Source organism: Oryzias latipes, chromosome 5 (assembly GCF_002234675.1).
Source record: "Oryzias latipes chromosome 5, ASM223467v1".
In the NCBI taxonomy this organism is placed as follows: Eukaryota; Metazoa; Chordata; class Actinopteri; order Beloniformes; family Adrianichthyidae; genus Oryzias; species Oryzias latipes.
The window spans coordinates 8,633,819-8,776,512 of record NC_019863.2 but is presented as its reverse complement, the minus strand read 5'-3'; the positions used below and the strand labels follow the sequence as shown (position 1 = coordinate 8,776,512).

General features: G+C 39.2%; 7 protein-coding genes across 9 annotated transcripts; 5 read left to right on the top strand and 2 right to left on the bottom strand.

Moving 5' to 3' along the window:
• Positions 1-3,417: 3,417 nt before the first annotated feature.
• LOC101173624 (prothymosin alpha) lies at positions 3,418-5,896 on the top strand. The gene is made up of 5 exons (XM_004068639.4): positions 3,418-3,631; positions 4,188-4,262; positions 4,642-4,702; positions 4,830-4,903; positions 5,008-5,896. Exons 1-5 carry the CDS (start codon positions 3,581-3,583, stop codon positions 5,077-5,079), a joined length of 333 nt encoding a protein of 110 aa, XP_004068687.1. The 5' UTR covers positions 3,418-3,580; the 3' UTR covers positions 5,080-5,896.
• On the bottom strand, positions 5,754-14,851 carry slc45a1 (solute carrier family 45 member 1). Of its 3 annotated transcripts, XM_020703142.2 has the most exons (10): positions 14,379-14,847; positions 13,393-13,833; positions 13,209-13,301; positions 12,837-13,061; positions 11,074-11,960; positions 10,841-10,994; positions 10,574-10,750; positions 10,266-10,471; positions 7,721-7,946; positions 5,754-6,783 (listed from the first exon to the last, which is right to left on the bottom strand). In XM_020703142.2, exons 2-10 carry the CDS (start codon positions 13,811-13,813, stop codon positions 6,758-6,760), a joined length of 2,415 nt encoding a protein of 804 aa, XP_020558801.1. In that variant the 5' UTR covers positions 13,814-13,833; positions 14,379-14,847; the 3' UTR covers positions 5,754-6,757. The 3 variants fall into 3 exon arrangements, with proteins under 3 accessions (XP_020558801.1, XP_011473124.1, XP_011473125.1); XM_011474822.3 differs by having other exon boundaries at positions 6,666-7,946; positions 14,379-14,851; XM_011474823.3 differs by lacking the exon at positions 14,379-14,847 and adding an exon at positions 14,170-14,355 and having other exon boundaries at positions 6,666-7,946.
• A 5,163-nt stretch (positions 14,852-20,014) lies between these two features.
• fam213b (family with sequence similarity 213 member B) lies at positions 20,015-28,247 on the top strand. The gene is made up of 7 exons (XM_004068638.4): positions 20,015-20,218; positions 20,588-20,792; positions 21,089-21,140; positions 22,215-22,278; positions 22,413-22,488; positions 23,360-23,478; positions 27,947-28,247. The coding sequence occupies exons 1-7, from the start codon at positions 20,156-20,158 to the stop codon at positions 27,971-27,973; spliced, it is 606 nt and encodes a 201-aa protein (XP_004068686.1). The 5' UTR covers positions 20,015-20,155; the 3' UTR covers positions 27,974-28,247.
• Positions 28,248-28,516: 269 nt separating this feature from the next.
• Positions 28,517-53,960, bottom strand: mmel1 (membrane metalloendopeptidase like 1). Its single transcript, XM_004068637.3, has 24 exons — positions 53,810-53,960; positions 44,942-45,118; positions 44,572-44,616; positions 44,240-44,299; positions 43,985-44,146; positions 43,816-43,896; positions 43,501-43,596; positions 43,129-43,247; positions 41,447-41,512; positions 40,928-41,062; positions 40,655-40,744; positions 38,893-39,029; positions 38,705-38,798; positions 38,503-38,631; positions 36,865-36,963; positions 36,696-36,779; positions 36,517-36,620; positions 35,721-35,779; positions 35,512-35,631; positions 35,243-35,376; positions 35,078-35,143; positions 34,904-34,999; positions 34,359-34,435; positions 28,517-33,818 (listed from the first exon to the last, which is right to left on the bottom strand). Exons 2-24 carry the CDS (start codon positions 45,096-45,098, stop codon positions 33,719-33,721), a joined length of 2,310 nt encoding a protein of 769 aa, XP_004068685.2. The 5' UTR covers positions 45,099-45,118; positions 53,810-53,960; the 3' UTR covers positions 28,517-33,718.
• A 16,115-nt stretch (positions 53,961-70,075) lies between these two features.
• miip (migration and invasion inhibitory protein) lies at positions 70,076-90,936 on the top strand. Its single transcript, XM_004068753.4, has 9 exons — positions 70,076-70,370; positions 70,444-70,604; positions 86,312-86,417; positions 86,499-86,610; positions 86,685-86,764; positions 86,866-86,992; positions 88,305-88,401; positions 88,611-88,730; positions 90,698-90,936. Exons 1-9 carry the CDS (start codon positions 70,175-70,177, stop codon positions 90,830-90,832), a joined length of 1,134 nt encoding a protein of 377 aa, XP_004068801.1. The 5' UTR covers positions 70,076-70,174; the 3' UTR covers positions 90,833-90,936.
• A 2,257-nt stretch (positions 90,937-93,193) lies between these two features.
• On the top strand, positions 93,194-102,146 carry LOC101172894 (tumor necrosis factor receptor superfamily member 1B). The gene is made up of 10 exons (XM_023954868.1): positions 93,194-93,326; positions 93,468-93,535; positions 94,661-94,745; positions 98,183-98,308; positions 98,411-98,566; positions 99,370-99,463; positions 99,547-99,821; positions 99,912-99,998; positions 100,150-100,208; positions 101,443-102,146. Exons 1-10 carry the CDS (start codon positions 93,209-93,211, stop codon positions 101,995-101,997), a joined length of 1,623 nt encoding a protein of 540 aa, XP_023810636.1. The 5' UTR covers positions 93,194-93,208; the 3' UTR covers positions 101,998-102,146.
• An 809-nt stretch (positions 102,147-102,955) lies between these two features.
• Positions 102,956-142,061, top strand: LOC101172650 (E3 ubiquitin-protein ligase TRIM62). The gene is made up of 6 exons (XM_004068635.4): positions 102,956-103,063; positions 104,649-105,153; positions 129,351-129,446; positions 134,711-134,967; positions 135,817-135,932; positions 139,597-142,061. Exons 2-6 carry the CDS (start codon positions 104,746-104,748, stop codon positions 140,145-140,147), a joined length of 1,428 nt encoding a protein of 475 aa, XP_004068683.1. The 5' UTR covers positions 102,956-103,063; positions 104,649-104,745; the 3' UTR covers positions 140,148-142,061.
• Positions 142,062-142,694: the final 633 nt, after the last annotated feature.

The window sequence follows — 142,694 nt, the reverse complement described above, 5'->3', positions numbered from 1 at the left end:
AAAGATAGATGGTTTTTCACCTGCAACCTTCATATTAAATGATCCGTAATGTTGCTTATTTTGATCTGATGGAGAGCATCACTGGATGAAGCCAAACAAGATGTTAGGCTACGGACACACCGGAAACATGATGCACGGTCAAGAACGTGCTAAATGTGAGTTCTTGAAAGCGCACATAGTCCATGATGTTCTTAAGGGCTTCTTCATCTTTTTCTTTTTCTACTGCTTCCTAGTGCATGTCAACCATCAACAGTTGGAAGAAGCTTGGTGCAAAATGTCGCAGCGGTACAAACCTTGTGAATGTTGCTTCATGGTTTTTCTCTCACAGCTCTATTCCGATATATGAAAGATTTGGTGTAGTATAATTCCAGCTGGGCACAAACCATAATTATTAATTTCTCCTTCATGGCTGATATTTCTGTGAATTAAAAGGGACACCATCCATACGTCACTACCAAATCCGAGTCCCCGATAGGTCAAAGTTCAGCCTGGTTTACCTTTCAACGCCCATTTACATAGTCATGCTTTCTGAACGTAGAGCTCAAAAACGGTCGGAAAAACATATGCAACTGCATGTAATAGTGAGAGTTCTGACTGCTGAAGCCTCAAACACGGCTACATACGTTTACGTAGACTTTTCATTGGAAGTGGTCGCTTGAATGCATGTTGATGAGGGCTGTGTGAATGTAGCTTTAAAGATGTTACGGAGGTGAGCAGGGATTGCAAATGTATTTTTGTGCTCTTTGATTATGCATTTACTTAATTCCATATATATATATATATATATATATATATATATATATATATATATATATATATGCTCACCTGGACAATGTTTAACCAGTTAATGCACAGTTAGTGCAGCACCTCAAGCCAAATTTTCCATGAAAATATCTTAGAGTTACTTACATAGAAATTAACAAATAGCTACTCCTGCTACATGTATTGGTAGGAACATTTTGAAATTTGAATGAATACCCGGTCATAAATGCTATTGTAGAATCATCCCAGCATTTTTGTTCTCAATTAGACAACACCTATTAAGAGACCTTGTAATAAGAAACCACTACTGGTAGTAATGTTTCTGTTATGATCAATATTGACAGTACTTAATTGTTTTAATAATACATGAGCACACTCTCCTCTTCTTCGTCCATTCGACTGTGGCGTCCCAGAGCGAAGTCAATATTGTGTTGTTCCTGCTCAGTGTAAAAGAAGCAGAAAGAGCTTAAAGGACACTGCTGCTAAAAAACAAAAGGGCTCAGTTTGCCGCCACCAATTCCTCCAATTATTGGGACCCCTCCCCCGTGTAATCTTGACTTCTCCTCTTTGAAGGGCCCCACTTTGCTCTTCGCTCCAGCGCAGACATTCCTCAAGTGAAGTCAGGCCTTTGTCCAAACAGAAATATAGCTGAAATTACTTTGTGTGACTTTTATTTTATAGGCTCCAACAAAAAGGACTAAGCATTAAAAAAAAATGTTTTCCAATTCACAAAAAGAAAAAGGCCAAATATCTCATTTAATCTAAGTCAGAGTTGACATGAAGGAAAGTTTCTTTCCTTCAGGACAACTTTCCACAGTCTAACAACATGAAAAAAATAACAGAAAAAAATAATTTTCCTATTTGAAGAAACTTTGGTAAATATGGTTTATGGCACATGTGAGGTTTGTAGAAATATTTGATCCTTTTAAACAACTTTGACACTTTTTTTTAACCTGCTGAGTTTATAGATTAATTTTATTTGCTTCAAAATACTGACACATGAAAACATGTAAAGCTAGGGAAATGAAAAGGGAAAAAAAAGACAGGAAATGATCTCACAAACACTCCCCCCTCTTTCTGATTGCTCCAACTTTCCAGCTACAGAGAAAGAGTGAGTAATGCCTGCTGCTGCTGCTTTTTGGGCTCCTCCACTGTTCCTCCCTTAGATTTACAGCAGCTTCTACATTCACTTTGGTTATTAGAGGAAGTTCGTCAAAGCTTTATGGGGAGTTTTAATAGTTCCTTTATATTGCACTAGTGCATAGTCTCAGGTACAAACTTCTATTTTGTTAAAATTACCTTTATGTGGTGCATGTAAGGGTTTGATTTAAAAAATGTTTATCGCATCTTTATGACATTAATGAACATTTTGCTCAACACCATAGAGAGAAACACTTTGACTGAGGAAAAAATAAATAAATCTTGGAAGTTGCCAGCGCACGCACAACCCTTTGATCTGTGTGAGTAATTACACTCTCCATAATTATATTTCTGCTGAATGTGGGGTGAATGACAACACAGGGCCCGGAGGCTTCATCCGACTTAGTGGCTTGAATCCCAGCATGGCATGGAGATAACTGAGGCGGTTGCAGGATTAGGTTTTTCGAAGGTCCTAAAATTAGAGGGTGAAGAAAAACTTGTGTCAAGAAAGTCTGCCTGCATGTGTTGAGACAAGTCCCAGACTTGACAAAAATATCTACTTTTCAAAGGAGGAGCAAATGTGTTTTTAGTGCATGATAAGAAGAAAAAAAGTATTCTGTTAACCTGAGTATATGATTCAATGACCTCAGGTGAAAATAACATGATGAACGATTCAAAATGTGTTTTAACCACTAAAACTGCAAAAAATGCATTGTGCAAATTTTTTTTTAATCACTTATCAGTCATCATACATCTCCCACGCACTACAAAAAGATGTCTGCCTTCAAATGTGTTTTAATTAAAGCATATAAGCAATGTTTAAGTTTTGGTAGGAAAAAAATAATTTTAAAAGAAGTGATTTATTGTTTCTGTTAATAATTAATTTCTGATAATAATTCTGAACAACTAACGTCAACATAATGCTAAGGTAAAACAATTCAGTCTACTAATTTTTAAAACTTATGAATGAATTTCAAATGCATGTTTTGTTCGATTTTACTTAAGTAACATGATTAAATGATTTCATGCTTAATGCACAACATAAATAATTATTATAGTCTGCTGGGACACATATGGAGAAAGTGTTTTCTTACCAAAGCTTTTGAACATTTTCTTAGAAGAGTTAACAATGGAAAGGAGGAGTGCTTTTCACTCAAGTTATTTCGTTTTTGTTTGTAATTTGATATCCCTAGATCGTTGAGACAATGGATGTTATGGTGAAAATATTTGGTTAAACTGAAACATTCAATTACCGTATGCCATTGTTTTGTTACTGATACTATTTTGGTCGACACAAACCAACCGCGTACTTCCAATTATTGCGTTTTATTGCAAAAAAATCAAACCAAAGTAACTTGAAGAAAAGGTATCATGGCGAAGCGCTTTAAAAAAATATTATCCAATCAACGGTGAGATCTTTTGTAGGCGGGACATCTAGCTCAGATCGACAATCTACGTGTCCAATCAACAACCGAGAGAGAGGAAAACAGCCAATAGTGAGCGGGTAGGAGTGGACGCAACCAACGAGAGTGGATTTTCAACGAGAGCGAGAGAAAAGCGGAGAAGGGCAGACATCATTTCTTTCTCAGCGTCTCAGGACCGGCCACACAAAGACACGTAGAAAAAAATTGTTTCTAAATAGGACCGTAGCTATTTAAATTATTTAACTAAATCAGAAATGGCCGATACAATTGTGGACTCTACCGCTACTACGGAGGTCTCAGCAAAGGTGGGTTTTTGTCAGCCCTTTTTTTTTTCTTCGTTTGAAGTACGGCGTTCATTCATTGATGTGACTCGTGAAGTTTTTGTTGCCGCTCACTCAACAACAAAAATGTAAAAAAGAAACACGATTTTTCCGCGGTTTTATGAAACATTTGTGTTACTCTGTCTTAAGTTAAGATGATGAACACAATAGCTGATACAAATGGCCCGGAACGACAGTTGCGAACATTTTTTTTGAGTTTTCACACTCGGAAGCTTTTGTGCAGCCGCCGAGGAGCGCGTGGTTGTAAATTCCCTATTGTACAAACAAAGCGGTAAAACGGTGCAGCTGGTGAAGCGGAGCTGCTGTGGGCGGGAAGCTGCTGCGCGTTCACAATGCGCGGCATCGGTGAGCGACACCAATTGGGGGCGGGGGTGACTAGTCTGAACCAATTTGAACTTTACATTATTGCTTTTTAATGTCTTTCTTTCTGAGAAATTAAAACGACAAATGTTGTGATTTGAACGTGTTTGACTTGGTTTTTCTTTAACGACACTCACTGTTTGTTTTTTTAATTCGGCAGGACTTGAAGGAGAAGAAAGAAGTGGAGGCGGAGGAGAAGAAGACCGAAAGCGAGGACGCACCTGCCAATGGCACAGTGAGTCTGAGACACACACCAGCCTCGTGGCCTTTTGTCTCGCGGCCGTCTTCGTGCAGGTGTCGCTGCACACGGTCCTCCCCGCTCAGCTGCTCCCCTCCATGCCGCTTTTGTTAAGGTTGTGAAATGGCACATATGTTGTTGTTGGCTAGCAACCCTGCAGACGCCTCGATTGGTTTCTATAGTTTTCCCGCAGCTTTGCAGTTAATCCCCTGGGGAGGTAATACGAGTTCCATATTCATGCCCCCCTGGCTTTTTTTTTTTTTTTTGAGGCGCATTGAAAGTGTTCAGTTCTGATTTCCTGTTTATGTTTCAACCCTCCCTGGTTAAACTGTCGACTAAACCCGCAGATTTTGAATGAATGTTGTTTGTCCTTCAGAATGGAGCCGATCACACTGAGAAAAAAGAAGAAACCACCGAGGAGGAGCAGAAAAATGGAGGTAGGTGAACTCCTGGAAAAGGAGGCTGTGTTCTGTGGATGCCGCAGACGTTCATAGTTGTTGGTGCTTGTGAGCTGAAGAAGTGGAGGCAGTCATCTCTGAAACTGACAAACTCTTCTGTTTTCAGACGATGCCGAGGAGGCGCCCCCTGCCGACGAAGCTGACGCACAGCCGGTAAAGCGTGCTGCTGAAGAGGAGGAGGTGGGCTGATGTTTAGACGAACACAACTGTAATTGTGTGGCTGGATGCGTTTCCCTGACTTTTTTTTATGTTGACATGTTTTTTTTCTCTCTCCTTTTTGTTAGGAAAAAGAGGACACAAAAAAGCAGAAGACAGAGGAAAACGGCGATTCAAAAGAGGCAGAAGTGGAGGCCTAGGCCTTCTGTCCTGCTACCCGTCGGCAGCAGCGTCTCAACAGTCCGGTCAACATCATATCGTAGAGCTTGTGCGTTCTGTAACCATGAAAGAGATTTTTTTTTTGTTCCTTCCATATTGGCGCATTGCACTGGAGTTTTGACACACAGTGGCCTTCATCCTTTTTTTAAATGAAATGTTATTTATTGGTCTTTAAAAAGGAGCTTTGTTTTTCTTGTACTAATTGGGCCACATCTTGAGATTTTTTTTCCCTCCTGATTCATTGCCTTGCATTACTAGGAGCACAATTTCTACAATGTCATTGCTGACCAGGTGATTCATACAGAGGCAGCTGCTCACCTCCAAGGCTCATAATGACCTCGCTGACACACTTAAAGGACCAAAGATAAGTTTTAAGTGGGGAATAATAGAAAGTGATTAGCATTATTAGTTGAGGTGTCCTTGTATTCGTTTGAGCTGCTACTTAATCCCCAGTTGCCCCGTTAGCATGACAGATTGTGCAAATGAGTTCAGGGGCTCTTGTCATGCGCCTCCACAGAGATATTGTTTAACCGTTTCCTGTGGGGTAAGGATTCTGTAATGTTAATTAACCCCTCTTAAATCTTAAACCTTTGGTCATTTGTTTCTGTATGCATTCCACACAAGTTTGTACCATATAAACTTTGGTTTTCTTGCATTTTTTTTCTTTTTTGAGTCTTATGTTGTGGTTGGGTATCTGTGTTTGGTGACTGCCTTTTTCAAAACCAGAATGGCATTTGGTTACTTCAGCCATTGCTTTGTATATTCTGATTAAGAAATAAATTTGTCTTTTTACTTAAACGTGTCTCTTCTGTGTGGAAGGTACATCAAAAGCTGTTTGCTACAAACCTCTGGTTTTGCAAGTGAATGATGTCATTTGACCTATTTTTCCTATACGTGGAAAATGGATGCAGGGAGGAACAAGGATAATTTCATTTGGTAATGGAACAGGGTGCACAAATGTAATGAGGTGGTTTCTTATAGCTCCCTCTTGTGGCAAAAGTTTAGAACTTCACTGACCAACTTGAGCGGACATGGTTTTACAAAATAAAAGCAACACGGAAGTAAAAAAGGCAAAACTGATTTTAATTTGATCTAAATCCTGAACAGAAGTAGCTTTTACACAAATGCTAATATAGGTAGTACCATATAGCAAGGTATTTGTTCAAGCAAGCTGCAGCAGCATGTGTAATAGTCACTGTTTCCTTAGAAACATTAGCATGGCGTGCCTCCAGTCACTCGAGGCTTTATTAGGAAATAGACATTCTGCAGAGAAAATTGTTCAATGGAATCATATTAGCTTTATATAGTTTGTGTAAGATTTACAAGTGATTAGTGCCCTGATATCAGGTACAGTGGTGCTGCAGATCAGTTGACATCACCCATTGAACAAAAAAAAAGTGCTGAATGACTCCTAATTTTTTGGTGATGAAAGGATGGAGTGAAAATCTTCAGAGAAGATCATTACAACTGCAAGGTGGTCACTAATGAGATGGAACAAAGGCCTCCTATCTGAAACATGCACCCTAATGATGACAAAATGCACTTGGCCATGTGATTCCCCAGAAGTTTTTTGTTTTTAGGATGTCCATCTTCAGGGTGACCCACAGTTCACGAGTCTTCTCTTTGCTGTTCTTGCCCGGTTTCCGAGTGAATGCTGATTCACACCCCAGTTTCAACTTCTCTTCCTGACAATGACAAGAATCACTGTCAATTTTACAATGGAGTGGCAGAGAGGAGGATGACGGCACACAGAGCTGCGTGTGGCTTCGGCAGGATTTTGCTTTGGGAATTTGCCCTCGGGACACATTTTAGTTTTTTTTTCTTTTTTCTCCCCCAAAATAAATGGCTTTGCAAAGTGCCTAGATCACACACGGCATAGTGAGATCTGCAAAGATTGTGTTTTCCTGTTAAAATGTGTGAAATATGAACTCTTTTTCTACTGTGAAAAGCTAAAATATACCAACTGGAGTTGCTAAAAATAAATGAAGAGAAAGTGTACGAAATATGTGGCCGCACCATTATTATGATTCCTGCTGTGAGTGCCATGCTAAAATGCTAACTCAGAGAAACAGGCAGGTAGACATTCATTTGGCTCTGTGTCCCTAAAACAGAGGCTGTGTGACATCACGCTGTACTGCAGCGCATGCAACTATCAGGCAACTGATTGAAGGGAGAAAAAGAGAGGAAAGCTGTGGTTAGCTTACACACAAGTTATAAATGCTCAAAACATCAAACTAAAAAAAGCAGGGAAATAATGAAGATTTGGCTGCAAAGAACTAAACGACTCAAGCTGTTCGGGACCAAAGCAAGACACAACAGGACTGTACACAATCAGACACACAAAAAAGCCCCACAATCATTTGCAAAAGTTAAGGGAAAAAGCATGGGTCCACACACGCTGTATGAACAAATTGGTGGTATTTACATACACTATAGTGGCGGCCAATGCCTGTCTGTCTGTTTGTGACTCTGAGAGGAGCAGGGCTCATCAGTGTGACACATGCAGTAATTCCAGTGCGGTTAGCTTTAGCATGTGTGTGCGTGTGTGAGGTTGTGTGAATAAAGAAGGCTTTTGCTAAGTGTGCACCAACAGTGGCTGGGTCTCGCTTTCGGGGGGCTCACCCTCAGGGGGGGGCAGCTGGTACACCACGCAGAGAGAGGAGTACAGGCAGCCCACGAATGACATCAGGCTTGCAAAGTACATCACTCCCTGAGCCCCTCCCACCAGTGAAGTCAGAGGTCCCATTGCCACAGAGACCAGGATCTGAGCCAGGAAGTACTGGCAGCTGAGCAGAGAAATGTCCACCCCCATCCCTCGTCTGGTCCCTTCTTCTGATGAGCCGCAAAACTGAAAGACACAATAGTTGAGTTTGACTTAGTGGGTAAAAAAAACTGTAATTTCTGACATCTGATATTAGTTAAACATCCAATGACTGAATCTTTTGGAAAGCTGATGGTTCATCATTACTATGAGCTTTTTAGAATAATTTTTATAATTCCCATGATAAAGACCCACTCCAATGAAAATCCTGTTTTTGGTGTTTTTTTTTAAACATATTCTTGTAGTTTTTTCTGATGATGGAGGACGTATATAAAGAAATTTAAGTGTAAAATTGCATTTCTGAGTATCACTTTGTTCAAATTGTTGTGAATCAGGAGCATATGAAAAAATTCAGTTTGAAAAAGATCGTATTTGTTAAATAAAAAAATACCCTGGGCGGGCCACCAGCTCCCTGCTCCGCTCCATTCTGCTGCATGGACTTGTAGATGACTGTACGGTTGGCTAGCTCTGATATTGCACACCATTTAAGATGCACTGCTAAGGGTTGGGGGTGTGAGGGGCTGTAAGCTAGAAGAAGAGCCTCTGAACAGAGAACTCTCAGCCATGGGTGATAGGCAGGGCGGGAGGTCACTCCGCGCCAACAGTCCCGCCCACAACTCAGAGGCAAATTTCTAATGAACTCCTGCCACTCTGCAGAACCTGTGTCCTGGAAAAATGACACAGGTTTTTTGATTTTGGCATAATCATAATTAAAGGACCACCAGTAAGAACACTTTTAGAGTAGATCAAAATTGGATCAGAGTGGGAGTTTTAAAACTTATATGAATGGAGATTTTATTATTTAAGCTCCATTTCCACAGTTTCATGAGGATGTTATGATGTTGCCTATAAATAAATGTTTTCCTCCAAGCATTCCCTTAAAGCACAAAGCAGAATAAGACCTGTGCATGATAGGATGAATGTTTTTCCACCTGATCTTATGTACGTTTTCTTCAACACCTCAAACTGACAAAACCAGATGACTTGTGGAAAGAAGCACTTGTGTCCCGTTATACCTTTACTTGTTATGCTAGTTGAGGTCAGACAAAAAGTTTATTTTGTTTCTTTTAAAGTTAACTTGCAGTCACACATAAACACTGACCTACATTTTATTAATGTCTAATTTGAATTTTAAAAAATGTCACTTTACAAAAATGAGAAAAAAACCTTAGGCTTGGCTGTTTTTTAAGCATTTTACAAAAAACTGTTTTATCAATTAAGAGAAAACAGTAACATGAACTGTTGAGACTATGACATCCTCTTCATCTGACACAGAACACGTAGACTTTGCTTAGAGATTGTACTCAAACAAATATGGAAAAATGCTCTCACTGCTTGCTTGCATTATTCTTACTGACGTAGCATCTTTTAATTACACAGTAGTTCTAAAACACAACATTCTTATTAAATGTATAGCAACAATAACATTGATTACTGATTACACCTTGATAATTTCATGTTTTTATTGACAGAATAAAACACTTTTAATTTATTTTTAGTCATACATTTTAACCTAAATTGTTTTAAGGTATGAATGATGCACTGACCAAAGAGCACTTTTACAATTTTGTTGTACCAGTGACAGTGAAAAATAAAGTTTTATCTATCCAACTTAGCAGTGAGCTGTGAGTGTGTAGACCAACTGGATAAAATAACTGTAGAATGAGATTTAATCCCAACCAGATAGACTGGCAGGGTTAATATGGCTATAATTGGCTCATCTCAGCTTTAGCAGCTTTAGCATGACCTTCCCAATTGTTAAATATTCACCAATACTACTCCATAAGAAAAACAGGGAATGACAAACTGCTGTGCCACTCAAACCTTTGAAGATGACAAACAGCCATATTTGTACAGTTTACCACAAATAGATTTACCATCTCTAACTTGTTGGCTATCATGGAATTTGTGATATATTGTTTTAGGGTTTTTGGAATCATCCTCTTGCAGTATAAACCATCTATTTGTCACCATCCTTAGGCAGACTGGAACCACTGGGAGTTTTCTAATAGACATGATTGTAACCCTTGTGCTATCCTAGGCACTTTAAAATTGGGAGTTGGGTCATCTAGACCCACTAGACAGTGCGCTAAACCTTTTTTCTTCAATGATTTGTGATCTTCACTGGTGTCCATGGATTACATGAAATCTTTCCCCCTTTATCCACCTTTGTCATGGTAGGAAGAACACGTCAATGTAAGGGTGGGGTCATCTAAGATGACCAAGGATTAAAAAGATGACAAGGGTTAAAATGAGCTTGATGAGCAGTCTTTTAAGGGTTTTCACACAGCTGATTAAAATATAAATGATATTGTTTAGCAGCAAAAACAGAAACTAAATTCTTACCTGAGGACTCTGGTAGTATTCACACAGCAGAGAGTAAGGCAGCGTACATAGAGAGGAGAAGAGCACCCCGTAGGTGACACAGAGCGAAAGTACAATGTAGAGGTTGGTGGACAGCGTTGCGAGGCCTGTGCCTAAACCAAATGCAAGGTAGGCAAAGAAATATAGAGTGCGAAGCGAGAAACGCTCCTCTAATTTCTCCAATATGGCTGGTAGATGTAGAAGAAAACAAAAAAAGCAGGTGTCAGACAAATATCAGCTAATATCTATCTGTGAAGGCAGATCTTTTCCATCCCAAACAAATTACTTACCTGAGTAGAATGCAGCACTGAATGCATAGATGCACATACCCCAGCAACCCATGCTGACCCCAGCGTTGTAGCGTTGGTAAGCCTCAGAGTCGTGGGGTGCTTTGGGATCTCCTTCAAACACAACCTCCCCCATGAAGTCGGTATAGAAGAGAAGCATGCCCTCAAAAGACAGCCAGCCTGCACCACAGATATATGAGCATAAAGTTGGGTCATGACGCTTTGCAGGGGCTGCAGGGATGTCTCTTTAAATTAGGAAGGGATTCTCACCTAAAAAGTGATTGGTGCATAAACTCCGCAGAGAGGGAGGCATCCTGTAGATGGCTATACACAGTAGCTTCATTGACATTTGGGATTCCCCTGTCTCCACATTCTCACTCAAATCACTTTCGTAGCGCACTCCGTTCAGCAAAATGTTTGCAACCTGCCCCAACAAAAAGCATCATGTCAAAAAAAAAAAAAGATCGGATTCTACTTTTTTTCTGTCAGAATTTGAGACTGACCTGTTGACTGAAAGTGACAGTCCTCCTCCGTCCATTCTCCAGACCGACGACTTGGGTTGCCATGGGCTCCTCCATCAGTGCAAGACTCTGAGGTCGCTTCAGGATGCTCGCAGTGGAACCTCGGTGTAATCCTGCACTAGACTGATCCCCGTCTGCAGGCTGAGGTGCACAGTGAGTCTGCGCATCCCCATCAGGCTGAGGCTCTTCTGCATCCTGAGCATGCGATGGAGAGACTCCATCAGCCTGGACTGCAGGAGGATGCTCTGCTACCTGTACGGACCTGTCAGGAGCTGGGGAGTCCCCTGGAGGCAGAGGCACAGTGGTGGAGTTTGGGGCCAGGGCCTGTGGAGTCTGCTGGCCTGTGTAGCAGTCTATGAGTACACTGTCTATGTAGGATGTTCCTAATGAGGAGGCAAACTCGTTAATGCCAGTAAGCGAGGTGTCCCTGCTTATAAAGCTGCCGTATTTTGGAGTAAGCGGACTCATGGGGGATATGGGGCTTGTGAGGCCAGCGCAAAGACGTGCATTAGCACTGCAAGAATGAGCCATGGCGTCTGGATTGCCGGTGTGAGACTTTGAAAAAGTGTAGTTGTAAAGACCTTCCTCGTCTTCCTGATCCAGTCCATGAGTAGCTCCAGGGGGAACAGGAGGAGAGGGAGGAAGAGGGAGGCTGGGGCTCTTCAGATGATTTTTGCCAGAGTTTTTGCTCATCTGGCTCTTTGGTAGAGTCCTCTCAGGGATGCTTGTTAAAGTCATGGCTGTAGCAATTACCAAAGTGATACTTGTAAACAAGTATATGACCCGCAGCTGACCTCCCATCGACCTTCCAAACTGTGTTTGGTCCCAGTTGATTCCCCCCACAATGTAGCCAAATCCTCCTCCTAGTCCTGGGGAGAAAAATGAGAACGCTGATTTACAACAGAAGAAGAATAATGTAAAATAATGGAAAGTGCTTTATCCGATGTTTCTGCAGAAAACAACAAACGTTTGTGAGGACTGGATACAAATATTCTCAGATAACCGTTTATTTTCTTCACATGACATGTTGATCAATATGTCCACCACTTTTATAATAAAAAGATTTGTGCTTCATCAGCCTCCTTGTTTCCAATTACTGATGATTTTTCACAAGTTCCTTCCACTTTAAAGACCCACTCCGACGAAAATCATGTTTCTGGTGGTTTTAACATCTTTTTGTGGAATTTTCTCATGATGGAGGACTTCTATTAATTTCGGAATATTTCTTTATTCAAGTTGTGAATCTGGAGCAGACAACAAAAAGGCTTGTAGCAGTGATGTGGGTCCCACAGTTGGCGGGCCATGAGCTTCCTGCTCCGCTCCATTCTGATGCATCCACTTGCAGACAAATAGATCCATGTACTTCTTTGTTTTCCTCGTCTGAGCTGGAATCTGGACCAAAACTGTTCGGATGAATAGCTCAGATATTGCTAGCCATTTTTGTTGCGGCGCTAATGTTAGGTTGCGGGTGTGAGGGACTCTAAGTTAGCTGGAGAAAGTATAAAGAAAGGGATGACAAGAAGTGTGAAAAGACTTACTCTGTGGTCTCGCCCCACAACTCAGAGGGGTGTGAACTACTGCTGCTCTGTAGAAACTATGTCCTAGAAAACCAACAGGTTTTTGATTTCTGCTAAAAAAGGCATAATCTAAAGAACACTGGAAACACTTTCAAAAGCAGACTAAAAGATTATCGGAGTGAAACCTTAAATGTGCGGTTTTATAAAAAAGACACTGGTTTCATTTACCTGCAAGTAATGCGTGAATGTTCAGGCCCCGATCCTGGTCCTCTGGGCTGCATACGTCCATCATGTAGGCGTGGCTTGGGTTGTCAGCTGAATCCGCGCTAAAGTCCATTAGAACAACGCCGCAAACTGTTAGCACAATGCCCCACTTGTGATTTGATGCTGTGTCCGCCAGAGCACCCCCGATGTCACGCCCATTTAATAGTAGAGTCAGACCAAACAGAGCCCCTGTGAGGAAGAATGATTGTTTAGCAGAAAAATACATGCCTCTGCAACTTTGAACACAATTGCTTTGATCTGTGTTTTATGATAACTTGATTTTCTTGACATAAAATCAATACAAAATCAACATGGCAGCCTATAGCTACATCTTACCAACAGCCAAAGCAAAAATAAAAGGTCGTCTCCTTCCAAACCGAGAAGTACAACGGTCACTCCATGCTCCAAGGAGAGGCTGAACCAGAAATCCTGCAGGAAAGAAACCATTCAACTGCATGTCTTTCAATTATCATTATTGATTATATTATGATCAATTTGTGGATTTGATGACATTCCTTACCTAGAATGGGACTAATGAACCACACTAAGCTGTAGAATTGATCCGGTAGGCCCATCTGTAGAAGGACGGGAGTCACATAAGCTGTTTCCATGGCATAGCTAAATTCAATACCAAACAGGATGCAGCCGTTGAATAGCAACTCTTGAAAGGTCCTTCGTGGGGGAAGCTCGCTGAGGTCCAGCTGGTCCAGGGGGCAGGGTGTGTTGGGAGGGGGAGGCGGTGAAGGTCGTATCAGCTTCCTACGCTTTGGTTGTCTTTGGAAGTTGTTGGCTCTGTGGCTGAGGTGTCGGGTGGTAGATGTTGGGAAGCTGGCGGTTTTGGGTAAGGAGCTCCTCCATGTGCCTTCCTGAGCTGTGGATGACCTCCCCTCTGGACTGGCCAGAAGAGGGTCACTGGGGGTGCCCATGCCTGGAGATGACATATCTCTCAAGCTAGATCACACTGCAGCACAAAAAAAAATATTATGTAACAACACATTTTGACTTTATAGGATGATTTTAAAACAAAGAAACTCCATGAAAATAATTTAAATGTAGTATAGAGAGTACTGGAAGACTGTTAATGGTTGTAGTGATACTATAGGGACACTGCAGTCCTTAGCAGAAAAGGCTAATGGGCACGACGCACTGCAACCAGCGCGCATGCCGTGCGCAAAGTCCATGTGCTCCCAAAGCTGACTACAGCAGTGAAGTATGCGGCATCGCGCTCATGGCGCCTGCTTTTTCTTTTCATGTTTCATGCAGAACTATTCCACTGACAAATGTAAAGAAAACGCACCGGGATCGATCGCATTCAGATTGGAAACATCCTACGTGGACTGTGCGCATCCGCTGGAGGAGCGACTGTTTACTCCTCTTTCCACGAAAAATGTTCGACCTGTTCTTGACTCGACATTCAGCAAGAAAAGTTCAACAGCAGACAACCGTCTCAGCTATGTAAGAAGATGAAAAGGCCACGCAAAGAGATACGCGAAAATGGATAATTACCTTCAGGAGGCGGGACGTCATTTATTGCAGCTCAATGGGAAGGAAAGCTCGGGGGGTGGGGGGGGGGGGGTGATGGTGTTCGAGGGGAAAAATTAACTAAAGGGTCATAATTTCTTTTTATTTTCCTTTGATGCAATCATCCCCCCCTCGCTGCTCCTGCGTCCCTTCTCCTCCTTCCCCCTCTTCTCTCCATTCGCCTCCTCACCACGGTCTGTCCCGTGACGTCACGCCCCTCCCTGCAGCATCAGCACCACTGACACATCTGTCCACACCGTGGGTTTCCTGTAAAGCACGCGGTCACCATCTTCTTTAGCTGTTCATCTTCAGCTTTTAGAAACTCCATCAGGTGAAGAGAATATTCCTTACTACCTTACAGCAATAGGAGGCAGATATGGGAAAAAACAAACGTTTTGCAGCTTTACGATGAATGATTATGGTTACAGTAAATAATGTAAATACTCTCAGTTATGTAAAATCTTATATTTCACCCCACACATGCATTTTATTTGAACCTTTTGTTTTAATTTTATTTTTATTTTTTGTTCAAAATTTGGTTAATGTTCATGTTTTAACATAAATAATTACAAATATTTTTGTTTGTGATTAAAAAAAAAGATTTAAAAAATGAAAAAAAAAAAACTTTATAAAAACACATAGATGTTTTTCTGCCTCAAAACGCAGCACTTTTTGCCTAATTATTTAAGCTCAGTTTTAATAACATGTGCAGAAAATACAGTTCTCAGTGATGGGAAGCATTTTCTGAGCACAAAGTTAAAATGGATCATTTTCATAATTTGCATAATACACTTCTTTTTGAAACATGAAAATTCACGTAATGATTATTTTCTGAAATTATTTAAAGTTTAAAATGCTGTTCATCAGATTCTCTTTTCTACATGAAATAGCTGGTTTAGAAGAGCTCAGTTTCTCTGTGGTTAACAGACGTTTTTGTGCTCCTTTTGGGAAATGTTAATCATCAGGTAATGACTTCTTTAGACTTATATAAGATGATTACAGAGCAAACGGGTCATTTCCCTTATAAGATATCAGCCTTTTATGAGACTTGCAGCTCTCAGTTGTGTCTTCGTTTTTTTTTTTTTAATGACAGGATGAGCATTATTAATGGTCTCTCTGAAAATACTTATGCAGTTAAAGTTCCATTTCAAAGCAGATTAGGTAGGTTTAACTGACTTGCATGTCATAATGTGCCCTACAGGTTGTCAGCCTTAGACGAAGAGAATGAGACAAACCCCTGGTGTTAATAAAGTCATGATGAATGAAAATTGAAAGTTGTGAAATTATTTTGTACCATAAAAGTGTGAAAAATAACTCCTAGATCAAGGTACATCAGGGTCAGATCGCACCATTTGTCATTGTTTAAACCAGAGTAGACTTCATGGGACACGGCTAAGGAGGACACCACTGTTGAAAGGAAATCATAAAAAAGCCAGACTGGAATAAGCTAAAATGCATGTTGACAAGCCACAACGCTTCTGGGAACAGATGAGACAAAATTGGAGCTTTTTGGTAAGGCACATCAGCTATATGTTCGTAAACTCAAAAATGAAGCATACAACGAAAAGAACACTGTCCCTACTGTGAAACATGGAGGAGGCTCAGTTCTGTTTTGGGGCTGCTTTGCTGCATCTGGCACAGGGTGTCTGTGTCTTGAAGTTGTGCAAGGTAAAATGAAATCTCAAGATTATCAAGGCATTCTGGATAGAAATGTGCTGCCTAGTGTCAGAAAGCTTGGTCTCAGTCGCAGGTCATGGGTCTTCCAACAGGACAACGATCCGAAACACACAGCCAAAAACCCCCAAGAATGGCTAAGAGAAAAGCGTTGGACTATTCTGAAGTGGCCTTCAATGAGCCCAGATCTGAATCCCATTGAACATCTATAGAAGGAGCTGAAACATGCCATTTGGAGAAGACACCTGTCAAACCTGAGACAACTGGAGCAGTTTACTCATGAGGAGTGGGCCAAAATACCTGTGGACAGGTGCAGAAGGCTCATTGACAAATACAGAAACCGTTTAATTTCAGCGATTGCCTCAAAAGGTTGTGCAACAAAATATTAAGTTATGGGTTCCATCGTTTTTGTCCAGCCCTATTTCATTAGTTTGTTATTTTAAATAATTCTGTTAATCAACAACTCAAAAGTAATGGCTGATTTTGATTATTTGATTTTCAATAAATCTTAATTTATTGTTACTTTTGAAACGACTTTCTTTTTTTAACTGAGGGGTACCAACAATTTTGTCCACCACTGTATATATGAAGCGCAGCTGTTCCTAGCAATGTGCTAGAGCAGTGTTTTTCAACCAGTGTGCCGCGGCACACTAGTGTGCCGTGGGAGATGGTCAAGTGAGCCGTGAGAAATTGCCCTCATTAACTGATCTAAAAGCAATTATTACCATCTCCAGGAAATCAGCTCTTTGTTCATCCAAACAGGCCCTGATAAAACACTGAGAAGTTAAGAATATGAAATATCATAAAATATTTTTTTTTGTGTTTATATGATTCCATTAAAGATATTTTGATAAGAATAACGGGATACCGCGATTTAGCTGCAGCTATAAGTGTGTAAGGAAAAGTCCCGCCCCTTTAACTGTCTCCACCAATCACTCTTGAAGGCTTAATCACATGTCATCAGTCTGACCAATCAGAAGTGGTTAAAGTATTCACTTCCTTGTTTCGATTTAGCGCAAAAAAGTCTCTCTGTTCTAACAAAAATACCAGCTAAAGCTCGTCGTTAGCGGTGTAGCTTTCCACAGAATCTGGTATCAGACTGGAACAAGTGAACAAAACCATGAAGCTCAAAGACGCTGGTCTTTCTGCGGTCGGCGGATTACGGGCACTACATCTCCCATGATGCAGTAAAGTGACTGTCTTAGCGCACAATGAGTGTCTCCTCTTAACGTCTTAAAACAACGAACACACATCAAACAGTTTTCAAATCTTTTGACTTAATTTTTAATACATCTTTAAGAAAAAACAGCTGCAGCTTCCAGCGTTTTCTGCAACAATTATCACAAAAATGCATGTGAGATTGCAGAGCGGCTGTAGATCAATACAGACTGAGCTTTTTCTTTTTTTTTTTATTTATCTATTTTTTTGGATGCTGGTGTGCCGCGGTATTTTTGTCAAGGTTAAAGTGTGCCGTGGCTCAAAAAAGGTTGAAAAACACTGTGCTAGAGGTCTGAGGTCTTTCCAGGTATCTGTTGTAGCCACTCCTCCAGCTTGGGGGGGTTACTGCCCCGAGTGCTCCAATTACCACAGGCACCACTGTCACCTTCACCTTCACTTTCCATACTTTCTCCAGTTCATCTCTGAGTCCCTGGTATTTCTCCAGTTTCACATGTTCCTTCTTCCTGATGTTCCCATCATTTGGCACTGCCACATCCACCACAACGGTTTTCCTCTGTTCTTTATTCACCACTACAATGTCTGGTTGGTTCGCCATTACCATCCTATCAATCTGGAAGTCCTACAGGATCTTTGCCCTCTCATTCTCTACCACCTTCTGAGGTGTTTCCCATTTTGACCTTGGGGTTTCCAGTCCATATTCTGCACACATGTTCCTGTATATTATTCCAGCCACTTGGTTCTGGTGATCCATGTATGCTTTCCCTGCCAGCATCTTACATCCTGCAGTTATGTGCTGGATTGTTTCAGGGGCCTCTTTGCACAGCCTACACCTTGGGTCTTGTCTGGTGTGGTACATCTGACCCTCTATCGCTCTGGTGCTCAGGGCTTGTTCCTGATCTGCCAGGATGAGCGTTTCAGTGCCGTCCTGTAGGCCAGCCCTTTCTAGCCATTGGTAGGACTTCTTGATATCAGCCACTTCAGTTATGGTCTGGTGGTAAATCCCATGCAGGGGTTTGTCCTCCCATGAGGATCTGGATTTGGGATGGAACCCTCCATGCATGGTGAGGAGCTTTTGTGTCTTAACATCCATGGTCTGTATCTCTTCCTTTAGCCATCTTATTATTCCTGCAGGGTATCTGATAACTGGCAGTGCGTAGCTGTTTATTGCACGGGTCTTGTTCTTGCCATTGAGCTGGCTTCTCAGGACTTGCCTTACTCGTTGGAGGTATTTAGCTGTTGCAGCTTTCCTTGTTGCCTGCTCCAGGTTGCCATTTGTCAGTGGAATTCCAAGGTACTTGTAACTGTCCTCAATGTCTGCTATCGTTCCTTCTGGGAGTGAGACCCTTCCTGTGTGAACTACCTTCCCTCTCTTTGTCACAATCCGGCTGCATTTCTCAAGCTAGAATAACATCCCAATGTCAGTACTGTAGATCCTGGTAGTGTGGATCAGGGAGTCAGTATCCGCGGTTACATGCGCAAAATATCTTGTTCGGATCAATGGTCGGATAAGAATTCAACCTTGTACATGGGCCCAGAAAAACCTTTTACGATTAGAACGAACGTTCACATGGTCACACTTTCTGTTGGAGGAAATCATTTGGGTATATGCAGCAGTGTTGAAATTACCGGAAGAGGAAATAAGTCCCGCTGGTAACAAAGTGAGCTACCACATACATGTATATGCAGCAGCTCGGTAATATACAAGATGATCTTCTAAATGTGCTTTTATTAATGTCATGAATATTATGAAGCGCCTGTTCGCTCATCATTTTCTTTTTAATCCGTGTGGTCAGTGCTTTTTTTGTGGAAGAACGGAGCTGGAAAAAGCCAGGGTTAGGAGAGGCTAACACGCGCTAACAACATTAGCCTTGTTTGATGAACACAAAATCCATGCGGGAAATGCCGCAATCTGCATCTTGGCTGCACGTAAATATGTGGGAATAACATCTGCCTTTCTTTTATTGGGACACGACTGGAAACACAAATCCACGGGATTGTTTGAACGGTTTCTAAGGACTGAGCAGCATTTCAGCTTTGAAAAGCTCACACACCGTCCCAAAGCCGCTGTGTGAGCTGACGGCCCGAGCTCTGAACTGTTTACATGCAACACGATCGGATAAACAATCGGCATAACCCACCTGTCTCGATAAGAAATTTTGTGTTTGTGTGTGTGTATATATATATATATATATATATGTACAAACGTGTGTGTGTGTTAATTTGTGTTTGATAACAGAAAACATGTTTTTTTGTTATATTTTAAGGATTTTATGTGCATTTTCAGTTTAACCAAAAATACATTTTTAATGGGGTTTCTCTTTCGGCACTTTGTTTATGAATGAAACATTTTGCTGGGCAGAGGATTAAATCACAACAGAGTTCTTCACTTTTGTTTCATAGGAGTATTGGGAACATAATTTTTGTTTTTAACCAGTCAAAATGTTTATGTTTTGGTGCACTCAAGAAATACAGAACTACATTTGAATAATAAATAGAAAAGTTCCTTGTTTATATGTCCATCAATAAAAATTAAAAAGCACATTGTTTTATTCATATAAAATGGTAGTTTTGAACAACATTTAGCAAATGCCAAAACCTTTGGACTCATTTGTTGAGAATCTTATGCAATCTACATTACGAAAAACCCGTTTCTCGGCAATCAATTGTAAGATGTATTGTACACACTAGACCCCGCCTCCGATGTTTCATAACGTCTTCTGATTGGTAGTTTTCTGAACAAGAGTGGACTGTGATTGGAGGAGAGTGGCAAAGTGGGCGTTTCAGGAAGAAAGTGTTTTGCAACTGCTGTGCGGGTGTTACATACCTTCCAGAGGCTTTACTGGTGTATATCTTTGTCAGTTTTTCGCGAACTGTAAAGCTTTATCTTTTTTAAACCTCAGGTGTAGATCATGGCAAAAGTTGACCTTGCTAAAGTTGGGAAGAATGTGGTGAAAAGTGCTGACAGCGGAGAGGTGAGTGAACGAATTACTCATGACATGTGACGATCACAAGTTTAAAGGCTACTTTCTACGTTTTTACTTCTATTATTCATTTAATTTAGTGGTTAGTTTATAGAATTGTTGCTCTTTACCTCTAAGCGTTTGTGTTTCACTAAGTTTTAGCCTACTCAGAGCTAGTTTTGATGAGTGAATGTGACATAATGAAGGTTTTGTAAGACCTTTACATCATTGCTGTCTAAAATCAGATCAAATACAATTCACATAGATTTATTTTCAAAAGAGCAACTTTTGTCTTCAGTGTTACTATATTCTCACAATTTCTTGATTTTGCTTTAGCCTTGATCATTACCTCTTTTTCCTAAAAACATGTTTTTCCCTCAGAATGTGGAGCTCCAGTCTCTGTGGCAGGAACAGCCGGTGGTCTTGTTCTTCCTGCGAAGGTTCGGTTGCCAGGTGTGCCGATGGATGGCGTCCGAAATCAGCAAACTGGAGCCAGACCTGAGGGCCAGTGGTGTGTCGTTGGTGGGGGTCGGACCAGAAGAAGTTGGACTGCAGGAGTTTAAGGAAGGAGGCTTTTTTAAAGGATGTAAGAAGCGTTAAAGTCATTTGTTTACAGTTTATTTGGTGTTTTCTACTCCAGACATTAGTTAAAAACTAAGTGTTTTCATTCACGGAGGAACTTTAGTTTAAATCAGCCTCTGCTAATATAAAAACAAGAAAGAAACGGCAACCATTTTTTTTCTTCTATTGCAGCAAAGGTATACGTAAACTGTCGACCAGTATTTATGGTGTAGTGACACACCCAGGGTGTGTCTGTGGATTCTGTTATGCTAACTGGCTTCTCTGTGCTCGCGTTAATAATTAGTCTCCTTTTTATTTTAGCTATTTACGTCGACGACCAGAAGAGATGTTACAAGGATTTGGGTTTTAAACGGTGAGTTCAGTTCCAGGTTTTCTTCCCCTTTAAAGAAGTGACCCCCAACCCCTAAGGACGGGTGGCACAGGCCGCAGAGAGAGAAAATAACACAGCCTACGCATACAATCTGATTCTGAAGGAAGTCTTATTTTGGAAAACTACTGGATTCTCTCCATCACTCATTCTTGACGCCTGTCAAGTCGCTCCAACTCGTGTTGAAAATACATCTTTTTTAAAGCTGCTGGATTGATCACTAAATTCAACAGCCCAAACTAGCAAAGTTAACAAAAAGCACATTTCATTTTGCAAAAAAGAGTCCACAAGGAAGCAGCAGAAAAGCCTTTGATCTGCATTTAACAAACTGGGAGTCTTTACTCCTAATGTGGATGGATTGTGACAGTTGTTCCCACGGGCCACAGTAACAATGCATAGTATTTAGCAACCTGCTGTCTAATGTTATGAGGATGCTGCTAATAAAGTTGTTCATACTGTTTATCATTATATTTAAAAAAATACAAGTTTTAGACACTTTTTAATTGTTTTATATTTCCTTTGGTATTTATCGGTCTCACCTTAAAAGTTGGACCAGGCTGAAGTTGGCATATGATTTTTTTGGCTTCCACTTTGACAGTCATTCCCATTTTAATGGTTTCTACACAAAATCAAGCCTACATATAAAGTTTATAGCAGCTGCAGATATTTTACAGAGGATGAAGATAAACTTCAACCAAAAGTTTAAGGGAAACTGGAGGCCAAAGTACAGCCTCGCACAGGCCGGTCCGTGAAAATATTGGGACATAAATCCGGTCTGTCGCCTTAAAAAGGTTGGGGACCACTGCTATAGAGTAAAATGCAGATTACTTTATTTATTTATTTTTTACTATTTTCTGTATCTCATTCAATGTAAAGTCCTTCACAGAGACGTCTTATCTCTGTTTTGAGATTAGATAAAGAAAACAAAGCAACAAGCATATCAATACAATTTCCCGTTCATTTTATAACAAACCTCCAGTTTTGTTTTAGCTGTGTAAAATTGACCATTATAGCCTGAGTTTGACTTGTTATGTTTTTGGTTGAACATTTTTTTGTCAGGTACACAGCCATAAGTGTCGTCCCTGCTGCTTTGGGGAAGAAAGTCCGGGACATATCCTCAAAGGTATAGGTCTTTTAGTGAATCCATACGATTAGTTTGACCATTTTTCTTTATCACAAACATTTTTCTTAACAGTATCTATGGCAAATGAGGTCAACGAACTTTCTTTGGCTATTTGTCAAATGTTCTGTTTTCAGGCGAGTGCTGAGGGAATCCAGGGAAACTTCTCTGGAGATTTGCTCCAAAGTGGAGGCATGCTCATCGTGGCGAAAGGTACAGTCGGTTCACATCATTTAATGTCCGTTGTAGTTATTTAAAAACAAAGCCAAAGGGTAACTGAATTGTTTTATTATTGTGGATTTGAAATGTTCAAGTGCTGTAGCTGGGGAGATGTTAACGCTGCTTTTAAAAAAATGCATGAAGAAGCTGAAATTACCACCAGAGCTAAAATTACCACTAGAGGGCAGTATTATATCACTTGTTAGCCATATGAGCCAAATCCTCCAAAACTCCCACAACATTTAGAGCTAATAATAATTTTTTTTTACTACTTCCAACTCTTAAGTTGAAATTCAGATTGATTATATGATATGTAAGTATTCAAAATAGAATGTGAAATAGCAGTTCAGAAAGTGAATCTAACATAGAAAGGATTGAGAATTGAGGGATAACAACTTTCCCATTATGTGCTGTTGTGTTGGGTCATTTTCATTGTCAGGAAAAAAAGCACAGTCCAAATACAAAAGCCAGTGATTCCGACTCTCTGTTCGTGTGATGCTCTGCTTTATGTTGCTGTAGGGCGGCGTGCTCTTTTGAAGTTACAGGTCACCCTGTCCCGTGTTTCCATCATTTTTAAACTCTTGATTTAAGTAAAGGTCTTTTCTGTTCAAGCTCAGGTCTATTTCCAATGTTTACACTTTAGTATCAGATGTAGGTTTTAGACTATGCTTGTGGCCCTCTCATTATACAAGCTATATGATGCAGCATTTGACTACTCTTTTGGTATATTTGTCAGTGGAAGTATCTTCACTAAACAGTGAGTGAACTCCATATAAACTTATAACTTTCACTAGACAAAGTCAGATTTCTAACAATCTTTTTTTGCTGCATGACATTAAAAATGTTTTTTTGTTTTTTTTTTAAGGTGGAGAAAAGGTGTTACTGCATTTCATTCAGGATTCACCTGGAGACTTGGTCCCTCTTGAAGACATCTCCAAGGCTTTGGGCATCACTGCTTCCGTCAAAGCAGGCCAGAAGCCGGTGGTAAGACATGTCATTTGCAGTTTAGGTTGTAGCCAAGGTTAAAAAAAGGCAAATGTTTTAACTGCCGGTTTAATTCCTGGTTGTAATATTTATTGTTTTTGCCATATTTACCTTTTTTGCATCCATCAATGTGCAAAAATGTGTCAAAGTGGGATAAAATTTATAGGCCATTTTTGGATAAAAGCGCATGCTTGATGATTATAAAAACTGAAAACCTTGACTCTGTAGTTAAGATGGTAAAATATATAATGAGCAAATAGAATTGATGTTTGCCCGTTTATTAAATAGCAGAGCTCTGATTTACGTCAGTCGAGGCATGAGTCAGGGTTGTCTCTTTGAAGAAAATGTATCTCTGATTGGACCATCCTTATAATCTGGGTTTGTGAGAGGCACCAACAAGTTCCTAAATGTCATCTGTGCACCCAAAAATACAAAGGAAATCCTATACTTTTGGTACTGAACTAAATTAACCTCTGATGTTAAGCATTTTCAAAGTAACTCATTCATTTTTTCAATGAAAAAGCTGATAATTCAGCTGCAAACCTCAAATCCAGGCCAGAATTGCTGGGACAAAAACAAACCAAAAAGGCTGAGATCATCCCCTGCAGTGGGATTTTGCAGTGGGATGGAAGACTGCTTTATTAGAAGGGTTAAATAACAGAGACAGAACAGTGAAGCTTCTACCACACAGTGAAGAATTGTGCCATGCATCACGCATTCCCAGAATCAGCATTCATTGTAGAGTTGGGCTTGTACACCTTCAAACAATCGGAAGACATCAAGGGACTCAAAAGGATCCTTGAGATGAGAGTGGTCGTCCTCAATAACATAAATTCCTGACGGTCCGCCCCTATTATTTCTAAATGATATTCTATGGTTTTGTGATGTCAATATATAATGAAGCAAAACATTTAGGTTATCGCACAAAATACAGCTTTTGTTCTGTATTTTTATAGCATCGATTCTGAGACAGACTCCTCAGTTCATTGACTGACGTAGGATCTGAAAGCCCACGGCTTTATGGGGTTTTTCCTATGACCACAGGGGCTTTCCACAGTCCCAAAACATTCAACTTTTGCTTCCAAACTGATCAGAATCGTTTAATATCATTGTACACAAGAGGCTTGTTACAACGAAGTTACAGGGGCTCTCCAGCTGCTTCAGCAAAATAAAATAAAGTTACATACATGTTAGAATGAAATAGAAAATATAAGGAACTATGGAAATATACATTGATACAACTTACATACATGTATTGCACGTAACTTTTATTGCACCTTCAGACTGTTAGATATTGGACATGATTGTTATACAGATGTTACAGTGTTTTTACTTTGAAGTTCACATTTTGTTCAGGACGTTGACAGCTCTGGGGAAAAAAAAGGTTTTTAGTCTATTTGGTGTGACCTTTGTGTGTTCTGTGCCGCCGGCCTGACGGTAGCAGTTGGAACAGGTGGTTGTTGGGATGGTGGAAGTCCTTGATGATTTGTTTGGCTCTGCTCGTGTAGCGAGAGCTGGCGATGTCCTCTAGGCTGGGCAGGGGGGAGCCAGTGATTTTCTGGGCAGAGTTGACCACCCTCTGCAGCGCTTTCCTGTCTGTGGCATACCAGGCTGTGATGCAGGACGTCAGGATGGTCTCTATGGTGGCTCTGTAGAAGGTCACCAGCAGCTTCTTGTCCAGGTTGTTCCTCCTGAGTATTCTCAGGAAGTGGAGACACTGCTGGGCCTTCCCTACTGCCGCAGTGGTGGTCCAGGAGAGTTCCTCTGTGATCAGCACACCCAGGTAGCGGATAGAGCAGACCCTGTCCACGACCCACTTATATACAGTGCTCCACTCTCCCCTTTCTAAAGTCCTGGATTACTTCTTTAGTCTTTGTGGTGTTCTGATGGAGGTTGTTTCCTGAACATCACTTCCACAGTCTGCTGACCTCATCCCTGTAGTAAGTCTCATCTTCCCCTAAAATGAGCCCGACCACAGCGGTGTCGTCAGCAAATTTGATGATGGAGTTGCTCGGGTAGGTCGAGGTGCAGTCAGATGTGTAGAGCGTGAAGAGGAGTGGGCTCAGTACACATCCTTGTGGTGATCAAGTGCTAAGGGTTATTGTAGAGGAGAGGTGGGGTCCGAGTCTGACAGACTGTGGGCGTTCTGACAGAAAGTCTTTAATCCATGTGCACATGGGGGAAGAAAGGCCCAGGTGTAGCAGTTTCTCTGTCAGGATGTCTGGGACGATGTTGTTGAAGGCTGAGCTGAAATCCAAAAACAGCGGCCTTACATAGTTCCCTGGGTGGTCTAGGTGACGGAGGGCAGAGTGTAGTGTGGTGGATATGGGGTCATCTGTAGAGCGGTTTGGTTTATATGCAAACTGGAGCAGGTCTAGAGTGGGTGGAAGGCTAGCTTTGATGTGTTTTGATACAAGCCTTTCAAAACAGTTCATGACTACAGGCGTGAGGACAACTGGCCTGTCGTCGTTGAGACTGTCCGCTACTGGCTTTTTGGGAACCAGAATTATGGTGGAGGTTTTGAGGCAGGCTGGGTTGCTGCATTGTTCCATTGACTGGTTGAATATTTTGGTGAAGACCTCTGATAATTGATCGGCGCATGCACTCAGTACCTTGCCCGGTACTCCGTCGGGGCTTCTTGTCTTCCTTTCCCCTGGTGGCTCATTTGTGTGCTTTCCACAGAGGCCATTATGTCAGAACCCAAAACCTTTCTAAAGACCATTGAGCAGGTATCCTCTCAGCAGACCAGGAGCAGCATGCACACAACTATATCTGTCTGTTACTTTTATAAGTATTCATTATTTGTGGGTTGTAGGTGTTAATGGAGGGTGATGGTTGGGTTTTTATTGTAATACTGTACATGTTTTTTGTTTTTAAATGTAAAGTGCTTTGAGTTGCACAGGGCATGAAATGTGCTTTTCTAATAGATAAGGTTTGATTTGATTGTCTATCACAAATATATATACATAAGTAAGACTTGATGCAATATGAAGTTATCTGTAGCTTTGGCATGTTCTAAATGGGTTTTAGAAAAGGGCGTAAGCTTATTAATGGGATGTACCAACCGGCTGAAAGTAAGCAGGCTTTGGGCAGACTGTGAAATATGATCAGAACTCGCAGCAGCTGATGAAAAGCATTTTAACAGTCCTCACTCTGACCTCCAGGGGATCTTTAAAAACAGAAGAGACAGGCTCATCACTTGGCCTGTAATAAAACAAAACAAAACCGAGAAACTTTAACACTGTCTGTGCTTTAAAACATTCATATTGACATTTAAAGAAGAGATTAAACTTTGAAGTAACTGTGAATTTGAGTGCTTCTGGGGTAAAGTACCGTTAAATTTCTGATTTATTTGATATTTTATCCAGGGAAAGAGCTCTTTGTTTTAATATTTATGCACAGAGATGGACTTAACTGAAATGCTGTACTGATTAACACAGTACAGGTCAACAAAAAGAATAAAAATCTTTATATAGGAAATCTAAGAATATCCATTTTTTCTTAAAAAAAATGTTGTTTTTTTATGATAAAACTTTATAAAGAGGTTTTTTTTATTTAACAAGGAGAGAGAATTGTAAATCTCTGCTCAGGGAATAAAGCATTTATCTGCCGATGCGACAAAACATCATATCCCTCGTTTCCCTTTACATTTCTCCTTTATTGCCTTGGGTAAACTCATTGACTTAATGTATTGTACATCTTACATGTTTAGTAATTTAGGTATCGATTGATTAAAACAATAAAGTCAACTTTTTTTAACCAACCCATTGTAGCGCAAAGTGCACGATTTATAAAAATATCAAATTATATAGAACCGTTCCAATTTTTTGCAAAAAATAAAACAAAGTATTAAAATTTAAATAAAATTATCTAAAATGTTCAACTACATAACCCACAGAAATAATTTGTTTTAAAATATGTACTGTAATAGTTTATAAAAAAGATAATAGGATTACTGTAGATAAATAAGGTTAACTAATTAAATGTTAAGTTAAAAAGGGGTTTGTTTTTGTAAATTGCTGTGTTCTCTGCAGCCTTCAAGCCCCCTATATAATAATGATTTACTGTTGGTTTTTGATTTAATTCTTTTAACGACTAAAAAACCAGTGATGGATGACCACAGGGTCAGCGAGGGGTTGATTTGGTAAAAGCAAACCTGTAAAATTACCCATAAAACATTTATTAATCATCATAAAAATCCTGACGCACACTGGGAACCAATGCAGTGAATATGAGTCGGCATCCTTGTTCTCTTTAGCACAGAAATGACTGATCCCCTGTGCAAATGCTTGTTTTAAGAAGATCACAAAGCAGAAGGGTATAATAAATCTCAAGACTAGAAATAAAAGTATACTTTAGAAACTATATGGTGGAGATACAAGATAGAAAAATGGCCTATAGTCCATAATTTAAGGGTTTTATGTGTAAGTCATAATTTTGTTTTCTGGTTCTTTTCTTGTTGTTACAGTGCAATGATGATGTTTGCACACGATAATGAAGACGCTGCGAGCCTAAAGCCAAAGAAATCCAACTGAAGTTTGAATCACTGCTATTTTTTACAGTCTCCTTATTGCTTTTGTTCCATTCTAATGAGCATTGTATTTAATAAAGGCGACACTTTCATAATGCTTTTTAATATGTGATTTTGTATTTCTTAAATCATGTATACACTTAACTTAATAATTTTGAACGATAATAAACACTAGAATCAAGAGTTTTGTTTATGTGAGAAATAAAAATGTTTAAATGAAATGTAAAAATTGATTCAACAGTGACTCCTTGTCCGCAATTTAAGACGAAGTTGAGAAATGTTTGTGTTTTTGAGTTTAATTTTAAGCATGCGTCTGTTAAAAGGACATGTACAAAAAATTAAATAACAAAAAAGGTGTCTATAAAAACATAAAACTCTGCAAATGTTTGCACTATATACATTAGAATGTGAGCTACCTGTGTGTCAAAATGTTTGGTAAGTGTGCTATGGTTTTAATTGACTGTAAACCGTTTAGATTACGCCTTTTAAAACAAATTATTAAGCTTCTTCAGTTCAGACAATCACTTTAATGGGAATAATTACAAATCTGTCACAAAAATAGCAGTCTAGATAATTACATAGCAGCAGAACATTCATAAAAACATATAACATCTTATTTCTTTCAAAGCAACAATTTTACTCTCTACATGTCCTGTTAGGATCAACTTATCTAATGTATATAGATAGACCAGGTATGTTTTATATATGTTTAGCCAAAAATGGGTTTGTACATAGTTGCTTACCTATAACAGCACAGTTTTTGACAATTTTTGGCAATGTGAGGTCCAAAAATCCAGCAGGATTTTTCTTTACTTGCCAAATGTGGGGACTTTATTCACAACAAACAATAAAAGATTATTATCTTGACACTTAAAGTTTTCAGCAAACCAGTTGGTCAAGAAACATCAAATCTTCAATTACAGCTTGTAGTTCAGGCTCCACGTTTTTCCTCCTGCTCTTGTTTTAACAGCTGTGTCTTGCTGTTCAAATACACTTGTTTTGACATTTAGGAAATACTCCGTACTATAAAAGAGTTATGGATGCACAGTTTCACCTACACAGTGGAAATAAAAACAAGCAACAGCAGTAACTAGTTAGCTTTTTTTAGCTACTATGTGCTACTAGCTACTCCTGTAGCTAAGTTGTTGTTTTGAGTTGTCCTACAAGTGTGATAGAAAAGACGGAAGGAGAACTTTGAAGAGTTGAAACATGCTGGAGAGCACAGAGCAAGCGAGGAGGGTGTTGTGAAGTTGGACATAGCAAAGATCAGTAAGGATTAAGTAAAGGAGACACTGACCAGGATGAAAAGTGGGAAGGTGGTCCTGACAACACAACTATGGAGGAGTTTAGGAGAAATGGCCGACATTTCTGACTGGAATGCTTAACATTATCTTGGAGAGTGAAAAGATGTCCATGGAATGGAGGAGAGGTCCTTTTTTATCAAGAAGTGGGATGTGCAGAGTTGTGGACACTTCAGAGGAAAAAAGCTGATGAGTCACACAAACAATTTATAGGAAAGAAATATATTTGTAGGCAACATTATGGTTTCATTGCAAGAAAGAGAACCCGAGATGCAATGTTTGCTTTGAAGAGACTTCTGGAGAAGAGAAGGGCAGAAGCAGCTGCATTGTGTCTGTGTAGAGTTAGAGAAAGTCTATAGGATACAGACAGAAGAGCTGTGGTTTGTGCGAGAAAACGTCTGCAGTAGCAGAGAAGTTCAGAACATGAATACAATTGGTAGATAGTGGTGAGACGTGCTCTAGGTGTGACAGAAGTGACAGAAGTTCTTGAAGTACTTGATTACTTTACTTTAGTTACTGAATGAATTGGTGAATAAATTACTTTACTCACTCCTCAAATTTAAAAGTTATTCACTACTCGTTACTTGCTTTACTTTTTTCAACTCATACAAATTCTCAAGGAAATAAAGATAGCTCAAACAAGATACCCTTGTAAAATCCACAATATAAAATCATAGAGGCTACACAAGGCCAATTAAAAAAGTAATTAAATTACAGTAATTTGTTTCTTTGTAATTCATTACCCTCAACACAGCTGACAGATGAGGGTAGACAGAAATCTCTGTGGATCATGATATTTGCAGATGACATTGTGATCTGTAGCAAGGAACTCAAGTAGGACAGTGAGGTTACAGGGAGCAGAGGTGGCAAGGGTGGAGGACTGTAAGTACTTAGCAACAGTCCAGAGAAATAGAGAGTGCTGGAAAGAAGTGTAGTGCAGGTTAGAAAGGGTGGATGAAGGTTTCAGGTGGAATGTGTGACTAAAGAGTGTCAAATGAAAGGTGTAGAGGACTGTAGTGAGAGCAGCCATGTTGTTGGTTCAAGCTACATTCACACAGACATTGGCAATTCATGGTCAAGTGGCAACTTCCAAAGAATAGTCTATGTAAATCCAATTCAGGTTTTGGGTTTCCGTTCTTAAAACTTGTGTTCATGCGTAGCTACACATGTTTTAACAAAGGATTTAGGCTCTACGTGCAAAACATACAGGACTTGAAAGGGCGTTGCAAGTTAAACCAGGTTGAACTTTGACCAATCAGCGAATTGAATTTGGTAGTGACATATCAATGGCATGCCTTTTAATTTACAGAAATACTAATTGTTTGAAAATTGATCGTTGAGGAGAAATTACTAATTGCGGTTTGTGCCCAGCGGGAAATATTAGGGTGTCGAGAAAAATCGATTTAGCAAAAAATCGTGATATTTCATTTGAAGACACTTGTATTGAATTAAAATGCTGTCAATGCTTCAGTGTCTGACTCTAAATGTTCAGTCAGCCTTGCAGTTTTTGTTTTTATTAGACATGTACTGCTTAGTTTGTGCTTGGGATGGGTATCGGACCAAAACTCTGAGCCACGTTGCTGCCAGTACCATATAAAAATGCAGATTGTGGTGCTTTGAAGAGGGCTCCAGATGAGAATGAGTGACACTTGAGATGTATTGTGATACATATCAGATCGTGAGACACATATCATCATACGCATCTTATCGATTAAGATGTTGAGGTTCTCTTTGGGAGTGAGCAGGATGGATAGAAACAGGAATGGATCCCTCAGGGAAAAAGCTCATGTTAGACGTTTTGAAGACACAAGCAGGAAAGCAGATTGAGGTTCGCATTTGCAGTGAAGATATATATGAGGAGGATGGAGTTACTAAAAAACTAAGAAAATGGGCATACTGATATTTTCCATCTAACTATGACACTAAAAGTTGATACCAACTTAATGAAAAATACTAAAAAATGTTGGCTGCTTGGTACATTTTTTTCTAAATCACATTTGCGTTGGGTTTTAGCTTTCATTGGGGTCTTTCCATCACATCCCCACTATTATTTATTTTCCTTCTTTGTCTGGTAATCAAAACCAGACAATGCCACACGGATTGTTTCACACAACATTTAAACAGTCTGTAATGGAAAATATTAAGCAAACTGGGAATTTAATCAGGAGTCAACCTCTCACACATGTCTAAACTAATAATGTCAAAGAGGTTCAATAGTGAGTTGAGGCAGCGGATGTTACTGCTGTACTGTCTCAAGATCGTGAGTTTTTCATGTTGCTGTGCTGTAATGAGACAATTCTTGCTGCCTCACTGAGAAGAGCTTGCCTGGCAACCTTAGCTCCTGTCATCCCTATTTGCTTCAATTTACATTGTTTAGCCATTCATGTGAACAATGCTTTTGAGTCCTGTGTGTTGTATTTGTTATGAATTGATGTCTGAATAACACAGAAATGTTTTCTTCTTTCTTATTTTTTTAACAAAAGCATCCTATCTTGACTCTTAGTAACTAATGATCCAAGTCGGACATTTTCGCGGTAATTGGAATTATGTTAATTGAAGAAGGTTACATAACAACCAAAATGCATGAATACTTTACGTTTTGGCAGGAATGCTCTTTAGTCAAATCTAATTGTAATGAATGTGGATCTGACTTGTAACAAATATTACTAGGATTGATCCAAACAGAAAAAATATTATTGGCAAAAAGGTACTTTACCCATTCCAAACTCCTATCCAAAGACCTGACATTATCAAATATTTTATCACACACGTTTTATTTTTGTTTCTAAAAAGAAACATGCCAATGCCAAAATAAATGTTCACGGATAAGGAGAAAGTTGTGCGGTCATTTAAATTGGGCTTTTGCTCTTTCTTTTTCTTCTTTTTAAACATTGTAAACATTTTTACACTAATACACTTTTAGTCAAGTGTATTTCCCAAATTTCAAATCTTAGTACTCTAGCATCTCACTCTATGAAAAAAGCAGTTCCACCCCATTTTTTTCACAACAGTATTTGCCAAAAGATGAAAATTAACAGACACATTATATTGTTTCAATGTACACATTCACTTCAACAGCCTCAACTGAGACTTAACAGTCGTATTCAGTTTACCAAGGCATCCCGAATGTGACAGCCGCCATTCAAACCGGCTGTTGTTCTGCTGCACTTGAAAGCCCCCTTCAGTCAGTGTCCACCTCTTCTCTGTCCGCTTTGCTTTGATTTTCCTCTCATTACCTGTTAATAAGGGTAGAAAATAACAGTCCTGGCCCCAGCCATCTCGTTAATGACAGTCCTCAGTATGTCTGTCTGCGGACTCATTGATTGGTTACAATGGTCACTGCACTTCAACACACTGCACTCAACCTTTCATTTCTCTTATCAATGCCAGATCAGAAGACAAAAACTTAAGCTGCTGCCTTCCCATGAGCAAGCGCATCCAAGGCTTCACTTTCTCTTTCATGTAGCTGGCTGCATTAAAAAAGGATAAAAATCTCATAAATTGTTGTGTTATGGAGATTCCACATAGGATATCACATGGGATTATCTCTGTAGGAACATCTAAGATTGATGTAAAAACCTGGAAGCTTAAAAAAGGAGACTTCAAACATAAGTCAAAACAGAGAAAACTCTCGATATGATTATTAGCAAAGAAAAAAAATCACTTTATATAAAGTGAGGGTTATATAAAGTTTGCAGGTCAGCAACATAGTTACTTATCAGTAACTGCTGGGACATGACTGAAATTTGCATTAGTTAGTGATAAAAGGGAATAAATTTTTGCATGAGATGGACTGGAAACAAAAAATACATATCTTTTAAAAAGAACCAACACAGCAGTATAGCTTATAGATGTTTAACCTCTCTTTAAATGTAGAAAGGCAGAAATCTCCAACTCCACAGAAATGTCAATTTAAGCTTAAGGCTGCACAGATTTAACAGTCTTAAAGCCTTTAGGTTAATTCACTTTCACAAACCAAACTTTCAGAGTGTGACAAATTGAATGCAGAATTGCTTTGCAAAGCTCCGTTGTTCAATGGTCGGCAGTCAAAGTTAAAACCTATTCTTTACTTTTCTTTCTGAAGTAGTACAACATATTGAAAACAGAATATCAGACCAAAACGGCTGTGTACCACATGTTGCCGTCGTAATTATCAAGATCTATGCTGATGATGTGGTAGTTAGTTCACGAAAGGCTGGAAAAGCACTTACAGCCACGTATATGAACTTTAATGTTATGAAAGGACTTCAGGTCCATAATTTTCATTTGAACCCACTTTATAAAGTGACCTTCAAAGTTCAGAGGTTACTCAAACACATTTGAAACAATGACCTTCTCCAGGATGCAATAAAACACATGAGTACAACTTGTTCTTCTGCTTTACCCTGGTCATAAACTTGGAGAAGCTCTACCAGACACGACATTTGAGCTCAGGGTTCATTGGGCTTCCTTTCTGGCACTGAAAAGCTTCCGAAAAAGCTTCGAAATTTTGGAGGGATCCAAGCACCCTGAGAACCAAAGAAAACCAGGTTATTAGTATCAACAAAAATCCTAGCGTGTCAACAGTTTTGTGAGTTTATATGTGAATAATTACCTATGCCAAACACAAATCGAGTTTTTTTTAGCTGTTTTGTTTAAGTATTTTAACTAAAAAAAGTGGAGTTATATTTATCTATGCCTAACTCAAATTGAATAATTTTTAGCTGTTGAGTTAATGTATTTGTTTTACTCAAAACTGATGTGTTCAAACATTTAACCACTCGACCAAGACAAAATAATTTTTTTAAATGATTTTTCGGTTTTTTTATCGCCTTGGGGAGCAACACAAACAAAGTATTTGAAATGTTTTCTAAATGTGCTCTACCGTTTGTTTGATCAGGCAGTTGTAGGGTTAAAATGCATTTCGTGATAAAAAAAAAAGGTAAAACACTATGCTGTGTTTTTTATCACCATTTAGTGCAAGAAGAGGTTTTTCCTTTTGTAGAGGTTATAAAAAAAGTCATTTGTGCTAAATCCCCTAAAATACTAATAGTGGTCAAATGCGTTACCTGTACTCTAAAGGACTATGAGAATCGGTTTTGATTGACTGGCTGGCATACTCAGGGCGGTAAGCACCACACCACACCTTGAGAAAAGAAAACGTTTCATTAAATGGTTCAGAAATATTCATTCAAAGTTTTACTTTTGACAGATTTTTTGCAACTGGACACTTTTTACTCTGACAGCTCTTTTCATACTGTATATGCTGATATGTCATATTACACTGCAAAGACAGCCCCCTTAAAAATAAGTCAAACCTTTTTAAATTTGCAAAAACTAAATAAATCTGCAAATGGGGTTAACAAAAAGGTCCAACCAGGAATTCTTATTAAAAGAATAAAATTCTAGAAATCAAGACAATTTTTTAAACCAAGATTATTTAGCGATTGAAAAAGTTTTTAAGAAAAATTATATCTCTTGCAAGACAGAAAATAAGACAATTTTCTTGAAAGAAGGTTTTTTTCAACTTTTACTAGATTCAGTTTTTGCAGTGTATGACTGCATGACCTACTGAAAACCTCAACCAAAAACTACACGCTCTCTTGTTACTTACCTGGGCAAAGTTAAGGAAGAAAAGTTGCCTGTGATTCATGTCTAGTCCAGGTAGACGGGGCTCTTCCCCCTCCATTTCCATCCACTTTAGATAAGCCTGGAAAGACACACTTGAGCTAAGAAACAGCTAATTTAAATGTTTCCCAACTTTTCCTCATCAGTTACAACATTCTACCTTATAAGCTTGACGAACCCCTCCATTGTCTGCAATATTCTCCCCCAGTGTACTGATTCCACTGACCTACAACCAGATAGATTAACCCATTAAAAATAATAATTTTTGTAGCCACACAACACCTTAATACATTATTCAAAACCATCATGAACTCCACTGACTTACATTTTGTCCACCTGCTAGCTTCCAGTTGAAGTTGCCGTATTGCTGCACCATGCACTGTGACTGATCTTTAAAGTGCTCAGCAGAGTAATTACTCCACCAGTTTAGCATATTACCATCCTTGTCAAAATTACGACCTGCAAGAAGATATCAACCAGTGATTTTAGAGCTATTTTCTAAACGTAAGGCATATAAAAGAAGTTAATTGTGTAAAAGCAAGCAACTTATATTATTTATTTGTGATCTTTGGTGGTGTTTTAGCCGTCCCTCACCATTGTCATCAAACCCATGTGTGATCTCATGTCCGATCACCATGCCGATGCCTCCAAAGTTAAGGGCCTGGTGCTGGTGTTTGCTGAAGAAAGGCGGCTGCAGGATCCCTGCAGGAAACACTGGGGGAGACAAACAAGCCATCAGCTGATGAGCAACTTCTATCACAAAAACATGGAGGACAATGTGTTCTCTTCTTTGAAGCTCTTACCAATCTGGTTCCTGTTCGGTGAGTAGAAAGCATTTACAACAGCAGCCCCGATGATCCACCTGAGGAGTGAGTTGAACAAGATATACAAAATTACTGCTGTGTGTTTTGCCACAAACAGAAAATTGCTTTCCATTTACACACTTTATTTAGAAAGATTGCAGCAGAAATCATAAAAAAATCCCTTTTTAGTTCTGAAATTAATTTAGGGGTCTTTGAACTTAAGAATTTAGAAGCTTGAGTGCAACATTAAAAGGACATTTTCTTCCCTCACGCCATTAATTTCTTCCTTCTTATTTTCTTTATTGTCTCAGAATCAAAAACATGAAAAAACATTGGTTTGCTTTAATGTTGCCTCAATTTTACTATTTATGTTATATTTGAAAACAAAACAAAAATTCATAAGATTGAACTTCATAGTTTTTGAGTGTCTCCTCATTATGTAAAAGTTATCTCCAGAGGGTACATATTTGTATTTCCAAAAATACTACAGACTCATTTAAAAAGCTTTTTATTAAATATTTACTCACTACACACAACAATGAAGGACTACCATACCCAGGATCTAAAAATGTATTTGTATTCATTTTTTATTTTTTCAGAACTTGCTGTTATGGATACATCTCAGCATGTATCTTTCTTTTTTATTTGTTAACCATTAAGAAAATTGAATGTATTGTTATGTCTTTGAGCTACTTGCAAAGCGAGAAGATGTGTAACTGAGTCACATCCTTGAAGCTGGTGACTTACAGTCCATTACTGTCATAGTTTTTATCAATTGTGGATGTCTGTTACTTACAAATCAGGATCAACTGGTTCTCTCAGCTTCTTTAAACTCTTGTGAGCTTCAGACTTGAGGTTTTCGAGGACGTTCTCAAAGTAGTTTTCCTCACTGAAATTTAGCTGAAAGAAACAATATCCGATCAATACCTACTTCACAGGATCGGAATTGTGGCCTGAACTCTGACCTTGACTTACGTGGGCATACTCTTGATCAAGCTTCTGGTTGCTTTCTTCTAAAATATGATCCGGATAGCCAATATGCTCCTTCATTGCCATGGCCTAAAAAGAAAAAGAAGAAAAAAAATCAGTGTGATGAAACCTGAACTTTCTGGAGACTGACTCAGGTGTTCTTTTGCCTGTGTACCTTTTCTCTTGCCTTCTCCTTTGAAGCATCATCCATCCAGTTTAACTCCTCCAGAGTTTCTACATAGGCTTGCTGTATCTTACTGATGAGGTTACTGACCTATGAGGATAGTAGAAACAGTAGGTTTGAAATACGTTTTGGACATTTTTCACAAAGCGGCTTTTGCAGTTATTAAAACTGTTCAGCAAAAAAGATCAAATAACAGACTTTATGTGTGTTTGGCCTTGAAGTACCACTCTAATCACATTTTGATCTATTGTAAAAGTGGTCTTTCCATAATAATTATATGCAGCTTATAAGAAAATCAAAAAACCTGTGTTGGTAGATTCAGCGTATTCGCGGATGGATCTGGTCCCTAACCCCCGCGAACAGTTTTGGGTGCATTACTTTTAAAGAGTAATTGATTACTTTACTTTAGTTACTGAATACAATTGTAATTAAATTACTTTACTCATTATTTATTTTGAAAAATTAATTCACTTCTCATCACTTTACTTTTTTCCCCAATCATATACAGATTCTCAAGGGAAAAACAGATAAACAACATCCTCTTGTTTGTTTTTATATTATTTCTTTTATTCTGTTTTAACGTAAAGCACTTAGTGTTATGTTTTATGTAGGAAAAGTACTATATAAATAAAGTTTTGATTATATTTTTCTTTCATTTTACTTGATATTTAAAGCAATGACCTTGTGCAAAGGATGAACATGGTTCGAGACATAACCTGGCTTCATTCAAATTCAGACGGCAGTGTAAAAAATGACACAAAAATAAGTCTCAACACATGTAGTCTGTTGAAAGTGAGATGTGGAAAAAAACCTGTCATGTCTATGAAGTTAGATTCATATCTATCAAATCTGAAACTAAGCCATTCTTTTGAAAACACAAACTATTAAATGCGTCCAGCAGTTTCTTTGACCCTGAAATGCAAAAAAATCATTCTGACTGGACAGGGAACGGTCCTAAAACCAGATTAAATGTAAACAGTAAATGCTAATATAAACAGTATATGTAGTGGCTCGTGTCGCTGTTATCATGGAGTGGCTGTAAGAGCTGTTTATACGAAGCTGTCCTCCTCTCTGCTGCTCCTCACAGCAACTCGTCTTTGAGCAAACAAACTTTGATTTTAGGCAATGTCACTGCAGCAGCGAGGACTTGTCTTTATTTCCATCTCTACATCTGGATTAGCGTTCCTGCGCTAGTTATTCAAATTTTTTCTAATTAATCTCCATTGTGTTTCATTTAACCGTATCATATATTTTTTCATGAGTTTTTGTCTGTACAAGTTATTCAAGATATAAACTAGCCAATCAAATGCCTCAAATCAAAGCGCGTGGCGCCTTCTGGCTCCCACCTCTGACATTTCAAATGTTTGATTGACAGATTCTCCTGAGCCCACTTTCAGTGGAAGGGGTGTGGACCTCCAACAAGCTTACTCCTGATTTGAGTTTATTTATTTTTTTGTACATGTCCTCCGTGATTAGAAGAAAGCCACAAAAACATATTAAAAAACAATTGTGGTTTGAGTGGGTCTTCAAATAGTTATTTTTTAATACTATGAAAACATTTTGATGTGGAAGAAACACACAAGACACCTTGTCACTAGTGGACCCTCTTTAAAGGTCAGTCTGACTCACCATTTGTTTACTTTCCCCTGCAAACGTCTCGCGCACGTACAGGGCTCCAACTGCATTCTCCATGCTGCTTTGGACATATCGGACACATTCTCGCCACCAAGCGTCCTCCACTGTGGTTCCATAGAGAGTCTGAGCAAATGCACACAGACGTGAGGAGTTGGGTTTGCATTAACTCACGCTGACTCCTCTCTGCTCCGCACACCTTTCTGTAACGTGCTCTGGCGTCTTTGAAGCGGCGGCTCAAGCTGCTGACTCTGTCGATGATGAGCTGCCAAATGAGGTAGTTCTGCATAGTTCTGCAAATGTGCAAAAAAGCATTTCTGTTGACATTTCTTGCTGCATTTTTTTTTATTTCTCTAACTCAATCCATTGCGTCTGTTTTGAACTGACCGGACACTGTGTCTGGAGAGAACATCATCCAGCTTCTGAAGGTAAGGAGCACTGTACACCACCACCTCCTCTTCCCTTTGGGTGTCAATGGACACAGTGGACAGCACCCCCTGAATGAACTTTGTCCAGTTAAAGCCCTACAAGCAAAATATTACATAGCTTTACATTCACATGACAAAACACAATAAATTTACCAGGGAACTCCAAACTAATGAATACTGAAGTATTACTCTGGCTCTGACTGATCTGCTGTTTTACAGTTTTAGTTTCTAGACTGTAAATTTAACAGCCTAAATATTTGTGATAATAGCGGAGAACTTCACTTTTTCTACATCACATTTAAGGGCATTAACCCTAAATTTAAATAACTTTTTTTTTTTCCCCTCAGGGTTGCATTAGCACCCCACCACCACATCTTAAAGACCCACTCCAATGAAAATGAAATTTTTTTGGTTTTTCTAATGCGTTCTTTTGGCATTTTTTAATGATGGAGGATATATAGAAAGAAAATGCAAAGAAGAATTTGTAAAGAAGAATTTCTGGGTATAATTTTACTCAAATCGTTGTGAATTAGGAGCAGAGAAAAAAATTTGATTGGAAAAAGAGCTTACTTCCGACAGAAAATATGCTGGGGGGCTACAAGCTCCCTGCTCTTCTCCGCTCCACAATGGGGAAGGGAAGGGTGGCAGAGTTGCTCATGCCAACTCAGAGGTAAATTTCTAATGAACTGCTATCACTCTGCAAAAAAATGTTATTTTTTCATTTTGGCTAAACTATGACTAACTCATGTGAAACATTTCATTCATTCACGCAAACTGTTTGTGCAAAGGTGAGATAGCACCTGTGCTCGAGTGAGTGTTTATGTTCTTCTGGGGTGGATAATGGAATATAAAAAAGAGGGAGAGAACCCAGCCGCCCCCCACTAAGGCCTCCACCGCAGCAGCAGCGGCAGCCGGGGCCCCCCAACACCCGCCTGCCATGCAACCATATCGCCACCCGGGCAGGGCCAGCGGGAACGCCACAACTGCCCCCAACGCCAGAGAGCAGGGGGACGCAGGGGGGAGAGAGTGCAAGCCCCAGCCCAACCCGTAGAGCAGCACACCAGTGACAGGGCCGCCATGACAGAGGGCCCTGGTTCCCTCCGCCTCCAGGAATGGGGCGGGGGACAGAAGATCAGAAGTCCCTCTTACTTGTGTGATGTATGTGTGTGAGTGAGCGTGTGTGTGTGCATGTATGGGTGTGTGCTGGAGTGTGTATTTGTGATGTAAAGGGGGTGTGTATACTAAAGGGTGTGGTTAAAATTGGCAGGGGGGGGCACTGAGAGGACATCTGCTTGCAAACGGTGATGTCCAAGCACCCTCCCCACCAAGGGGCCCTAAAATGTCTAAGGTGCAGTTAAAATTGGCGGGTGGGGCACCAAGGACAACTACTGCTTCCTGGCAGTGATGTCCAAGCACCCTCTCTACCAAAATTCCTAAATGTCTAAAGTGCAATCAAAACTGAGAGGGGGGCCACGTTCCATACTGCAACAAAGGGAGGGAGCCACTGCCAAGTAGCTCCTCCCCCCAAGGTGCATCGCAGGCCGACCCCCACCACCCTAAACCCTAATAAATGGTTATATGAGGCTTTTTAAAATAGTTTAAAAGAGGATCGGAGTGGGACTTTAACAAAACCATAATGCTAACTTTACAAAATTCAGTTCCCATTTCAGAATATTGCATCTTCAGCATCTTGAATACAGCTGAAGTGAAATCACACTTACATTAAGGCTGAATGTGCTCTGAAGTTCACTAATTGTCATTTTGTTGTAAAGAACAGTGACATCTTGGCGCTCCTCTGCAGGTGATGTAGCCTGTGAAGCAACAGAGTTAACGATTTTAAAATGTTTTCATTTATAGAAAATAATTTCTGGTTCCATCATTGAGATTAGTATGAGAACACCTGCGTAGTTGCTTTTATTTCTACCTTTATTGAAAGTTATGCTGTTAGAATAGACTATGAGATTTCTTGTATTTCTGTAATGGCTTTCACTCACATTGGCGATGTCTGTCTCCAGCTCCAACACTTGCATCATCTCCTCCCAAACTCGCTCTTCGTCCTGAGTCAAGTTTCTGTCATCTCTTGTTATTTTTGCTATTGAAACCATGAACTGAAGATAAGCCTCTCGGACCTTTACAGAATCAGACAAACAATCAACAACGTTTCAAAAAGAAATCACGATGGTTTCAAAGAATTTTCATATCAAAACATATACTATTGCTGTTCAAAAAAATATCTTATAAATTTACTCAATTGAAGGTTTCGCATTAAATTTACATACAGCATTTATGCCTGTCTAATTCATTTTTATTGAAGGGCCCTATGCCATGCAAAATCAAAGTTTTGAGCTTTTAAGTGTTTTATAATGTTCATTCCTCACTACAAGAAACCCTGAAGCAGTATTTTGATCCGTTCACGCATTCCTGAGTATTCTTCTTCTTCCTATTGTCCATTTCCTTTGATTTTATTGCTGACATTTCTTGAAGTCAATCAATCAAAAACTGAAGTCTATCACCTTTTTGTAGTTTCCATCATTGAAATAATAATCCCTGGATGGCATTCCAAGTCCCGGCTGATCAATCTGAAAACATAAAATAAAATAAAAATAAAGTAAACAATAATACCATTAAGCACTATAGGCTACAATATTAAAACTGAAATGAACCAGAAAATTTGTAGTTTTATTTTGGACACACATGACATAACATCAGACTGTTTAAGACAAGCCTGTATTGACAAAACTATAAACATTATAGCTTCTTTTGAGTTGTTCCTGTGCTATCTTGCATTATAAATGGCCTCTCTCAGGCAGACATGATGGATACTGGAACAAAAATAAAAGACTCCAACAAGCCAATAACATGCTCATTCACAGGTTGCTATGGCAATTCCCACCTCTACAGAGCAGGGAGACATGGCGCTAAAGCAGAATCTGAAAAATGCTGTCATAGATCAAAAATGACAGGTCCCATTGAAAAAACAATTCTACCTGGAGAGGCACAATCTTGTGATGATAAATTATATTTTCCTCCATTTATGTTACTCCTATTACATTATTAGAGCAAAGTCATTGCAGATTTAAATGACTTGTGTATGGTTTAAAACAGAGAGAATGTTTGTAATATTAGTAAATTTAAAATGTGTGAATTCTATTAGTATGTTTTTAACAATGTTTTTCACCTATAAAATAGCAAAAAACAAGGATTCAATTTGGAAACTTAATTCTAAAAAAATGTAAATGTAAATTAAACAACGTTAGTATATTGAGTTGAGATTCAAAACATCAATTTAAATTATTTTTTTTAAATAAAAACTCATAGTTGCATGAATGTAAAACAAAGATTTATTTTTAAACAAAACAATAATACAGAAAAATCTAAAGGATCCCTACATTTATTTAAATTTTTTTATTAAACCTTTATTTTACCAGGATGACCCTTAGGACAAAATCTCTCTTTCAAGAAAGACCTGACCTTGAATAATGGTATTTAAAGACAAAATGTGTTTTTTTCTGTTTTATTTCTTTCTTTTATAAAAATGTAATTCAACTACCATTTTTTTAAATAAAATATCTAATAAGTAAAAAAAAAGTGTATTATGGAAAAGGGTTACTCATGGACAGAAAGTATCCAAATATGACTATAATATAATTTTTGCAAAAAAAAAAAAATATATATATATATATTCAGAGACATGCGCGTGCCTCTGTTATAACCTTCAAGGTCACAGGGGGAAAGGAACACAGGTACAGCCTGAATGTGTTTTCTGTTTGTCCTGAAAAAATGATGTTTTTACTGGCTTTATTTGTGACATTAAATATGCGATCAAGTTCTCCTGATCCTTTTAGAATTAGGAACTTAAAAGTATTAAAAAATTAAGCTAACACAGTCATGTTACACATATCTGTAATCGCGGCTTGTTTTGTACATATCAGGTTTAGTCTCTCAACAAGCAGTCTATCATTAGAGTGAGTGTTTTTTCCCTTTGCTTGTTGACACCATCATGAAAATAATTTGCACCGTTTACAGCAGCAGAAATGACAGTCATTAGAAGGGTTAAGTATCAACGTAATAACAATGAATAATGATGTAAACACTCAAAAACAACATTAGCAACCATAAGCCTTTACTTGCACATGAATGGGGTTTGGAAAATGACTCATGATTTTATTTCTGAGTGGAGAATCTGTAATCTTACATAAATGATGTGGCGTTGAGAGTCCCGATCATCTGTCCACACGTACATGTCCAGAATCACCTTCTTGTGAAAGTGAGCAGTGAGAATTGCCAGTGTGCTTTCAAGGCTCCATGTTTCTTCTAAAAATAAATACATAAAAAGAGGGCTTATTTTTTTTTCTTTGAAACCATACAAAAGTGTAAATTGTCAGGACTTCTTTATTTAAGCCGCATGTGTAAAAAGGACAAATGCAAATGGACAATTCCAATTTTTTGGAGATGTAATTAGTGCTGAAACATCTGGAAACTCACTGATTCAAACATTTTTTCATTCCTTTTTTTTATTGGCTGGAACACAAACGTGTATGAATCAGTGTGCAGGAGACAATTCTACCTGCTGTTGTGTTCCAGTCCTCTGAAGCCACGGGCCAACCTCCAACACTGTCGATGAGCTTCATGAGGGGCTGAGAGTCACGTTGCTCAATAAGGCCTGCACACAACAGACAGTCAGCCACAAAAAAAAAGCTAATTCACGAAGTTAAACATTTTAATAACTTCCAAATATTTACAAAAAGTAAAATGGAAAAATGCATTAACTATGTGTACGTAACAGGAACCTACAATTGAATGCACATTTATCAGATTGGGATTCGATGTGTAAAGGATTTTGTCGGTTTATGACTTAAGTTTCAAATAAAGAAATAATTACTTTCATTCATGCAGGAGTTGTAAAGGACTTTGGCTTTCTTTATGGCATCTCTGTCTGCTTCACTTGTCATTTCAAGAACACCTGCAACAACACAAGCATCCCGTATGAATGGAGCCCACTCTTCCAAATACTGCTGCCCACAGATCTCCGCAGCCTTGTTCCTGCTGACCTTTGAGGACAATCTCCAGTTTGTCTCGCAGAATGTCAAAGACACTGTGACGGGAGCTTGTCTCTGGGATGACGTGTCGCTCCAGCCAGCCGCCACAAGCGTATCGATAGAAATTATCGCAAGGCTCCACAGACTTATCCATGTTCTGCAAGAGCCGAGCAGCTGCAAGGAACCACACGGAGGAACAGCAGGATGGTAAATGCTAGAAATCACACATAGTTGTAGGAAGTAGAAAGTAACAGCAGCTTTCCTCACCTGCAGTAACACAGTCTGCTGTCGTGCACACATTGTTGAGGCTGGAGCGAAACATCTGGCCTGGAACAATCAGTTTCAACGATGGTAAAATAGTATAGTGGACTCTGATAAATTACATCCCCAGCTTAGACATAAAAGATGCTGCTATATGATGTTGAATTGAAAGTACACTAGAGTCCTGCTGCAGTTGTTGTGTTACAGGGGAAACGTCCATGTCAGCATTGACTGTGGCCTTTCACTTTTGTGCGGCCCCGCTGATCCAACAGAAAGGGGTATTAAAGCACTAAAGCATCAGAGGCGGGTACATGAGAAGTTTATAGGGTTGGACTTACCTTCACCCGTTGAGCCTCTAGTTACAGTCGACCTGTTGGATTTTTCTAAAGAAAAAAAGAAGACCGCATAAATGGTCTAATTCAAAGTTCTAACAAAGCTCTACAATGCAGATCTGTTAGCTTTAAAAAAAAAAGGTTACTATTCTTTCTAAATGGATTGACCTGATTGTTCAAGATGGATGTGTCAGTTTCCGGATAAACTCTGGATTGTACCAATAACGTTCAGACTCATTTGATAATTGCATGGTTATTTAAAAAAACCATTGTGAACATTTCCTGATCTACTGCAGTCATGAAGGCACACAAAGCAGATATTTCTCATTATATTTTTGCTCTGCGTGATCTGGATTATTCCACAGAGATCAGTTACCTTTCACAGCTGATGTGTAGAGGACAACCAGCCCGGCCAAGGCACAGCTGGCCAGCAGCAGCAGCACAGACAGACCGATTTCTGCCACAGTCCAACGGCGTTTTCCAGGTTTACTCGATTTCTCCATGATATCCATTTGGCTTTCGGATTTTCCCATATTCCTTCTGACTGCCGGCTCTGCGGGAAACACACTGTCAAAGTGTAGGCAGCTACCACTTTGTGTGTGTATGTGTGTGTGTGTGAGTGGGCTGTGCAGTGATCCATAAACTGTGCCAGCTGACCTGCAGTGAGTGAGCTTCAATTGCTGAACACCTACAACAACTTTGCTGACAGGAGTTGTGAAACTGTTGTTGCTGCAGATACAGTTTTTGTTTAACTTCTGTTTCTATAATTCTCATTTGAGTGTGTCAAAGACTGGATTTCAAAAAAACTGTAACTATAAAATGTTGCAAGGAAACCCTTTAACTAAGCCATTCATCATAAGTACAAAATAGACTTGTATTTGAAAGCCACTTGGTTCCTAACAGTTGATATTTGCACACTGAGCGGTGTTCAATAGGGCAGACGTGGTGTGAAGAGAATGAATGCATGAAGAATGAGCCACTATTTAATGTCCAGATGGAAATATGCATTTAAATGAGGAAGTTAAGATAATAATGTAAGCCACTGCTAATATCAAATCAAACCTTTTTCTTCTCCAAAGAGAACTAACATGAGGTCTTTGATAGATATTGAGTAAATAAAATAAAAACAAAAAATAAAAACTAAAGGGGAAAAAAAGTTGCAGATAGAAAAAAAAGCACTGATCCAATCTCTTTACAATATTAAAATCCTGTTTACAATTTCTATCAAAAAGTTTCCTTTTATCTCCACAACTGCATTTTAATATTTTCAAAAATAACAGAAACTATCTGTTGCTTTGTGTTTGATTTGATTTCCAATAGAAAATCAAACACTGGGACTATTTTTGTAAACAGCAATTTAAAATAACTGTTCAATATTTTTAAGTGTATATCATTGACTGTATAAAAGGAACTAGACTAAGTGGCCCCTCCCCCGTCACGCTCCAAACAGGAAGTACCCGCTGGCTTCAAGAAGCTAAAATCCCATTGATTTATGTTGAGAAATAAACAAGCTTTACTCAAACTTTCTATTCCTCAGAATAACCATTCTTGCTCTGCTACCCTTTTTTTCAACATGTTCTTGCTAATCCAAATTTTCTTGCATGATCTTTTTCTGGTTGCCACAGAATGGATGACTAAGATCAATCATTACTTACTGGCATCGTTTGGCTCCAACATGGCAGCATTGGTAATGTGAAAGATTGGTGACTGAGCTGACTACATTTCATTGGACCCGGAATTTTTCTATGGGCGACGACACACTTACTCAATCCAGTTCTCCTATACCTCATGTGTCAAACTCAAGGCCATGTCATTTTATGTGGCCCGCGAGAGCATAACAGTTTTTAATTTCTTAAAATAAAAAATAAAAATTGGTGTGTATTTATTCATATCAAGGGGGAATCAGACTTGAAATATCGGATTGGGCAACTGTGATGGCTGCCTACTGTGCCACACCATCAGGGCAGTAACCTCCTGCACCACACCCTACATATATCTGTTCACTTTATTTGTTTGCAGATACTTTTAGATTTCTTTTTCAAAAGTAACACATGTTTGATCATAAAATGTATTAACATGTTTCAGTTTACTTTAGTATAATTTGCTTTATTAATTTGATGTTTTGTTTAAGTTACCAGTGCTAAAGGGAACAATTGCTGCTGCCATCTGCTGCTGGAACAATCAAGTCAGGCCTGACACAAGAATGCATGCCAGTCAGCAGAGGCCTTATATTCAGCAGGCAGCTAATTGGACTGAACCATCACCCAGTGGACAAGGAACTCTTTTTGTGTTTCCATTTTGATGGTCCTTAGTTTCATTCATTGTGTATGTTAATTTATCACATGTTGGGCATTAGTTTAGTTTGTTCTCTGTGGTTTGTCTTAGTCTCTTTAAGTTCCCCCTTGTGTGTCTAGTTGGTTTGATCAGCCACTATATATGTTCTCTTGTGTTTGCAATTAGGGAGGTCAGTTTGATTAAGTTTGTTTGTTCAGTTGTCCTCTGTTACATTTAAAAGCTTGAGTTAATTTTGTTGCTTTGACCTCTTTTAAGGGCCCATTTTTGCCCATTTACACATTTTGAAAATTAAATTTCAATATTTTTGATTAAATTGTTTGCTGTCCTTGCCTTCTACTGCTCGGTCCACCACAGCAACTATACATTAGGACTTAAACACTGTCCATACAACCTAACCTGACAGAATCAAATTTGAAAGGATTTATGTTAGAGTAACAAGCAAACATGTTTTCTATGCAACTGTAATTGTCACTTTAAAAAGTTATCATAGGTAAATCATGAGTTATTTAACATTATGGAGTAGTTAAGTTTATTTTTCATCACATCTAGTTACATGTATAAGTTAAAACTGGCCCTTTGAGGACAGCCACTATGCTGTTGTGTCCTATACAGTCAGTGGTGTATACCTACAGATATGAAACGTTTTGATAGATGTCAAATATGTGTTATATATGACAATCCAAATTATGGTAGGTATTGGAGTTTACAAAAAAATAAAAAGTGTAGTGTAGGAACCTCTGCAACCAGAAAATCAACATGACTTAATCATGACTAGAATATGATGGTTTTGCTTACCTGTTAAAAAAGTCTGAATACAGCAGTGCATTTGAAAGTTTTATCACTGAGCACCATATGTTGATAATCTAGGCAGCAGAGTCATTGTGTGGCAAATGTTACAATTTTTCAAGGAAACAATTTGGCAAACACTAAATGAACCATTAAACTCAGCCGTTTGCATTATTTGGCCTCACGTTACCCCTGTGAGCACACACCTCAGGCTTTAAGCTTTCTTCAAAGGAACTAATTTTTGCTTACAATAATTGTGTATATGCGAACAGAACATTCCAAATGAGCATTTGTGCAGAGGACAAAACAACAATCACCACAAGCTTTTAGTACTTCTTTGTATCTATTCACTCTGCAGCACCTGTTTCCTCCATAACCATCACCATCGCCCTATCATTAGGTCTGACAGGGGATGGGCTGTAAATCAGAGGTTCACACTGCTGCGCCCCATTAGCCCTTCTTGATGAATACTCATGGGCACATATCTGGCACCGCAGTGATGAAGAGCAGTTTTCTGGAGCTTCACTGCAATCTACGGACTGAACTTGCTCTCAGAGGCATATTATTGCCATACTGCTTTCAACATAAGAGTTATTAGCACTGTTTAATGTAAGCAGATGACGTTGTTGTGTACTTTCTAACTGTGCACAAACAGAAATGAATCAATATCCAAAAAAAGCACTTTGAAAATGACTTCCAAGTAGTTTTCTTGAAATTACAAATTCTCTGTCGAATATAGTTTTTCCCTCGACTGATTCCATATCTAGATTAAAGTCATTTTACAGCTAAAAGTGTCACGGAATTCTACGGCTAGCAAAAAAAAGGTTCTTGCCAATGGTAATAATTAAATATCATAACTTATTTGCTGCAATGTGAAGAAAAACACTGCAGTTTTGTTCTATAAAATGTCAATCTTGGTTTTGAGCTTTGATTTTGCAAACGGATAAGATAGATCATTATCAGGCGAATGCTGACCCCTTCCTAAATCGAGCTGAATCCAGTGTGGTTCCTTAGGCAAATCTTTCACTCTACTGCCTCGTTACAAGGAAGTTCAAGTCTGGTTCTCCCTGTGCCAGTCCCCAGCCCGGATAAAAATAAGGGTTGTGTTTCAGGAAGGATATCCGGCATAAAAATCTCTGCCAAACCAACTGTGCGGATTTGATCCACCAAAAGGTGAACAACAGCAGTTCTTTAAAAGACCACTGGAGAATGGTATCAAATAGGAGCAACTTACCTTCAACTTTCATCTGCAAAAGTTTCACTTTTTATCAAAAAGAAACATATGTAAAGCTCGCTTTCAAAAACGTTTTTAGTTTTGTTTTGTTTTGAACGTGCCCTGTCCAACAGCTGAGCAGATACTGTAGATAAGAGCTGAAGGTCTCTTGTGTTGGACCTATTTTACTGTTACAACAGGGGGTTGTGGGTCTTCTGACACACAAGGTGTGTATTTGTATAACCCCCCTTTGTAATACAATATTTTCAAGACTTTATTCATATTGATTACATTTGTATTCTTTTTTGTTGTTGTACCGGATGGAAAAGAAAAAGACGAAAGAAAGGGAGAGATGTTGGAGACAGGGGGTGAGGGCACGGAAGAAAGGGGGAAAAGGGAAGTTAAGAAAATCTGGAGGATGATGACAGAGGTGGGGGTTTGGGGAGGGGGGTACAATCATAAAGCAACAAGATGTTGGAGGATTATCATCATTACTGTCTGGTGTTAGTCAAAAGGGGTGAGGCCTGTCCACACACATACTCAAGTGTTACAAACACTTGAGTACCGATCGAAGGGTCGGCGGTTCGATCCCTGCTCCCACCAGCCAAGATGTCGTTGTGTCCTTGGGCAAGACACTTCACCCTCCTTGCCTCCAGTGTGGCTCCACTGGTGTGTGCATGTGCATGAATGATCCCGGTGATGGTCAGAGGGGCCGTAGGCGCGAAATGGCAGCCACGCCTCTGTCAGTCTGCCCCAGGGCAGCTGTGGCTACAACAGTAGCTACCATCACCAAGTATGAATGAGGAGTGAATGAATAATGGACACAATGTAAGCGCTTTGAGTGTCTTGAAAAGCGCAGACAAATCCAATCCATTATTATTATTATTATTATTATTATAAACTTGCCTGTTGGCTCCAAAAACCTTCACATACAATCATGTCAACATGTACTCAACGCAACAAAAGTTCACACACACATTCTATTTGTGCAAAGGTGCGCTGACACCCCTGCTCAGGTGGATTTTCATGTTCCGCTGAGGTGGATGATGGAATCTAAAAAGAGGCAGAGTGCCTGGCCGTCCCCACACCAAGACCCCCGCCGAAGCGGTAGCGGTAGCCAGGGCCCCTGGACACCGGCAAGGTATAGCAAATACAGGAAATCCGCCCTCCAGGAAAACCAGCCAGACAACTGGAACGCCAAAGAGCAGGGAGGTGCAGGAGCACGGAGAGTGCAGGCCCCAGCCCAGCCAGAAGGATTGTCCTCTACCCCGCCAGTTGATCCAGCCCGGGATCCCACCAGCTGCCCCAGCCCCAGACGAGCTGCCCACCACAACCAGGGAGTCTGGGCATCCCCCCTCCCCAACCCCAAGCACAAGCCAGGGCCCCGCAAGAGAGACCCACTCCAGGCAACCAGCCTCCCACCACGCGGGAAGTCGGGGAGAGAGAGCAAGACAAGGGACGTCCACCTCCGCCCATGAGGAGGACGCCTAAGATACGTGGGGTCCCTGACGAGCGTAGTGGACATTGCCCGACCAGGCTGGGTGGGTGGGTGGTTGGGACGCTGAGAAGACCTCTCCTGATTGATGGTAGTAATGTCCACCCACCACCACCAGCACCACCAAGGGTTCTACATGTCTAAGGATTCAAAAAACCTTTTGATGCTTATTGGTCAATTTGGGAAGAGTAAACTCCAGTCAATGTGCACGATCTACTTCAGGCTTCAGTTTCCCCGTTAAAAGACCTGTGAGTGATGGCAAAAGGGTATTCCAAAAAAGAGTGACTGGACGGAATAAAACAAATGTGAGACATTTATTATATCCAAACGTTGTTCTACCTAATTGTCAAACAAATGTATACACACCTTTGGGATTTAATTCATTCAAAATGATGTAGTAAAAATACATTTTCCATCCTCCCTACTACACACACATCATCACAACATCATTGATCCATCAATTTTCTCAAGTTGGGTGTTTTAGCTGTGAAAAGGGTGCTTAATGTTTTCTAATTCTTAAAAGTTATTTAAACCAGGCAGCAATGAATGCAGTTTATTTTTTAAAAGTCAAACATGTATCTGGCTTTCTATGTTTGTGAGAGATATATATGTAAACAAAAAATTTGTCATGTAAGATTTGCCTGACTTTCAAAGTACCAGTAGACACATTTTCATTGGCCAGGAATTTGCTAAAAAAAAGTCTGCAGGTGTGATTTTTACGTTTTAACCATCGTGTACTCATACATTTGAGTCTTATGAAAGTAACTGTTAGGGATTAGTTTGCTTGTTTTAATGCTGTTATACAAATATTTTGATCCTAAGATAAAGACAAAGAAAATGAATAGTGATGTGTGACAGGAGTATTGGCTGGCCAGCACTGAACTGCAGTTTCTCTGTTTGCACAAAGCCATATTTTGCAGGTAAAACAGGCCACCTTTTGTGAATTATGAACAAAAACCACCCCATTCTTGTCTCTATAAACAAAGAAGTAGCTTCAAAGACACTTTTATGTGTCTTTGCTTTGATAAAGAGGCTTTCCGGGATGGCAGTCTGAGTGTTGGGGAAATAAGGGAGAGATGAAGTCTCATGCAGACAAAGTCTACTGTCTGTCATACACATCAGAAAGCCAATTTAATGTTAGCAGCCAAGTGGTAGCCAGGTAAAGTTAACCAGGCAAAACAGACCTTATCTTAGGGAGGGTGGGGCATGACAAAGACCCCTTAGAGACCGACGCCAATCATCTTTTTTTCTATTGTAAAAGCGTTAATAGTGGTCTTTGAATTATGATCATGGAGTGTTTAGGCAAAATCATTGTCATTTTTTACGTCACAGCTTCTGCAGAGCGGCAGTAGTTCATTCGAAATTGGCCTCTGAGTTGTGGGCAAAACTGATGGCGTGGAGTAGGCCTGCCCCCACTTCCGTCATCCATCTGTTGCTCCTCCATCATCAGAAAAATGCCACAAGAATAAGTTAAAAACACCAAAAACAGGATTTTCATCAGAGTGGGTCTTTTTTAAAACAGCCAATGAGAGATGCCAGAAGAAAAAGGGTTTAGTTAACATTCTTATTATTGTTTTGAACTTTTGTAAAAACGCATGAGGGTCCACTGGTATATCAGATTAAGGTTGGAAAACAGCACAATGTGACCTATTTATATAGACATTATCCAGCCTAAGAAGTGAAGTATTGGCCTGAAAAAAGGAAATGTTGCTGAAACATGTCCTGAATCTTGTTAATTTACAACTATTTCTGAAAACTAAGTCAAACTGTGTTTTTTTAATTTATTTTTTAACAGCTTTACATATAAAATAGGATTTGTGAGTCACTGAGCTTTTTTTTATGTCAGTAGAAGAGCTACTAAACAGCATTTTTGTTCAGCTTTTCTGGAGCAGCCTGATCTTGACGACCAATTGCTGCTGCTACTATTTTACACTTTAGCTCAAGAAATCACCTTGTGAAATGAACGTGAATGCCTTCAGATTTGAAAAGTGCTGCGAACTGGGCTGCTTGGATGTTACACCGACAGGGCATGTGCTGTCCGTGCTGTTGTGAGCCACGGGCAAAACAAGCAAGTCATTTTTTTGTTATGAACACTTGAGTTCTGGCTTTTGATCCAAAAAACAAGATTTTGAACAGGTTTATTTCTAAAGACCACATTCATTTGCAATGGAAAAACAATAAACGTCTAAAAGCATTTTGATTTAACATTGACACTGGCAAATAATAAGAAAATGATAATAAAATTCGTTAAACTGGACAGGTTTTAACCAAAACTAAAAGTCTCTTTTTCGCTTGCAAATGTGAATGAAATCAAAAGTAATGGTCCTAATTTCAGCAGTTTTGATGACCATACCTTTCACAATAAAATGTCAATTATATGGTCAGGATTAGGCAATTAACTGAACCACAAAAATAAACCTCTAAACTTTTTAAATGACTTAAGTAATAAATGCATTTGATATAGCAGGATTCAAAGAGCGTGTAGGAAATCATCACTTTCTGAGCGATAACTCTGGAACATTTTTTGTGCTCAGCTCTGTGGAAAACTAATCCTGTTTAAGCACTTTTTAAAAGGTCCAAGATCAAAGACTTCTTAATAATTCTAGGAGGATTTGCATATCTTGACTGTCTTTTTCAGTCTGTAATAGGCTTTTTGAGAGGAACAGGACACTGTCAGTGCTGTCTGTCTCACTGGGGTCAGCTTTTTTTTCTTTATTTAATCGTGTTTTTAAGGTTGAAGAATAAACGCCATGAGACCATTTTAACATTAAATGAATCATCTATGGATGCAAAGAGTTATTGAAAATGTTAGCTTTTATTTGTTTTACAAAAAATGTTTCATGCTGCTTTATAAGTGAAAGTGGCGTGAAATTTTAGAAACCCTCTTAATCCTTTCAGTAACAGGAGTCCAGATTGAAATGTCAATGACTCTTTAGGGATCATTTTCTAAAATGTCCCCTTGACTTCTGATATGAACAGAGCAGAAACTAAAGTTAAAACTTAAACATATAGAACATGCAAGGCATGTTGACATGTAAGGTCAAGGGAAATATAACAGGTCTTAGGCCTTTTTTTTCTAGTCACCAGTAAAACAATTTTATTCAGATGATACTAATCTGTACCAAACGTTTCACAGGTTTCTTGTTTTTGAGAATATTATGATTACACAGAGTTCAGTGGCTGGTACTGTTCTTCTCAAAAACAAACCAAACATGGATTAACCTACAGGTCATACTGTGCTAGCAACTCACACACTTTCACTCAGCCTCACAAGCTGCTAAGTAGAGTAGGGACACGTGTTAAATCTTTTTCCAAGTGTAAACAGTTTTTTGTCTGTCCAGACACCGCTGGGGTTTTGACCTTATGTGATGCATAAAGGGCAGCAGTTTCAATGGTGTAACTTGGAGCATTTTTAACTTGACACTGAAACAAGGTTAAAGGATTGGTAAGCTTACCTTTGTAGGTGGATGGAAGATGTCCCTGAGCTGCTCCCCCACAGCTCACTAAGGTCTCAAACACCCCTGCTGAGCATCCGCTCAGAGCTGGTGTGAGGATGAACGAGCCTGTACTGCCGACTGAAGGAGACGTTTATTCAGTTCAGTGTGCTGCACCGGGAACTATGAGGCAGCGGAGAGGGAGGGGGGAGCCTGACAGGGAGGGAGGGAGCCAAGAAGGAGGCCGATGGAAGGTGATAGCACTGTTATGTTTGTGATTACATGACTGTGATAAGGAAAAACATCAGGTGCCCGCGCCGCGAAGGGCTCTGCTGGCTTGTGATATGTGTCTGCGACTGGCGTAGGGGTCAAGAGGATGCCGGATCCGTTACAATGAACCACAATTCCATTTTTGACTGTGGAGTGTCCCCCAGCTGGTGAAAGAAAGAGAAAAAACCTAGTCCTAAAGTGCACAGCTGATGGATTATTCAAAAACAGTGTGATATCCCAATGTCTGCAGAACTATGTTTTCGTGTCAGCATCAAAATAGAAAACGCTGCAACACCTCTCTTCTTCACTGTTCTAGAAAGCTCATCTGTGTGATTGACCTGTGACCTAGTGTCACTGTGAAATGGCTCATTTTTAGGATGATTAACCACCATAATTACTTTTCCTAATTAGCAAATAATGAAGAGAAAACAAAGTGGGAGGATTTGAGAAGACAGATTTCTACTCTGAAGCCATGGAAGTGAGTGAACTGTGATTTCAGCTAGCAGAGAGGAAATCTTACAGAGATGTTTGTATCTGTGCTGTAGGTGCCTAACATGACTGATGTTGTGGGGGCTCTGCAGGAAGTCAAGCTTGCAGCTGAGTTAATAATTTATTCATAGATTTAATTTAGCCAATCGTTAACTTCATATTTGGTCTTACTTCGACTGTACAGTAAATACATTTGGTTTGTTGATCTTGATGGTTTGCTTCACAAATATTCTGAAACTAAAGAATTACAGAGAGAAATAATTTGGTACCATATGTATTTTTGTTATATTGTATTAATCATGCTATAATAAGGCTTTTTAGTAGGGATGTAATAATTAATCGATTAATTAATTTCTATTCCAAGAATTGAATAAGATCAATCTGTCTGAGGTGGAATGGAATCAAATTAACCAGTACGATTAAAAAAACGTTTCAAAAATAGATGCATTGATAATCGAATCAAAACTGGAGACGCATGCTAGGTTTATTTTACTATAACGTAAGAACGACCATGTGTATCACAGCGGACGACACACACGTGATGCAGAAAAAATAAGTCTGTCATTCCAGTTCAATATGTGGAAACACTTTGAATTTAGCTCACACGTATGTGACTATGCAGTGTGCTAGAATGCTCTTATAATGCTCCCTTAGGATTCTTTTGATGTGGACAAAACCAGTGGGCTAAACCTATTAGAACTCAAATGTGAATGGGTTTGCCATTAATTCTTGTTCTCTTATACCATGGTCCGGGTGAATACTTGATTCTGATTGGCTGCTGGGTGTGCATTAAAACCTGATAATCGCACGGTGAAAAAAGAAGTTCCGGTCACCTAGCTTAAATGTTTCGTATCACTGCGCCGCCTTCTTTTAAACAACCTTTTGCTTCATCATTTGGACAAAAACAAGCGGTAAGAGGTGAACTTCCTCTCTGAACTGATGCTTTATTCAACCCATCGGAAATATCAGCATATATGTATCGCCGAATCTTGACTCCAGCAGTGGTGCGGCGTGACACGGACTATTTGTTACGTGATGCGTCGCGACGGATCAAATAGTCCACTTTTTGTGAGAAAAGTGATCCAAATCCAAAATCTAAATGTGGGAAAACACTGTTTTGCATTTCTGTTTGAAAAAAGAAATAGATTCACAGTAAAAGGAAACATTGTATTTTGTCAACTGAATTATTAAATGAATTAGAGTCTATAACTCTTCGGTGTATTCAGACTGGAAAAATACTTTGGTCTGGACCCATTTAATTTCATTTGTTCTGGATCAGGCTGTACGGTGTCAGTGGTTAGCGCTCTTGTCTCACAGCAATAAGGCCCCCAGTTTAAGTCCCGGCTGGAGGACCTAAAGCAGAAACACCAATGGGGGACCTTTCTGTGTGGAGTTTGCATGTTCTCCCCGTGCATGCATGGGTTTTCTCCAGGGACTCCGGCTTCCTCCCACCGTCCAAAAATCTGCTTCATAGGTTAATTGGTTACTCTAAATTGTCCCTAGGTGTGAGTGTGAGTGTGCATGGGTGTGTGATTGTGGCCCTTTTGACAAACTGGCGACTTGAGGTCCCCAGCCTTTGCTCATAAGTAACCCGGATACGCTCCATGATACCGAAAAAGAGTGCAAGGATTCTGTGGTGTTTTGTTCTTGGTCATGTTTTTAGTTTTCTTCTTGTCAGTCACTCCAGTTTAAGGTTCATGATCTACAGCCGTCCTCAGCCTATTTAAGTGTCTTGGTTTCTGTTCATCCTTGTCAGGTCATCTGCTCTGTTGTGTCACCGGTTTGTTGCTCCCCATAGTTTTGTCAAGTTCTAGTTTGTTTATTAAATGTTTATTTCCTCGCACCAAGCCTGGTCTCCTGCATTTTGGGTCCTTCACCACCAGTTCCTGACAACATTAGTGGTGCAACAAAAATGGTGGGCAATATCGGTACTATCCAGCTCTACAGTTTGGAGCCAGCTCAGATGGGGAAAAAACAAAGATGTGCATCATCATGTATTTGTCCGTAAGGGGATGCATCAGAATGGAGTGGAGCAGGGAGCTTGTGGCCTATTTACTGAAGGTTTAACGTAACAACTGAAATCGTTTTTCATTGGAATCTTTTCATCAGCTCCTGAGTTACAATGATTTTAAGAAAGAAATACTCACAAAAGGAATTTATTCTTAATATGCTTTATATATGTCCTCCATGAGAAAATGCCAGAAGAAAAAAAATATCTAAAACACAATTTTCATTGGAGTGGGTCTTTAAAAGAAGTACGCTTGTAATGTATTCCTCACCACACATGATTCAGTCTGTAATGTATCACATATAAAGGGCAGCACCAAAACATTCCTACAATTCAAAACGATAGAATAGGTGTGGGGAGAACATATAATTATGCATAAAGGACATTGGTTCTTTTTGAACCATGAAGTCATCCCACAGGTAAAACCCTCTGCCTTTCTGTTTCTACATAAAGAGTCCTGAAATGTCTTTTCATGTACAGATTTAGCACGTATGCCAGTGAATCTGCTAAAAGAGGTTAGCGTTTGTTTGTGAGGGGACATGTGTTTTTCTAATGAGCTTCTTGTGAATTGAGCCGGGTGCTTGCGGTTGCCACTCTTGTTCCAGCTTTTGTTGCCGTGCTCTGTTCCCGGTTTCAGCACATACAAGTGAGGAGTCCCGACGGTTTTTTTTCTACGACGAGCTGCTCTCCATTTTGTCATTTAACTTGGCCGTCTTCAAGCTGTTTTTCTCCCATGAAATCATTACTTTGCAGCTTGGATGATACTTGAGAGTACACCGTATTTTGGGGTTTTATCTAATTATCTTCAAGTAGGAAACCTCAAATTCAATTAAGGGAGATTCATCTGCTGTTTGGCTGTTTGTTCACGCGCAGGCTGTGGACAAATGTTGAATTGTGTCTTAGATTTGTGAATATGAAAAACAAGTCTGAAAGCTTTTTAATTAACACGCCGCTGATTAATGCTACTGTATTTGATAAAGAAGGCTGTTAAACTTTGCTAAAAGCCAGCTTACAAACTTTTAGAGAGGCTAAAAGATGATGGAAGGAGGTTTATAATTTATAATTTCCTTAATTGTTACCAAAAACTTGTCTAAATAAATAAACGATGTTAAATTAAACTTAACCACGTGTTTAAAATTAATCTATAACTTAATTTTTCCCCCTCTTTGGTTACTGGAGACTTCTGTTTAGAAACATAATCAATTCTGTCTTTTTAAATTTTTCCCCCAAATTCTTGAATATTTTGTATTTCTTGTAAGGGAGTTATTGTTGAAGCAGGCCAACTGTTAATCCACACTCTTGATCAAAAATAAAAATAACAAATATATAATAATAATAATGGATTGGATTTATCCGCGCTTTTCAAGACACCCAAAGCGCTTACATTGTGTCCATTATTCATTCACTCCTCATTCATACTTGGTGATGGTAAGCTACGGTTGTAGCCACAGCTGCCCTGGGGCAGACTGACAGAGGCGTGGCTGCCAGTTCGCGCCTACGGCCCCTCTGACCATCACCGGGATCATTCATGCGCATTCACACACCAGTGGAGCCACACTGGAGGCAAGGAGGGTAAAGTGTCTTGCCCAAGGACACAATGACATTTTGGCTGGTGGGAGCGGGGATCGAACCACCAACCCTTCGATCATTGGACGACCCGCTCAACCACCTGAGCCACTGTCGCCCCCCAATATAGGGCTTGACATGCAGTGTAAAACTTATGTCTAGCTGATTTTTTTTTTTAAGTTTATGTCAAGATAACAAGCTTGTATTTGATGTTTTCTGACTTCCACCCATCCATCTTCAGAACCAGGTGAATCCCTTTCTGGGTCAGCCAGCCAGCCAACCAGCTTTAAATCAAAAGTTGGGTTGGTGCAACTGTTCATCAGTCTGTTGCAGGGCCACACACTGACACACACATCTAGGGATAATTTCGATTCACCAAGTAACCTATGAAATATACTTTTGGACTGTGAGAGCAAGTTGGAGTATCCAGAGTAAAAAATCACATGTATAAGGAGAAAGAAAAAAGCACAGAAAGAACACACTCACGGTTTTTAACCTGTAATCTTAAAATTTGGGATGTGATAAATGACAATTTTCTAGTCTTGTTGACTATGGCATATGTTATTTAACATGTTTTGTTTTGTTTTGTTTCACAGACGAATAATTAATTTGAAGTTACCAGGGACAGTTTTATTGAAACACGTCACTTTCAAAAATTTCCCTTCAGGTTTTAATGAACAAAGATGACATTAGCACTGTGTTTGCTGTGCTGTAGGTTTTCAGTCAGCACGTTGTGAATTCAAACCAAGTTACCATCATATCCTGATCTGTTTATCAGGAAGGGCACTCATTCATTCTGGGTCAAAAATTTGAACATCTGAAAAGTAGAAAGGGGAGTTCAGTATCAATACTAGTGGATTTTTTAGCTCTGGAGTCGGTGGAATGATCATATCCTTATTTTTGTTCAAAAGAGCAAAAGATGAATGTTGGAGAAAGAGTTAAATTGGAGATGCTCTCCTTTAGGATGACCTGGGCTATGGTTGAAGATGAAACAAAAGAGCCTGCTTCCAGAACCTAAAGGTTCTTTCTTCATGAGATTTCATGAAGTCATGACCTTTATGCAGGGTTTAGCGTCACATCCCAGTCCTGTGTGGCGGCAAAGACATCAAAGCTGACCAGAAAATGACTTGGCTAACTCACCTGACTTAAATCCTACTGAAACTGCGGGTTCTTTGAAAACATAAGAACAGTGATTTAGGACAATGCGCCTCCATGACCGGTGTTTGGCAGCCTGTGGTTGCTGCTTCAGCAAACCCAAAAAATATGCAATAGTGAAGGTTTGTACAGCAAGGTGTTGGTGCACATTTTTACACTCCAACAAACTTTATTTGACTCTAATTATGAAATTAATAAGATGCAGAGACAATGACACGTATGTGACTGGTGCTCCAAACATGTTTCTGGCATGCTTATTGTCTGAAAGTGACTTATTTTCTCTGCTACACTTTTCAGCCTGAGATCTATAACTGTGCTTGTTGGGTTATATAAGATGGATTCACTGGCAGTAAGACATGGTTGCATTGATTCCTGTTAAGCACGTGGCCGCTGAGGCTTTCCATCTGTCTGCCATAACGGCGTTTCTTTCTCTTTCTTAGCTTGGTGGCATTTAGCAAGATTCATTGTGTTCTCACATCCTGAAACAAAGGCAGTGATTAACTGGCATGTTTCCTCTGTGTTGATTTACAGCATGTGTTTAATAGGCCTCAGAGAAAGCACACGCACCATTAAGCACGGCACTGACATACAGGCTCCAAAATGAGGTCCTGCTGCTCGCTAACTTTAAGCAACCAAATGCAAAGAAAACCTGAGGGCCTTCATCCTTGTCTCACAAATCAGCACCTATTACGTAACCATCAGCAGGGACATTATCTAAGTGATCAAAACAAAGTGCTTTCTTTTTGGAATCCTCACTACTTTGACTAAAGATAGGCAGAATAGAGTTTTATTTACAATAATCATACCACGATTCATGACTTTTTACTTGTACTGCACTCTGAAGGTATGTGAACTATACTTTAAATTATTCAATCATGATATTAATTATGAAAAAAACACAAGAAAAGGTAACTGTAAGGGCAGAATGGGATATTTTGGAACTGTTTTAGCACTTTTTAACTTGTGTTAAAAGTTCTCAAACATTATTATTATCAGCCTGCATCACCCTTGCACAACCTCATTGGTCGCGTTTGCTTATTATCACTGTTTTTGCACATTTAGAATTTGCACGACATCTTGTGTTTTTGTGTGTATGTTTGAGTGAATTTTCAGTTTCCTGTTTACGTTTTGGCATCCGGAGCAGACAGCAAAGTAAGAATTTCGTTGTGCAGGGAAACCTGTTTCTTACTGTGCATATGACAATAAACCCTTTGAATCTTGAATCTTGAATCTATTTAACATGTGCTATCCTAGGCACTTTAACATTGGAAGTTGGGTCATCTAGACCCACTAGACAGTGCGCTGAACCTTTTTTCTTCAATGATTTGTGATCTTCACTGGTGTCCATGGATTACATGAAATCCTCTTCACCTTTATCCACCTTTGTCATGGTAGCAAAGACACGTTAATGTAAGGATCGGGTCATCTGGACCCCATAGGATAGCATAAGGGTTATGAAACAAAAATTACTTTAATCCATTCTCCACGACAGTATTCTACACTATCATCCTGGAGAGCACTGCTCCTGTCAGGGTCATCTTGAAAAAACTAAACAGAAATGATTATATGGAAAAACTCAGGGCATCCGAAATATGTAGTTGGTCAAAAAGTTACACAAACTAAATCTCGACCATTGAAACCACACCAGGTCATGAAAACTGCCCCCACAGGCTTCTGCAGGCTTTACGCCATTCAGCATTTCTTCATCCTTGGTGGTAGAAAAGTACAGCATGCAAGGAGGACTGTTTTTACCAAAGCAAATAATTTAGAAAAGATGTGGCATTCTCCACATGGAATTGATTTTTGCTGACAGAGCAACTCTATATCTCTAAGGACGGCCCTCAAAATGAAAGTTCACAGGACAAAGACTATGGCAGACCGGACTGGTCACCCGCCAGGTGGTATTTATGCACTTTTTGTGTCAACTTGTCATTTTTGTAACCTATCTTTTTGAAATCTTCTACTATCATATCCATTTCAATGAACTGAGCCCTTAACATATCCTTGTCAAGTCTGACCTGTTTTAGTGGCCAAAATAATGAGTTTAAATTACTTACACACAAGCACTGTATATGAGGAATGAGTGACTCCACCCCCATCGCGTTCCAAACAGGAAGTACCTGCTGGGTTATCCTTAATTACAGCGATATAAAATGTAATCTTCACATCGACATGTGGGCATCAGCTCCTTTCCTGGCTGAAAGAAGAAGTGACAACCCCCCCCCAACCGACCTACTGCATGCTGAAGTTCTTTGCACTCCACCTGTCCTTCAGGTCACGGCCACGAGGACAGCATTGTGGCAGGTCTAATCCTCCTTATCTTAATGGCATCCACAATCACTAAAGCTGCAGGAACAATCGACCCTGTCCTGTATGTTTTATCAGCAAAAAAATAAATAAATAAACCTTCTCTCCAAGTCCGTTGGTGACCTCCTGTGAGATCTCATGTCCTCCTGTGTTTGGTCTTTTGTTCTCTAACGGTCAAAAACTTTACTCTTTCACCATCTCCGTGTGTTTTGGTACTTTTTTTTTAAGTAAATATGAAAACTGTTGAGAGACAGGGTTGGTTCTGACGAGGACAAATGATCTGTGGTTTCAGGAACCTAAGCCCCTGTGGACACACAACACAGCCTTGATGTGTAACTTGATTTTGAGTCAATTTCCTTCATCATCTCACATGCTCTTTGTGGCAACAACCACTTTTCAGATAAGAAAAAAAGCAGATCACTCCAAGCAGAATAGTACATGGGGAAACAGTATTTTATTTTCAAATTTTCATAGGGAGGTTTGGAAAACCATAAACTGTAGTTCCCAAGATAAATACTCAACTTGAACTAAGTAAAAAAAATATGTTTGAACAGGAACACTGTACAAAGGCCAGTCAAGACATCACAGACACTGAAACCAGAGAACTTTTATATTAAACATTTTATTTTAAGTCACGGCAATAAAACACCTGATAAAAACAGAATTTCAAAAAGCAAACTTTAATTTAATCTAAAGTTTGACAGAGTCTGAAACACGGCTGGACTCAGGAGCTTTACTGGAAATTCGACCTTTCGTCTTTCTACTCATGTCATTTTTCAGGCAGTAAAGATGCTATGTGGTGTTTCATGTAAACATACGCTGCCTGTCCAGTTCCTTTGTGGTAAGTTCACCTTTGCCTCAGCAATTTGTGCTGATGCCTGTTGTGTCCCCCTGCACTGCCTCAAGGTTTGGGACTCAATCTGGAACAATTCATCCTTTCATTCATTCATCTTCTAAACTCTGTCAGGAACTGGTGGTGAAGGACCCAAAAATGCAGGAGACCAGGCTTGGTGACAGAAAATAAAATATTTAATAACCAAACTGAAACATGACAAAACTATGGGGAGAAACAAACCGGTGACACAACAGAGCAGATGACCTGACAAGGATGAACAGAAACCAAGACACTTAAATAGGCTGAGGGTATGAACTGAACAGAAGTAGCTGTGGATCATGAACCTGAACCTAGAGTGACTGACAAGAAGAAAACTAAAAAACATGACCAAGAACAAAACATCACAGAAGACTTACAGTACCCCTCCCCAAAAGGGCAGATCCCAGATGCCCAAACAAACCTGGAGAAGGGGACCTGGAGGAGCATGAAAAGAAAAAAACAAATCCAGAACACAGCTTGGGTTCCTGCAGCCTAACAGAAGGGAGGGGGGACATGGACATGGTTCCCCTCCTCAGGAACAGGCATGAGGAGCAGCAGTCCTAGTTACTCTCCCCAGGGACAGGAACCATGAAGGGGAGCAGCACTGGTGACCCTCCTCTGGACCAGGAGACATAGCCAAGGGGAAATAAGTGGTGACCATGCTCAGGAACAGGGGACATGAAGTGTGGGCCCAGTGACCCTCCTCAGGAACAGATTAGCTGGATGTGGATAGGCATTACTTGTGGCTGCAGGAAAACATGGCGTGGACTGCAATAGCAAAGAAAACCCCTAACACTGCAGCAAAAATTCTCCTGCTGGGTCCAAGTTGGTCAGGTCATTCTGTCAGGAACTGGTGGTGGAGGACCCAAAATGCAGGAGACCAGGCTTGGTGACAGGAAATAAACATTTAATAAAAAAACTGAAACTTGACAAAACTATGGGGAGAAATAAAAAGGTGACACAACAGAGCAGATGACCTGACAAGGATGAACAGAAACAAGACACTTAAATAGGCTGAGGACAGCTGTGGATCATGAACCTTAAACTGGAGTGACTGACAAGAAGAAAACTAAAAACATGACCACAGAATCCTTGCACTCTTTTTCGGTATCATGGAGCCTATCCGGGTTACTTATGAGCAAAGGCTGGGGACCTCAGGTCGCCAGTTTGTCAAAAGGGCCACAATCACACACCCATGCACACTCACACTCACACCTAGGGACAATTTAGAGTAACCAATTAACCTATGAAGCAGATTTTTGGACGGTGGGAGGAAGCCAGAGTCCCTGGAGAAAACCCATGCATGCACTGGGAGAACATGCAAACTCCACACAGAAAGGTCCCCCATTGGTGTTTCTGCTGCAGGTCCTCCAGCCGGGACTTAAACTGGGGGCCTTATTGCTGTGAGACAAGAGCGCTAACCACTGACACCGTACAGCCTGATCCAGAACAAATGAAATTAAATGGGTCCGGACCAAAGGATTTTTCCAGTCTGAATACACTGAAGAGTTATAGACTCTCATTCATTTAATAATTCAGTTGACAAAATACAATGTTTCCTTTTACTGTAAATCTATTTCTTTTTTCAAACAGAAATGCAAAACAGTGTTTTCCCACATTTAGATTTGGGAATAATGATCGGTGTCTTAAAAATGCCTGTTGTTTTTTTTTGTTTATAAATATTACTTTGAGAACTGTATTACAGAGGGATTGATAAAACAATTTGGTTTGAAGGAAAAAGTTACTTTCAAAAATTCCTTGCAAACATTTATGTAAAAAAGCTAAGCATTTTGAGAATGTTGAGATAAAATATTTTAAATTCTTTTAAAAAAAGTCTATTAATTAGATAGTGAAATACTTGTGAAGTGTGACATTTTTTTCTTCTTTTATTTTTCCTCTTTCAGGCCCCCATTTTCAGAAACCTTTCTGTTTGTCTGCCCGTTTTATGCAATTTTTGCATTGATTCAGGAACCAGTGAAGCATGTGGACCTGATGGCATTAGTGCACGTATTGTGCACAAATGCTTGAATGAACTGTCTGCACCTCTAGCCAAACTCTGCATGATGTCACCACAGCAAGGCATTTTCCCACAATAAAAGCCTTTCAGTCAGTTTATAAGAATGCCTTTGATGCAAAATGGCAGTCATATAATATTATGGCAAATGTTTGAATGGTTTGATTCCTATGTGTCAGACAGAGAGCAGAGAGCTGTAATGAACAGGTAAACCTCAGAATGGGTAAAAGTAACAACTGGAGTTCCCCAGGGCGCTCTGCTTGCACCTTTACTATTCTCAATGTTGATCAATGACTAACCGGAGGTGGTGAAATCATCTGAATGAGTCATGTAGGCAGATGATGTCAAGTTATGCCGAACTACCTCATCATCTGACAACAGGTCTTCAAAATAATCTTAACAACCTCAAACTGGCTTTTAAGACTTCACCCTTAAAAATGCACAATAATTACAATTACCGTACTCTCGAGACATGTCAACACCTCCCCCTGCAGCAAGTGGACAAAGTGCATGACTTGTTTTTTCAAGTCATGGACCAGACTCATTTTTTTAGCCCATGTCAACTGCACAGTTGCAAAAAGCTCTGATAACTGCATATCTAACTAACATTTGCCCCATTTTGGATACGGCAGCATCACCTTGTTTGGGGCCACCAGAGATCAGAGGATCTGCTCTCCAGTGGTTTGAATCCTATTTATCCAATAGGTACCAGATTGTATAGTGTAAATGGACAGTTCTCTCATTGCACTCGAGTTAGCTATGGAGACCCACAGGGCTCAGTTTAAGGACCCATCCAGTTTAATGCTTCCCTTAGAAAAACATAATCAGGAAAACCCCATCATTTTTCACTGTTGTGCAGATGATAGTTGTATTTACCCATTAAACCTGACCTCCTAAACTCAGAAAAACTGAGGCACCAGGAATCTAGAATCTTCCTGACAAGATAGAGAGGCAGAACATTTATTTTTGTAATATAAGCCAATTTAGAGCCTTTACAATGTTAATAATCAACACATTTTTGTTAGAGCTTCTCCATTGGAGAAATCACATAACACTGTATGGTGTTAACAATCTCATTGGTTTATAATTTCACTAATACATTTTAAAGTATGTGAAGTGTGTCAGATTAACATGAATATCTTTAAAACATACATCGATTGTTAATGTATTTCCATTCAAATATGTCTAAATGTGTAAACAGTGTAAATACAAAGTCAAATCGAGTCAAATCAAGTTAAGTGGATCAAAATTTTCGAACAAAATCATGAATCGAATCGATCCAGGCTCTGGTGAATTTAATCGAATCGATCCAGGCTCTGGTGAATTTAATCGAATTGATTCTTGAAATTATTGGCGATACCCAACCCTAGTCACAACACTAGAATTACGCTGCATTCAATCTGATGTCATCTTTTTGAGGAACATAATGACTCGCATGATTGAATCCTCATATCTGTTGACTTAACAGTTAAATTTGGCACTTTTTCAGGAATATTGTCTTTTAACATTGATTGAAGGTTTGTGAAAAATTGGAATAATGCACCTCTCTGGTTTATTATATTTATTTGATATGTTTATACGATGAATTTGTGGGTTTTTCTGATTTTAATGTGCAAACGTGCCTATTAATGTGCGATAGTGCGAATGTGCCTGATGGCAAAAATGTATAAATAAATAATACATTTTTACTTTGGTTTTGGTTTATAATTATTCCTGCATTGTTTTCTTTTGGTTTTAGGAATCAGCTCTCCTGTGTTCGGCATATGCTTTAGGTCACCTGGCATTTTGCACTAAATGGCTGGAAGGCTTTTGCCAAAGCGAGCTTGTCAATCCTCATTGCATCAGTCACAAGGTCCTAAACCCCTGTGACAGGAAGCTGCCAAAACACAGGCCTTTAAATTCAGCAGGTTGCAGGAAAGACCACAGAGAATTTAGAAACAGTTTGCTGCTGAAGACGAAAAAAAAAGTTGTTGGAAAAGCTTGTAGGAGGGATGTAGAAGCCTCTATGGCAAGCCACAAGCTCTTTGCCCCACTCCATGATGCATCCCACTTGTAGACGACTAGATCCATGTAGCCTACGTCTTCATTTTTCCTCGCTTGAGCTGGCATCTGGCACTGTCCGACAGTCTGAACAAACTGTCCGACTGAATAGCTTTAACATTGCTCCCCATTTTGTTGCAGTGGTAATGTTAGGTTGGGCTAGTGAGGGCCGGTCAGCGGGAGAGCACGTACACAGATGGATGATGATGGTAAGTGAGGTTCCACCCACTGTGGGAAGAATTTCTAAAGAACTGATGCCGCCCTGCAGAAACTGTGTCTTAGAAAATGACTAAAAATGTCATAATCATAATTAAAAGACCACTGGAAACCTTCTTACAATAGATCAAAAGATGGTCAGAGTGGGACTTTAAACCATGAACCATTCTCAAAATCTTCAGTGCTACAGCTAAACAGCTTAGGTAGTTGCAGCTATTGACGCTTGTTTTGAACGATAGCTGTAGCTTTGTGACAGGGCCCGTTTTCACATGTGCTGGCAATCACAGGGTCCTGTTGAGCTATCAAAAAGATATACAGTTTCAACCCAAAAAAAACAAGCTGAACCATCTCCAAACTAAAGGTCAGCTTTTGTATAACAAAGAATATCAGAGACAGGCCACGAAGTAGTGGGGGTCCCATGTCAACAGCACTCCCAGAGGACATCTTCCTCAGCCTGTCAACACTTTGAGTCAAGCTTTGCAGGATGATGTGACCAATGGGTCTTTGATTTGTCAATTTGGGACAGACTGCATGCAAATTGTTCATTTTACACAGAATCGATTTTTTTAAATCTGTGTTTAGCTTAGCTATCTGATCATCTGTACATACTGAATCCTAACTGCCTGTCAGCCTGTTTACCAACATGCCTGCCACCTCGACTCACACTCACTCCGCTGAACGCCAGATCACATTTGCCCATCTGGTCTCCTGTTAGGACTAAGTGATTGGCCACAGACCACTCAGTAGACTACTGACATGGAGAGCAAAACTCACACATCCTTTATTTAAAACCCAGTAAATGCTCCTTCGACTCCGTTTATTAAATTTATGGTTTCTGTCTTTAATGATTAACAGCTTGCTGCTCGTAAATCAATATTAACTTCGAATTTTCTTTTGCAAAAAGGAAAATATGAAAGCTGCATAAATGTGCAAGAAAAGATCTGTGCAGGACCCACAGGGGAAGAATTTGCACATAACACCTGCGTCTCTTTCCCCTAATGCGCTACTGTAAAGCAAGCTAGCTTCTCTTTTAGCAAATATGAGTTTTTCACATTTTCATTTTGTTTTTGTTGTTGATTCGACTGTTATCTGTGCCTAATGGACAAAGAAGTGTTCTGCTGGCAGGCAGTAATTGCTTAGAGCCTAGCAGTGGGGATGTAATTAGTGAGACAGGGAGGAGTATATGACTTCACGACTGGCACAGTTTAATGATAATGGTGTGCAACTTCACACAACTGTGGTCAGCTAATCATACTGGACTGGCTGGGACAGCTCTCCATACTCTCCAGCCGTGATTGGAATACTGAGCAGCAGCTCGCCCTCGCAGTTCCACACCATTCGCTCTGCGGGGAATCAGGCATATGATTATGGCTGTGACCCAGCAACTCCTGCAACACAGTCATTAGTGCCGCCACTGATGGGCAGGTCTATTGTAAAAAAGAAAACACCAGCCTGACAGTGACAACAGGACCTTCTATAGTTTTAAATAAAAAAAGATGGAATGCAAATAATGGTGAAAAAAGAAAGGAGGAAATTTTCACTTTGACTTTTATTTTCCTCTGTTAGGACAAAAAAGTTTATTTTAAAACTTTTATGCCAAATATATAATTGTGATGACTTTTGTTGAGCTTCTTGATTTATTTTTAAAGATGATTCATTTCCTCAATAGATTTTAAACGGAGTTTAAAACACTAATCCGTTAAAAAAAAAAAAGCTGTAAATATACAAATTTTCCATCAGTCTTAGTGAAATTCTAAAATAAACGTTTTAATTCTGTCCTGTGTCTAAAATTGTAAAATAGATTAACAAATTCAAAAAGCAATTCCTTTCTTCATTAAATAGTTCAAACATCCATTTTTAGCTCATGGGTTTGTTTCAGTTCAATATGTGATTTCTGTACTGCAAACAAATCCTTTTTTTTAACATTTTTTAACTATTTGCTTATAACCAAGTAACAAAGAAAAAAATCTAATAGTGACTAATCATCTTAAGTAGGATATATTTGTGTAGATGTATATCTCTCCCATTTGACATCTTTTGTACTCTATTTGTTTTGAATGCTTGAAATAAATCAATTTCAAATCCAAAATTATTCCTTAGTTGGCTTATTTCTTAACCAAGATGGTGGCGTGCGTAGGTTCAGCAGCACAAGGTTTTTCATTCAGTGCTTCTATTTCTTTATTTTTTCTTTGTTTTTGTCTACACAAGTGCACATAATTGACATTTTTACATTTTGTATATTTTATCTCTGTTGCACTGACCTGACTGCTTTTAATCTCATTGTACTTGCAAACAGTAACAATCCAGGCATATCTATCTGTCCACCTGTCCGTACATCTGCGTGCCTGCCTGCTTGCTAGTCTTTCCAATAAGAAGCCTGGTGTAATTTAACTCTTCTTGTTTGACTCTTAATGTTAACATGAGCAGGATGGATGCAGCCATTCACGTTCCCCATGATGTGGTAGAATACTTTAACACAAGGTTAAATTCTTCAAACAAGAATTGTTTCATCCCTATGAGTTATAACAAAATGAATCCACGTTTCCATTAAATTAGCTTGTTGAGGCCTCAATGTTTTATACCTAGATTCAACTTTATTACCTAATTTTTTCTTTGTAAGGCATTTGGTCACTTCTGGTTCAGTTGTTTACACGGTTTATGGAGGCTGTACCTCAACCTTTAAATCTCCCCTTTCTTAAAGAATTATTTTCATGTGTGTATGTTGTCTCTTTTATCTTAACACAAGTAATGGAAAAGCATGAGCATTTTTTTTATAATATTTTGCCCAGCAAAAACAGCACATGATTTTATTCTGTTGGGCCCCATTTAACCATGATTAATGCACACATCTGCCATGAAATGGTTTGGACGTTTGACAGTGTTACACTTATATTCGACCAGAACTGCCAGAATGGGATGAAGTCAGGAGAATGTAAAAGTGGGATCAGCAGATGAGCCATTCTGGTAATTTTGTAACCATTCTAGCAGATGGGGACCAACTCCAGATGCACAAACTGTTCTGGAGGTTTTTATAAATTCATCTAAAAGGTTTCTGGGATTAAAAGTATCTTAATTATACATTCTGAACAGTTTACCAGTTCTTACGGGTACAAAATGTGTTGTATTTAAACACTATAAAAGTTCTATAAATTACAGTACCTTTTTAGTTTTTTCAACCTGAAACATTAACATAGACGTTTTGAAAATGACAAGTGTTTGTAGGCAGCGCCCTCTGTTGTTTAATACTGTGCACTGCAGCTCATTCCGCAAAAAAAATCCTTTATCTTTGAGAAAAGCGCCAATCCTGCCAAAGGCATTATGGGTAGACTGTTCGCCGCCAATCATGGCTCTGTTGTCAATGCGTTGCTAGGGATGGGGCGGAGCTTGTTGAGAATCGTTTTGCTAGAAGTAAATTAGCATTAAAACTTTCGCTTTAACCTGTTTAAAATGTCTACAGCTCGATTAGACGCGTTGCGAGAACGTAACAAGCACCTACCGAAGCAGCGAAAACGGGAAGGACCTAGCTGCCGAAGCGACTCAGCCGACTGCAAGGGGAGAAAGCCCGCAGTTCGGGTCACTCTTACCGAGGGAGACAGGGAGCCATCGAGGGCGGCTCTCTCCAAACCCTCTGTGAGATTTGCAGGTAAACACATTTTTAGCATTACCGGTCTTAAAGCGATAAAAATATTCCTAAAATACAGTGTTTTATTGAACAGACACCAGTGAAATCTGCTTCCAGCACAACACTGCTGGCATCCTCAGAAGACCAACTGGGGGACAGAAAGACGAGGACAGAGACCCTGAAGTCCACCAAAGACTGACCAACTTTGGAGCGCTCAGTACCGAGTCTTGTCCAGTTAGAACCAGCAGAACTCGGGTAAGGCGTAGTGGTAACTGCGTAGTGGTGTAATGTTAAAGTCCGAGAAATGGTTAATGATGTTATGTTATGTTGTGAAACCATTTTGTTTCAATCATTTTATTGTTATAAAAATGAGAATATCTGCAGGCTCAAACTTTAGACATATGAGAATTCAAGAAGTACAATAAATGAAGATGGTAAAACATTTAATTGAATTTGAATAATATTACATTCAGTTAGATAAATATGTAAACTTGAGTTGTAAAAAAATATAGAGTTGGGTTGACGTAATGAATTAGACGTAATGATTTTTTTTGATGGGCGTATAATCTTCATACGCTGTCATTAAAATCTCCTACTCCGTCTCACTGAAGTATAGTGCTCTCTTTTTTTCTCCATGCGTTTCTGTGGTGACTCTGGACAGGACTGAATTTTACATCCAGTCGCACATGTGCGACCAGTAAATTTGCCTCCCCCACCCTACGTATTTTTTTATACATTAAATGTGGAAGGGGCACGTCAATGGTCAATGAAATAATCAATGAGACGCGAGCGCACACACACGCAGGCAGACACACACTCGCGCACATATTCATGAAACGCGAGCACAGACACTCGCGTGATGCCCGTCTGTGAGGCGGCCACTGCGCGTGAGAAGAATAAGTCACTGTAAGTGGCTAAAATATGTGGAGGGGGCGGGGCCTAGAGATATTCGCGCGCGCGTAAACATCTGTGGGAAGGAAACAGAGACAAATATCACAACCTTATATGTGCGTCTGAGCTATGAGTAAGTGAACTATTGAATCGTTCTTCCGACCTGTGGCTAGTGTACCAGTGCCAGAGTGTACAGCAGGGGTCTCAAACTCGCGGCCCGCGGGCGATTTGCGGCCCCCAAGATGATATTTTGCGGCCCCCGCCTTAATATGAAGGTTTAGGCTGTGTCCGAATTACCGCCCTAACCACTATATAGTGCAGTATATAGTGCGGTCGCCATTTTGTAGTGCTGTCCGAATCTACAGTTCAAAAATCATGTGCACTAGAAATTTCCCAGAATTCTCTACGAAAAACCAGTGTGGATCGATGCTCACTCGGTCGGCGAATATTGCCCAGAATGCACTGCGTTCATACCAGAATGCATTGCGTGTGACCCACAATACACTGCGCTTGAATTATTCGAAGATGGCGGACGGTTGCGCGAGAAAGAGGACTTAAAATGTAAGTATATTTAAAAGTATCAAGTATCTGTTGTAAAATATATTTGTAAATACGTAAGATGATGTGTTTAATGTGTTATATTCCTCAATCGACAACCTACATTGTTTGGAAGCTCATCAATTTCGGTAATGCTAAAGCTAACGCTAGCGCGAATTAGCGCCGAATGCTAAAAACAAACGCTGTTGATATTACATAAAAAAACGAGTGAGTTCTAACCGTAGTAATAAGTTATTAACACATTTTTTAAATGTGTTTATATATGTAGGGACTGACGAGGATAAGGAAAATCTGATCCATCTGTGGATGGAGAAAGATAGCCTGTTTGTTATCAGTCAAGCTCGTGCCGGATGGGAGTAAGAGACACTTGATCAGATTTGTATTTATTTATCATTAAACTGTAATCGTTGTCATGTTGGGGTAAAGGTTGTTGTTGAAAGAGGAGAGGAGGAGAGAGCATGAAGGGACAAAGAGTGACAGGAGAGTCTGTTAAGCTTACCTGAGTTTAAAATATTGTTCACAAAATGTAACATCGTCGTTGTTTTTGCAATTTGTTTAATAAATGCAGTAACAAAAATGAATTATTTACATGCATTATTTAAATCTGAGCCATTTTTAACAATCTCAAAAGAATTTTCATATAAATATCAAATGTACATATTACATTTTCGTTTTATGTTAACATTTATTTTTATACATCTTAACAATAATCCTGGTCCTTTTAGAGTCATGTGTGTCACAGTTGGAGCTGAAAGGAAAGCAGAGATCTGTCCTCGCAGACGGACGCCACTTTACCCGTCCTACTGGTTCCTGGTGTGGCTCAACATCTGTGGCTCTCCCAGCAGTCCCCTTCGCTGATGCACAGATTGTGCAGAACTGAACTGCAGGCAATGATTTTCATTGCAAAGGTTGGTTTTACTTCCAGTGCCCCCAGAAATATTTCTCTCCTCCTCATCTTCATAATGCCAAATGCTCTCTCCACCACAGAGCATGTCTTGGCGTGGTGCTGGTTGTAACGGGCCTGAACCGCATTCCTCATGGGTTCCCTGTAGGGTGTCAGCAGCATGATGGGATGAGCAATGCAGGGATACCCACCATCACCCAAAAGGATCCTTCAGGTGGGTAATGTTTTATTTGCATAAATTGGGCTTTTTACGTAGAACCTGTGAACTGTGGACTGATCCTTGATTCCCAACAAAAATATCTCTAAATTTGGCATTAGTCACATACAGCCTGCAGTTGAATGGAATAAAAAAGCTTCCTGTTAAAATAACAAGCTGCATTTTCTTTTAGGACCTTTATTCTTATGTGGCAGCCATCAATGCTCCCTACGACCTTTTGGAAGGTGGAAGACTCAGCGAGCTGCTAAAAAACCAGAGTTGACTAATGGCAGTTCATTCCCACTGGATGCTGGGTGACCCTGCTCATCAGCTGGAGGATGCGGTCTGCCGTCCTGTGGACAACGTCGCTCACAGTGGACCGTGGCATGTCAAAGGCCAGGTTACCACACCGTAAGATGTGCCACACGCCAGCCAGAAAAGAAACACCAGGACCTCAGTCTCCTGTACACCCCCCAGAGTGTGAGGAACCCGAAGCTGCTCTACCAGATGCTCAATGGTCCTGCGGGTCAACCGATCTGCAGGTCTGCCGGTCTGGTCTTGCGTGGGACTGACCGTCAGCGTGAAGGGCCACGACAGACACCTTTATACGGTGGCCCTGAAGTGCAAACCATTCAACAAATCACTCGATACAAAAACATTTTTAAGATCACAGCAACAATTTAAAAAGCGTATTACATTTTAGAAAACAAAACAAAATTTCAGAAACCAAAACATAAAAAAGAAAAAAGAAAAAAAGAAAAAAAGATTTCAGAAAACAAAATTAATTTCCAGAAAAAAAAGAAATATTACAAAATGAAAACATTTCAGAAAAAAAATTAATTTCCAGAAAACAAAATGAAATAAAAAAAATGAAAACATTTCAGAAAAACAAAATGAAATATTAAAAAATGAAAAACATTTCAGAAAAAAAATGAAATATTAAAAAATGAAAAACATTTCAGAACACAGAATGAATTTCCAGAAAACAAAACGAAATCTTCAAAAATGAAAAACATTTCCAAACCGGAAGAAGCAGGTACTATGGGACAACGCTGATTGGATGATGATGTTTGTCGATCATTTGAACTGAAAAGTATTTTAAATGAAGCGACGACGGATTTTATCGTCCAAACAACAATGTACCATGATAATTCCCGTATTTCCCATTTACATATTAAATCAAAAATGCAGCAAACAGATAATGAAGGTTTAAATTATTTTTTGAATATTTCGTCTGAAGCAGAACGGTCACCCGGAAGTAGTTTGTGTGGATGACGTCCGTTCTGCAGGTAAACAAAGAAAGGGACGGTAAAACGTTAACATAAACTTTAATCTTTGAATATTTAGTGGATGTGATGACAGAACGCACGCAGAAATATCAACACCAACCAGGTTTACAAATGTTTCGAAATGTCGTGAGAGGATTCTGTCTAAAGCAGCAGCTGCGAAGAAACGGGTGTTAAAGACGGCGCACATCATCAGGAAATGCAGTCCCGCCATCCACAGATAAGGTATGGAGGCACATTTGTTTGATCTAATAAATGTAGCGTTAAACGTGATTTCTAGGTGGGTGTTTACAGACAGATCCAAGATCCTTCAGTCATACGTTAATGACAGGTTACCTCATCAGCTGGAGAGGGGGGGTCACGTGGGCAGGATTCACAGACAGGTGTACCAGCAGCATAAATCAGCAAAGCTGTCAGGTAAACTGCAGCAGTTTGTGTCTCAGAATAACATTTATGAATGCTTCTTATTCACACTATTAAGATCTGTGACTTTAGATTGTGTCAGTGCACAGAAACATGACAGTAAATGACTGGATGTGCACATCATCAGACACGTCCAGGTGTGTAACTAACGGTGGCAAAGTCTGTAGTGTAAAATAAATCTTTAAAAAAAACGTTTTAGTCTTTCAGGCAGAGGAGGAATACCAAATTGTTTTAGAATGTATTTTTTATAAGACTGAAATAATGTATTTTATTCTGAGTTTGGTGTTTTGACCCCTCCCTAATGAATTTCTGGTTTAACCCATTTTCTCCTCATTTTGATGAACTCAACTTTTTCCTGAATGAAAGATGAACGGCAGCTGATGTTTTTCTGTCAGGGATTTTTAATTTATTAATTTATCTCTGTCAGGGATTTCAAGAGCTGGAGCTGGAGTCCAGTGCAGAGGAAGCTGCAAGCATGTACGAGCAGGAACTGGGGTCCCTTACCTGTGCATCTTCCTCTGGATGTGATGCTGAGCAGCAATGTGGACAAAACTTCCCTGACATGACTCTTTTTGATATAGTTGTTAAGCACAAACAGACTTTTCCCAGATGCATTTTTTCCTCTAATAAATGTGACTGACAGGTAGGCTGAGTAAATGCTGAATGTAAACGCAACATTTGATTGACTGCATGAAGAAGCCCATAAAGGGAAATCAACAACAGTTTCTTTGTTTCTGTTACTGAATAACGTATTCATGTTAAGTTTTCAATAAATATACTGCATTGCTATGAAACAAATTTGTTTATTTTCATATCCATTATTACAATCCACACATCAGCATTCAGTTTTTTCATTGACAAAAATACATTTCTAAACAACAGCTTTGAAAATCAAACATCATCTTTGTTAATAAAGCTTTAAAACCTAAAATGGTAAACATGGAAAAACTCCTAAATGAAGCAAGTCTAATATGAACATTTTAAACTGGAGTTTTGCTTAAAGGAACATTAAGTTGTTTGGAGTTGTACAAGTGTTTGATGCGATTCCTCAGATGTGATTTCCAGATCATCAGCCCGACGCTAAAGCCAGGAATTGTGCTTCGTCTTTCACTCCCCACTGCATCATTTACAACTAATCAGGCTTATGCAGCAGGTTAAAGACTTTTTTTAAAGGACCTGCAACTTAAAAAAAAAAAAAATGGATATTAAGGTTAAATAATATTTATTGATTACATTGCACATAAATCATGGTGACTTGCCTGTACACTGCACAATGATCTGAATGACTTTAGTCTTCTTGTATTCCCATGTAGAGCTGCCATCTGTTCTTCTGCAGCACAAACCTTTCTGGAACTTCGCTTTGAGAAACTTCACCTGCAGAAATATCACATGTTAATTCAATTAAGTATTTTATAAACTTTAAAGTTCATTTTTAAGTTTCAGTATATGTGTATATGCATGGTTCAAAAATATACAATGCACTTAAATATTATTTCCCATAAGAACTTGTTTACTGATTTCAGTCTTAAAGTCGATTTTTAGCAACACTGATGCCATATAATTACTGTAATTACTGTATAAATCACAGAATCAGGCTGGCTCGGAGCTTTTTCTCTCATGTTGTCACCGAAAACGGGAACGGCTATCATGTGAAGACGGTTCGTCTCCATCGGGTTCTTTTTGCGCATGCGCAAGATAAAAAGAAATTATCTTTTCAAAGCAGCACTTTAACATCCTAAAATTAACATCCTTAGAGACATGTGACTGACAAAAGAAAAGATCACAGAATTGATTCTTACCTAAAGATGATTGACAGCGTGAACCTCGCAGCCGTAGACATTAGCGCACAGCGTTCAAAGTAAAAGTGCTCACAAACTACTTCCGGGTGCCCGTGTGTCAGGCGAAATGTTAAAAAAATAATTTTAAAGTTCATTAACAGTTTGCTGCATTTTTTATTTGATATATAAATGGGAAATACGTGGATTATTATAGTACATTGTTGTTTGGACGATAAAATCCGTCATCGCTTCATTTAAAATACTTTTCAGTTCAAATGATTGACAAAAATCATCATCCAATCAGCGTTGTCCCATAGTACCTGCCTCTTCCGGTTTGAAAATGTTTTTCATTTTTGAAGATTTCGTTTTGTTTTCTGGAAATTCATTCTGTGTTCTGAAATGTTTTTCATTTTTTAATATTTCATTTTTTTTCTGAAATGTTTTTCATTTTTTAATATTTCATTTTTTTCTGGAATTTTTTTTTCTGAAATGTTTTTCATTTTTTAATATTTCATTTTTTTTCTGGATTTTTTTTTTTCTGAAATGTTTTCATTTTTTAATATTTCTTTTTTTCCTGGAAATTAATTTTGTTTTCTGAAATGTTTTTTTTTTTGTCATTTTTGTTTTTCAAGTTTTGGTTTCTGAAATTTTGTTTTGTTTTCTAAAATGTAATGCTGCTTTTTAAAAATTTTTTTTTTTTTTTAATTGTTGTTGTGATCTTAAAAATGTTTTTGTATCGAGTGATTTGTTGAATGGTTTGCACTTCAGGGCCACCGTACCTTTATGTTGGCAAAGCAGTAGAGACGTGGAAGACCCTGTAAAATAGAAAAATAATTATTTCATTGAGAAAATTAAATCTGATTTTTTTGAATGTTACATTTTATTCTAATGTCTTACATTTTAGTTTATGACGTATTTATAAATGCTGGAAAATCTCGTGGTTTTTTTTTTGGGCTGGGTTTTTGGATTTTTATATAAATATTTAAAAATTAAAGTATTTTTGTTTTAAACAAGTGATATGGATTGACTCTGAATAAAAAATACTAAACTTTGATCTCACAAGTGTTTCATGTAGTTAGACTATACAGTTCATAGTCCAGTGTTGAAAAAGAATGTTAAACTCTTACCCAGCAGACTGTGTAACCTTGAGCACAATTAGAAACAAATGCTTAAATGGAACTAATAAACAAACTTTAAGTTTAACTCACAAGTTGTTCATGTCTGGCCAGGGCTTCCAGAGGAAATCTTCTGAGACGTCTGCTTCTCCTCCTTGCTGTCCTGTGATGCTGCATATCTGCTCGTTTCTGGTTTGAGCTCACGAAAAACGGTTGAATCATTGCCAGGAACACGGACAGATTCATATATAAAGCTATTTTCAGTAACGTAGAAGATAAAACTACGGAAAAAAAATGCTTCCTCGCAAGAGCCCGTAAATCGTTCAGCGGCACAAAAATAAATATTGCCATGGACTATTGACTTGAGGGTTTATTTATCAACTAATACATAAAAGCTACACCAATGTGTTTGTAATTTTATTATTTATAAATCAGCCACGTTTTCCATGATCAGAACACGGCAGATTCATAAATAGTCATCATAAAATGTTTATATTTATTATATTTTTACTTTGACAAATGGGTGGCATTCTCGGCGTTAAATAGAAGTAGTTCCCCTCCAGACCAGGTGGTGGCGGTAATGCGCCACTATGTTTTCGTGCGGAGCGCCATTTGAAAACACCCGAAAGAGAAAACTAGTGAGCACGGGTGTCCGAATTGCTTTGAAAATTCAGAGAACTATATAGAGAACTATATAGTGCCGCACTATATAGGGTTTTAGTAGTTGGGGGTTAGGGCGGTAATTCGGACACAGCCTAAATGTTACTGCAGCCCGCCAGTTTTAATGAATGACACTTTCTCATTGTCGTGCACGGAGATGACCAACCAATCACAGTGGGGGCGGGACAATGACAGGGCTTGAAAGCAGGACACCTGACAGCCCCCCTCTCTCCCCAGACCACATGAAGGAGTTCCTTATTTTCCTGTATCTCTTCGCTCGTAATTTTCTAAATACATGCAGTCCGTGCTGAACTTTTCTCTGGGTCACACAGACCCGGAGGAAGGTTAAGTTTTGGTTACGGTTACGGCGGCGCATCAAACGGTTTATGAACGGCTGTTACTGCAGCACACCGCCCCCGCGGGAGATGGTCAGCTGAGGAGAATAAATGTCCCACACCTACATGCGTGACAGCTAACGGGGCTTGAACTTTAAACACGCTCGAGCAAAAACAACATCAGTTTCAGACACACTGAAAATACGTGGGGAAAATGCAACGATAGACGTGTTTGAGATGAACCGGCACCTCGCCTGGGTCGTTGGGGAGACCAGGCCGGGGGGGGGGGGGGGGGGGGGGGGGGATCTGTGAGATGAAGGCGAATCTGCAGCAAGACTGAAGGAGAACAGGAAGTTGGAGTTGTCCTCAACATTCAATTTAGTTTCAATATTCTTCTCCCCCTTAGTATGATCTGTGTTATTATAAATTTATTTTATGATTATTTTAATGTTTTGTAATGTATGTAGCCTTTTTAAATGAATTGGTATTTTAAATTATTTTAATTAATCACTCAACTACAAAGACCATCAGGACACATGTCCCATAATGCATTGTTTTGTAGTCTGTAGGGCAGCTTTCAGTCAGTTCAGTTTTCAGCTGTGTCCGGGTAGGTTTGCCCCTTGCTCCCACCCCTTTCTCGCGATATTTTTGTGATGATTGACAGTTGATGTTGGAGCAAAACCAAAAATATATGTCTCACCAGGTGATCTGCGCAGCGTTGCGTCCACCTGGGTGATCTCAAACACGCTTATTGTGCATCTTGGCTGCACCTATTTGGTGTCACAAAGATAAATTGATGGTGCTGTCAGTTTACCTGTTGTTGCATTTTCAAAAGTGAAGAATAAAATGCGACACTGAATTTGAAACAGCACATTGTAATTTCTGCATCTATTATTAAAGTATTTATTAGTAATACAGTGGAAATTAATAGATTTGGTTAGCATGTTGATTTACGGTATGCGCCCCTAAATTTTCTGGTTGTGCCCCTAAAATTTTCAGTTAGGGGCCACAGTGCTCCTAGTGAAAAAAGTTAGTCTGGAGCCCTGACTCTGGAAATCTGCGATCCATTGAGAATGTCTTTTATGTACCTGCTGTGCACGTGCATTAACTCAGGGTTACCAAGTCGAGCGTAATTACGCTAAGCTAACTCATATCCGGTCTTTTGGAACCGACATACCCAGAGTAAGCAAGTTCAGGCGGATTTCAGAGTTCAGGATTAAAGTCAGGCTAGTTTAGGGAGAGGGAGGGAGAGGATGATGAGTTTATATAGCACCCCTACAGTCAAATGGAATATTGAAAATGTCGGAAAATTCCTTAATGAATGAACGCATTAACCACTTACTGTTTTGTTCTTTTTATTGTTATAAAAATGAGGATCTGCCGGCTCAAACTTAGACATATGAGATTTCAAGAATTTTAATTCATTACGATGGAAAAAAGATTACTTGAATTGGAGTAATATGACATTTAGTTAGATAAATATGTAAATTTGAGTTGTATTAACAACTATTGAGTTTTATTGACGTAAGAAATTAGATTGAATACATTTAAGTCAAATACTTGTTACCAATAGAAGTAATTCACTTAAGTTGGCATAATTGGATAAGTTATAAATATAAATATATATATATATATATATATATATATATATATATATATATATATATATATATATATATATATATATATATATATATATATATATAATGCGTCACATGAAAATGGAAATAAGATCAGAAACTCGTGCGTTTACTTTGTCTGTTCTTCTACTACAAGCAGAAACTCTTTCTTTTGACGATGCAGCCGTGTTTCTTTTTTGATGGACGTGTAATCTTCATACGCCGTCATTAATCTCAGACTCCGTCTCACTGAAGTATAGCGCTTTCTTTTTTTCTCCGCGTGTTTCCATGGTGACAGCGGAAATCGGCGATCCATTGAGAATGTCTTTATGTACATGCAGTGCACGCGCATTAACCCAGGGTTACCAAGTCGAGTGTAATTACGCAAACTCATATCCGGTCTTTTGGAACCGACATACCCCGAGTAAGCGAGTTCAGGCGGATTTCAGCCAGAGTTCAGGCTTAAAGTCAGGCTAGTTTAAACATGCTTCCTGGAATACCTCCCTGGAATACCCCCCAGGTCCTTATGTTTTTGTTGTTTCTTGGGATTGGGTATAACCACAGCTAAAATACTACAAAGATTCTGTTTCAATTCAAGTTTTCAATTTAATTCAGTTTAATGTTAAACTCTTTTCAAATAAATATCAAAATATTTGTCAAGTTCCAGTTTAAGCTTTGCTTTTGAAAAAAACCCAAGAAATTGCTTTTAGGGAAAATAAATAGATTCATATTAAGGTCTTGGTATCGCTGACAAAAGACTGAATCACTGACTATAGTTCACAAATGTATGATTATTTAATAAGAAGTCAACCACTGTTAAAATTTGCTTTCGAAACCCATTTTATTTGGTTAAACAAAAATTAACAAACTGTTTGAAATGAACAAAAACAGAACTTTAATCCGTTTGTGAACTCAACAAAAATATAACTGCAATAAGCTTTTAACTTAAAAAATGAAATAAAAAACTTTCGTCAAACAATAAAAATATACATTTTTTTTAATTTAAAAAAAATAAAAAATGAGTCACTTTATTTTTTGCACTTTCAAACTCGTATATTACGGTTACATAAATACATGATTTAATAACTAATGAATGCTTTTGTTTTGAAATCATTCATTTTTTTAAAAAATATTTACAAATATTCAAGCCAGTGATGGTGAGATGAAGCCCCATGAAGCACTGCAGCAGCGTATACCATTCATTCCCTCAACTCTTTAGCCGATACCTCCAGGTGCTTCGTTTGCTCTACTTCACCATCAAGTGGACAAAAAATGTATTACAGGCAGATTAAAAAAACAATTATGATCATTGTCGTTCTGGTGGAAAGATTTATATTGAACAAAAGGTTGATTAAATATGTAAATGTTTGTGATGTCAATATAAATTGTGACTATATTAACATGGAGTCATCTTTCATAATAGAATGGTTGGGTTAAAAGAACATGTATTGAAGTTGGGGATATAATGCCACTGTGCTTGTGCTGATTTATGGCTGTGCGTACAATACTGACCAAAAGTTTGGACACACTTTCTCATTCAAATAGTTTTCTTTATTTTCATGACTATGAAAATTGTAGATTCACACTGAAGGCATCAAAACTATTACTTAACACATGTGGAATTATACACATAACAAAAAAGTGTGAAACAACTGAAAATATGTCATATTGTAGGTTCTAGCCACCTTCTACTTTGATTACTGCTTTGCACACTCTTGGCGTTCTCTTAATGCTCTTCCAGAGGTAGTCACCTGAAATGGTCTTCCAACAGTCTTGAAAGAGTTCCCAGAGATGCTTAGCACTTGTTGGCCCTTTTGCCTTTACATAAATGCTACAGCAACATCAAACATGCATATGCTGCCACCCCCGAGCCTCACCTCGGAAAAAGTGACCACCCAGTCGTCCTGCTGAAGCCCACATACACCAGGAGGCTTAAAGCAGATCCAGTCAAACCAGGACTGTAGTGACATGGACTGAGAAAGCTGTGGAAGAACTGAAAGGCTGCTTCTAGGCCACAGGCATGAGCATTTTCAAAGCACTTTCACCAAACATTGATGAATACTCAGACACAGTAAGCAGCTAGATAGACTGGTGCACCTCCATTTGCATTCCAACTCGGACCATCCGTATGGAAGCGATTCTGTAGCATAAAAGTCAAAAACAGAAATGCTTTTTCATTTTCAAATGAAGCTGCATTTTTTGACTCAAAATTAAAATGAAAAGCAATCCACATAAAGGCTTTTTCCTTTTCTTCTTCAACACTGCTTATTCTGTCACTTAATTAAAATGATAATGAAAATGGTATTTGACATTTCATTTTCAAAAAGTACTCTGGTAAATGTGTAGCAAGATGCATTTAGAAATGTTTAATTTGACAATTAAAATGGATTAACAGAAATGCTTTTTCCTTTTCAAAATAAAACTGCATCAAATGACTCAAAATTAAAATGAAAAATCAATGCTTCAAAATGCGTTTTCATTTTCTACTTAAAAACAGCTTATTCTGTGTCATAATTAAAATGAAAATGCAAAGAGGGGATTGCATTTTCATTTTAACATCCACCCTGTGAACATTGTCGCATTATTCAATTCGAAAAAGCATTTCCGGAGGGGAGGCGGGGCGATGACGTCAGTGCTTTCTCCGTGCGTCCGGCTGCTAAGAGACACAGACATGCTAGGAGTAGTGCAGCTTTGTGATGGTTATGAACTTCTGATGATTTTACAGGGCTCCAGACTAACTTTTTTCACTAGGAGCACAGTGGCCCCTAACTGAAAAATTTAGGGGCGCAACCAGAAAATTTAGGGGCGCATACCGTAAATCAACATTCTAACCAAATCTATTAATTTCCACTGTATTACTAATAAATACTTTAATAATAGATGCAGAAATTACAATGTGCTGTTTCAAATTCAGTGTCACATTTTATTCTGCACTTTTGAAGATGCAACAAGAAGGTAAACTGACAGCACCATCGCTGTCATGCCAGTACAAATAGTAAAGAAAACGGATGGAAATTTATCTTTGTGACACCAAATAGGTGCAGCCAAGATGCACAACAAGCGTGTTTGAGATCACCCAGGTGGACTCAACGCTGCGCAGATCACCTGGTGTGAGACATATATTTTTGTTTTTGCTCCAACATCAACTGTCAATCATCACAAAAATATCGCGAGAAAGGGGTGGGAGCAAGGGGCAAACCTACCCGGACACAGCTGGAAACTAGAGACTACAAAACAATGCATTATGGGACATGTGTCCTGATGGTTTTTGTAGTGGAGTGATTAATTAAAATAATTTAAAATACCAATTCATTAAAAAAGGCTATATACATCACAAAACATTAAAATAATCATAAAATATATAATAACACAGATCATACTAAGGGGGAGAATAATATTAAAACTAAATTGAATGTTAAGGACAACTCCAACTGTTGTCCTTCAGTCTTGCTGCAGATTCGCTTTCATCTCTCAGCCCCCCCGGCCTGGTGTCCCCAACGATCCAGGCGAGGTGCCGGTTCATCTCAAACACGTCTATCGTTGCATTTTCCCCAAGTGTTTTCAGTGTGTCTGAAACTAATGTTGTTTTTGCTCGAGCGTGTTTAAAGTTTAAGCCCCGTTAGCTGTCACGCATGTATGTGTGGGACATTTATTCTCCTCAGCTGACCCCACTCCCGCGGGACGGGAGCGGTGTGCTGCCGTAACCCGTTTGATGCGCCGCCGTAACCGTAACCAAAACCTAAACCTTCCTCCGGTTCTGTGCGGCCCAGAGAAAAGTTCAGCACGGACTGCATGTATTTAGAAAATTACGAGTGAATAAATACGTTCTAAAGGAAAGTAAGGTACTCCTTAATGTGGTCCAGGGAGGGAGGGGGCTGTCAGGTTTCCTGCTTTCAAACCGTGTCATTGTCCCGCCCCCAAGAGTCATATACCCCACTGTGATTGGTTGGTCAGCTCCGCGCACGACGATGAAAAAGTGTCATTCATTAAAACTGGCGGGCTGCAGTAACATTAAACCTTCATATTAAGGCGGGGGCCGCAAAATATGATCTTGGGGGCCGCAAATAGCCTGCGGCCGCGAGTTTGAGACCCCTGCTGTACACTCTGGCACTGGTACACTAGCCGCAGGTCGGAAGAACGAATCAATAGTTCGCTTACCCATAGCTCAGACGCACATATCAGGTTGTGATATTTGTCTCAGTTTCCTTCCCACAGATGTTTACGCGCGCTCGATTATCTCTAGGCCCCGCCCCCTCCACGCATTTTAGCCACTCACAGTGGCTTTTCCCTATTCTTCTCACACGCAGTGGCCGCCTCACAGACAGGTATCACGCGAGAGTGTACGTGCTCGCGTTTCATGAGTATGTGCGCGAGTGTGTGTGTCTGCCTGCGTCCGTGTGGCTTGCGTTTCATTGATTATTTCATTGATCATTGACGTGCCCCTTCCACGTTTAATGTATAAAAAATACGAAGGGTGGGGGAGGCAAATTTACTGGTCGCACATGTGCGACTGGATGTAAAATTCAGTCGCACACTCTCAAATTTTGGACGCAAAATGCGACCAATTGCTCGCAGTCTGGAGCCCTGATTTTACACAGCTTCTCAGGACTACGTAGCAGCATTTCCGCCTCCTCTGGTCCTCCTACGGACGCACCGCAGAGAACCTTTTTTTCTTCGGACCGGCAGCTGCCTTCGCATAGCGGAGCGCGAAGCTCCCGATCGCCGAAGGCGGGAATGCTGCTACGATCTGAGAAACCATCATATGAATTTGTGTTTCCAGTGGTGTCCAGATCAAAAGAAAGGATGATGTAATTCCCACATATTTACATCCAAGATGCTCATTGCCCATTCAGAGTTTTAAGTACATATTAGCCTAATGCTAACCTGTCTTTCGGGTCCTCCTTGCAGCGAAGAAAAAAGCACTGACTGCACGGATTAATAATAATCATGACAGTAATAAAAGCACATTTAGAAGATAGTCTCCTGCAGCTTCGCGCTGAGTGCGTGTTGGTCCAACCAGCAAATGTTTAGCATGGCGAAATCTGCTATAGCTGTTGATGGGACTCCAGCTGTCATCGGACAGCAAAATCAGCGCGAAGCTGCAAATAAATATGTGGGAATTACATCATCATTTATTTTTTAGCCAAACCATCTCGATTGGGTTCAGGTCCGGTGACTGTGGAGGCCAGGTCATCTGGCACAGCACCCCATCACTCTCCTTCTTGGTCAAATAGCCCTTAAACAGCCTGGAGGTGTGTTTGGGGTCATTGTCCTGTTGAAAAAGAAATGATGGTCCAACTAAAAGCAAACCGGATGGAATAGCATGCAGCTGCAAGATGCTGTGGTAGCCATGTTGGTTCAGTATGCCTTCAATTTTGAATAAATCCCCAACAGTGTCACCAGCAAAGCACCCCCACACCATCACACCTCCTCCTCCATGCTTTACGGTGAGAACCAGGCATGTAAAGTCCATACGTTCACCTTTTCTGCGTCGCACAAAGACACTGTGGTTAGAACCAAAAATCTCCAATTTGGACTCATCAGACTAAAGCACAGATTTCCACTGGTCTAATGTCCATTACTTGTGTTCTTTAGCCCAAACAAGTCTCTTCTGCTTGTTGCCTTTCTTTAGCAGTGGTTTCCCAGCAGATATTCTACCATGAAGGCCTGATTCACACAGTCTCATTTTAACAGTTGTTGTAGAGATGTGTCTGCTGCTAGAACTCTGTGTACCATTGACCTGCTCTCTAATCTGAGCTGCTGTTAACCTGCCATTTCTGAGGCTGGTGACTCGGATGAACTTATCCTCCTCAGCAGAGGTGACTCTTGGTCTTCCTCTCCTGGGGCGGTCCGCATGTGAGCCAGTTTCTTTGTAGCACTTGATGGTTTTTCTGACTGCACTTGGGGACACTTTTTTTCCCCCCAGTTTTCCCAGTTTTTCGGACTGACTGACCTTCATTTCTTAAAGTAATGATGGCCACTCGTCTTTCTGTACTTAGCTGCTTTTTTCTAGTCATAACACTAATTCTAACAGTCTATTCAGTAGGACTATCAGCTGTGTATCCACCTGACTTCCACCTGTGTTAAGTGCTGAAATGGACTCATCCAATGTGAATGATAAGATCTATGTTCCACAAAAGAGCATCTCAGAGACTTGCTGGCCGTTCACATTCTACAAAATGTGTTTGATTTTGCAGGTAGACTTTCAGAGTACAGATGTTGACCTGACTAGTAAAAGTGATGAAAGACCAGCTGCAGCACAGCACCGTTTGCAGCCGTTACTCGGATATGATTGGATTGCAGGTCAGCCCGGTTAGTGTGAGGACCTCCTAATCTACCACACACATCTGGCAGCTCATGTCTGCTTTGCTTTCACTCCCATAGGAGTTCTGGATACTGAAGATTCTGTGGCGGAGCTCTCTGATGAGTTCTTCAATGATCTGCAAGTTTTTCGATTTCTTAATAAAGAGGAGTGTGTTCACGCAGCCCAGACAGAGTGAGCATTCTTACAATATTAGTTCACAATACAAGAATAATGCCTTTTGAATGTCATGCCTTTTTCGTTTTTAGATTTTTTGACGTGAGTCTTCCAGCTTCTGCTCTCCTGACAGATAAGGATGATCCAGAGGCCGACAAAGACAGCCATCAGTGTAAGAGGGGATCGTCTCAATTTCTTTTCTTTTTGTTTTTTTTTGTTTCTTTTTCTACAGATAAAGTAACATTTATCTTTCTTTGATCCCTTTGTGTCCAGGTACATTTTCTTACAGGATAAACAACAGGTTGTTTCCTGTTCCCCTTCACTCTCAGGATTGCTGCACCGTGTGCAAAAGGTCCAAATTCTCGCATCCTCACTCTATCGCAGAGCCAGCTCTAATCAGGCAAGAATGATGGGCCCTTGTACTTTTGTGAGACCCTGTCTGCAAGGCCACAAGTTGAATACTGCTAGCTAAAATACATATGATTTCGTTTAGAATTTTCTTAAATCAACAATGAGACAACAAGGAAACAGCTTTTCTTCCCCATCCAATAAGCAATAACCTTAGTGAAACAAAAATAAAATTAAAAAACCCCAGAAGTTGGTGATGTGTCGCGTTATTAAATGATTATGGCAAGACTTCCTGAACATGTGTGGGGGGGGCTGTATACGATTAATTAAAGGGACAGTGCGTGTAAAAAATGGGTTACAACAATATTAGTTTGCATCCCAACCTGCAGTCTTCTACAGCATGAGAGGGTGAAGGCAAAACTTTCTTACTTTTAATAAATTGCACATAACTCTGAAACAAAGTAAGCCTGGACTCTGCATCCCTCTGCAGAACTTTGTTCTGACTTTTATTTTCTCACTGATACACAATATACTTTTACTTTCTGAGTTTTTGTATTACATTTATTTTAAAGCTGTGCGAGTTTAAAACTACATTTTATTTCAGATTACTTTAACTGGATCAAACTTGATCAATCAGCCATTGTGGTAACTCAAGAAAGAAAAACAAATCAAATCCAGCTTTATTTCAATGAACAAAAGTGCTTTTCATGCTTTGAGCTGCTCAGGTTCAAAACAAGAAAACAGACAAACATTTAAGTGAAAAAACCTCCCCACCTCTTGATTGACACTTGCGACCTATGACCCCACAAACGATGAATACTGGCACAAAAACAGGACTGCGATTCTAACAAAAAAATTGTGGCAAGTACCAATGCAAAAAAAATTATCGAACAAACGAATGAGTAAATACGGTGCATAAATAGATCACATAGATTTATCTATAATGTAAGATTTCCCAAAATTCTGAAATGATGACCATCAAGATTTTATTCCGGTTTTCTTAAAAAGCGATGGTTCACCTCAAACAGGTTCTGTACAGACACCATAAACTGGATGCAGATCCTTGCATTGAACTTCCAGAAGCAGATGCCGGCGCTAAAAATCTTGTGTTTAAATCGTTCTGTAAAAATAAAGGTTTATCATTCGGTTCTGCAGTTTTTTGCTCATAAGTTATGAGGATTGAGCTGTTTAAATTCCACCTGTGCTAAAAGCAGCTCAGATCAGTTGTATTTTATAAAGTCAGATATATCAAAGAATATTTTTCCTTTAAAAGTAACTATTACTATTGTAATAAAAGTAAAGGATGTTTTTTTTACATCCAAACCGTTATTTTAAAATGTTCCCTTCCTTCTCTGTTTTTTCAGGGTCAATATTCCTCATGCCGCCCTCCTGCCGCCTCACAAATACAAAGCTCACCGGCGATGCAGCTTTGACCCATCTGATAGTTTGGGTTTACCAGCGGTGAGTTCAAATAGCAACCGTGACCTTTCTATTGCCTGACCTGGTAGCATTGGGTTTCACATTGGAGCGGGTCTTGGAGGTGCAGTTTGTTGTGTCGTCTTTTAGGCTTTCAGTTCAAACCGCTTACGTTGTGGCTTCAACAAGAAGACAACTTGGACACTTTCCACATTCGTTTTGTCACTTCTAATTGTGTTTCTTTGCTTTTGCAGCACTGTCTTTCAGGATGGTCAAACACAGGTCAGAGCAGCATAGCTCCACCCAGCAGCCTGGACCTGCGGAGCAACCTTCAAATGAAACATGCTGATGAGTCACCTGACACAGAAATGGAGGTGAGACATTGAAACATGCAGGATCATAAAATCTCTGGTTGAACAAGCCTTTGTTGCCCGATCATTTGTGCTCATTCTGACATGAACACGAATGAACCAACATGCATTGTGTGAGCTGCATCCTGTTATTCAGTATCTGTAAAGCTACTGAAGGTTTTGGAAGATGCTATCAGCTCATTGACATGGCAGGGCAGAGCAGCGTGTGCTTGGCTCTCCTTGCATCTCACCTCAACTCTTCCGCTGAGCTCAACTCTGACATCATTTCAAAACCTCCTGAAGTCATTCTGATGCTGTTCCTGGTTGGCTTTTTAAGTGACCCACTTTGTGCAAGCTTCAAGATGCTTTACATTATCAAGGGCATTTGCCTTTTGGAAATACAGAAGGGTTCACTAATTTTTTCAAAAATTAAACAATTTACTTTGATTTAATTTTTCCAACCAACACATTGTTGCCATTAGAAATTTAGAGGTTCAAGCCTTTTAATCCTCAAGAACCCAAAGGGTCAAATTTGTCTGCATTTTTTTAATTTGTAATTTTAGTTTAATTGTAATTCTTTTTTTCATTTTTATTTTTAGTCATTTTGTTTTTTGGTTGCTGATACCCAGACCGAAAAAAAGCTATTTAAAAAAATCAAATCAAAATTTATTTATAAAAAATTAACTTTAAAAGCCCAGAAACATAGTTCTTGGGTTCCCTTGGTTATAATGTGCTGCAGTCAGTTTTACCTTTCATCATAGTAGATACGAGCTTCAGAGTCAGGGTTTATTATTTTTTTCTTTTTGGCAGTTTCTGTAAATGTTTCATTTTTAATACATGTTCTTTGGAAGAGTGGTCCCTAATCTGTTAAAACCATGAAATGAACAAATGATGGGACTCCAAAGTGCGCTGTAATCTCTCAGATTAAAAATCAGCTGCTACTCTTTCCTTGAACGTATTGATTTACCGGTGGCCGTGGTGCAGCGGTAGGGCGGTCGACTCATGATCGTAAGTTTGCAGGTTCGATTCCCGCCTTGCACGCCCATGTGTCGAAGTGTCCATGGGCAAGACACTGAACCCCACCTTGCCTCTGGTGGGAAGTTGGCGCCAGTGTTCGGCAGCGGAGCCGCCATCGGTGTGTGAATGTGTGTGTGACTGGGTGAATGGGTCTGTGACTGTAAAGCGCTTTGGGCCTTCGTAAGAAGGTAGAAAGCGCTATATAAGTATACGCCATTTACCATTTACCTCTTCGTTATGTTAAACATTTCATTTCTAAAAAGAAGTCTATGAATCTGGGAGGTACTCACTAGCCCTTGAACGTCTGCTTTTGATATTTGTACCCATTTTTTTTAAAGATTGCAACTTCATTCTTTTTATTTCTTCCTTAAATCTTGTATTTAGCAAACAATCCTGGTTTTGATTGTAAATCTGAAGTCTGAACTTCCCAAATACTGATGGGAATCATGCTTTATTTAATTATCTTTATGTCAATTAAAACTACTGTAAAAAGGTCTTTAACTCTTTTTTTTACATCCCATTTTTATATTCAATTTTACCTTCATCTACTTCCAAATAATTCACAAGAAATGAACATCTGCTTGTACTCCTGAGGAGCAGATATTGATTTATTCAAATCCCTGTCAGAAGGCTGGGCCTTGTTTGTTTGTCTTTTCCCATTGAACATGTCTTGTTCTTGTGCTTCCAAAACATCTGCTGCTCTAAAGGAGTTTAGATTTTTAGACATTTTACTGAAGATATCGCCACCGAAAGAGTGTACTTCAGTTTTTACTGTTTTTAGTTGACGGCTTAGTTTTAAACAAACATTTACAGGAAATTATGTCAGGTGTCTTTTAAAAAAAAGGTAAAGGCCTAACAGGCATCACATGACCTTTTTCACTACATACCCATCACCCTATATAACAGAGGCCTTAACTTTCTTATTGAATTGCTATTAATTAAATAAACGGTGGTTGTTTGGCTTGTTTTTTCAGGGTTTGTTTGCACCCGAAGCGTCCCGCCACAATCGCTTTGACCAGCTCTCCGATCTGTCCCGCTTGGCTCGTCACAACTACCAACACTGTCCTCCGAGGAGACTGAGAAGCTCTTTCAACCCCGTGTCATCCTAATCTATCATGCAAAGAGTGGAGGATGTCCTGTTTCCTGCCAACAAACTTTTTCTATGTTTTTACCCTTTAGGAGTCTTTCAAAATAAATGCATTATTTTACTTGGCTCTCCTGGTTTTATTCCTTTGCAATGTGTTTGTTATCCATTCTAAACCCCCTAAATATCTTTCTAGGTCACTCAATCCGTCTACTGTTAAGGTGGGGTACACCCTGAAGGTGTCGGCGGTCTGTTGCAGGGCTTTTCCTGTTATGGTTTTATAAAAGAAAGAAAAGGTGTGCAAACTATTCAATCCAAGTTTATTTTGTATACTTCGGATTTTTGCAGTATCCCTAGTTTACTGTAAATTTGTGAAATTAAAAAGTCAATCACTGAACTTAACTGCCTTAAGTTACAGACCCACTCCGAAGACAATAGTTTTTGGTGCTTATAACATGTTCTTGTCGCATTTTCTTATGATGGAGGACATATTTAAAGAAAAATAAGCTGAAAATTGCATTTCTGAATATTTCCTTATTCAGATTGTTGTGAATCTGGAGCAGATGATAAAATACTATTTGATAAAAAAAAACCACATCCACTTGCAGACAAATCAATCCATGCACGTCTTCGTTTTTCTGCTGGCTCAAATCTGTTCAGCTGGATCCAATATTGTCATTTTTGTTGCACCAGTGTGGGTGTATTTCGGCTGTAAGCTAGTGGGAGGGTACGTAAACTGAGAGCTCTGAGCAACAAGAAGGGGGCGCAGCTGCCTGATGCCATTGGTCTCGACCACAACTCAGAGGGGGATGGACCACCACTATGCAGAAACCATGACCTAGAAAATTACAGGTTTTTTGATTTGGGTATAACCATAATTGGGACGCTGGGGAAGCTTAAAATAGATCAAAAGATGATCAGAGTGGGACTTTAACAAGTAATATTTGAGGAAAGTTGGAGCATTTTTAAAATTCAAATGTATATGACATTAAGTCTGAAGTTTGCACAGGGATTTAGGAAGAGAGATGGCAAAGATCTGTGAAGTAAAAAAGGTTGATGTCTGATCTGTGTTTTAGAAAATGAAGGAAGTCCCAGTGAATCATCCTCTGCGGTTGCAGCTCGTGTTTCCCTGTCCATCGGTACATTTTGCTGCAAACGTCCTCACACTTCTCTTTTTACAATCCTCAGAGCGTGGGTTGGGGAACATTGTAGTTTGCAAAGGCACAGACCTTTACTTTGTTTGCAGGAAACCACAGCTACGTTCACTGAACGCCCATCAAGTAAGGTTGCCAAACCCCCCCCCTGCAACACTTTCCGGTCTGCTTTGCTAGCCAGTAAACTTAAATGTGTTAGCGGGAGAAATATGGGCCAGGCTAACTATCTGCAGGTGTTTGGTGTGGTTGCCATGGAGATGAAAAGGATTTGAAACTCTGGAAGTTAGGAAGACCGAACGTCTCCATGTCTTTGCATTCTGTTGCCGTAAATTCCTGTTGTCACTGGAAGGGCCTGAATTCGCTGTTTGATCAAAGAGGGACTTGTGCTTTTAAAAGAAAATCAACATTTTTTAAATATTTTTTTAATTTAAATGTGTCATCCAAAAACTTTAATGCTATACTTTTGGAAATGACTCATCAGTACAGTAAGTAAAATCAAAGTATTAATGTATGGAGAACAAAAAGGTGTTTAAGGAAACATTTTACCTGTTTTTCTTTTTTAATTAACACTGAGTGTCAGGCTCAGGAACTGAAACTGCTACATCATTACATAAACTCTAAACGGCTTTAAGAGTAATAAGACTTTAAGACAGTGCTGCTTCTGTTGTGCTTGAACTCCAGAGAAATTCTGAGGATGTGGGAGGGGAAACTTTATTTTGAAATGTCAACTTCTCAGACTAGAAAAAAAAACACACAGTCACACACATTCATCTGCATGAACATGCAGCCAAAGACATTTTACTGGAAGGGGTTCAGACTATGACCAAAAAAAAAGTTTTTTTTTTGTTTGTTTTTTTAAACACAAGGACAGAGGTTGTGTTTTAACATCCTATCTTTGACCATTCTACTACATACAAATTTTTAAATTCCCTGGCATTCAAGTAAAAAAAAACTTTCAAATTATCATTGTCAACCCCAAATATAGACTTTCAAAAGGTTCTCATGAATAAGGGAGAAGAATGTACAACACAGACTTAGGAAACAATCTTTACTTGATGCTGCAGTTCCTGTTTTTCTGTCAGATGACATTAGTTTTGGTGTATTAACCCAACAGCTCATTATTTAAAACATAATATCGACACCATGCATGTTAATGAGATGAGTAATGATGATATGGATTATTAGCCTTCTCGTGTTATAAACATGTTTTTCAAAGTTCTCTACACTGCAGTTCTTAATGAATAAAAATGATCATCTCCGTGTTTTACATACAGGTAACAGACCAGATGAGGAAGTACAGCCTCCGTTTTCACACTCCGCCTGACTTACCAGTGATATTTATTCACACCACACCAGTGAATTCAGGTTAGCGTCTGCTTGCTCGTTTCCTTCCTCCAAATTCTTGACTCAGTTCAAGGAAACTGCTCCTGCTCTGAGAGCTGACCCGCCTTCAAAAATGAACAACACAGCACAGATGCTGGTTGATGCGTCCTCTCTCCCTGATAGTTTTCACTAAAGAGGCCATGGGGGACTTGTTTGTTCTTCTGCTTCTGCTGAGTGTCCAGACTACCAAGGTAAGCCCTGCAATGCTTGGGTTTTATTATTTGGGACTGTAGTCCCCTCAGTTGACCTTTTTTGCCATGTTCATGTCAAGACTGTATTTGTCAAAAACTCCTGAAATGGAAACTATTTTGGTTTCTAGCGATGACACCACTAAAGGGAAACCTTTTGATTAAATACAACCCCCCTCATAGAAGCTCCTGTTTATAACAATGAGTTTGTGGAAAAGAAAGTTAGAGAAGGGTGAATTGATTGTGTCTAGTGATAAACCACAATATTAATAGTTTATTGGTTATTAGTGTCACATACTGAGCCACATGCTTGTATCATGGATGAGTAAAGTTTTCAGCAGATCTCCAGCCTCAGTGTGCATTTAATTCAAATATGGGGCCAACAAAAGGAAACTTAAAGGAATGTTCTCTGAGATAAACTGCGTTCAATCCCACCAGTGATCAAACATCTACTGTATCATTCCCCCATTTAACATGTGTGTGGTTACACTAACCCTTTTGGACTAAATGCTTTCGGAGCGGTTTCCTGTAATCTGCAAAGAAGCAGTTGCACTCAGCACATTCTGACCTGCCTGTCATTACAGAGATCTGTGGTGAGATAGTTTTCAGTCAAAAGTGCTTCTGATTCCTTTCACCAAACCAATGCAGGTAGTTTTTACTTTGAGGCAAAGCACTGATGCGACCGTGCATTGCCCATAGCTAACATATTTTAAAGAGGAAGGAAATGCAGCGGTGAATGCACCTACGAATTCTACATACTGACTGCGACTTTCTCTGTATCTTCAGTCAGCAGCTATAGGCTTGAATGGAAAAGATGGTCACAGGTGTGGGTGGTTTGGTACTACTTTTAGCCTCCCTTTAGCATATTAAAATATAATTTTGACCTGCTTGTTTTTCCCTTCATTAGCAAATGATTGAATTGTTAATTCTACCACTGTTTCTTGCCATGTGCAGCTTGTAAGAAATATTGTCTGGAGATGGATGCAAAACATATTTTGCATATAACCCCAAGCAGATCTAGTATACCTACATGCTATGATTTATGGGAATTGTTGATAAAAAGACAAAAATGTGTCGTATTCACTTGTTTTTTTGTTTTGTTGTTTTCTTGCCCCCGACTTAAATCAGGCAAACTCACATGAAAGCATTTGCAATGAAAACACAGAGTACCTGAAAGATGGTACTGACTTGTGCTGTAAGAAGTGCCAACCTGGTAAGAGCTCTTTTTCAATGATCCTTTACACAAATTCTCTCACTTATATCTGATAAATGTTTGGGGAGAAGGTGTGAAAATGAGAATATTTTTTCAAATCATAACCATTACAATACTTATAAATTGTGATCAGTCACATTAGCTTTGTTCTTAATTATATTTTTCACTTTATGTATCATTTTAAGCACAAAACAGTTATCATGGATCTCTTACCGCAAGTCATTTTTGTCAATGACACAAAATAGAAAACCACAACAACTTTCTTGGTCTGTTGTTTAAAACGTACAAAGGCCATAATTTCAACCCTGACTTATCATTTGAACTCATAGCTTTTATTCTGTATTTGATGCCTCACACAATTGTTATTATTCTGTTTATTCACACTGTGCATCTGTATAAAACCGCTTGTACTCCAAAGCCCCTCTGGTAAGGATAGCACCAGAGAGGCATTATATTAGGGCATTTGAACTACTTCCCCAAGTCCAATGCTAGCATACAGCACATCAAAATGACAGGAAAAAAACCCAGCCTTAAGGTTGTTAAATGCATTTCCAGCCATTCAAAATGATATTGAAATTTCAAGCACTAATTCTTATAATGTGAAAATACAGCAAAAACAGCCCAAGCGTGCTTTAGTTCTTCTTTTACATTCCACAATATCAAGCTAGTAAACCAAACATGGTCCAATTGTAAAGACAAGGACAAAATATACCAGCACCATTTCAAGTTAAGGTAAATAAAGTACCTTTAAAAAAATGCCTGTTATTATCTGCACGTATTTACATGTGACCAAGCACAAAAGTGATGTAAAACATGGAGCCAATAGGCACACTTCTGCATTGCTTCTAAGTATTTTAAGTGTGTCCAAGGCTAAATTCTGTTGTCCCTTATTTTAAGGGGTAATTGTAAAAACTGGAATGGTTACCAACTGGCACGGTGAAATATTAATATAAGTGTGACTGTATAAACCCATTACCCACAGTTACTTTACTTACGTGTATCCAAAGCTGAAAGGGGGATGTTTTTACATATTTTAGCCTAGGCCTCCAGACACAATTCCCGAGCAAAATAAGTGTGGCTGAGGACAGAATTCAGCATTAGTCCACCTGTATTGCTGCATTCAAAATTGCAGCCAAGAAAAAAATTCAGTACTGGCGGCACGTATTTAAGGAAATAAATTGGAACATGTATGTGGGGGCGCTTCATAAAATGACTTTTAAACAGAGTTCTGTACAGCAAAATATGTGAACAATTATCCCAAAACGCAGGAACAACCTCAGTTAATAGGCTGTTTTTTGTCATCAAAACAGTAGATGACTGAATACCTCAAAGCAACTGTTGCAAAAAGCATTTTAGTTAACAATGCAAATTCTAAAAAAAAAAAAACTTTTTCATCCTGTAAATTTTTCCTCCTGTAAATATTTACAAAAATAAAATATCTTTGCTATGTCTGTTAACTTGAATGCTGACAATTTGGCTATCATTAAGAGTGCCATGGATGGAGAATAATTACTTTTTAAAATTAAATTATATGAAAAAACATTTTAACCACAAAGCAAACCCTCATAAATGTGGGTCAAATCTGACACAGGGTGCAATTTGGGTCAAATGACATCATTTCTCATTTTACCTATTGTTCATAAGTAAAAATCCTTTTTTTTTAACCAAACCATGCAGTTACAACAAAATTTAAAAAAAAACAGAGCTACCACAGCAAAAAACACATTTGACGTAACCCTTGTGCTATCCTAGGCACTTTAACATTGGGAGTTGGGTCATCTAGACCCACTAGACAGTGCTCTGAACCTTTTTTCTTCAATGATTTGTGATCTTCACTGGTGTCCATGGATTACATGAAATCTTTCCACCTTTATCCACCTTTGTCATGTTAAGAATAATACGTCAAAGTAAGGGTGGGGTCATCTAAGATAGCACAAGGGTTAAACTGAGGGCATAGCACACAAATAGTCTGACCTGCACATTTTCAGAGACCTCTGTAGAGGATTTGATGATCCACTACAGAGCTGATATACTGTAAGATTCTGTTTTTAGGTTTTGTCTGTTTTGCCACATGTAACCAAAACATACTTGTAAATAAAATATTAAGAACTGTGCATAGTTTACTTATTTAGCCACTTCCTCTTGATTTGAGCACTCCTGAGTCTTTATCACACTTACTGTTTCCTTGGAAGACTTTATTTTTTAAGTTATTTAAATGCTCTGGGCCATTTTGGTTTAAACAATGGGTGATACTCTCAAGTTGATAAATGAACAAAAAATAAGACTTGTTTAAAAATCACAACTGTTTTTTTTATCAACTAAATCATTTATTTTTGTTCAATTATTTCCAAATCTTACGTTTGTCCAGTTTCATTTTGAATGTCATATTTCTACATTTAAAATTAGTACTTGTTGTTACTGTTATCCTTTACATCTTTATCCAGACATTGTGGGGCGATAAGTTTTTAATCAGCCACCAATTGTGCAAGGTCTCCCTCTTAAAAAGATGTGAGAAGCCTACAATTTCCATTTCAGGTTTACCTCAACTATGAGCAACAAAATGAGAGAAAAAAGTCCAGAAAATCACATTGTCTGATTTTTAAAGAATTAATTTGCAAATTATGGTGGAAAATAAGTATTTGGTCTCCTACAAGCAAGCAAGATTTTTGTTTCTCACTGATCTGGGAAACAGATCACTGATCTGGGAAACAGATCAGTGGATCCAAGGTCCTGGAGTGGCCTAGCCAGTCTCCAGATCTCAACCCCATAGAAAATCTGTGGAGATAGAGGAAAGTCTGCCCAGTGACAGCCCCAAAACATCACTGCTCTAGAGGAGATCTGCATGGAGGACTGGGCCAAAATCCCAGCAACTGTTTGCCAACAAAGGGTGTTTAACAAAGTAGTGTGTTAAAGTTTTGTTATTGACCAAATTATTATTTTCCACCATAATTTACAAATACATTCTTTGAAAAATCAGACAGTGTGATTTTCTGGATTTCTTTTTCTCATTTTGTCTCTAATAGTGGAGGTATACCTATGATGAAAACTACAGGTCTGTCTCATCTTTTTAAGAGGGAGAATTTGCACAATTGGTGGATGACTAAATATTTGTTTGCCTCCCTGTATGTTTATTGGGCAAAAGAACACTGATTTTTTGCAGTCTTTCACATTTTAAATCTATGTCTAAAGCTTTTGTCTAAAAAAACAAAAATGTTTTCAGGTTTGAACAAGAGCATAACTAGTATCTTGATGGATGTTTTTTGTTTTAACGCACCTCCAATGCAGTGATTATCTTGAAATAGCGTAACATGGTCATAAAAAGTGTTGTCTTTTTATAAAATGCCATACAAAGCTAGTAGTTAAGATATGAAAAAAATGGATTTTGTGACTGTGTGTATTTGTGTATCTGTGTATTAACTGAGTGCATGCTGTTACAGGTTATCATTTAGGAGAGCACTGCTCAGAAAACAAAGAGACTGTGTGTGAACCATGCAAATCAAACACATATTTGGAGAACTGGAATTATGCTCAAAATTGTTTCTCCTGCAAAATATGCAATCCAAGTCAGTAAAGATACTTTAAGTCTATATTATTTATTTATTTTTAATCTACCCATCAACTCTCTTTGCAAATGCTGTCTAAGCTGTTGTTTTGTATTCCTTCAGGAAAATTACTTCGGTACGAGCAGAACTGTACATTGACCAAAAATGCAGTGTGTGTTTGTGAACCTGAGACGTTCTGCGCCATTCTTCTTAAACCAGAGTGTTCTGCTTGTAAGAGGTATAGAAAATGTCCTCCAGGCCAAGGAGTTTCTGTGCAAGGTAAAGACTGCTGCACTCACTGTTCACGTGCTCATCTACCATTAAGATTCCTTCTGAATTGTAATGTGCAAGAATTAGCTGTTTTTCTTTAACTACGCAGGTTTTTTGTGTTTCACATTTTTTTATTATTATTGCTGCCTGTTGTACATTCCAATCTGCATGCACACAATGGGGTACACATCGAAAAGATCAGGTGGCGTGCCAAGAGAGTGCACAGGGCTGTTTTCTTGTGGCCTCCAATTGATACTTTCACCCATTTTGGAGTTACCAGGAGTCTATTTTAACAGTTAGAACAGTAGAAAATGTTTTAAAGATAGCCCATTTAGGACAACAAAATAAAAGAATACAAAATATGGGTATCAAATTTGCTTTTTTTTCTATACATCTTTCACATTTGAGGTTACTGGTAATTTTCTGGAGTAATTGTGGCTAATTTTGATTTTTTTTAAAACGTACCTTAGATGAATGTACTATCTTAAGAATTTTGACTACATTTTTCTCACCAGTGGTTATCTGAAGATCATGCTTCCATGCAGTTTTAACCCCCTTCAGTAGATTCTATAGTTAGTTTAAATACTGTATGTATTTATAAATTAAATGAAACATGCTTTGTTAACCTAAAAAGTGTAATTTCTACAATTTAAACACCACAAAATAGTCCTTCTCTATTCAATGGATTAATGTTTCAATATTCATGTCTTTTTTCATTACAGATGTAATTAAATTCCTAATTGTCACACCATGTTTTTTTTCTATTCTGTTCCTTTTTTATATTTAATAAAAGTTTGTATTTCATCTGTTAGGCACACCTTCTTCAGATGTCAAATGTCAGAAATGCCCCAATGGAACATTTTCTAGCATTTCCTCCAACAGTGAGAAGTGCAAGCCACACACAGAGTAAGTAAAAGAGCGCTGCTGTACATTTGCGTGGTGCTGCCTCAAGACCTCCAATTTCTGACCTCCTTCTGTTTTCCTCTTAGCTGTAAAGGGAGGGCTCTTGTCAAAAAAGGTGATGCAATCTCTGATAATATATGTGAAGATGAAGCTCCAAAACCCCTAAAGCGAGCTACACCAAGGGCCCCAGTTGTGATTGTCCTCACAAGTACAGAAGCAAACAATCCAGGAACAACAATAGACTTTACAACGACTCGTGGAGTAAAAGGTTTCACCCAGACTTCCAACACTTTTGTTTCATTCGAATCATCTTCTTCAACAAAAAGTCCCCATACAACAAAGCAACCTGACATAAAACCAGGTAACACCAACGGGGTTAAGTTTCAAACGATAGCCAATATCTCAAATTCTTTTCTGGGCTTCATGTTGGATGTGTTTATCTCTCTTTCAGTTGTAATTGCCAGCAGTGTCGTTGGAATCTTTTTCCTTCTCCTGACTTTTGTGTCCCTTCTCTTCTTTTACAAACGACGGAGGACAGGTAAAAACAAAGCTCTCATCGGTCAAGCTCCATAATTGTTTTGCTGACATTTGAAGTTTAGGGGAGGATAAAAAAAGATTGATCTTTCTCTTGTAATGGTCAGTGAATTCCACTTCCTTACTTGAAACTTCTCCATGTCTTGTTTTTGCAGATTCTGCAAAGTTGCATCCTAAAGTAGATGCTAACGGAAACTGCGAGAACGGCGGCAAAGTAGGTCGTCTTTTCTTCCTGATACTTTAATAATTTTTATCCAACTTTATTGTAATCTGTTGAAAAAAGAAGCCCAAACCCTCTGTCTTTGAACATTTTCAGTGTTCAGGTATTGGTGAATATTTACATTCACAGTCATTACTTTAAATTAAATAAAGTGGACTACATTGTGTTGAACATAGTTCTATTTATTGTCCTTTTCATTTGCTTCTACAAAGAAGAAGAGACAAAAAAATACTGACTGTTTACGCTTTATTTGGTTTCACACTCAGTAATAGTTTTTCTCATCATTTAGCACACAAAGCCAAATCATGTCAAAACAATAATGTGATAGAATAGAGTGTGAGCATCTAGAGATTTTTAAAGGTTTTCGCTTAAATGTTAAAGACCCACTCCAAGGAAAATTAGGTTTTTGGTGTTTGTAACATGTTCTTGTGGCATTTTTCTCATGATGGAGTGAAAAAATATAAAGACAATTAAGGTTAAAATTGGGGTTTTAGCATTTTGTTCAATTTATTCAAATTGTTGTGAATCAGGTGCAAACAAACGCTGTTTAAAAAAGCTTGTAGTTTAAAACTACAAGCTTCCTGCTCTGCTCCATTCTGATGCATCCATCTGCAGATCACTAGATCTATGGATGTTTTTGTTTTCCTCATTAGAGCTGTGAGCCAGCAGGAGAGCATGTAAACAAAGGGATGATGGGACATGAGTGCAGGCTTACTCACTGACAACAACTCAGGGGGCAATTTCCTGTGGACTCCTGCCGCTCTGCAGAAACTATGTCCTAGAAAAAGACACAGGCTTTAAAAAAAAAAGTAAAAATAAAGCAACATAATCATAATTAAAAGACCAATTGATCAAAAGCTGATCACATAGGGACTTTAAGGAACTTTACTTTGAGATTTAATAAGTTTCACCACCATATTCCTTGAAGTTTTTCCACTGAATGTATGGACACTGTTAAAAAGAATTGTTTCTTTGATCATGGATGTGTCATTGACATCTAAAAAAAAGTTTCATTTTCAAAGACATTTCAGAAAGTTTTTAAAAAGTAAATTAGCTATTGCTAAAAAGATCAACTGGATAGTCATGTTTTACCGTAACTACAGCTGAACTCTGGAATTACTCCCACAATGTATTGAGAACATAGTTTGCAGTTGAATGCAAACAGATGAACAGAACTATGATAGCATAAAAAGCCTAATATGACATTTTCTATTTCTCACACCTACAGATTGTTCAGAGACATGAGGTGGAACGTCAGAAGATGGGTTTGACCTCTGAGCAACAGTGTCTTCTGGGCAAAAGTGAAGCTGGCAGTGAAGAAAGTCAATGCAGCAACAGTTCTGATACCTCAACAAAACCAGACAATTTCATCAGTAATGAGCCCAGCACTCTACTCTCCAAGTCAGACTTCAACAATCCCATCTTTGCTTTGTCAGAGCCCATGACTTTACTGTCTAACCCTGAGGCGGTCACCCCCCAGCCCAGCATCCCAGCACAGCCCTCCTCTCAGCCCACCAGCCCTCAAATCATTAGTCCAGTGACTGACCGCCCCCATGTTAATGTAAACATTACTGTGCACATAGGAAATGGATCCTATCAGACTGTCAATCCGATTGACACAAGGCAAGCAGAGTGCCAGCTTCCCTTTGAAGAGGAAGATTGGTCTGTCAGTACCCCAAAGCAAGAGGAAGGCGAGCAGACGTGTGAATCTGTCCCGGAGAGTGGCGCTAACAGTACTTACTATATCCCTAAACAATTTGCAACATGTAAACAGGCTGAGTAGACAAAGACATGTATTTAAATTGTTGGAGTTGGGAATTTCTCTTCAGTATTTGTTGCTGCTAAAGGACTAAAAGTCCTCCTGTGTTTAGTTTCAAAAGCATTCCTGTTAATTTGTAAATAATTGGATGTAAATAAAATGTGAATACTGTCTTTTGATGCAGTTGAATGCAATTAATGGGAAATTAAAGGGGAACTAATCATCTTTATGACCCTTAAAACATCAAAAGTCTAGATGCTATGATACCATGTACTAAACGCCGTTAAACTTTAAGTGCACATTTGAAATGTCAATCAGATTTCTCGGGGACTTTTGGGAATGTTAGAAGTGAGATAAATTCACAGTAAACAGGGGACCTTTCTTTGTCTATATACAAAAAAGAAAAAAAAGCCCAAGGGAAACTTTTTGAGTCGCTTTACTCCTCCTCTTATTTGCTATGCAATAGTGCTCAAACATGAACTGCGACAAGAACTTGTTGAATTCCCCTCTTTAATTCAGAAGAGCCAAAAATGTGTGTGTGCTCCTCAGTGTCTTCACTTCAATCGCACTGAACAGCATTTTAGGGAGATGCTGACCTCTGGCGGGAACATAGAAGAACTGCAGGTCTCCCTCGAACACGTGATACATTTAGGAAAAAAATACACTTGACTGTACTGGCAGTCTAAGTGCATTTTCTAATTAGAATAAATTATTCGTTTAACTTTTTGATGGAAATGTTCTACGTTTGCATGTGTTTCTTCGCATTTAGAATCAGCGACAAAACAAGCAAAGGAGAACTCTGAGCCATTCCATTCTTGAAGAAAAATAGGGGGATGTTTTTGTGTTTGCCGTTACCTTTTAAATGCTTTTCATCATCCTAACGATGCTTTTAAATATAAAAATCCAAATCAATTACATGTAATTCAATTTAGTGAGACAATAAAAAAAGAAAAGTTATCTAATTGGGAAAAGTGCCCCCAATGAAATCCCCCCATCGATCTTCAGAGTTGGTTGGGTCTGTTGCCGCTGTGTGTTGCTCTTGATGAAAAGACACTTGAGTTGGAGCGTCTGTGTAGCAGCGGTCAGCGTGGTGAGTGATCGCTTTTTTACCTCTTTATTATTTGTCACAGACAAGACCTGGGCTATTAAGAAGCCTCGCAGCAATATTGTGCTTCGAACTTTGTGTTACTGCCGTGAAATGTTGCTGCTTAGTTAGTGTTACGCCTCTCTCCTGTGCTCCACCTGAATCAGCCCTCCTGCCACACAGTCAGTCGGTGGTTGGGAAAAAGCCTCAGAGCTGCTCTGTCTGTGTTTACATTTTTTTTAGCTTAAAAGCAAATAGGATCAGACATAGATCAGCTGATGATACGTGATCATTGTAAGTCTTTGATTGAAATTTTAAACCCTCAACAGTCAAAGGAAGCCCTCTCAATCAGGAAATTTAAAGGAAGCCTCCTTTAAAGAGACAGAGGTCGCGAGGCACTTACCTTTTGTCCTGTAACCCCACTGTTTAGTGTTAAAGTTTTCCTATCTTATTTAAGAAAACATAATTGGTATTTTTATTTCTACTGCCAATTGTCTCCGGGTATTTAAATTGAAAAATGGAAAGCTAACAAAGTGAAACTAAATGGGGTTTCTTGTATAAAAACCAACTTTAAAGACCCCCCCCCCCCCAACCAAAATTGTGTTTTTAGTGCTCCTAGTTAACATGTTCTTGTGGCATTTTTCAATCAATATATCAATAAAATTCAGCTTTAAAATGCATTTTTATTTTATTTTAGTATTTCTTTAATCAAATCTTTGTAGATCAGGAGGGACAAAAATACGAAACTTGAAAAAGGTTAGAGGTCGGTAAGCCACAAGCTCCCTGCTCCGCTCCATTCCGATGCGTTCACTTGTCTTTGTTTTTCTGAGCTGGCCTCAGCCATACGGTTGGATAGCTCCATTTTTAGTGCAACGATAATGTTAGGTTGGGGTTGGAAGGGGCTAAAAGCTAGTGGGAGAGCATGTGAACAGATGGATGATGGGAAATGGGGGCAGGCTTACTCTGCACCAGTAATCTTGCCCACATTTTCGAATGAACTACTTCTGCTCTGTAGAAACTATGTCCTAGAAAACGACAGTTAAAAAAAAAATGTTGACTAAAAACAGCATAATCATAATTCAAATAGCACTAGGAAGACTTTTACAATAGATCAAAATATGATTGGAGTGGGACTTTAAGGTATAAGGGAAAGAATTATAAAAAAAAATCACTCTAGGATAATTGTGCTATTTTAGACTGGAGATTATTTATGTCAACATTTTCAATACTATATTGTGTATTAATTGGTACAGATAGCTTTATGTTATGTTTTTGCATTACTGCTATCTCTTATAGGTAAAGCACCTGTCACTTCTTTTGCTAACAGTTTTATTAGAATAAAAAAATAAAGCACTGCAAGACTGATGCTTCTCCTAGTTATTATTTTTCTGTTGTTAAGATGAAAACTGTAAGCTGAAACCAAGCTATGACACATCTCAAGGGGTTCTGAGCGAAAATATTAATTGTTTCTTTTTATTTGACAAATATCGTCAACACATTAATCTGCTGCTTTTACAGGTTATTAATGTTAAATGTGGTATTCATAGATTAAAAATGTTCCTCTGTTTTTCCAATTATCACAACGGCACAGACACCTGAGGCGCTCGTCACTTCACACCTTCATGGCATCAGACCAACCGTCTTGAAGATAAATCCACGTCTGCGCAGCTCGGTCTCTGCGATTTCAAATGGCTAGTTGCCTGAAGGACGAGCTGCTCTGTTCTATCTGCCTCAGCATCTACCAGGATCCCGTCAGCTTCGGTTGCGAGCACTACTTCTGCAGGAAGTGCATCACGGAGCACTGGAGCCGCCAGGAGCCGCACGGAGCACGGGATTGCCCCGAGTGCAGAAGGACTTTCGCCGATCCGCTTCTTTCGCCCAGCCTCAAGTTGTCCAATATTGTCGAGCGCTATTCCGCCTTCCCTCTTGATGCCATTCTGAATGCTCAGAGGAGCAATTACCCCTGCAAGGACCACGAGAAGGTCAAGCTCTTCTGCCTGACTGACAAAAACCTGGTGTGCTTCTTCTGTGACGAGCCCGCGTTGCACGAGCAGCACCAAGTGACCACCATTGACGAGGCCTACGAGGAGATCCAGGTCAGTACTTGCCCTCTGACAGCTCATTGCTAACATAAGCATAACATTTTGTCTAAAAACAATATATATCTATATTGCACAAGGTACTTTACAATGTTTTTATTAAATGGGCTGCATGGTGTCGGTGGTTGGCGCTCTTGCCTCACAGCAAGAAGACCTCCAGTTCAAGTCCTAACTGGGGGGGGGGACCTGAACCGGAACATCAATGGGGGACCTTTCTGTGTGGAGTTTACATGTTCTTCCCGTGCATGCAGGGGTTTTCTCCGGGGACGCTGGCTTCTTCCCACCGTCCAAAAACATGCTTCGTAGGTTAATTGGTTACTCTAAATTAACCCTAGGTGTGAATATGTGTGTGATTTGTGGACCTGTGACAGACTGGTGACCTGTCCAGGATGACCCCTGCCTTCGCCCACGGGTGGCCGGGATGGGCCCAGGCAGCCACGTGACCCCGAAAGGGACAAAACGGGTTTAGAAGATGAATGAATGAATACTTTAAAACATCTTTTATATATATATATTAAAAAAAACCTCAAGGCTAAACTGGTTTTACCAGTAGTCGTCTTCAGTCCACTGTCCCAAGCTCATAATGAGATTCATGTTTGATCAGCTGTCCCTGGGCTTGTTTCTGTTTTGAAACTTAACCCAAATGGTTTCAATTACATGTGTATCAGAGTACATTTGGAAACTTTGGTCTAAAGTATTCTGTAAATAAAAACAAAAAACAAAAACATTTTATTAGTATTTTCCTGACTTTGATAACTATAATTAGTATTTGTGAGACTTTTCTATTATGTCTTTGTCTGGACTTGATGTAATGCTGTTGTTTCAATCAGGTGGTTGCATGAAAAATAGTGATTATATCACCTATTTACTGCTTCATCCCAATGAGTGCATTTTCCATAATGATAATAGATTACAAATGTAATCCTTGATGATATTTGAGGATTGTTGATGGGGTTTAAAAAAAGCCAACAGGAACAACAGAATCATGGAAACCTCTTCGTTCTTTCTTCACACATTTGTGTCATCTTTTCAGAAAGTTCAAACAGATCAAGTTTCCTTTTTATTTATGGGAGTAGAGCTTTTCTTTTGAAAGTTAATTAAATTTTAATGTACTTATAGTCAGTGTTTGCCAAAATAAGGGTGGGGAAAATCCCCATTTCCTCTATGATTCATTCTGTTGAAATCCAGGTTCCTGACAGTAATTGGCAGTCATTGTGAGGATAGGAATTTTTCCGTAGAACTATAAATGATCCACAGCCATATATATATATATATATATATAATTACAGCTGATGCCAGAATTTACATACAGCAGGTAAAAACACACACTGACTTTGACATACACACAGCAGAAAGTCTGTCATATTTTCCAGATGCAGAGCAACGGTTCAGCTTATCTGTCACAGATTTAATAATTCTTTTCCCACAGCGCAGAAATCCAATAATTGTAAAACAAAGCTCTTAATCTTTTTTTTTTGTGCTTCCTCATTTAGCAGCACAAACCAGTTTAATGTTTTTGTAGTTCATGTTTGCTGTTCCTAAAGCAGAGTTTGGTTTCATGTTTTCTTCATGGTTTTCAAAAGTTCTGATATAATTTTAGTACTTTGATTAAGAACTGTGTAGAAAAGATGCACAAGTGCCACACGTCCTGAATGAATTATATCTGTGTGTTTCGGTGCATATTTCGTGGCAGAGTGATCCAGGGTTTCTGATGCCGTGGTTGTCTGCAGCTCACTGGTTGGAGAAACCAACCAACTGATTGATCAGAGGTTCAATTCTCGATCTTTTCAGTCAGCTGTGTTCTTGTCAGAATCCTCTAATTGCTTTCAGATAAAAGCATCTGTTGAATGTAAATGTCACCTCCTTATCTATATATTTGTTGGATCAGAGATGCACGTTCTGCACCGGTTCTTGAAGTCAGCAAGCTGACTGGCTGATTTATAGCCTCCGAACTGAAAGAGAAGCAAACTAGGGGAATAATAAACACCTTGTCATGGAATTTTCCACTTGGAACAGGCAAAGCAAAGAAGGCAAACGGGAACTCAGTCTGGAATTGTTGAAAGGATTATGCTGTTTCTCCCAACTTGTCCTACATTTACTTCAGAGCGATGCAGGGATTCTCTGGAAACCAAGAAACCCCTTTTTGTTTTTCTCACCACCTGTTGGAGTGCTCCATGAAATTCATCAAATCAATTCAAGTGGAAACTCTTTCAACCTACACATTAGAGATTTGGGTTTTGAGCAGCTAAAATGTTGTGTGTATTGGAAAGACTCCTTAAGTGAAGCAGCTTAATTTTATTCAAGCATTTACTCAATACTTTCAAATAAAGAACATACATCAGTAAAAATGATTGGAAGAAGCCAGTTGTTAGGCAGGTTTATCTGTTTATAGCTTGGTGCTGCCGTTTGGAGATTTTGGAAGATTTTAGTTCTTCATGGATGCAGCTCAAAACCCACAAAGCCCTGCTGTTCATTCCACATGAATCCATTGCAGAAGTGTTCCCAATGGTCTTTTAATTATGATTATGCCGTTTTCCCCCTGCTAGCGTACGGCCCCTCACACCCACAACTTAACATTACCGGTGCAACAAAACGGTGGGCAGTTTTTGGAGCTAAGCAGCTGTACAGTTTAAATCCAAACGCCACCTTAGACGAGGAAAATGAAGAAGTCTGTGGATCTATTTGTCTACAAGTGTCCACTTGTGGCTCGCTCAGTGTATTTTCTACGTCACATACAATCTCTTTTTAAGCAGCATTTTTTGTCGGCTCCTGATTCACAATGATTTAAATAAAGAAATTCTCAGAAATGCAATTTTGAAGCGAATCTTTATATAATTCCTCCATCAGGAAAACACAAAAAAACATATTTTTCCTTGGAGTGATTCTTTAAATGGGCCTCTAAGAGGATAAACATGCTTTCTAGTATTATAAGATTCTTATTCTTTTTTTACAACAAAGAAGAAATCTGCAAATCTTAAACGTCTGTGAACATACTAATTAGTATCGTTTAATATTACTTCATTGTAAGATTGTAATCTAGCTCTTTGGATTTGTTGCTAATATCAGTTTCACATATTGTGTAGTCTGGTCTGGCCATGAAAAGATACACCTAACTTGGCTTCTATCTTCTCATGTGTAATGTGCAGCCACAATGTGTTAGACTTTTACAAAAATGAGCCTTCATAGCTTCTTGTCTTGCAGGAATAAATGGAAAGTAGATAATAGGGTTATCCCGATCTGATCATGTGATCGCAGATCGGGCATGATCACGTGGTTGCAGACACGATTAAAATCGGATGTTGTCTCCTGATCAGTGTTCAGATATTTATGTTTCGTCACAACTATTAATTTTTACATTCAAATAAAGTCACTTTTTCCCAGATCTGTGGACCAATAACCTGTTTGGTTCCCTTTCAACCATAATAAAATGTTTATTTTCTCATAATTAAAACCAGTTTACTTGAAAAACATTTAATTTCCATTCCTGGATCATTTTAGACTGAATTTTTCTCTTGATTCAATGTCACTGACAGTGCGGCCAGCAGTAATGCAGCCTTGTGCAGTCCTCTTCCGAATGCGGCTCTGTGTGAGAAGCTTGAGAAAGGTCGAAACTGTGAAATCTTGGAGCAGAAGTAATTAGGCTACGTTCACACTGCAGGCTGAAACGACCCAATTCCGAATTTTTTGCCCCTAAGCGGCCCAATTCCGATCTTTTCATGACAGTCTGAGGCTACGTTCACACTGCAGGCTGAAACGACCCAATTCCGAATTTTTTGCCCCTAAGTGGCCCAATTCCGATCTTTTCATGACAGTCTGAATGACACAGATCCGATCTTTTCAAATGCGACCCAGGCCCCGTGGGTTTGCCGGCCTGATTCCGAATTGTAGCCGATCTTTTCAATTGCGACCGCCGTCTGACCGGCCAGGCGACTTGATTCCGAACTGTACGTCATCGACACGCAACAAACGTCATCATTTTGCGTTGAAGTAGGCGGGAACGAGAACGTAAACATCAACCATGGTGGACGATGCTGCTGAGATCAGTCAGTAGAAGGGAAGAGAGGTCACCGATTGGATTAATATTTGGGCTGATCGCTCTTTTCAGGCCAAACTCCAGGGCTCTGATCGCAACTGGGCGGTTTTTGAAAAAAATTCCAGATAAATGGCAGAGCGTGGTGTTGAACCTTTACCGCGATAACTTTTTTTTCTTTCTCCCCTTTGACCGTGCTCAGAAGCGCGGGGGACCCAGGCAATCCCCCTCCTCCTCCTCCCTGTTCTGATCCTTAGATTCTCCAGAACGGGTTAATAAAGAGTCCATAGCATTTATTTTGGGGGAAACCTTCTTTTATTACCGTCCTCCGTAACACACAACATGAATGCGCGCCCACACTGCCCCCCCCCTATTCTCTATCGCGGCACGCGCTTGCACACACGCGGGCGCGCGGCCCCAGCACATACACATTCCTCTTCCACTACAGTGGGTACAGACGATCCCGACTCCAATGCCTTCTTAAAATGAGAAGATTGTAATTGTGCTGCTCCTTTGTGAAAATAAATTTAATATTACAAAAAGAGCTCCGCTTTTGACAACACTGTTGTTGACATCCATTGTTAACGTTGGCTCCGCAAACGAGTGACGTCGTTCACCGTTGAGTATTCTTCTGGCTTCTGCGCATGCGGGTCTCGTTTGGGTCGTGTCACGGTCACACTGGAGATCACAAAAGTTCGGATTTACTTGGAAATGTGAACGGTCTAGCAAACAATTCGGATTTTTTCAAAAAATCCGAATTGAGCATTAAGCCCTGCAGTGTGAACGTAGCCTTAGACCCATCACAAGGAGTTTCTCACCTCTTAGACACCAGTTTGTCCCTCCACTGGGGGGTTCATTCAAGGCGTGTAGAGGGTGTTTTGTATTCTGGCAGGAGCCTTGGACGGTTCCCAGATCCACAGCACTTAAAGAGAATAAGGCCCCGTCGGAAACGACCGTGACCCCTGGTTGAGCTTGGCGCACTGGCCTTTTTGGAAGATTTGTTATCATGTGGTGACCAATATTTTGTGTTAACTTCATTCTGTCCTCTGCTTAACTGGTTTCACCCAACTTCAACGTTTGTTTGTTTTTTAAATCTAGAATCAATCTTAGTTAGTGAGAGATGTGCCAGCAGCCTGGCTTTCTCTTGGCAGAAAGTACTGTGCTTGTGTGTAGAGGTGTTAAAGTAATGCGTCGACAGTGTGCTCCAAGTGACCCTCTCATGTGGTCAGAGGGACTCGGGCCATGCCAGCTTAATTAGACAAGCTATTTAAATGAGTTCTATGTTTTGTTGAGTGGGAAAGTTTGAGAGCCAAAGCGTCACCTCTTTGTTTCAGCTGGAGTGGAATTCAGGTCTTCCTTGAACGGAACTTTATTCTACTTCCTGTGTGTTGCTGGGCGAGTTCATTCTTGACAGATCAGTGGAACTCAGAATTATTTCCCTCCCAGTGGTCAGTTATAAATGAACAGATAAAATCATTGTTCTAGTGCTAGAAATAATACATTGTTTGGTGCGGTATGAGTTGTTGAAAGATAAACCCAACATGCTTGAGAGGCAGTTTCTAGCAGCGCCCCTTCAAGGCCATTGTTTCCCTCTTGTTTAGTCTTAAATTCAGTATCTGGTGTGTTTTGGTTTTTGGGAGTCCTGGTGTTACTGCACTTCAAGTCAGTTATTTTTGATTTCTTTTTAATGGCAGAGATTCATGTCAACGATCTTTTGAGTAAGAAAATTTGAATAACAGTAAAAAACAATATCTGTCATCTGCTTTTAAATAGTCAATTGTACCATCAGGTAAAATAATGGTGCATCAGCTTTGCAGAAAGATGATGAAGGTTTGGACTCTGAATGTCTGACCATTAAAAGAAAAAGATGAGGTGAAGACTTTCATTCTCATATAAACGTTGATGTTTACATCACAATTTTTCAAGTGTTTTACGTATACATTTCATTAGATAAGCACATTTGTCAGAAAAAAACTGAGTTTTTTTTTTTTTTACTATTACAGTATATATTTTGGTAAACTACATAAAACAGCACTACATTTCTCAGTGTGCTTAATGATGGTTTAACTGTTGATGTACCTGAATTCCTCGTGTTTATGTTTAGTTAAAAATAAAACCGCTCCACTCGAGTTGTGCAGTAGTACAATCTGGATCTGAGCTTAAATTTGACCATTTCTAAGGATTACGACCTCCTGCTCTTATGTAATACAATCCCTGCTGTAATTCTGTTGACAGAGTTTCTGGCTGACCAATGCCACATGCTCCTGCAGTTGGTGTGTGAAAGGAAGTAATCTCCTTAGCCTGGCATGTCACTCTGTTGACCCGAGAGTTGCGATGCTGTGTTGAGAGCTTTGCCTCCTGCTGATTTGCGTCCTTTTCTCCCCCTTAAGAGCGTTTGTGGCCAAAGCTGTTGCGTGCAAACGCAGTGGACGCTCGAACCCCGCACAGGTACTCGGCACATCTGCCAAACCATCGCCTTCCACGTAGCTGTTAGCTCACCCGTTTGTCGTCATGGTAGAGCGATGGAGGATTTGTCAGGTCTGCTGGTCGTGTAGTTCGTTCACTGAGATTACGTTAAGTCATACTTCAAATGACATGTTGGCAAAAAAGCTATTCAGATTTAATTGCAAATTCGGAAAGATTTGTTGACCGAAAGGCAGTTTAAACTGTTGCTGGTCTGTTAAGAAACTGGGACTGTTTCCCATGATCTTTCCCGTTTCCACGTGCTCTTCCCCCTGCCTCTTGACCATATATGATAATGGAAGACCAATAAAAATAGAGGTAGGAAGATAAGATTTAGACAAATGACCGGTGCACTTGATTCAGTTTGCAGTTGTGATCATCAAAGTGTCAGCTAACTGATCTCATTCTGTGAGAGATTCAATTCAATTCAAATTTATTTGTATAGCCCAAATTCACAACAACAGTCGTCTCAATGGGCTTTCATATAGGTAGTTGAAAAAGTTAAACATAAAATCAAAAGGATCATGAATACATAGAATTCAATAGGAAAATATTAAATTGAACTAACAAACTGACTAAGCCAAACTGGACATCCCTGCCCTTAGACCCCCCTTCACGGTAAGGAAAAACTCTTAAACCGGATTCTGGAAAAAACGAAGAAACTTCATGGGTGCCCACATGTAGGAGGGATCCTCCCCCAGGACGGACAGGCGATTTACCAGAACTCACAGAGAAGAATTAACTTATCTAAGCCTACAACTACATATTTAAAGTCCAGCAGACGAGCTTCGTCCAGCCAAAGTTGGGGGGAGTCGAGCCCCCGAGATTTAGGTTCCAACTTTTCTAACTTAATATCAGCTCTCCTCCAATTGATTCCCTTTGGGTTTTTTTTTTGATAAATTATCCTCTACTACCCAGACTCATTCTTTTATCTTCACTCCACTGAGGATCTGCTGTGATGGTGGGAGTTGAAGGATGCAATGTGGTCAATGGTGTTCTTGCTGGAGAATATCCTGCTTGAACCAACTCCTGCTGTCTGAGGAGTAAGGGGTAAGAAGGGGTAGGAATTGCAAAATATTTGATGATACAAAAACGTCCACGAATGTATCTGTTTGGCACGGAGTAAGATGGAGCATCTCAAATTCTCAGAGTGATAACTAAAGTCTGTAATTATTCAGTTCTTACTTTGAATCTTTTTTTTGCTCATTAGATTAGAATAAATATTTCTTCTTGTTTATGTTCAGTCTCACCCATTGACTGTGTGTGACGTCATCCGCAGTAAATGAATAAATTCTGGCTCCAACGAAATCAGGTCAATTCAGTTGTAATTTTTTCACTACACGGACGTTGCCATGTTGAAGCCAAATGACGTCAGTAAGCACTGATTGGCGTGCAAATTGAAAGCAGGCTTGGAAGAATCTGTCAACAAAAGGTAGCAGGGCACGAATGATAATTTTGACAAATATAATGACTAATAGAATAGCTGTTTACTTCTCACTAGAAGTCTATAGCCTTGAATGGTACGGTATTTTGAGTGTTTCCATTATTTAATAGACCCGTTAAGCCAGACTGATACCATTTTTGGGCCCCTGTTGGTTGTAAGTTTATAGAAAGTTGAATGGACCAATTGGGGCGGAGCTATTGTGGTCACAAAATGAAAGCCATTGATCGGCGGAAGGTCATTATGACAAAAGAAAGTGCCAAGCCAGCACCAGCGTATTCCTCTTCGCCACCTGCAATCTTCTCTCAAACAACATTAACTGACTTGTATATACAAAGTACCACAAGCCAAGTGGGAAAAAAAGCTTTGCTTTTGCTGTAGTTGCATTACTATGATGCCAAAGCTACTCAGTCGGTCTACATCCCGCATGCACCGTGACAGTCCAACATTTAAGTGGAAACACTCGCCGGAATTGCCTGGACCATTCTAAACCGGACCGGACCATACCGCTCAGTAGAAAAAAGGCTTAAGGAACTTTGGTGGGAAGGGTTATTCAGTCAATGCTCTTACCACAAAGGTCCATTAGGAAGCTCTTTCAGAATAGAGAAATACTTTTGAAAATTCAAATTTTAATTGTATTGAGCATTGTAACTACAAAAAATGTTCTACTAAATACAATTTAAAATGTAATTTGTTAAAAAAAAAGAATAACTGTGGCACCAGTTTCTCAATATTTGTACTGAACAAATATATCAAACAACTACTTTCCCATTGTACATTGTTTCTACTCATGAAAAAGCCAGATATTTTTTTCATAGAATGTGTTAATAAGCACCTCCTTTTTTTTCCTTTTTTTTTTTAAAGAAATAAAGATCTGGTTCCGTGGAAACTCTTTCCCTTCAACAAAGCTCAGCAGCATTGCTCTAACTCTAATTGATGACTGATGAAGCTGCACGCGTTTCCACATGGCATGAAGATTTTCCGTCAGTGGGTTCAGGGACAGTCATCCGGTTGTTGCACGGCTAGACACTTGTCCTGCTGTCGGCTTGCCCAAGAGACACGTTTCCGCTCTACTTGTCAGTGGTGTAGGAAAATAGAGTGGAGTGGACGGGCTTCAGCCTTTGCTTATCGGTGGATATTTGGGGATTTTCTCTATATAGTCTATAGGTGCTTGGAGAATACTAAAGAATATCTGCAGTTTTACTGATTTTAATTAGACGAGGGTTTTTGCCGCAGGCTAATTAAATTCTCTTATTGTATGCGGTCACAGACCCGTCAGTCTATCTTCCAATGCACCTGCAAGCCAGTCTTGTAACAAGCATCATATAGTTGGTTATTATTCATTGATGGTGTAACCTTTTTTCTTATCTGCCCCAGTTTAATTTATGAGAATATCAACCTTTGAAATGGTTCAAACATGCTGTCTTTCACGTCCCTGCTGTCAGCGCCTGACCTAGGACTCTGTCAGAGCCAGCCAGCACGTGCACCACTGTGTTGCTGCAGTAATGAGTCAAGCAATTTCAAGGGCACCCACGGCTGCCATCTCTCCTGTGGCGCCTTCTTTCTTCCAGCAGCTCAATTTCTTTCTCCTCTCCTTTTCAGTAATCCTCATCCTCCAGAAATGTGTACTTTTTTTTTTTACTAGATGCCACACAAGGCTTGTTTTGGTGAGCAGCTTTTTCTTTGAAGCACCACCGGGCTACCAGTCACCCTGTCCCCAACAAATGAGTCTGTCCAGCCTGGCCGTCAGTCGTAATGATGTAGCAGAGAGGCTTCCTTCGTGCAAGAAATGGAATCATTGAAAAAGGCAATTTAGTCGCTTTCCAATGAAAGGCATGTTATTCCCTCACAGTCGGAGCTGGCTCCTACTTGACTTCTTACGGCCAACACCGACGATGACTGAAGCAAGACAAATCTGGATTGCATGTTGGGAGAAGAGCAGAGAAACTGTTGCACTGATGAGAAGAAGTGATTTGTTGCAGCATCCCTCACACAGAGCCACCCAATGTTTGTTCTCATAAGAAGAACTTGTGAAATCTCCCTCAAAGAAAACTCTATTTTTGCAGTTTGCTTTGTGTTCAGACAAGTTAGGTTCAATTTAGTGTAAAACTGCATCATACCAGTGAAGGCTTTTTTAAAACCCAGTTGTGTGTGTGTGTTTGTGTGTGTGTGTGTGTGTTAGCTTGTGGTATATATATATTTTTTAAAGATGGAGAACATATATTAAGACATTTAATCTTAAAATTGCATTTCTGCTCATTTCTGTATTCAAATACTTGTGAATCAGGAGGAGATGAAAAAATGCTGCTCAAAAAAGATTGTAGCTGTGGCGTAGAAATTTAGTTTGAAGGACCATAACCTACTTGCTTCTGCTCCATTCTGATGCATCCACTTGCAGACAAATAGATCCATGTTTTCCTCATCCGAGCCGATATCTGGCTCAAAACAGTATGGCTGGAAATCTCCATTATCGCTCGCCATTTTTGTTGCACCGGTGATGTTTAGTTGAGTATTAGGGGCTGTAAGCTAGCAGGAGAGCATATAAAAAGTGTTGGCAGGTTTACACCCCCGACAAACGTCCCACCGACAACTCTGAGGTGAATTTCAAATGAACTCCTGCCGCTCTGAATAAACGATGTCGTAGAAAGTGACAGTTTTTATTTATTTTTTTGCGGAAAAACGGCATGATCTAAATTAAAACACCTCTGGGAACGCTTTGGAAATAGATCAAAAGATGATTGGAGTCTGACAATGAGAGCTTTTGTATGGATGGACCATGAATAAAAAGAAAAGCTTGAACCTCAGAGTGTTAGGCTGTGGGGATTTTTTTCAGCTAGTGGACAAAAGGGTGAGTTAAACCAAAAATGAAAGTGGGAAAAAAAGTAACCGTGATTCAAAAGTTTCCCAAATAAAAATAAAAAAAATCCTACAAACCAATTTCACCACAAGGTGCAACTTTAACCAACAAGCGCAAATTTTTTTATTTTAAATTTTAGAAATATTTAAAAAGCTTGTTTTTGTTGGTTTTTTAAGTGGATTTCCAATAATCAGTTATTGTTTTGAACCAGTACTAATGTTAACATGAATTAAATAGGGTTGCATGCACCCCCCCCCCCCCCCCCACACACACACACACACACTTTTAGCTCATGAACCTGCAGTTTTGTGGATCAGTGTGCCGATGGGGACATCTGGGTGTCAAGAGAGCCCAGATCAGTGAAGATACATGAATGTGATATGCATAGGAAAGCATTTTATTGCTCTCTCTCTCTCTCTCTTTCTTTGAGGTTATTATAAAATTATATAATAAGACTTTTTAGAAGATGTTAAAAAAAATTCAAAAATGATCAGATTGTCATGTCTGATTTTAAGATTTTGCTGGTTGGTGGATGTGAGCTCCTGTTACCTCTTGCTGTAACCATGACACTCGTTTAATTAGTTTTGGCATTAAAATAGATTACAGGCCATTGTTGGAAGGGGTCTGGGCTGGACAGGGCGTTCATCTCTTGTAATTCAGGGTTCCTGTGATTTACTGAACATGATTTATGTTGATCTGCAGCTAATAGGAGTCCTTGTTTTACAGCATGCAGTCAGAGGCACATCTGACCCTCTGCTTAATAACTGTACACTGGAAAGAAGGGAACGCGACCATGCAGACACATTCAAATGTCCAGTCTTTTCTTTGTCTGTACCCATCTGTAATTCTCTTTAGAGTGAAGTGAAGGAGTCTGTGGCTCTGGGAAAGTTTTTACATCCCTTGAATGATCTGAGGTTTGACATTGAGCTAATTAGGTAACTGTTTCCAGCTAAATCATTTCTAAGGTATTGTATTTTTAAATCTCCTTAACCATGTTTGGCTGTTCATTGTGATAAACTCATGCTGATGCCTCGATACCTAATTTATTCTCAACCCTCTATCACACATTATAATGTTTAGAGCATTATGCCTATTTAGCATAATGCAGTTAGGTTTATTTTAATCAGGGGGAGCAGTCGGCTTGTCCTTGCTGTGGTTTCTTTATTCATCTTGACAGCCCATTAACGGCAGCTTCTTGCTTCAGTATCTGTTTCCAGTGTTGTTCATTTAACATTTATCTGTTGTGCCGTGTTACGACTTTGTCAAAACACGTGGGTGCCGCTGAGTTTTAGCTCAGGACAACGTTGTGATAAAAAATATGGTCTGCGGTGTTGTCCACCAAAAAGAAATGTAAAAAAAAAAACTTAGCTGTTCAAAATTCAACGAGCACGCCGCTTCAAAATTCATTTCAGTTTATAGTCCCCCCTCCCCCAGGGCCCTAAGCTCATCAGGTGCAGGTCCACTGGTGGTCCTCAGGGTCAGAACAAAGAGCAATGGCGGGGCCTCAGTGATGTGAGGGCATCATCTACTGTGGAGCTTTTCCAGGGGGAAAAAAACTTGATTATCTTTTTTTTTAGCTTAGGTTTTATCTTTTTTTTTAATTGATTTCATTTACTGTTTTTTTCAGTTTTTTTTTGTAATGTGAATGTATGGTGACGGGCTTCTTTATTTGTTATTATAAATCGTTTGTATTATTGTTGTTGTTATTACTATTATTATTGTTTTTTATTTATTTTTCATAGATGGTTTGTACATGTCTAGAGGAGAGGCAGTGAATATATTGGTAGAAGGATGCTGATTCTAGAGCTGGCAGGCCAAAAGTCTAGAGAGGAAGACCAAAGAGGAGGTTTATGGATGCACTGAACAAAGACATGAAGCTAGCTTGTTGGTAGAGCAGGGGTGCTCATTACATCGAAGGACATGTGGGTAGATCGGGGGCCAGGAAGGATAAACAAATATGTATATATAGATTTTTTTTTTAAATCTGTCAGCAAATAATTATCCTCACCGTGAAGTATGTCACCTCATTGACATGGAGCGAGCTGATTTGCTGTGGCGACCCCTGAAGGGAAAGGCTGAAAGGAAATAAAGAAGCAATAAATATGTAATAAAGTTACATTTGAATTTGAGACAACGAAAAAGTCTCAAATGTTGCATTTCATTGAATGACCACTAGCATAGTTTCGGAAGGAAGCAATTTTCCATTAACTTCCAGAGTCCTACTTTGTACAAAAATCACATTTAGAGTCTTGTAACTAAAGTTTTACGTTAATTGCTTTATTTTCATTTTTGAGCTGTGTTTCAGCTGTGTTGAATTTATGAAAGCTCACATTTTTTTAAAATCAGGAGTGGATTTTCTAATCAGCAGATGGGTGGACTCAACAAATTTCTCACTTCACTTTGTTTCACCCAATCACTCTGTTTTTTACTGTATTTGTTCAGTTGGGAAAAGGCTTTAATATTTTTGCGCCGCTTCTGGTTTGGTTTTTGAGGTTCACATTTTTTAAAGCGGGTGGTCTCTGTCTCTTCTTGTATTTGCTTTTAAAGCAACTCTAAATTAAAAGAATGAAAAGAGACTAATTTTGTGTTGTGAAGAGGGATCTCTGTCAGTCAAATCTAAGCACGATAAAACAGGTTGAAGGTGTTAAATTTAAAAATCACAAGGTGAAATTGTGAAATATTTAAACTTTTAAATTAAGTCATTATTTTAAAGATCAGTTGAGGGTAAGGAGACCTTCAGTGGAAGAAGACTTGTTGCTAAAAAAGAGTTGATGACTAACATCTAATCGACTCGTGTATCTATGTCACACTTTTTTTTTCTCCATTCATATTTACATTTAAAAAAATAACACATGTTGATTTTATATCTGTAATTGTTCAAATGGATGTGTCGGTCCAACTGGTGCTCTAGTTAATTTGTTGCTTTGTTTACATAAATGCCACAATTGCTGTATGTTGTGGGTATTCAAAAGCAAATGAGAGATGACAGACTGCTCTCTGATAAGTATTCAGTTGGACATTTTGTTGTGTGGCATTGCCAGATCATGCCCTCCCCAGTGGAGATGGCCAATAGCCGGTACTCCAGATCACACATAATATTTGGATTCACATTCTGGCTTTGAGAGATGTTTTCGGGATTCATGTTTGCCTCAGAGTTGGAAATAGGAAAACATTAATTTTTTTTGAGTCTTGCCAAGTATTGGAAGTCCTTCCCTCTGAGCACAATCTCTAATGGATCTTGGTGGATTACTTCTGCAGGCACCAGTTCCAGAGGCAGCAATCAACCTCAGCCTGCACTGTATGAGGCTACATCTAACATAGTCCATAACAGATCATATCTCTGAGAACATAATCCTCTGACATAAACAGATGCATTATCCTATTCGACTGTGCTTTTTATGGTAAACTTAGCCTAACCGACCAGTGTTCAGACTGGCATTTTCTCATGTCCAATGCCTCCTGGAACTATGGTGCTGCTTTTCCTAGGAGCATGTATTATTTGGGGGGAACTTTTCAAATGGGGAATGGTTGATAAGAACAGTGATTTATGTAGCTAGCTTTAACATTTTTAGAAGACAGAGTGTAAGGAAAGCAGGGGTAGGATAATTACTTCAAACTGCAGTCACTTTTCTACGATGTAATTATACATTTCTTTTCACATTTTTCTATTTTTTAAGGTCGTGGTCACAAGATTATTATGACCCATGGCAGCCCTGAAAAGACCATATGGGTTTTGCCATCCTTCTGTCCTACTGCGCCTTTAAGAGAAATTCCCCCACAGCCTCATGCTCAAAAACTCAGCAAAATCTGCATGCAACTAGTACTTGGTGAAAATGATTTTTCGACAGTGAACAACTCCCCATAAAAAGAATTATGATGTCACAGTAAGAGGAACCCTCGAAAAAAATGAACTGGGCCAAAATCTGTCATGTGGCTCGAAAGATATTTTGAAACTAAAACACAGATTGCCAGCGATATACAAAGGAATCTTTAAATTTTGTTTGGGATGGACCTACAGCTTTGTGGCCATTTTGTGACAAAGTGGGACATTTTGCGATATTCAAATTTTCACAAAAAATGGGAAAAGATCATTTTTTGTTCAAGCGATCTTCAGAACAGTTTCACACAAGCCACAAGGTTAGGTCTACAACCACAACCCGAGTTTTGTTGACATTTGACGTTGGGAAGTGACTGCCATCTTGCCATCCCCGGCTCAAGCTGAACAAAAACAATACAACATACAATATGACCATATTAGGAATGTGGGAGTGGTTAACAAAAACCTCAGTTGCTAAGAAAATACAAAAACTTTTACTTTTCAAAAGGGTGTGTCCAAATTCAAGAGCTGCATCCTTCAATGGCCACGGCCTTCCCGGTGACGTTGGCCAGGTCCTTCGTCAAGGGGGAAGGCCGAATGTTAACGGCTGTGAATTTGGACGAGTCCAGCCTTTAGATAGTTCCAGCAGTTACATCGGCGAACGTCCTGTCGCCTAGCAACCGTGAGTCCCGAACAGAGAGGAGTAGTGAACCAGGCATGGAGCTCAAAATTGTCTTGGCTTATTTGATCCAACTTTTAATCTTGGAGGTGTAATCATCTAACACTGGGTCTTGCTTCCCAGTCCGCCATTGTTGTCAGACAACCTCTGGGTTCGGCCGCAATGCATCTTGGGATATGGACAGCATAGAAGGAATACACCAGACAATCCTTGAAATCGGGAAAAAGAAAGCTGTATCCGTTGGCCGACTTTGAAGGAGTTGTTGAATTTGGACTGCACTTGTCGCGGCGCCGTGGCATAAGCAACCTACAAATGCAGCCCAGGAAGAACGCAGCCCTAGAATTTAGACACAGCCAAATTCTTCTTCAATTTGTTGCCCTAGGCTACAAAAGAAATAGTGGTTGCTATGGAGATAAAACCAACTGAAAAGCTGTATTTTGGAATTTGTATTTATTTTTTAATGAATTTGTCCCATGCAGCTCTGACAAGGGTGGCAGGGGCTGAAGGGGAAAGTGAGGAGCGTGAAGCAGCCCCTCAAAAATTGAGGAGGGGTCAGTAGGGTGGTGGCGAGGGCAGAGGCGGGTATACCTGCGGGTCATACAATGCTGCTTACGGGTTGTTTTTGGGATTACTGAAAGTAAAAAAAAAAATGTGTGAAAGTTAAAGTTTTGCCTCAACCAGCTTTCCAATGAAAGAAATCATTACAATGATGGTCGATGGTTTAAGAAACCTGGTTCGTTTCATCTCCAAAGCCTTAAAACAGTAATTTGTTGTCTTTCATGTTTTTCCATCAGCTGCCAGTTGACATGATGAATCATGCTCTCCAAGATTACAACCCGTCTCTTGACAGGGCTGACTGATGTCGCTCTTCAGAGGACGCCTGAAGCTGCAGCAGAGAAAATTATTCTAAAATTTCATATGAATCTCATGAAAAAAAAAATTGAAAAAAAAGTCCTTGGCTGTCAGATTGTCCATTTCAGCTGTGACAGATGTCCACATCTTTGACCTATAAATTGAATATCTTTTGTGGGAAGTAGTCCTGCTCAGCAGACGGGAGAGGGTGAGCTATAAAAGCCTGAAGGTGAAGCTCTGAGTGTTCCATCCAAGCAGCAGGTCCGCTCTTATCAGAGAACCACTCTCGTGCCAGCATCAGCTCTCCTGTTACTTCTAATAGCTTCTTCTGCTTTGTGTCGATTATCAAACCAAACATTGATGACTTTGAGATCTCCTTGTATTCCTGACTTTGATTCTCCGACATCTGTGTAGTTTGCCTCTTTGGGAATTCTCCACACCTGCTTGTACGTGCCGGAGACACCATAAATCTTTTTCATCTTCTGGCTGGATATATAGGAAAAGTGCCTGCGGGGGGGGTTGTGTGTTTTTGTCAGCTGTTCTTGAATGTGGAATCATATTTGCACATTATGCTCCCTTCCTCATTTGGAATTGGAGCAGCTGCCTCCGAGCATTCATCATTTACACCAAGTGTCCTACATTCAGGAAGCAAAAGGGCTTCAATTAAACTCTCTGCTTTCCCTACACTCTATGGAAAAACACACTGAGGCCAATTTGGGAACAGAGCCACTGTGGTGTCACAAGTTTAACCGTTCCCTCCCTTCAACTTTTTACTACATGGTTTTCCACACGGTGCTAATAGTTTTGGCCGAGCCAACCATGAACATCTGCTAGAAAAAACTTTGGTAATTTTTAATGTCCGGAAACGGAAAACTCTGCTCAAACAGAAATGTCTGCATCGTTTGGATCCAGGCTGCTCCACTCAGCTCCAGACTGTTCTGGCGCTTCCAGACGAAACTTTTATGAGCACGCCGCTTTACTCTCTGCCCCCACCAGTTTGTTTCTTGCATTTGGGACATGGTTAAATTAATAAAAAAAATCAAATTAAAAGGTAATTCATTCATGCTTTATTTAAAATATAGCTAAATATTTATAATTTAACATTTACAAAAGCATTTATGAGTAATTAGTAAAAGATAGAATAAGGTGTTACATGTTGACATTTAGGTGTTTGTTGATCTCCACATTATGGTTAAATGTCTTTAAATTAGTGATTTCCCTCCTCAACAACGCATTTTTTGTTGTTGTTCACAAATCTCTGAATATTTTCTAATTAAGTCTGGCTCGTGAAAGTGACGAGCCAGACCACAAAAACACATTTCATGCAGCATTGTTTCCACTCTGCCAAGCAATTAATTAATGTTAAGGGTTAGCTCAGCTCACCTACTAAACAATCCGGTGGATGCAACACATTCAGCTAATTGGAAAATGTCTTGTATATGCTTCCTGTTTTGATGCAACCACACAAAAATATTTGTCATAGTTGATATTAGTAACAGTTAAAAACGGAGCAAAAGCATGTGGCTTTTCTAATTTTCCTAAAACATTTGTTACCTTTAAATTTATAATAATTTGCTGCAAGTTTTTGCTCGATCCATTTACTTTTTGTTGCAAAAAAAAAGATTTCTCACAAATCATTGCATACAGGATGAAGAACTGTAGACTGTGCTTTTTTTGGGGGTAAATATATGGTGAATATTTGGTTTTTCAGTCATGTTAGCTTTGCTTCCAGTAGAAATTTTGCATCTAACATGTTAGATGTGTTGAGTTTCTGACTGTTTTTTTAATATTTCTATGCATGAGCTCAGTTCTGTTTCTAGACAAACAATCCCACTTGATCATGGTTACAATCAAAAGGCTGCTGTCTTTATATTTTTGCTGCCATCACTCTGTAAACCCAAAAACTGTCATAACACTCCTCTGAGAACAAGGTGTTAAATTAAACATAATGAAACAAATGTCATTAGCAAATTTCTGTCTGCATAAAGTCTTATATCTTTAAAACGGTTTTAGAATTGAGCCACAGTTTCATGTCTTTCTTAGACTGTTCATATTCATATTTACTGCTGCTCTGTCTTTGAGAATGGTGTATGACAGAAGCTGTTTCAAATATAGGCACTCTAAAAGATGCTGCTTGTCCACCACAGAATACATCTTCGGTGGTGACATCAGGATTTGTTGTTTACGTGTTAACAGCTGCTCTTATCGCCGTGGCTGCAGTTTGTTGGAGTGTTTTCAGCCTGCACTTTGTTTGGTGAAAGGGCACTTGAATTGTGCTGATCTGAACATGCACAAGGTGGCTGATGGGAAACCATGTACTTGGGGTTTATTCTACTGATTTTGCTTACAGGTAACATCTGTATTTTAAGTTTAAAAAAAAAGCTGCAAGTTGCACTTATTTTACTTTTGGACAAGCATATCATAATGTAATTTTATCACATTCTGATATATTTTCTGTTTACCAGTCTGTTTGCATCATCAGCTCTTAAACGTGGCATGATTTTCATTTAAATTAAATACCAGTCTGGTAACAGGAATGTCCTTTCTCCTGCTGTAGCATGCAAATACTAAGGACAGAACTATTATCAGCTCACTAAAAGGTTTGGTTTCCAGTTCAGGTGGTCTGTGGAATTCGCTCTGAAACACAACAAGTGTCAAACCATATTGTTGGGATTTTTCTCTGGTTAGGATTCCTTTTTTTTTTTTTTTAAGTGTTTGAGGTGAACGTTAAGGATTGGGACCAGGAGGGTGACGACGAAATGTAAACCATACCATTAATGCCTTAGTCACTGCTGTGGGTGTTTGGGTTGTCCGCAGAGCTTGTAGCCGCACCTTAAGGGGCATCATAATATTGGAATGTACGATTGTCCTGCGTGTGGTAAGTGTATCGTGAAGTAACTTTTAAGAAACATGCACTTATGACTGTCATGCTGCACTCTGGTCTACAGGGAGGTGCGAGTGCTGACCGCGTGCAAATGCTGCATGCACAAAGTGTGCAGGTGATGCGTAAGCCCACAGGACACCCACTCAAAAACTAAGCTCTGAATATCTAAATTTCTCACTGTGCACAAGGAGCGCGCACCTTTCACTTAAACAGCACAAATGAGGGGGGGTTGAATAGTAAATATTTGTACCACGTGCCTGCGTCTCGCCTACTTTACACCCATGTTCCCTTGTGTGTTGTTTAGGTGTTCTCTACGGCCTGTCACCTGCCTGTAGAAAATCGTACCGGCTCACCGATTATCTATATTGTAACTTTTGTATTTTGTGTGGGCCACCTGCACAAACTGTAGAGATTTTTTTTTTACCCCCAGACAGCCCATATCTATTCTATATAGCTAATATTTCATAAAAGAATTGTTCTTTAGTGTGCCAAAGGTAATATATTTTCATATATGGATATAGTTTACTCAGAATGGCTTAAGAAAAAGCATGATATTGGCCGTTCAACATCTAGAGTGGAGCGTAAGGGCAACGTACTACAGCATCCCTGCATGTCGTAAGTGAGTGCAACTTGCATTATTCTTATAAATAATTCACAATGCATTTATCACATGCTCAACAATCAAGACGACTGTTGTTGTGAATTTGGGCTATACAAATAAAATGGAATTGAAATGAATGGAACAATCGTACGTTCCACTTTCATGATGTCCCTTACGGTGGGACCCACGTAGGTGTGTGTGACTAAAGGCTGTGTCACACTGCTGCTTCATACAATCGTCCACGGATGAAATTGCGATCCTTTGTGGTACATTTGTGATTTACTTAATTCAGTATTTCATGCGTTCATCATTCGTTGATGTCCATGGAGGGGTTTCGACCGCCAGGTCTTTACATGAATTCGGTTTTGAGGTGTTAAAACTTATTGGTTGATTGCGACTTATGTAGTTCATGTGTAGTTTATGTAGTTCATATCATATGCAGTTGTTACTTAAATCACACGCAATAGTGCATGATTCTGGTGAGATGCATACTCAACTGTGTGGCTCGGGTCTCTCGTAGGGCGGGTCATGGAAGGTGGTCCTGAGAACTGGAAACAAACTGCAGACAAGGGGGAATCGGACTGTTTGATAAAAACATAGCATTGCGGGGGTCGGTGGCAGACGCTGACCATGGTGCTGATGTGATTTCTGCCCTGTGTCAAATTTGTCACAGTGAAGAAATTCAATGATTTTACATGGGTTTCCATGTTCTTTGTGTGGTTCTTCCATCACTTGGTTTATTCGTGATACATTTGTGAACATTTCACCTAAAGAACCACAACTTCTCTTACTTTTTCCATGTATTTTCACATATGACCAGTTTACATCCGTGGACAATACGCAAATTGTTCGTAGCATCAGTGTGACACGCCCTTAAGGCTTTAGAGCCTTGGAGTTCAAATTTCCACTTGAACATTGCTGCTCTTCACTGTAAATATTACTGTAAAGATGTGAATTGTCCTGCATTTTCATAACTAAATTAAATCAAATAATCTTCAAAATCCTTCAGACTTACTGTTATGTTGTAATTCGTGTTACTACAAATACAAAAATTCCAATAAGCTTAAGTATAGTATAAATTGCCACTTTCTTCAGGTTAGTCTGTGAGAAAATGTTTCATTTGTTTACAGTTGGAGCCCTAAATAGTTGTTTTTACATCTTATTTTTAGTAGAAATGGCTGAGTCTGCTGCCTGCAGAGTGTTCATTGTTGGAGGCTTGTCTGTTCCTGTACAGAATTACACCCACAGCTCGATGAAGGTTATGTCAAACTGTCCTTGTGAAGGTAACTTGCAGCATGCAGTCATAGTGGCCTTTGCTTGAGCTTGCACTCTACCTACTATAAATGTTTGGCAGAAGGATCCCACTGTAATTTAAGACTGTTACAGTTTTACTTTCTCTTTGTTGTACAATATGAAATACTGTTTTTCTGAGTATATTTCTATGTGGTTAAACATCGATTAGAGGAAGCTCTTCAATATTTCTGCAGCTCTCTTCCAAGAACATTTCTAGAATCTAATGTTGAGGCTTTATACCTTCCTAAAGTTTAATATTTAGCCTTTTTTTCCCTCTCTTGTCTACCTACTGGCAGCTCATGCGGGAGTAAATGGAATGAGGAGCTGAAATGACTTTTAAATATTTAATCCTTCATTTGTGGCTCCCATTTCCTGCTGCTTGACGTGAAATGTCATGTCAGTCTTTAGTAGGTGAGGTTGGATGGGAGACGCATTAATACGCATTGCTAAAGCGCTTATACTCGAGTGCATTCATATACTAGAATTCACGTATCTTGTGGTTCTTGTGTTTGCGATTTGACGTCTTTTTATTCAGACAGCTATTATTTTTTTGTCATTTGTATTAACAGACTTCATAGATTTGACATTTTCTTTGGAGAGAATTTAAGAAAAATCTTCATCTGAGAGCAGGATTATTATGTTTTTTGTTGTAGTTTTGCCTTCACGATTTTTGAGCTCTTCCTAAAAGTAAAGTGGCCCTGAAGTGCAAATCTCTCAATGCAAAAACAAATTTAAGATCCCGACAAAAATTAAAAAAGTAAAACTATATAATATAATAAAAAAACAATACATTTTAGAAATAAAAACAAAATTCCAGAAACCAAAACACGATTCTAAAATGATGAAATGAAATAAAAATAAAATGTTTTGTAAAAACTAAGACAGTTTCGAGAAATCAAAATGAAATGTTTAAAATATGAAACACAAGGAAAAACCGCAAAAGGTAGAGAGATAATGGGACATTGCTAACTGGATGATTGCGTTTGAATTTTGATGTTTGAGTTTTATCCAATGCGTCTTTTTTTATTTCACTCTTTTTTTCACATTTCATTTTGATTTCTGGAAGTTACTTTTGTTTTTTTCTATTTTACAGGAACTGGAAAAGGTAGGTATGGGACATCATTGATTGGATGATGAGGTTTATCTATTATTGCAGTATTTTAAAAAAAATTCAAAAGGTAAATATAAAACATCATCATCCAATCAGTGATATCCCTTTATGCCTACCTTTTCCTGTTTCTTGATGTTTTTCATTTTTAACATTTCATTTTGATTTCTGGAAATTACTTTTGCTTTCCAAAACATTTCATTTTTATTTCTCTTCATTTTTTTTGGAATTGTGTTTTGGTTTCTGGAATTTTTTCTTGATTTCTTTAATGGAATTTTTTTATTCATTGTTTTGCTTTTCTAATTGTCGTTGTGATCTTTAATATGTTTTTGCATTGAGTGATTTGCTTCTTTTATTTGCCCTTCAGTGCCACCGTACAAAAGTCCTCTTTCCCATCTTTAATTCACTGAGAGGACATACGTTTTCTTCAGCTAACGCTTAGTTTATTCCAAAACAACTTCTGCAGATGTGAGCACGTCTACGGTAAACCTTGAAGATGCCCGTTTCTGGTCGGAACGGACAGCAGCGGTGTGGGAGAACAGGAGGAGCACGTTTCCTCTGCCAGTTTGTCAGGCTGGCTGTATTCCACTGTGTGGGAGCTGCCTTTGACCTGCTCAGACAAACGTGTGGAAATGAAGCGGAGAGCCCGCTGAGCCTGCCGCACTCCTATCATTAACATGGGGAGTCACGCTTCCCCTCTGCACCAACAATCATTTTCTGTTTCTGTCCTTGTGAACAACCAATGCGTCATTTCCTCAGCCCACATTTACCCCTAAGGATCTCAAATCAAGGAGAGGAGTTTTTAAAAGGCATCCACTTTTTCTTTTTAGACTGCATGGAAACTTTATAAAGATTTAAATCAGTTCTGTCTATCGTTACCGCTTCCTACAAAATCCAAGTAATTGTGTTTTCAGCCATGATGGGCAGCTGCTGCAGTGGGTGGTATTTTTGCTGTCATAGTTTAGAGGGTTAAAGAGCAGCACTGCTCACTTGAGCAAATGCAACAGCTGTTTGTGGCAACAACACAAAAAGACAGAAAAAAACGTTTTAAAAAAATTGTTTTTTGTTAACCCTGTCATATTCTAGATTATTTCAAAGTTTAAAAAAAAATTCTTCAATGTGTTTTCACTTTTAGGTGATACTAAATTTAGTGGATTACTTGATTAAATTATACTTTGCAAATTAGTGACAAACGGTATGAAGGGGTTGAGCTCAAGCACACTGGTGTTTGATAAAAAATAGTTATTATACATATCAGTACTGAGCCAATTAGGATTTAAAACAGAAACTCGTCTTTTTTTAGAAAAACAGACAGATTTTATGAGGTCATTTATGTTTTTCTCTTTTGACATCTAGAAACCAACTCGAGCTGGGTGTAAAAATTTGATAAAATATGTATTTTTTTAATGATATGTAATTAGAAAATTCAATTTTGATTGATCTAATTCAGTAAAGAATTTTCCTTTGACATAGTTTATTGTATTTTTAGAGGCAGTAAACCACTTTCGCTTTATTCTTTACATAGGCATTCAGCATTTTATCGATGAAATTTGCACTTTTGTTTAGTGTAAATCTGTAAAAAGTTATTTTCATTATCAAATAGAAATATATTTCGAGTATAGTTTTTCAAATTACATACAGTTCAATTCCTACATTGCTCAATCTGTGATGTTGTGAATGGAAATCAAATTGTAATACCTAGAAAACCCACAAACTTGCTTTTGTTTACTTGGGGTTCACTTATATTCTGTATTTGCTGTTCTGCTGTCATTAGATGTTTGGGGATCATTCAGAAGTTTTTTAGGTGTCTTAAAGTTAGGACTTTTATGAAATGTGGATGTGTTTGTGTTTGGAACCTTTTTAGTGTGTTACTGCAGTTTCCTTTCCTTCAGCTTTAAATAAAAATGAGATTTAAGCCGTCATTTACTACAGATTTGACCTAAAAACAGATTTTTATCTGACTTACCTTCATATTTGTTTGTTTGATAAAAATTTGTTTTATGTCAAAGTTTCATTTATGCAACTTTCCATTTGTAAATTCATAAAACTGCCTGATATCTTTATGGATTTAAAATAAAAACTCCTCACTTGTGAGATGACTTTGGACTGCATCTCTGACTGCATGCAGTGCAATGGCGCGTGCTGATCTGTGGCTTGTTTGTGCTGCAGAGGGAGATGAAGGAGCAGCTGGCCACGCTGCAGGACAGCGAGCGGGGACACACCGAAGCCCTGAAGCTTCTGCAGAGACAGCTCACTGAGACCAAGGTACCGGAGCCGTCCGTCGCCCCGTCAGATGGTGCTCCGCTCACAGATCATGACTAAAATCAAGCTTTTTGCTCGATTCTGCAAATAATCATTTAGGTATAAAACCAAGAGCTAGAAAAATGTTTAGTCTTCTGTCCTTAAAATAAAACATGCAGCAAGAATTTAGATAGAAGACTCTCTATATGTTCCAATTCACCCAGTTATGCTGCACATTCTCTCATTTTAAACAATGAACAATTATAAAGGTCATAAGTTGTTGTTGAATAGCATCACAAATTTTACACAAAAAACACAAAATGTACTCCATTTGATATGTAGTTCTGGGTAACTGGCTTACTTTTCATTTCTAGACATTAAACCCAGTCAAATTTAAGATTGTTTATGTAGTTTCTTTAATTACTTAGTGTTTTTTTTTTAAGTAATAAAAAGCTATAAAAAATTGCCGCCTTAAAACATTTTTATCATTATGAAATTCAGTGTTTTTACTGATAGTAAACAGGTTGGTTTTAATCAGTGCAGTGTTTTATTCCTTTAAAACTGCTTTTAACCTTCCGTTTAATTCAAACCTCTAAACTTTGCACCTTGTTAAGCCAGCGAAGCGGCAGCATCTATTCCATCCATCAAACTATTATGCCCTCACCCAGGCGGTTGTCTTAACTCCTTCATTCGGTCTTTTGAGATGTTACAGACATCAGCAAACTTCCTTTTTTCCCTCTTTTTCTACCTTTTGAGGAGATTTGCTGCATCATCTGTCCTCATGTCCCTGCTAGGTCCTGAGAACGATCATTTATTTCATCCGCTAGATGTAGGTAGGAAATTAGCTTGTTGGTTAGACATCCATTTGGAAAGAGCTCCTCCAGGAAGACTGCCAAGTTACCACTCTGGAATGCTCTTGGGTAGCTGACAATGAAACGCGCCTAAACTTTGTCAAACTGGAGGACGCCTATAGTTTTTTCACCTGTGAGGTACTGTCCTGGGGTCAGGTACAATACATCCTTGAACAGGAGTGCACCTCAAAAAGCAATAAGGATCCTCTTTATCGCCCTAACAATACGATTGTTCTTTTTTTTTTTTAAATGTAGCCAACTTCAGTGCAGCGGAGAAGCTCTGCTTTTCTTCCTCTAAAGGAAACACCTGGCATCACATGGATGAAGGACCGACTAACATCCATTGATTTCCCTGTCATTACGTCACTCTGCAAAGTTAAACACTGATGGATTCATGTTCTTGGAGAGTAGAATGATCAGATTTTCTGTTTGGGGTATTGATTTTCCTCCCGTGTGCATGCTTTTAAAGAAAAGGCAGCATATGTCCTGTAGCCTGTGTCGCTCCTGAGTTTTTGTCTGTGTGTACACGAGTGCGCTGGCACAAGTAACAAAGTTGTGTTGACACACTTACAGCAGGTATTTGTTTTCAAATGGTTCATTCATTCATCTTCTATTCCGTTTATTCCCTTCCGGGGGTCACGGGGCTGCTGGAACCTATCCACTTATGGCCGAAGGGAGGGGACACCCTGGACAGGTGGCCAGTCTGTCGCAGGGTTGTTTTCAAATGGTGCTAATGCAAATTCTTCCTCCAGATCAACTTTATTTTTTTAACGTTAAGTTCTGGATTAGAGAAAATTAGTAGTTTTACAGTCAGATTTTTTGTAGTCAATACCTTTAATGACTTGAAGCCTATAGATTTGTTTTTTTTTATTATAATCTCATTTAAATCCTAACTGGATCACATTTTTCCCATAAATTGTCCTTAACCCCTTGAGCAAACACATTCATGTAATTTAAAGTTTTTCTGCTGAGGTTTTCCTTTTTCCTAGTTTCTTTCAAAATTCTAAATAGCGAGGCAGACTGTGTTCTTTTGTCTTCGTAGACACAAAACAATATAATGGGAAAAGAACTGGGAAAAACAAATCTGCATTTGAAATGGATTTTATGGCATTTGTAGTTTATTTTTAAATCATACAGTCAGGACCATAAATATTTGAACAGAGACTCATATTTTCTAATTTATTTCTGTACATTACCACAGTGAATTCTAAATAAAACAACTCAGATGCGACTGATTTGCAGACTTTCAGCTTTTATTGCATGGGTTGAACAAAAAGATTGCATAAAAATGTGGAAAAACTAACGCTTTTTTTTTTTAACACAATCCCTTCATTTCATGGGCTCTTAAGTAATTGGACAATTGAAATAACTGAAAACAAAATGGTCATTACTAATATCTGTTTGAAAACCCTTTGTTGGCAATGACAGCCTGAAGTCTTGAACTCATGGACATCACCAGATGCTGGGTTTTCTCCTTCTAAACTTCAGACAGAAAGGCCCACAAACAAACAGCAACTGAAAGCCGCTGCAGTAAAGGCCTGGCAGAGCATTCAGTTTTTCACATTTTCATGCAATCTTTTGTTCAACCCATGGAAGAAAAGCTGAAAGTCTGCAAATCAGTCGCATCTGAGTTGTTTTATTTAGAATTCACTGTGGTAATGTACAGAAACTAAATTAGAAAGAATGTGTCACTGTCCAAGTATTTATGGTCCTGACTGTATGTTGAGGAAATCAGGAGCAGGACTGTTTTGGTAAAGACAAGAGGAACAGCTGAACTTCTCCACATACAGAACATCCTGGTAATTGTTCCGACAGATGTGTTTTTCCTCTTTTAGGGTTGTGGACCTTACTGCCCATAATTATGTGAAACTCTTGATGGTGTGGAGAAACTGAATCCTTAAAAAATAAAAAATAAACTTTTTTTTCCCCAAAAAACTTTCACTTCAAAATGTTCCCAGTGGATTATGTTGTTTTTTTAGCCCAACTCAAAAAAAACCTGTGTTGTTTTCTAGGAGCGGCAGGAGTTCATTAGAAATTCTTTTTTTGAGTTGTGGGGGATACCGTTGGCGTGAAGCAACCCTGTTCCCTCTTCCCTGCCCCGCTGCGGAGTGCTCTTTGTTTACGCGCTCTCCCACTAGCTTAAAGCCCCTCACACTCCCAACCTTACATTACACTAGCGGTGGAACAAAAATGGCGAGCAATATTGAAGCTATCCAGTCGTACAGTTATAAACCACATTCCAGATCGGATGAGGAAAAAAAAAGACAATGAATCTATTTGTGTATATATATATATATATATATATAGATGGATGGATGGATGGATAGATGGATAGAGATAGATAGATATAGATATATCTAGATATATAGATATATATATCTAGATAGATATATAGATATATATCTAGATATATATATATCTATAGGAGGTGTATATCTAGATATATATACTACACCTCCTATAGTCACCACAGCGAAAAGAGACAGAAACGATCTCAACATTAAAAAAGGTTTAATCAGAGGTCAATCTTTCTCACAAGATCCCACGCAGACTAATGAGACGGTCATCGCTTTCTCTATAAGTGCCAGCCTTCAACCACCCTATATGGTTCTCTGATTTCATCTGCCCGTTCATATATATATATATATATATATATATATATATATATATATATATTAGCGATGACCGTCTCATTAGTCTGCGTGGGATCACTACAATCGTACAGCCCATGCGTTGCAGTCCACACTTCCAATGAGAAGTCTTTGTAAATGGGTATATGTTTGCATTTTAGTCTTTCATGTTCAAAACTTTTGTATGTATGCGTTGCCATGCACGTTTTTAAGTTTATTTTTTTGGCTCTACGTTCAAAATGTGTGGCCATTGAACGCACATTGAAAGTTAAACCAGTTGAACTTTGACTATTCAGGGACTCTGATTTGGTAGTGACACCTTTTCAATTCACAGAAGTGCCAACCGTTTGAAAATTGATAATGGAGGTGAAATCAATAATTACGGTTTGTGCACAATCGGAGTTATATGACACCAAGTCTTTCGTTAATCGAAACAAAGCTGTGAAAGAAAAAGCCTGAAGGAAGATTCATGAGGTTTGAACATTTTGCCCCAATCCTCTTCCGACTGTGGGTTTTTATGCTCTGGTATCTGGTAGTGACAGTCCAGTGTGAACACCGTAAGCTAAATACGTGTTCATGACTCCATCTTCAGCGCATCATATGCCCGGTGTGTATGTAGCATAAGAGCTATGCAGTCTGACTTCCTCACAATCCTGAAGTTGAAAAGCTGTTTTTCCCCCTTGGTGGTGGTGGTGGTGGTGGTGGGGTGGGGTGGGGGTGGTGGTGGTGGGAGACTTCCCCTCTCAGTGCCTTACCCACCAATTTTAACGTGCCCCTGTAGTGCAGGTTCTGGTCCTTGCCCTCGAATGCTGGGCTTCTCCAAATTTCCAACTGTGGGCAAGCCTGGTCGGGGGTCTTTCTTCAGGGAACCCCACTTCTCTTGGGCGTCCTCCTCCTGGTTGGGCGTGGGCAGCCCCTGCCTGACGCTCTCCTGGACCTCCCGTGGGTTGGGTGGGTGGCTGCCTGGAGCATGGGGTGGGTCTCCCTTGGGGGGGCCCTGGCTCGTGCCAGGGGGCATTGGGCGCCCCTATGGTAGTCCTGCTGGCCCTGGACGTGATTGCCCATCTGGCAGTTTTCCTCTATCTGCTATACCGTGTGAGTGTCAGCGGGGTCCCGGCTACCACTGCTGCTTCGGTGGGGCTCCTGGTCAACATTACATCATCCATGTCAGCAGATCATAAACACTCACTGAAGCTCAGGTGTCAGCTCACCTTTGCACAAATGGTACACGTGACTGATTGTGAAGCATTACATGTGATAATTTGTATGCATAAGTATGTGCGTCTGAACTGTAGTTGTATTGAACATTTTTTGAGCCCAGGGATGTTGGTAACAGTTGAGTGTGTGGACAGACCCGCCCCTTTTAGACTAACTTTTACAATTGACAGTAATGATAAAAAACTTCCAGCACCTTGTTACTTGTTGCTTTATGATTCTACCCCCCCCCCCTCATCCTACTATTTCCTTAACCCCCCCCCTCTTTTTTCCCCTTTCCTTTGTGCCCTTACACCCCTCCTCCCCCCCCAACATCCTTCTCTCTTCCTTCCTCTTCTTCTTTTCCATTCGGTCCAACAAAAACTCATACAAATATAATCAATACAAATAAAGTTTATCCTAAATTACAAAAGGGGTTTTATACAAATACACTCCTTGTGTGTCAGAAGATTCATATTCCCCTGTTGTAAAAGTAAAATATGTGCAGCACAAGAGGCCTTCAGCTCTGATATGTCCTCTACACAGCTGTTGGATAGGACAAGCAGGGGGAAAAGCTGGTTTTCTAATTGGTTCATGTTTTGCCTTTTTTCAGTCCTCGGCCAAGAGTTTGCGCGCGACCATCGGGGATGCTTTCGAGCGTCTCCATCGTTTCCTGCGAGAGCGTCAAAAGAGCATGCTGGAGGAGCTGGAGATGGACACGGCCCGCAAACTGTCAGACATCGAGCACAAGATCCAGCGCTACAGTCAGCAGCTGCGCGACGTCAAGGAGGGCATCCAGATCCTGCAGGAGCGCCTCAGCGAGACCGGCCGTCACGACTTCTTGGAGGGTGTAGCGGTTACATCAGAGAGGTTAGTTTTCTCACCTAAGCTGGCCTCTAAATCTTTTAGTGAACAGATGAACTCTTGGAAGGATTAAAGTTTGCTGAGAACGGGTGGCATTGAAATTCTTTTATTGTCAGACTTTTCCAAGACCTCCAACATTTAAGGGAAACTACAGATTTGAACAGCACCATTAAATAAACCCATAACTGATGAGGATTTAGGCCCAAAATAAACCTGCATTCATGTTTAATTAAGGAGTGGCAGAGATGGTGAAATATTTCAGGTTCAACAACTCAAAGCAGACCGGTGGGTTTTAATAAAGAAGGACAAAACACTGAGTCAGACAGTCCAGGAATGTTGTTTACAGACACTTACAAATGTTTATCTTTAGGAAAATGATTTAGTCATCTTCATTTTTGACTAAATGAAAGACTAATGGCACAGTTGTTGTAGCCTAGAAAATAAAAATGCTAATAGTGCTTTTATTTTGAAATTAGTTGTAGGGAAAAGGGTAACTCCAGCAGCATGCTGCGTTTGTTGACTGAGCTGCAAACACATGCCTTTCATTAACAATCCTATATCTGTAATGAGTTAAGGCCTTTAGGTTTCAAACTGTTTCCATGGTGGTAACAACACGCATGGAATCCTGCATGCACTTTGAAACGCCTGCTCCTGCATAAATCTTCTGTAAACATAGGCTTAGTTTTGACCCACTTTTGCTCATTCTCAGAAACTTAGTAGGTGAAAAACATTTCTTTGGTTAAAAGTTTATTTTTAACTGGAATCCACGTTTAAAGGGAAACCAAATGCATTTTAGTTTTTTGTGTAGCCTAGGAAAAGAAAAGGATGTGCAACTGTTTTGTTTTTCTCTCCAAGGATGAAAGGAAAGATTCACGAGACCAATCTGACATATGAGGACTTCCCTACTTCTAAGTACATGGGGCCATTGCAGTACACAATATGGAAATCCCTTTTCCTGGACATTTCACCAGGTAGGTGGGCGTGGCGTCAACTGAGACTCGCGTGTTTGGAAGAACTATTCTAATATTAAGTGTCAAATTTGTTTTTTAACTGAGTTTTTACCTTCACTCTGACTGAAACTACAGCGACAGAATATTCTTTTTACAGTTTTTCATTTATTGAAAACGGATCCGCCATCAGTTCTGTTGTTTCGAGATTATGAAGCTCAAATGGTGTTTAGTAAGAGTATGTGGTGTTTGTCTGAGATAAACAAACAGGATATAGCCTGTTAATTATAGATGAGTGTACATTTTCACTCCAACAAGCACACGGTTTTTTCTTGTTTTTGACCTTTCCATATGTATTTGTTACCATTCTTTCTGCCTGTGTGTATTTGACATGCAGGTTATGGCTGCAAAGTTTAGATCATTTTGGAAGTGTATGTGCATGTTTGCTGCCTTTATTGCCTTTATCAACTTTGATGAAGCCGGATAATGAGCAGTTCCACATACCTGAGCGTGTTCAGGCAAATGGCATGTGTGGAAAGATTTTGAAAGAGTGGGGGGCGTTATGCCTTTTCTAACATGACATGCAGTCCAAATCGAAAAGAATCCGTTTTTTGGGGGGGGGGAATAGCTGGCAAACTCCAATCTGAAGTAGGGAAGAGGCCCCTTGAAAAAATGCAGAACAGCTATTTGATTTGTTTGATTTGGACTGACTCAGATCCATCTTGAGGATCAAAATGGGAATGTGTTTGGCTAATAAACCTGAACTGAATACTCATGTTGAAGGTTTGCGAGCAAAAGTGGCTCTAAAATGACCCTTTGAGGGTTTTTTGATCATAGTCTCAACATAATGTCATGGAGGAATTATTTCACATCCCAGAAATATCTAGAGAAATAATTCATTTTTATTTACCATGGAACAAACTTCTCTAATTCCCTTTTAAGCGTTTATTGGAGGGTCAAATTGACCCACTTGTCTTCTATTCTAAAGGAACATTAGATCCTATTTACTATGACAGTATTTTTTATAAGTATCTGGTTCCTCTTAGACGTGAGAACCGCACTGAGTGATCCCCTCCCCCCTCACGTTCCAAAAAGGAAGTTCCCGTTGGCTCCAAAAAGCCAAAATCCTATAGACTTCAATATTTCTCAATCCTTCTATTTGCTATTTGTTAGAATACCCATTCTAGCTCTGCTGCCTCTTTTTTTTTAGCATGTTTTATATTTTTCCTAAAAATATTTTCAAATTTGTTTTCTGTAGCGCAAGTTATTCAAGTTATAAAATGACGAATCAGTCGCTCAAGAAAAGTCTCTTGGGTGGATCCCAAACAGGAACACTCGATGAAATTTGAAATGTAAATAGGTGACGTCTGGGGTTGTCATTGGGGGGTTGCAGACCACCTGCCCGTCACCTACATCTTTCCCAGCTGTAATGTGTGCAGCAGTCTCTCCTGAATCTGTTCTAGCAGCGAGCAAAGAAAACGGACTTTGTATTTTCCTAATAGCTGGCCGCTCAGGTGGGTGTAAATTCTCACTAAAGCCTTGCAGCAAGCCGGTCTCCTGTGGAAGTGGAACCTGTGAGCTGAAGCTGCTCCACCCTGCACTGTAATTACTTTTCGACGGTGTTGTTTGTTCTCTTGACACGCGTTCATATCAGTGAAAGTTATGATTGTAGGAGGAGAGCTGGACTGTGGCCCTTTGTGTAGTAGATTCTCACTCCTTTAGGAATATGAAAGCTGCTTATCTACAATAAAAAAGGTTATATTGCTACAGCAACTGTAAAAGTCACAATTTCATTTTCCTCCATAAGCTAAGAAGCAGCTGGGCGTGAACAAGCCATTAGTCATTTCTTACCACAGGGCATGGTGCTGGATGCTTCCTCCAAGTCTTACTGTGTATATAAATGTTCCATTTGCTATAAAGTGTGTTGGTAGTTCGTTATTTCTGCTGATTTGTCTTGTGTCAAATTCACTGCTGTCTCCTTCTCACAAGAGTAAACCAGCCTCCAGAGCAAAACTTTAGGTTAGTTGATTCATTTGCATTATTATGAATTTATATAATCAGCCACGGGAACAAATATGTTGTGTTTCTAAAAATTCATGAATTTGAAATAGTAGAGATTTCTATGGATCAGATATTTATTTTATTCTCACAATTAGGATCAGTGCTATATATTTCAAGCTTATTGCTACCAATAAATGCTCTACTTGAAGTCTGCATATCGAACGCTGTTTTGTTTATCCGCAAATCACAGCAGAATACCACACTAGTCTTAACAGGAGGTACACAAAAACTGTTTAGAGATTCACAAATTTTATTTTCAATAAATGTTTCAAACTGACAGAAAGTGTCTGTATTGGTTTGTCTTAACGCAAACAACGACCTACAAAGGCAGTTAAACAGAAAAAAGGTATTTTTTTTAAACTTTTTTCTTTTCTTTATGAGAATTAAACGGAGAAACCGCTGCCATCTTCAAGGTGCAAGCTCCATGAAAAAGATATCCGGGAAAATAAAATCGAAATGTCTCAAAACAACCATTGAAACTAACCAATACGAGCTAGTTATGAATATTCATCATCATATTTATACCACATCAACAATTTAGGAAGAAAGACATTATTAATTATTTTACTTTTATAATGGAGATATGAATCATATCTGATCAAAAATATTCAATAGTTCTGAAGATACTAAAGCCTAAGTCACCAATACTCTCCATGACTAATTATCACCTATTTCTACTAGTTAATAGTATTTTTTTCTTGTTGATAGTTATACTACTTTTGCCTGATTGTTTTAAGACATTTCAAAGAAGTGCTCTGTTTAAGTTTTCAATGAATAAATAAAAATTAGAGTGGAAACCTGTATCTATTTGTTTTGTGTTTGTTCATTTTTTTATACATATTACAAAAGTATCTGATCGGAGCTCCTTATTGGCAGATATGCAGGGTTAAATGACTGAATTGGAAAGTTCACCAAACCCTACAGAAACTAATAAGAAAATGCCAGTAATTGATGACAATAAAGATGATGAAACCAGTTCAATATATTTATTTTCAACACCAGACGGTAACAGACAAACTTATGGTGTGGAAGAGTCAAAGGCTGACTGACGTTTTTGGACAAACTAGCAAAGAGACACATTTCTGTAGTGAAGATAGGACTGCTTCAGTGCTGCTACCAGGGAATCTGGTTTATTTGCATGAATGCCGTCCCTGTTGCATTGATGGAACATTTGCTGGATGGGTGTTTCCGTGGGTTTTTGCTGGGTCGGGTCCTTGGCTATGAGGAGCTTCTGCCTCTGGGGTGGGGAGAGCTGCACCATAAAGCCAAAGCTTTGAGGCTTGAAAATATCCTGTAGCACAGTTCAGAAGAGCACAGACTGCCTTTTCTTACTCGGATGTTCCAAAGTTTCAATTGTCTGCTTGAATAAACACATTTTTTATTTCCTTTTATCAGTATTTACGGGTCTACATGGAAATATTTACTCCTAATTTCAGAGTCAGATCATGATAAAGATGGAGGAAAGTGACAGTCCTGCTTTAGAATAACCCAGAATAAATCCTTTTTTTTTTGCCTTACTGTGCATTCAGTTTGAATCCCCCTCTCAGCAGTTTTATGCACGGTCATGTAAAGGTGAAAGAATTGCTGACGGTGCTAAAATCTTCCTTGTTTCCCCTCTCCCTTGCAGTGCCAGCTGCATTGACCCTCGACCCCATCACAGCCCACCAAAGATTGATCCTCTCGGACGACTGCACCATTGTGGCGTACGGGAACCTCCACCCGCAGCCTCTGCAGGACTCCCCGCGCCGCTTTGATGTGGAGGTGTCCGTGCTGGGAGCAGAGGGCTTCTCGTCAGGCGTGCATTACTGGGAGGTGATGGTATCGGAGAAGACGCAGTGGATGATCGGCGTGGCCAACGAGACGGTCAGCCGCAAAGGCAGCATCCAGATCCAGCCCAGCCGCGGCTTTTACTGCATCGTTATGCACGATGGGAATCAGTACAGCGCCTGCACCGAGCCCTGGACCCGCCTCAACGTCAAGAGCAAGCTGGAGAAGGTGGGGGTTTTCCTGGACTACCCCAAAGGTCTGCTCATTTTCTATAACGCAGACGACATGTCCTGGCTCTACACCTACCGGGAGAAATTCTCCACCAAGGTCTTCCCTTACTTCAGCCCCGGCCAGAGTCACGCCAATGGCAAGAATGTGCAACCACTCCGCGTCAACACCGTCCGTCTTTAAGAATCACACCTCTACAATTTCAACATCCGTACGGATGAATCTAGCATCCACAAAGGTTCCAAACGTATTTAGAGTGCTTGAAACGTGCGTCTCTTTCAGTTCAGTGTTAGGAATCATGCTTAATGTTGCTGTCGTGAATTTCCAGTTCCTTTTTTTTAATTTAAACCTTAAAATGATGGCCTGTTCTTTTAAAGCACAGCAAATAACAGGGGGCTGGATGCTAACAGAACCTTCCTCCTGCCAGGCTTCACTGATGAAGCTGAGGGCGTGTCAGAACCGCCCAAACGGGTCACAGAAGAGCTTGTCCTCTATGGGCTGCAGCCTTGCTTCCTTTGTGGAATGTGATTGACAGCAGTCCTTTTTTTATTATTATTATCATCAGCTTATGATGTACTGTCCAAGTCTGTTTGACTGTTTGGTTATTTATCTTTTATTTAATATTACCATATAGGCTGTGAAAAGCCTAAAGATAAAGAGGCTTTTTTTTTTCAAAAGTACCCTTTTGAGAAAAAAAAAACACAATCCATTTTTTCTTTTCTTTTTTGTTAATAAATTTTCTCTGTGTCATCTGAAGGTAAAGCCCTTACATATTGCATGCTGTCCGTCATCGTCTGGTGCTCGCTGATGAAATGTTGTGTGAACGTTGAAAGTCGTGCAGAGCGGTGCTGCTATCGGTGGACTCATGTTTGGATGTCAATCAATGGTTTATTCTTTATTGGGACTAAGAGCCGCCCGCCTTCTACCGGCTGGGTTCCAGTTTAGATTTAGCGTTTGGAGTAAAAATAGTCAAACATGGACTCTAACACGTTTTATCAACTACAGAATTATGCATAAAAAACAAGTCAAAAACAGGACCAACTGTTATCTGAATGTAATCGAAGGCGCTGAACAAAGTGCTGACATGCCAGTGAAGTGTGTGCTTCAGTCCTGCATCATCTCCGATGATTTCTCCAAGGAGTTTTCAGAAGAGTCGGGTGTGTTTGTGTTCAGCCTGCTCCAAGTGCACTTATCTTTAGTCGCACACTAGTCCTTCAGAACCTGGAGCTTGAAAAGATTCGGGCAGCACACTCTCTGTCTGCCTGTCCGTGGGTCTGTCTGTGGGTGGAGATGTCATCCTTCATTTTGAATCCAGTTTTGGATGTGATGAGGTCCACTTAGTTTTACAAAAATGTCCAAATTGTTGTGATAAATGTTCTTTCATAACTTTCAATGTAAAATCCCCAGATATAGAGGAATCTTCCCTGATCACTGTACATCTTTACATTAGTGGGTCTCCTCTGGTTCTGCTATAAAATAAAGGAATTCAGGGCAGCGCACTGGTTTTCATAGGAAGGAGTTTTAGTATGTGCAGTAGGAAGCAACTAAGGTCAAAATTTTGAATACCTGCAAGTTATTCATGAGGTCTGTTTAAACTTGTGAAAATCTGCAGAGGCCTGTGAGCCACTCTAAAGCTTTCTGAATGATGTCACAGAAAAACCGGCTGCTCCGTTCCTATAAAGGTTCCAGAAATGTTTTTGGTTTGTTTTGTCTTTTTTTTATAAACAAATGTTTTAGCAGAAAATAGAAGCTTATAGACAGATTCCTATGATAGTCTCTCAATGATCAGTCTGGTCAACGTTCAAAGTAAAATGACATCAGTGGCCGCTTCCTGGAGGTTTGAGCAATATTGTGTTGTTTTGCGAAGCACACTGTGGTTTGTGTCTGTAGGATTATAAGGAGGGAAATTAATGTGTGTGTGTTGGTTTAAAAAGATGATTATGACTATGACACTTTTAATGACTATTGATGATTGTGTCTTTTGATGAGTGCTGGGCAATCCTGTTAATGTATGAACAAGAGTTGTTTTTGTATTATTTTTTTCTGGTGGTTTATGGGAAATGTTTTAATGTAAATTAAATAAGATGAAAACTCTGTGTCTGTCTTTTGTGTGGATGTACTTCAGTCGGTTTAGTTAGTTCTGGTACAGATTTGAACAACTGTCATTTATTTTATACCTCTTAAATAGTTTAGATACAGTAAAATATGTGATTTTCATTAAGTAATTTCTTATATTTTTTGTGTGTCAAACTTAGTGTCGCAATCAAAAACATGTGTTTAATTGATTAATTAAGACCATTAATAATCAAATATATTGATCAAACTTCTTTTAAAGTGATTTCTGGCATTTTTGTAATTGATTTTTCTTCAATTTTTAATGTTGCAGACCTTAATTTTGATATAAGATTTATTTTTTAAGGAGTAAATCTAAATTGATTTAATTTTATGTTGGAAGTGATATCAAATCCTATAAAATAATCGTTAGTCAACTTTAAATGCAAAATGCTGTGATTTCTGGTGAAACCAGAAGTGTTTTGGCAAATTCTGCTTTATATTTTCTTCAAACTATTAGCTTTTTTTCCTCCATCTATATAATTTTAGTATGTGAATCTAAAAATAGAAAAAAGTTGCTCAAAGTTTGAAAGCGTTTTATCCTTTGAAAAAGATTCAAAACTTTTTTTCTTTTGATCTTTTCAAACTCAAAGACATGAAAAAAGGAGAACTAGGTAA

What these genes read in the sequence shown, in the direction of transcription:
- LOC101173624 (XM_004068639.4), top strand. Translation starts at nt 3,581, where the DNA reads ATGGCCGATACAATTGTGGACTCTACCGCTACTACGGAGGTCTCAGCA. An exon ending in CTACGGAGGTCTCAGCAAAG is followed by an intron (nt 3,632 to 4,187) that starts GTGGGTTTTTGT and finishes TTAATTCGGCAG; the next exon opens with GACTTGAAGGAGAAGAAAGA. An exon ending in GGAGGAGCAGAAAAATGGAG is followed by an intron (nt 4,703 to 4,829) that starts GTAGGTGAACTC and finishes TTCTGTTTTCAG; the next exon opens with ACGATGCCGAGGAGGCGCCC.
- slc45a1 (XM_011474822.3), bottom strand. Translation starts at nt 13,813, where the DNA reads ATGTCATCTCCAGGCATGGGCACCCCCAGTGACCCTCTTCTGGCCAGT. An exon ending in GTTCATTAGTCCCATTCTAG is followed by an intron (nt 13,302 to 13,392) that starts GTAAGGAATGTC and finishes TCTTTCCTGCAG; the next exon opens with GATTTCTGGTTCAGCCTCTC. An exon ending in CATTCACGCATTACTTGCAG is followed by an intron (nt 11,961 to 12,836) that starts GTAAATGAAACC and finishes TTTTCTCCCCAG; the next exon opens with GACTAGGAGGAGGATTTGGC.
- fam213b (XM_004068638.4), top strand. Translation starts at nt 20,156, where the DNA reads ATGGCAAAAGTTGACCTTGCTAAAGTTGGGAAGAATGTGGTGAAAAGT. An exon ending in AAAGTGCTGACAGCGGAGAG is followed by an intron (nt 20,219 to 20,587) that starts GTGAGTGAACGA and finishes TTTTTCCCTCAG; the next exon opens with AATGTGGAGCTCCAGTCTCT. An exon ending in AGGAGGCTTTTTTAAAGGAT is followed by an intron (nt 20,793 to 21,088) that starts GTAAGAAGCGTT and finishes TTTTTATTTTAG; the next exon opens with CTATTTACGTCGACGACCAG.
- mmel1 (XM_004068637.3), bottom strand. Translation starts at nt 45,098, where the DNA reads ATGGGAAAATCCGAAAGCCAAATGGATATCATGGAGAAATCGAGTAAA. An exon ending in ACCGAACAGGAACCAGATTG is followed by an intron (nt 35,632 to 35,720) that starts GTAAGAGCTTCA and finishes TGTCTCCCCCAG; the next exon opens with TGTTTCCTGCAGGGATCCTG. An exon ending in AGCTAGCAGGTGGACAAAAT is followed by an intron (nt 35,144 to 35,242) that starts GTAAGTCAGTGG and finishes ATCTGGTTGTAG; the next exon opens with GTCAGTGGAATCAGTACACT.
- miip (XM_004068753.4), top strand. Translation starts at nt 70,175, where the DNA reads ATGTCTACAGCTCGATTAGACGCGTTGCGAGAACGTAACAAGCACCTA. An exon ending in GCAGAGCCAGCTCTAATCAG is followed by an intron (nt 86,993 to 88,304) that starts GCAAGAATGATG and finishes CTGTTTTTTCAG; the next exon opens with GGTCAATATTCCTCATGCCG. An exon ending in ATAGTTTGGGTTTACCAGCG is followed by an intron (nt 88,402 to 88,610) that starts GTGAGTTCAAAT and finishes TTGCTTTTGCAG; the next exon opens with CACTGTCTTTCAGGATGGTC.
- LOC101172894 (XM_023954868.1), top strand. Translation starts at nt 93,209, where the DNA reads ATGATCATCTCCGTGTTTTACATACAGGTAACAGACCAGATGAGGAAG. An exon ending in CACCACACCAGTGAATTCAG is followed by an intron (nt 93,327 to 93,467) that starts GTTAGCGTCTGC and finishes TCTCCCTGATAG; the next exon opens with TTTTCACTAAAGAGGCCATG. An exon ending in AAGTGCAAGCCACACACAGA is followed by an intron (nt 99,464 to 99,546) that starts GTAAGTAAAAGA and finishes TTTTCCTCTTAG; the next exon opens with CTGTAAAGGGAGGGCTCTTG.
- LOC101172650 (XM_004068635.4), top strand. Translation starts at nt 104,746, where the DNA reads ATGGCTAGTTGCCTGAAGGACGAGCTGCTCTGTTCTATCTGCCTCAGC. An exon ending in GTAGCGGTTACATCAGAGAG is followed by an intron (nt 134,968 to 135,816) that starts GTTAGTTTTCTC and finishes TTTCTCTCCAAG; the next exon opens with GATGAAAGGAAAGATTCACG. An exon ending in TTTCCTGGACATTTCACCAG is followed by an intron (nt 135,933 to 139,596) that starts GTAGGTGGGCGT and finishes TCTCCCTTGCAG; the next exon opens with TGCCAGCTGCATTGACCCTC.